This window comes from Pseudonaja textilis, chromosome 1, assembly GCF_049901715.1.
Source record: "Pseudonaja textilis isolate UNSWEBS1 chromosome 1, rPseTex1.2, whole genome shotgun sequence".
Classification (NCBI taxonomy): Eukaryota; Metazoa; Chordata; class Lepidosauria; order Squamata; family Elapidae; genus Pseudonaja; species Pseudonaja textilis.
In genome coordinates, this window is record NC_141990.1 from 156,273,303 (window position 1) to 156,388,110 (window position 114,808).

A 114,808-nucleotide genomic window follows, 5' to 3' on the forward strand; every position below is an offset into this window, starting at 1 on the left:
TGAGAGATCTGTAAATATTTTCACAGTCCTCTTTTTGACTCATGCACTATACAGGTCCTTGACTGAAGGCAGGTTGATAGTAATTGTTTTTTCTGCAGTCTTAATTACTCTCTGAAGTCTGTGTCTTTATTGTTGGGTTGCAGAACCAAACCAGACAGTTACAGAGGTGCAGATGACAGACTCAATAATTCCTTTGTAGAACTGTATCAGCAGCTCCTTGGACAGTTTGAGCCTTCTGAGTTGGCGTAGAAAGAACGTTCTTTGTTGTGCTTTTTTGATGATATTTTTAATATTAGGTGTCCATTTTAGGACTTGTGATATGATAGAACCTAGAAATTCTCTGCTGTTGATACTCTATTGTCTAGTATTGTAAGAGGTGGTAGTATGGGAGGGTTTCTCCTAAAGTCTACCACCATTTCTATGGTTTGATGCACCATGAAAGATATGGAGAGAAAGATAATCAGACACACTGATTGGATATCATCATTATCATAACACAATTCAAACAATTTTTGGACCAGTCATTCTTTCTCAGCCCAACCCACCTCACAGGGTTGTTTTGGGGGGATAATCAAGGGTTGGCTTCAAACTTTTTAGCAAGGGGCTCTCTGCCCCAATGACTGGGTGAGTGGTCATATGGCTGATGGGTGTGGCCAACTTGGTGTCGCTTCTTTGCCCTAATTACCTAAAAAAAGATAATATACCCAAAAGTTGTTTATTATTTTGTGCCTTTAATACTTAAATAAAAGACTGGTTGAAACCAGGCTTAATAGCCGTGACTGTGAGAGGGATCTTGAAATCTTAGTGGAGTTTCTGGCGAATTGTGTGATTCTTAATATTTGGCAATTAATCCCCTCTAATTAATCCTGTGAGTGGCTATATTATCTGGTCTTCTCAATGGCTCTCCCTTCGCAAGCGCTTTATCTAACTTGACACTTTTATGATGTGAAATGCTCTTGGCTGAATGCTCAGAAATGAAAAAAGGCTCAAAATGATGTTGAGGGCTCTCCAAGCCCTGCAGTCTTAGCTAGGCGCTCTCCCTTTGCGAGCCCCAGGAGCCCACCCTTAAAGGTATATTGGGTGTGTTTGTCAGTTTAAGTTGTTTATAACAATAATAAAGACAAGAAATAAAAAAAGAGTGCAATCAGGGCTGGGATGCTAATATTTTTACTACTACCCTGTGGGCATGGCTAGGTGGAAGTGACCTTGTGACTGGGTGGGTGTAGCTTCTTCTTCTTCTTCTTCTTCTTCTTCTTCTTCTTCTTCTTCTTCTTCTTCTTCTTCTTCTTCTTCTTCTTCTTCTTCTTCTTCTTCTTCTTCTTCTTCTTCTTCTTCTTCTTCTTCTTCTTCTTCTTCTTCTTCTCCTCCTCCTCCTCCTCCTCCTCCTCCTCCTCCTCCTCCTTCTTCCCTCCCCCAGCGCTCCATTTTTTTTTGCCTTCTGAGCCTGAGGGAAGCCTCCTGGGAGGCCATTCTCCTGGAGGCTTCCCTGAAACCCAAGAGGCAAAAATGGAGTGTGGGGAGGCCACGCAGTAACCCCTCCCACCCGCATGCCCCCTTTTGCCTCCTGGATCTCAGGGAAGCCTCCTGGGAGAAGCAGTCAGACAGCGAGGAGGATCCCGGCACTGCTGATCGTTGGAACAGCTGATGGTCAGGAGGAAAAAAAAGAAATACTGTAAGGAGTGACTGGGTGGACAGGACAGGTGGGGGAGAATGCAATCAATGACATGCGATAAAGACTGACTGGGCGGGGAGGGAAGGGATGGGCAGAGAGTGGCAAGTCCAGCCAGGAGCATGATTTGCTGGTTCTTTGAACTGTGCAGAATCATAATAAATGGTTCTACCAAATTGGTCCGCGCTGGTAGAATCCCACCCCTGGGTGTAATGGATATGTACTATTCTTCATTTGTCACGAACTTGAGTCATATCTAAACACAAGGAGGAAGGGAAACATAGGTAAGTTTCACCTCTTTCTTACAATCTGCTTTGCTAGAGAGTGACTTCTTCACCTGCCCACAGACTCTTTCTGTGCAGCCAAAAGAATAAACACAAGGATGGGGCAATATTGGTACATTCTTCTCCCTCATATGAAGAAATTAAAGGATGTAATAATAATTAATAAGAACTTATAGGTGTAATACCTGTGGGAATGTGGGAATCAATTAAACAAAGAAAGTTACACCATGTAGCTTTTGATCCACCCACTGCTGTTTTGTAAACTGTTATGTCCCTGGAACTTGCCAAAGTCCCCACCCAGGTCCGTTCATGCTGCGGGGGCGTTTGCTGCCCCTCATTGGCTGGCTTCCCTCGACAGCCGGCTATAAAAGCCAGCTGCAGGGTTCGGTCAGCCGCTGTTCGCTGTGAGCCTGCTCCAGGCAAGGCTAACACATTCAGTCCTTTATTTCTTTAATAAAGTCTTGTTGCATCCATGCCCTGGTCTAGCCTCTCATTGCTCAATCTACAACACTGGCGACGAAGGTGGGATGGCTACCAGAGGCAATCCGCAACAGCTGAAGTCACTCAATTGCTGAGCCGCAGCCGCGCCGCTGGAGAGCTCGGTCAGCAAAAGCGAAAGGAAGAGCGTCTGTAGCCACTCGGTTAGCAAGCTACAGGGAAAGTGAAGCGCTGCGAGCCGCAGCCGCTCAGCTCAAAAGGGCGCGAAATTCAAACGGCTGTCGTTTGAATTCGAGTCGGAGTACAGCGCGGTGCTGTCATTCCGGGAGTCTCTGACGCCGGCACAGGGCGCGAGATTTGAATCACTGTCAGAGGCGGTCAGCCATTACCGCCTACGCTCTCCAGGAGCGCGAAATTCAAATAGCGCTGCCAACGACCGTTGCAGCCTGAGCCATAACGTAACACAGAGAGAGCAGAGAGATTCTGTGGAACCTCTCAAGAGCTGAAGTCACTAGCCTGACAAGAGCACGAAGGGCCATTTTGTCGTCCCAGAGAGATCTCACAGCTGAGTAACCTGCAGAAGTTCACAACATGAACTCCAACCCAGCCTTCCCACCGTTCAAGCCTGATGAAGAAAAGTGGGAGTCATACAAAAATCGTTTTAACCACTACATCGATGCCATTGGTCTGGCTGATGCTGGGGAGCACAGAAAAAAGTCATTCTTCCTCAGTTATTGCGGAGCCATCATTTTTGATACCGCCACAGCACTCGTTGCTCCACGTGAGTTAAAGAATGTTCCCTGGGCAGAACTGCTGGAGATCCTCACAAATCATTATTCCCCCAAGCCTTCACAAATTGCGAGACGTTTCACCTTCCAGATGAGGAAGCAAGCTGAAGGGGAAACTATCAATCAGTACATGGCCGCCTTGAGAACCGCAGCTCTCCACTGCGAGTTCAAGAACTACTTAGATGACATGCTCCTCGACCAGCTCGTCTGCGGGGTCAAGGACCTTCACCTCCAAAGGCGACTGCTTGCCAGGAAGGATCTCAACCTCTCCCAGGCCATCGAGGAAGCCTTGGCAGCAGAGCTGGCAACCCAGTCAGCCACCGAGATTCAAGGGTCAGTTCCCAAACAAAGCTGTGCCACCATCCACTCGGAGGAGGTGATCAACGAAGACGATCCCAACGATCAAACAGACATCCACCGTCTCACACAGGCTAAGCAACCGCAGGTAGGAACCAGGCAAGATAGCAGCAGTGCACCCAAACATATCATCCTGTGCCTATCCTGTGGCGGACCACACTCGAGAGCTTCATGCAGATTCAAGGGTGCCACTTGCAACAATTGTCACAAAAAGGGCCACATTGCCAGAGTCTGCCAAGCTGCTCACAGCTCCACACAAAGGGTTCCTTCCTTTCCCCATTCTGGGCACCAAAGGCAAGTACTAAAGTGTCACACTTGCTACCATGCTAACCACACCTGTCATTCTATTAGTAAAATCACACTCTCCATTTTATTAGAAGGTAAACCTTGTCGTATGGAGGTTGACACGGGGTCAGCGCTCTCAATCATCTCTTGGAGCACACTCAAGAAAATCCAGCCCAGACTATCCAGAAGCCAGCTCCAGAAGTGCCAGCTCACCTTGAGGGACTATCAAGGGAAGGACATTCCAGTACTCGGCAAAGGCAAGTTCCTTGTTAATTTTAAAGCTTTCAAAGGCCACCTGCCTCTAGTGGTAGTTAACGGCAACCTCCCTAGTCTCTTGGGGCTTGATTGGTTCCCCTACCTTGGCCTAGGGTTAACAGGAGTCCATGCTGTCTCAGCTTCTGACACTGACTCCTTATTCACTGACTACTCAGACGTATTCAGCGATGAGTTGGGGTGTTATAACGGTACTCCCATCTCATTTGCAGTTGACCCCCAAGCAGTTCCAGTCCGGCTGAAACCTCGTAGAGTCCCATTCGCCATTCGGCCTAAATTGGACGCGGAACTGGATAAATTATTAAAGCAAGGGGTCATTGAGCCGACAGACTTTGCCAAATGGGAGACGCCAATTGTCACACCCCTTAAAAAAGACGGCAGTCTGAGAATTTGTTCGGATTACAAAACAACAATTAACCGCTTTCTACAAGTTAGCGCTTACCCAGTCCCGGTCATTCAACATTTATTGCACACTTTTGAGCCTGGCAACATTTTTGCCAAATTGGACATGTCACAAGCGTATCAACAGTTCCCTGTTGACAACCAAACAGCCGAATTACAAACTATCGTGACCCACAGGGGTGCTTTCCGGTGCAGGTGTCTCCAATTTGGCGTAAGTGTTACCCCTGGCATTTTCCAATCCCTCATGGAGCGTATACTTCAGGGCCTCCCTGGCGTAGTACCCTACTTCGACGACATATTGGTCTCGGCCAGGGACAGGCCCCAACTCTTCCACAGAGTCAGAGCAGTGTTAGACAGGTTCAGGCAGCATGGCCTCAAATTAAAAAGGGAGAAATGTGCCATTGCCACTAGACAGGTGGACTTTCTGGGCTATAGAATTGATGCCTCAGGCATTCACCCCCTAGAATCCAAAGTCAAGGCAATCCACGAGGCACCCACACCAACCACTAAAGCCGAGCTACAAGCCTTTTTGGGATTATTGAACTTCTATGCGTCATTCCTACCTCACAAGGCATCAGTAGCAGAGCCTTTACACAGGCTCTTAGATAAAAAATCACCTTGGCACTGGGGACACAAGGAAGACACCACTTTTCGTGCAGTCAAATCACTGCTCACATCAGACGCGGTCCTTATACGATTTGACCCACATCTTCCATTAGTACTAGCAGCTGATGCATCCCCTTTTGGGATTGGAGCTGTCTTAAGCCACAGACTACCCAACGGCTCCGAGGCACCAATCGCCTTCTTTTCCAGAACGCTCTCAGCAACAGAGCGTAACTATAGTCAAATTGACAAGGAGGCTTTAGCCGCAGTGGCAGCGGTAAAGAAATTTCATGAATTCCTTTTTGGCCACAACTTTGAATTAATCACGGACCACAAGCCTCTCCTGGGTCTTCTATCCGGAGACAAGCAGACTCCCCAAATGTTGTCTTCCAGAATGATGAGGTGGACCTTGTTCCTGGCGGCATACTCGTACAAGCTCATCCACCGCCCAGGAAAAACATTAAGCCACGCAGACGCCCTCAGCCGCTGCCCCCTGCCAGCTCCAGCTGAGGACCCGGCCCCGGTCCATGCCATCTTCAATGTCACCGAGCTCGACCTTCCTATCACCGCCCTCGACATCGCCACCAAATCCAAGACGGACAAGACAATCGCCCAGGTACTGGACTGGGTGAGGAGGGGGTGGCCGGGCACTAACCTCGCAACCGAATTCACACCTTTTAAGACCCGTCAACAGGAGCTATCTAGCTTGCAGGGCTGCCTGTTGTGGGGCACCAGAGTTGTCATCCCGGCCTCGCTTCGCACACCAGTCTTAGAGGCACTTCACGAGGGCCACCCGGGCATCGTCCGGATGAAGGCGTTGGCTCGGAGTTACGTCTGGTGGCCTGGCTTGGACGACGACATCGTCAAGTGGGTAAGCGCTTGCCAACCCTGTCAGGAATCCACACCATCCCCTCCAGTCACCACCCCCACAAAGTGGGAGAGCGCCAACGCGCCTTGGTCAAGGCTTCACATTGACTTAGTGGGTCCAATACACGGCAAAACCTTCTTGGTGGTCGTAGATTCATACTCTAAATGGATCGATGTGGCCCAACTATCCACGACCACCATGCAAGCGGTTACCAAGGCCTTGACCCATCTATTCGTGACACACTGTCTACCAGATACTATAGTTTCGGACAATGGCCCCCAGTTTGCCTCAACAGAATTCAGCCGCTTTGCCACCAATCTTGGCATCCGACACATCTTCACAGCCCCCTTTCACCCTGCCAGCAACGGATTGGCAGAGAGAGCCGTGAGGTCCACAAAGGAAGCGTTAGCCAGATTCAGCAAAGAAGACTGGCATCACAAACTCTCCCGTTTCTTACTAAGCCAACACTCAACCCCTTGCATGGTCACCAACAAATCCCCAGCTGAACTGCTGATGGGTAGACGCCTAAGAACTGTGTTGGATAGGCTCCACCCTCACTATTGTCCTGACACCCCTCTTGCCTCTACGACGGGGGTCAGAGATTTTGTCTTGCAGGAACATGTCTTTGCAAGGAACTACGCCGGAGACCCACTTTGGATTCCAGGGGAGATTGTAGCCATCACCGGTCCCCAGTCGTACCGAGTCCAGCTGGAAGACGGCCGCATCTGGAGAAGGCACCTGGACCAGCTAAGGAAGCGACAGGGTACCCTCGCCAGTGCCGGGTCGTGGGCACAAGTCAGCCCCCAGGTGCCTCACCAAACTCTCATCGCAGACCATTCCAGAGGCTCTTCGCCACCATCACCCAAACCGAGGGAGCAGGCAGTAGACCGGGACTGCCCGATGGGTCCTTCGCCTGAACCATCTGATGGGACCACGGCACCGCCGGCCAGAAGCACTTCACCGGTACCAGCACAGACCTCTGAACGAGTTCGCACCCCATCACCAACCCTACCTGTTTCTTCGAACTCTGAGACACTTGGAAACTCGCCTGAGTTACGACGCTCGGGGCACCAGCACAGACCACCTGCTTATTTAAATGACTATGCATGTTCGCATCCGGGGGGAAGGGGTGTTATGTCCCTGGAACTTGCCAAAGTCCCCATCCAGGTCCGTTCATGCTGCGGGGGCGTTTGCTGCCCCTCATTGGCTGGCTTCCCTCAACAGCCAGCTATAAAAGCCAGCTGCAGGGTTCGGTCAGCCGCTGTTCGCTGTGAGCCTGCTCCAGGCAAGGCTAACACGTTCAGTCCTTTATTTCTTTAATAAAGTCTTGTTGCATCCATGCCCTGGTCTAGCCTCTCATTGCTCAATCTACAACATAAACCATAGCCTTTTGCCAAGATCTGAGGCAGAATTCCCTGATCTTGGGCATTACAAAATCTCTCTTGTTTTGAGTAGAACTTGCACTGCATCAATCAAAGCCAGAGAACAGAACCAAGGACTGGAAACAAGAGGGGAATCTTTAACACTCAGAGAGCTAAATAGCTATGTTTTTCACGAGTAAGGGACAGATACAAGGATGGAAATGTACAACTTTTTCCAAAAGCTTCTGAACTAAAGACAGCCTGTCTTCTGAAAGTATTCGATTTCACAACTATTTCATTCTGCAAAAATGAAAAGTATTTCCTTAATTTATGTTTGACCAATAGGCAGATGTTTTAGGCTTGCCCTTTGAGTGTAAACTTTGACGTTTATTGGAAGCTTTTGTAATTGCAATTCGTAGTTTTTTCCAGAAAAATAACTCTGCAAGGATGTGATATGCTTGGGGCTGGAAATTGGAAAGGAGCTTTGGAGGTAACAAAGACGTATACAGCACACTTGCTAACACCTTCTAGAAGTTGCAGCTTTTCCAGGGCTCATGTGTTAGCCGTGCATTCTCAAATAGTTTCATGTTTAAGGACCTGCTAACAGTGCATCAGTGCCCACTTCAGTTACACACCTTCTTTGAAGCCAGAGGCCCATAATAGGACTAGCAAACATTTCAAGTTTTTACTTTAGCTATTGAAGCAGAGAACACTGCTTCTCCCACTGTCTTGGGCAAAATTGATGGATATGTTGCATCCAAAAAAATTCATCCAAAGGTGCCAGCAAAGGAAACTGATGTTTTTGAGTTTAGAGATAAAAGCCTGTGTTGGAAAAGTCTCCAATCTTAGAAGAAACTATGCAGACCTTTAAGAATTCAGAACTGGTTAATGGTCAGATTCAGCAACATGGAAACTTTAGGGTGTTGCTAAATGGCATAAATGTACATATTAAAATAAAGGAAAAAAGATATAAGAAAAGTTATTTAAATCAAAACAATGAAGGGTTGGTGCGTGGTTTCTGACTGGGCTCACCGCTGGAGCGCCCCAAGCCAGCTGGCTTCAGGGCTAAGCCACCACATAGAGGTGGTGAAGGAAGGGGAGACTGCCAGCAGGGTTGAGGAGAGCTGCATCTCTCCTCCTCAGCTGGCCAAACTCCCTTTCCTGAAGGTGGTAGGAGCGGCGGTCAGAAATGTCCGCCTCAAAGAAGAACTCAACCAGAAAAGAAAGTGCAGGAGGAAGAAAGAAGTGAAAGTTTTGGCTGACCGGGTTAAGCGGAAGAAACAACAATTAAGGTACCCTGGAATTTAAATTTTAGAAAAGATAACATTGCTCCCAAAGAAGGTTGGAAGCAGCGAAAGAAAGTGAAAAGGGAAAGGTTTTTTTTTTCTTCTCTCTCCTTCCTTATATTGACAATTAAGAGATTTGAATAAGAAATCAGAAAAATCCGCTTTGGCATCTATAGGCAATTAAGCTGAAAATGTAATTAAAAGCCAAAGGGACAATAAAGATTTCTGGAGATTAAAACCTTTTTCTTTTATAAGCAGGAAGGGAGAGGAAAAGAATAAGGGCAGGATCTGGAAGGAGGAGACTGCTTGGACTTCAAAATAATCTAAAGTAAAACTTCAAGAAGACTTCTAAAAGATACATTTTAACTGAGATTTTGCAATTAAATAGTAACCCTAGGAAGAGAAAGTGGAAAAAAAGGAAAGTGTAAAATGAAACAGCTGTGTGTATTTGGACTGTCTGGTGACTTTTGGATTTTTGGTTATTATATTTGAATGACTAAAATCAATTGGGTGGTTGTTTAAAATTTTTTATAATGGCATCTCTTCTGGATGAATTGAAAATGGAACTTAAAAAAATACAAAGATGCACAAGAAGGGAAGGGCTCTTTTGGCTTTGTTTTTCAATTCTTAGAAATGGAGATCTGCAACTACGAGAAACAACAAGAAAAGACTGCAAAACAAGAAGACTGGTACAAAGTAGAAGCCATCTTTAATGAACAAGTAACTATGTGGGGAAGAAAGGGGAAAGGGGGAAAAGAGAATGGAGAATTTAAGACCTAAAAAAACAGCCAAAGAAGGGAAAAATAATTTTAAAAGCGGATATAATGTTGGAAAGCAACAGAAAAGGGGAATACAGAAGAGGGAAATGGAGGTGGAGAGACAGGGGGGTAAAAAGGGGAGAGAGAAGAAGAGAGGGAAGAAGGAAAGGAAGAGAAATTACAAAGATTTGGAGCAAGGTGTAAAGAAACAGGACCTATTTAGAGATAATGGGTGAAAATCTAACTGAAAAAGGGATTCCGTGAAAGTACATAAGATTGTATTGTTATATTTGTAATAGAAATAATTTTAGAAATCTGGAAACAACATATGATTAAAGAGAGGGATAAAATAGTTGGGGTGGTTTGGGGAAATGTTTGTGAATAAAATAAATGAAATAAAATAAATGAGAAAATTGAATTAGGAAGGAACAGTGAAGGGGGGGAATTAACTATGGAAAGTTTATAATTGTTCCCATAGAAGTTTTATATTTATTTGAAAAGTAATGTGCAAAATGTTAAGTTCTAAATGAATATTAATATTGATAGAATTGAATTGGAACGGATTGTTGATTTAATTATATTATACATGTATATATTTTTTCTTTTTTCAAGAATACAATGTGTAGTTTTAGAATGTGCCAAGCAGAATCTGAATGGAAGTTATGTATTAAATTAAATGTTATAATTTTAGGGGGAAGATATAAAGGCATCATACTCCAATCAGTGATTACAGGAGAAATTTTGTTTAATGAGAAAAGATAGTAGACAGTTGAAACAGGACAGACAAAGAATATAAGTATAATGATTTGAATTGAGATGAAATAAATAAAATAAAATTAAGAAAGTTAAAAGAGGGGAGAAGCTATGTAGAAAATGTAGATTAGTAATAAGATATGGAATGGAATATAAAAATGAGCATGAACTTGAATTTGTGTCTGTACAAAGAGATGTAACCCGGGATTATGCTGCTTTCAAAAAAGATGTTTTACTTGTATTTCTTTTCTTTTTGTGAAAACTCAAATAAAACTTACAAAAAAAAAAAAAAACCAATGAAGGGTTGTTCTGGACAAGGAAACATCCAACTTGACAAAGAAATGTCATTCCTTTACAAGCAACATATTTAACTAAATAGATCATTTTGTAGTTGTTTTGCAGTTACTCAGGAGTATGACAAGCAATTAATCATTTCATTGCCTAGGCTTAATTGGAATCCATGTATTGAAGAATTTGGGAACCTGAGTCTTCCATAACAGGGAGAAAACACAATTCCCTTGATTGATTCTATCCAGAATGTTTTCCGGAGCTCACTGGATGAATGGGTGAAGTGGTGGAGCCAATTGGCAAGCCCAAATCAGCAAGTATTTGCCAACATTGTACAAATGCCAAGATAGCTGCCAATTGAGATGAGGGGTTTTATCTGCATGGCAGTTCTTATCTACAATATATTTTCCATTCCTTCTATATAGATGCCCTCCACCAAGTGTCACAAAGAGAAAATCACAGAAACCTATTTAGCTCAGATAAGAGATCATGCAAAAAGCTAAAATACATTCTTTTTCTCACTCAGATGACCACAGAGATATAAAAATTACTCTTTTTAACATCTTGGGAAAATATTGGGTGAATGTTTTTCAAGAAGGCACATCGCTGTTTTTCTCTGTATACAGTAGTGATTAATTTGATTCCACTTATTTATTAGTTTACTAACTGGATACCCATGCTTCACAACAAAACTATGTGATCAGGCTATGCGGGAGAAATTTGGTTCACAATCCATTGGCTCAGTGGTGGTCGGAGAGTGAAACACATAAGCCTTTCCTTTCCTTTCCCCTTTCCATTCCTTTCCATTCCTTTCCTTTCCTTCTTTCATCCTTTCCCTTCCTCCTTTCCTTTCCTCCTCCTTTCCTTTCCTCCTTTCCTCCTTTCCTTTCCTTCTTTCCTCTTTTCCCTTCCCTTCCTCCTTTCCTCCTTTCCCCTCCTTTCCTTCATTCCTCCTTTCCCTTCCCTTCCTCCTTTCCATTCCTTCTTTCCTTTCCTTTCCTTTCCTTTCCTTTCCTTTCCTTTCCTTTCCTTTCCTTTCCTTTCCTTTCCTTTCTACATTCCTGTCCATCTATCCATCTGTCCGTCTATCTATCTATCTATCTATCTATCTATCTATCTATCTATCTATCTATCTATCTATCTATCTATCTATCTATCTATCTATCTATCTATCCAGCAAAAGTGTTGTAAAATATAATCCTCCAACTGTTGTCCAAAAGGTGCTTTTTTTCAGGTGACAACTGGACTTTCTAGTTTTTATTTGAAGATGTTTTGCTTATCATCCAAGGAGCTTCTTCAGCTCTGACTGGATGGTGGATAACAAACATACTACAAGCTTTGATGCCAAAGTAGCTTCCTGTTTGGAAGTGTAATTTGCATCCTTTTAGAGAGTCGTTGAAGCAAGTTGGAGATTTGTCTGTGTCCTCGGATCACCTGAGTGGTACAAATGGCTGTGAAGTTACTAAGGTAACAAAATGTGAACAGAGTTCTTTCCAGGTGGGGAGGGGGAGTAGAATTCCTTAGCATCAGAGCGTGTTAATTACTATATTAAGAAATACTAATGATCTGATGGTCATTTCAAAAAATCCTTTCTTAGCAAGCACCTAGAAGCCAAGAGGAACATATGTGCCAAATTTCAAAATTGTAGGCTTTACCATTCTGGAGATTTCGTGATGCTGCATGACTGGTATTTCTCTTTTATTAATATATATAGATTTGTCATTTTTATGTGGTTGTCCTAAACTAAATAATAAAAGATTTATAGTTGTAGTTGGCTTAGAGGTATGAAGCTTTCACAATTCATCTTGCATTCTGTTAAGTATGGTCTGTGGGTCCCATGAATAGACGAGGCTTGAGTAGTGAACAACAGCTCTTTATTTAATAGATAGATTCTGAGACTGGGGAACCCTAGCGCGCGGCAGCTCTTCTTATAGAGCTGGCCGCGGCTAGGCAGCCAATGACAACTCTTTGAGTTTGCCACGCTTGGTTTCAGCCAATCGCGGCAAACCCTGTATGGGCCAATCAGGAATGTTCAAGCCATCCAATCACGATTCGGTTTTTCTAGACCAATAGGAACGCAGGGTTTCAAGCCTGCTAATATGGAGCACATTCCATAATTATTATATTTATATACATCTATTTTAAAAGCTGGACTATTGTGCAGTTCCAATATGTAAAATCAGTTTGCAAAGTTTTTGTTTGTCCCATGCATATGTATGTCACATGGAGGGATGAATCAAATTCCTGGGGAGGAAACAGAACCAAGGGAAGAGTTCAGAAGTGCTTTATTGAACAGAGCAGTCTGAGGATTCAGTAAAAAGAATAGCTGGGCTCTGCCTAATACCTTGCTCTCAAATACATGCTGAAATCATTTCAATTTTCAAAACTCCTTGTAATTTTTACTGAAGACCACTTATTAAAAGGAAATGGATTGGACTGGAACAATTTTAATTGTATTGCTATTTATTCTTGCAATTATGTTCCTTTTGAAAAAGGACAGTTTTAGAAACAACAGCTCCCCCAATCTCCTCCCCAGGACCCAGGACCATACCCATTTTGGGAAACCTGCACATGATGGATCTGAAGAGGCCTTATATGATAATGATAGAGCCTGGTGATTAACAAGCATGAATATCCTTTGCCAAAACTAGCTAGGATGGGACAAGGTGTTAGTAATTTGGTCGGGTAAGTCTCCCTAATAGTTTTCAATGTCTATGGACATATTTAAAAATGGACATTTACTATATCTGTATATAATTAAATATCTTGGAAGGATTATTTCAAGAAAATCTTTCTTGAGAACATTTTCTAATTGAATACACAATTTTTGGTATGCCATCACAATTTTCAAAAGAAAGAAAAAAGAAATTACAACCTAATCTCAGCCTTTGAATTTTGACACTCAGTTTCTTAAAAGAATCTTCTATATACATGAACCTAATTATTGATCATTGGTCTCTTGTTTTCCTTCTGCTGAATTCCAGTGGTCAAAAGATAGATAGATAGGTAGATAGGTAGGTAGATAGATAAATTTATTGTCATTGTACTCAGAAACCTGAGAACAACGAAATAAGGTGCTCTTCCACAACATACAACTGAACAACACCAAAAAACATATACAAATAACAATGTAAAACAAATTAAAACAATAACAGTTAAAAACTGTACAACCAGGATATATATATGTTATATATATGTTAAGACCACCAGATTCATAACTCTGCATTTAACCTGATCACAGCACTTGGGTAAAAGCTATGTTTAAATCTACTTGTCCTGGCTTTCAGCACTCTATATCGTCTTCCTGATGGTAGGATCTCAAACAACGAGTGGCCTGGATGCGAAGGGTCTCTCAAGATCTTTTGTATCTTCCTTCTACATCCCATGTTATACAAATCCTCCAATGAGGGAAGAGGACATACGCTGATCTTTTGTGCCCTTTTTATCACTCTTTGGAGTGCTCTTTTTTCCGCCTCTGTACAACTCCTAAACCACACACAGAGGCAATAAGATAAAATGCTCTCTATAGAGCTTCGATAAAAGGCAACCAACAGACTCTCTGGCAGTTGTTGTGATCTTAAAAGTCTTAAAAAAATGCAGTCGTTGATGAGCCTTTTTTCTAGGGCTAAAGTATTTGCCCCCCATGTTAGATCTTGTTTCAGGGTGATACGTAAAAACTTACATTCTGCCACCTGTTCTACCAAAACTCCATCGATATACAACGGCTGGATATCCGAACTGCTCTTCCTGTAATCCACTATGAATTCCTTCGTCTTATTTATATTAAAAATAAGATTGTTTACTTTGCACCAGAGGGACAGCTGATGAACTTCATCCCTGTACGCAGACTCATCATTTTCAGAAATGAGTCCCACCAACGTTGTATCATCTGCAAACTTAATGATCTTATTACTCAGATGAATAGAGGTGCAATCAGACGTATAAATAGTGAATAAAAGTGGACTCAATACACAGCCCTGCGGAGTGCCAGTATTGAGGATCTCCACAGAAGAGATATGTTCATTCATCCTAACCCTTTGTGAACGATGTGATAAAAAATTCAGAATCCACCAACATATGGAGTCCGGTAGCTTCAGATCTTTAAGCTTAGACATCAATCTGTGGGGTAATATTATGTTGAAAGCAGAACTAAAATCAACAAATAATATTCTGACGTACGTTCCTTTTTTCTCCAAGTGAGATAAGGCAGTATGAAGAACAGTGTTGACAGCATCCTCAGTAGATCTGTTTGTTCTATAAGCAAACTGATAATTGTCAAAGGTAACAGGAAGGCAAGAAATAATATATTTCTTAACTAACTGCTCAAAGCACTTAATTATCACAGAAGTCAATGCCACCGGCCTGAAGTCATTTAAAGCATTTGCAGGTGACTTCTTGGGTACTGGAACAATAACAGAAGCCTTCAGACAAGTTGGAACAATAGACTGTAGCAAAGAACGATTGAAAATCTCAGTCCACACCCCCACTAACTGATCTGCACATTCTTTTACTACACAACCAGGAATGTTATCAGGTCCTGCAACTTTTCTAGAGTTTACCGCTTTCATCATACACCTAACATCATGCTCCTTCACAACAAGAGGAGCACAATGCTCAGTCAACAATGGTAGAGGTGATGGTAACTCCACTTCCAGTTGATTCATCTCAAACCGGGCATAAAGGGTGTTTAGTTCCTCTACCAACTCATGTTTTCCACCCATACTAGCCTTCTGTGTTTTAAAATTAGTTAACTGCTGAATCCCCTGCCAAGCTTGTCTCAGGTTATTATTAGATAACCAGTCTTCTATCTTTCCCTTGTATACAGCCTTGGCTTGTTTAATACCACGCTTCAAATTTGCTCTAGCGACACTATACAGTGAGGCATCTCCAGACTTAAATGCCTTATTTCTCTTGTACAAAAGGGATCTAACAGTGCCAGTCATCCATGGTTTTTGGTTTGGGTAGGATTGAATACACTTGTTCGTTGTAACAGTATCAATGCAATGGGCCATATATCCCAAAACTGCAGCTGTATGATGCTCTAAATCCTGATGTTCAAAGATGTCCCAGTTGGTTCGCTCAAAACAATCTTGAAGCTACGTAATCGCCCCCTCAGGCCAACATTTCACTGTCTTTACTACCGGCCCCCACTTCTTCCTCTTAGAAATATACTCAGGAGCCAAAACCAGAGATAAATGGTCAGACATACCTAGATGTGGTAGCTGCAGAATCCTATACCCCAGTGCAATATTTGTGTAAACTTTATCTAAAGTATTCAACCCCCTGGTCGCACATCTCACATGTTGATGAAATTTAGAAAGAACAACTCGCAAATCAACATGATTGAAATCTCCTGCTACAATATATACAGCATCTGGATACTTAGTTTGCAAATTACTAACTTCATCACCCAAGTAATTCAAAGCTAGATCTGCTTTTGCATCTGGTGGAATATAAACAACCAATATGATGACAACGTTAAATTCACGTGGCAAATAAAAAGGTCTAACCTTTACAGTCATATATTCTACTTCAGCAGAGCAGTGGCTTGTTATAATCCTCGAGTTTGTACTCCAGTTGTCTCTCACATACATACAAACCCCTCCTCCTTTATTCTTAACAACAGTCTTATCTCTATCCAAGCAGTGTAGCAAGCAGCCATCCAGCTCTATTTCAGTGCATGGAATAGTGGGGTTTAGCCAGGTCTCAGTTATTAACAGCACACAACAATCTTTAACATATTTGCTTGAAGAAGCCATTAACCTTAGATCGTCCATCTTATTTACAACTGACCTGGCGTTTGTCAAAAAGAGGCTTGGGAGCGGTAGCCTCCTCTTTTGTTTTTTCATTCTATATAAAACACCAGCTCGACAGCCTCTCTTCTTCTTCCTTTTTGAACATTTCTTTCATCTGTTCTTTCGCCCACTCACCGGAGCATTAATCCACCAGGGGCCGGGAGGCCTTGCAATCTCAACCGGGATGTTAAAACGCCAGAGAAACTCAGCTGTTGTCTCCTGTTTACTTTGTAAACCAATCTCCACAAGATCCCATTTGTTGTAGAATTTGTTCGCCTCACAAGAGGTACATACAACACCCGATAATACAACCACAAACAACCACAAACAACACATATCCACGGAGCACTGAGCTGCAGCAAGTGATTGCGCCGCCATCTTTGTCAAAAGAATATGGTTCCAGTTTCCGCATCAAACTGGGATTCCAAGAGGTGTGGTGCTAACTGGCTATGAGACAGTCAAAGAAGCTCTAGTGAACCAGGCTGATGTATTTGTAAATAGGCCGATTGTTCCCATTTTTGAAGATGCAACAAAAGGATTTGATGAGTTATTTCATTCTGGATAGTAGTTGACAAACTTTTCAGATATGTGATATGAACTTTTCATTTGAGGATTTCACCAGAAGAATCTCAGATGAGTGAAATAGCTTCCAGAAATCCAACCAGTATGAAACTACAACTAAAACCTTTCTTGTGCCACTTTGACTTAGTTTCTTAATGCCAATGGAGGTACCTGGAGATAAAAAAGCTGTGTCAATATTGTAACAAGCCCATGAATGAGCCTTGCATGCTGCTTACTACAATGTTTGATTCTGTTTATTTGAAATTTGGGCATACAGGGTGGGTGGTGGAAGAATACCAGTAGAAGGGATTTCTGCATATTTCTCCTCATATATATTGCTATACAAACCTCCTTTTTGCGATGTTTTTACCAGATTCTCTCCCTTAATACACATTTTCCCCATCCCTTATGGAGCATTTCATCGTAATATTCATAAATGTGCAACCCAGAAATGCTCAGCCACAGAATCCATTACAAATACATATTATATATTTATTATTCTATGTCCACACACAGATACAGAAATATTAGCCTCAGTATTAGAAGTGGGTGACCGGAGTAAGGAACAATCGGCTGTTACATTTCCATGAAACTTATTTTTCAAAGCTTCAGAAGGCAAGAAAAAAAACAATGGATGGAAACTAATCAATGAGAGAAGCAACTTGGAATTAAGGAGAAACTTCCTAACAGTGAGAACAATTAACCAGTGGAACTTCTTGCCTTCAGAAGTTGTGGGTGCTCCATCACTGGAGGCTTTTAAGAAGAGACAGGATAGCCATCTGTCTGAAATGGTATAGGGTGTCCTGCTTGAGCAGAGATTGGACTAGATCCGTTTCCAGCCATTATTCCATTGATTGATTGATTTTCATATTGCATACTGAAAACAATGGGAAAGACTCCAGAATAATTATTATTGATAATAATAGGAATTATCCTGATTATTATTATTGTTAATTGTTAATGAAATCCCAACACTTATTAATGAAATCCCAATACTTGTTACATCAATGTGATTCCTCCCGTGCCACCCACAGAGAGCCAAAGTAGTGGCCAGGAGCCAATTTCAAGAAAGGACTCACACAGCAGTTGTTTTCATAGGGCAATTTTTAGAACTTTTCAAAGCCCTTGACTTTAGGCATCAGCAAGAGAAGATATGAGGGAGGATTAGCTGAATGCTGGCATAATCTAGTTGTGAATATCCATGTGACTCCAGACAGTCGCTCCTTATAAGTAGACAATAGGAATGGTTGGCTTATCAAGATATTTTCTTTTTCCATGTTCAAGTTTTTTATTTAATATTGCTTATACATATCAATGTGTGAACAGTGTTCATTTCTGTCTTCCATCTTTCATCTGCTTTATTATTCATATTTCCCTTATTTACCTCTTCACATCTGTATATGCTGAAGTTTCATCCTTCCTTCTTTCATTATTCAGTGTTTCAATATACAATTCTAATACCAATCACAATATCATTTGAGTGTACAGGGTAAATCTATTCATATTCCTTCCATTCATCCAATCCATGTAATTCCACTATTAATACACATGCTTTTATTAAAGTATATGCTTTCATTGTCTAATGGCTCTTTTAAAATTTTTATTATTAATATTTACATTATTATTAATTTTATTAATTCACTGCTAATCATTATATTATTTCAACAGGTTAATAATGCCATCATTCATTCTCTGATTTTCTGATTAATGCTTAGTTCTTATTCTTAATTCCCATATTTCAATCTTCATATCTATTTATATTGAAATATTATCCGAATGACTATCACATACATACAAAATAATTATCCATTCTGTCAGATCCATATATCTGCCATTCTTCAATGGAAGAAGAAGGAGGGGTGAAATTGGTATAAGTAATCCTTTTTGATGTAACCTGAATATATTGAATCTTATACTGAATCTGTATAACTTGCACATGATATACAACTGGAGGACTGGAGCCAGATGCCTAGAAACTTGTCACTTCTTGGAGAGATAGCAAGAGGAGAAGGGACCATAAACATTCCAGCTCTCGAAGATACCTCTGGGAAACTTTCAGCCAAGTTTTTGGACAGAATGGATGAACTGCTTGATCAAACTGAGCATGCTTTAATGAAGCCGTGAAACATGAATTAGCTGAAAAGAATTTTTAAAATATATTTCACAATTTTTCCCCTTTTCAGGTCTTATTTTTACTCATGGTGAGAACTGGAAAGTGATGCATCAGTTTACATTATCCACATTACAGGAATATGGAATGGGCAAGAGGTCCATGGAAGATAAAATCACAGAAGAGTATAATGTCTTAACGAAGACAGTTGAGATTTGTGCTGGTGGGTTGGGATTTCCTCCTAAAGCTTTATTGGAGCATCTTCCAAGATAAATGTGATTTGGAAAATAATTCCCTCAGATTTTATCAAATGAATAAGGAGTGTTTTGGAGGATACCTTCTCTCCAACAATTCATAAACCCATAGTTTTATTCCTATAAATATGCTTTTTTGACTAATTTATGCTACATATATTTACAGATGGGACTTATATGTGGTAAAATGGTTCCGGATGACTTGAATTGTTAATTCAATGAAATCCAACAGTCTCTCATAAATCACACTGCTAGACTTACTGTTCTGTCGAGTCGTCTAGATTCTCTATTTAGAGTGGGTTGCAAATTCTTCATCTGAACATGAAAATGTCTTATAAATTGGAATTATTACTCCTCCTTGCTTTGGGCCAAGGTTAATCAAATGGCAGTATCTGAAAGAATAGAAAGATATAATCTAAATTTATTAAGTGATCTAGTGAAAATATATTTTACCCATGTTCTCCAACAGAAGTATTATCTTTGAATTGTCAATATGGAAACTTCCTTTATTCTAAGCATAGCCATAATGATCAAGCTCAGATGGTGCCACCTCACATCTACCAGTCTGCCATGAAACCTGGGGGGAGGGTGAGAGGAAGAGTGAGTGCTTGTGGGGTGTGTGTGAGTGAAAGGTACAAACGTGAAGCTGCCCCTCCAAGATAGCATTTCAAGGTTCTCTCACAATGCGAAGAATGCAGCGGCAAGCCAGCCCATAGCCAGAGTGGCCATATTTTTGGAGATTGATTGGATGATAGAGGGGAAGCAATGTTAACCGCCTAAGGGGGAAAGGGGGAATTGACATGGAAATTTCAGTTCTGAGTTTGTTTTATTGCAGTTCAAAGGTGCTTTTTGAAGAGGCAACTGGACTTTCTGAAAGTCCAGAAAATCCAGTTGCCTCTTGAAAAAGCCTCTTTGGGATCACTGTGACCTAGATTACTGAGAATACTCTGTAGACATTAGTGCAGTTCAGTTGATGTCTACTAAAAATATACCTTTTGCAAAAAAAAAAAAAAAATAGAGCCAAGGATCATTTTTATTTAGAAGTGCAAGCCGAGGCAGGACTGACAACAGGGATGGGATTCTACCTGGTCAGACTGGTTCCATAGAACCAATTGTTATGATTCTGCCCAGTTTGGAGAACTGGCAAATCTCACCACTGGCTGCCCCACCCTGCCCCGCCCCACCCCCTTACTCCTTACCTGGCATGTGCTCCATCAAACTTGCCTGCGTTTGGTAAGTTGCTATTTTAATTTTTTTTTTTTACCATCAGCTGTTCTGAATATCAGCTGTGCCAGGAGATTTAGATTAGCTGAAAGCAGGAAATCCTTGGATTTCTTGCTTTCTACCTAATCTAAAAGCAGAGCTGAACCTTCCTTATGACTGAAGCTTCTATTTTTCAGTGTAGGCTCAGAAGGCAGATTGCAGAATGGTAGATCTCTGAGTGAATCTGTGATTCTGGGAGCAACTCAATCTGCCTGCCAGCTTTGCCTGATTTTGGGTAAAAGTTGCTCTTTTTTTAATAAGAAAAATCCAATATTTACATACAAGCCACGCCCACCCAGTCACAGGATCACCAAGCCATGCCCAGTCAGCAAGCCATGCCTACCCAGTCACATGACAACCAAGCCACACCCACAAATTAGGCCACACCCACAGAACCAGTTGTTAAGAAATTTGAATACCACTCCTGAATGACAATTCTTATATTACATATTTACCTCTATCCATATATGTGATATATCATTGCTTTTCTGCGTACTGCTCTCTCTGTGACCCTTGGACACTGGGAAAACCTGTGAATTCAATTTAAGAAACCAATAAACACAGGGTTGTTGTTTTTTCCATCTATGTTTTTTTCCAGGTCAGAGAGTATGTGCAGGTGAGAATCTTGACAAAATGGAGCTTGTCCTCTTCTTAACCAGCCTCCTGCTGAAATTTACTTTCCAGCCACCCTGGGAACATCAAAAGATGATCTGGATCTGACTCCTGCTGTTGGACTTACCTCCATTCCCATGCTTTTAAATACCTTTGCTGTGTTACACTGATCTCATGGGGTAAGGGGAGTATAATAAGCTTTTTTCTTCACTCCTGAAAAACCTTTATTTTGACAAAAAGACAAACTTTTGCAACAGAATTCAATATTTTCTATGTTTCACACATTGTTTAAAACATGAATGGTAATGTTCTATAAACTCATGGAATGTTGATTCCAATAGGAAAATATTGTAGGGAAGTCATGAAAAGCAAAGTGCTTTTTCTTTTATTTGGGGCCATTTATTTCTTTTGCCTTTTACTGTTTTTTGTCTTCTTCAGTTTTCTGTTTCTGATTTTAGCACCAGTTTTAAAGTTTAGCACCAACCAAAATGTTCAGGCATCTTAGTTGATGACTATGGTGTGCTATACATATTGTGGGAATGAGTGGAAATCAATTAAACAAAGAAAGTAAAACGATGTAGCTTTTGATTCGCCCACTGCTGTTTTGGGAAACACAGCCGTTTGCCAAGAGGCCTGTTCTGGAGCAGTGTTCCCTGAACTTGGTGTTACAAAGCCTCCCTTGTTTTGAGTAGAATTTGTACTGTATCAAAGCCAGAGAACCAAATCAAGGACCAAGAACAAGAGACGCTGAACTAAAGAGAAAATATTCTGGAAGTATTCAATCTCACAACTATTCCATTCTGCAAAAATGAAACTTGACTGACAGACAGAATTATATACGTATAAAAACCTGGGTCATTGTATAGTACAAATATGTGAAAATGGTTTGGTAAGTTTTTGAAGATTTCAGTATTGTGTCACACATGCCAGGAAAAGATCAAATTCCTGTTGGGAGAAAAACAAGAGCAAAGTTCAGAAGTCCTGTATTGAACAGAGCAGTCTGAGGATTCAATAGAAAGAGTAGCTGCACTCTGTCTACTGCATTGTTTTGAAATACATGCTGGAATAATTTTAGTTTTCAAAATTCCTTGTAATTTTTACTAAAGAGTGCTTATTAAAAGGAAATGGATTGGACTGGAGCAATTTTAATCTTATTACTATTTTTTCTTGCAATTATGTTCCTTTTGAAAAAGGGCAGTTCCAGGAATAACAGCTCCCTCGATCTCCTTCCAGGGCCCAGGACTATACCAATTTTGGGAAATCTGCACATGATAGATCTGAAGAGGCCTCACAAAACAATGATAGAGGTAAAGCCTGATCATTAATAAGTCTCTTTACCGTTATTTGCCATAACTTGTTGGGATGGGACAAAATCCTGGTAACTTGGTCGGGTAAGTCTCCCTGATGGTGTTTACTGTGTGTAAAATGTTCAAAAACTGGAGATCCAGCTGAATACATTTATATATTTCAGAAGGATTATTTCAAGAAAATCTTTTTGCTAATGAATGTAAAATGTTCTAATTGAAGAAATAATTTTATAATTTTTTATTTAGATTTGCAAAAATGTTCAGACCCCAAGGAACTTGTGGGAAATATAAATGCTCTTAAATTGAATGATTTGATACTGCTATGTACTTAGAGACATTCCTATGTTTGCACTTTAGGCAGAAGTAATTCAATCTATTTCTGCAGTTTACAACATCACAAACAAAATTTTCTTACAGCTGTTTATAAAGGGGAAGAAGGGTAGCATTCCTGATTTTCAGATTTGTTTGTTAGAACATATTTTAAGTTCTGTCCTTACAGAATTCTTATGATCACTTTCACAAACTACTCCTAAAAATAAAATCCTATGGTATCTCTGGACAACTGCATAACTGGATAGAAGCATTCCTGTCAAACAGACAACAAATGGTCAAAATTGGGAGCGTCCTATCAAATTCTGTACCTGTCAATAGTGGTGTCCCCGAAGGCAGTGTTCTAGGACCAACTCTCTTCATACTCTACATAAATGACCTCTGTGATCATATTAAGAGCAACTGTGTTCTTTTCGCTGATGATGTAAAGCTGTTCAATACCACAGACAATACTGCTACCCTTCAAAAAGTTGACTGTGTATCAGAATGGTCAAACAAATGGCAACTTCAAATCTCAACAAATAAATGCTCTGTCTTACATATTGGCAAAAAAAATCCGAAAATAAAATACAAGCTGAATAGTCAAGATCTTGTTGATGATCCAAGCTCTGTAAAGGACCTTGGAATACCCACCTCTAAAGATCTAAGTGCTAGAGCCCACTGCAACTACATAGCCAAAAAGGCATTAAGAGTTGTTAACCTAATCTTACGTAGCTTTTTCTCTGGTAATATCACACTACTAACTAGAGCATACAAAACATTTGCTAGACCAATACTCGAATACAGCTAATCAGTCGGGAACCCACATTACGTATCTGATATTAGCACAATTGAGAAAGTCCAGAAATATTTCATAAGAAGAGTTCTCCACTCCTCTACTCGTTGTAGAATACCTTATGCCACCAGACTTGAAATTCTAGAACTAGAAATCCTTGAATTACGCCGTCTTCAGTCTGATTTAAGCATGGTATATAAAATCATACATTGCAATGTCCTACCTGTCAATTAATACTTCAGCTTCAACCATAACAACACAAGAGCACACAAGAGATACAAACTCAAGGTTAACCGCACCAAGCTTGATTGCAGGAAATACGACTTCAGCAACAGAGTGGTCAATGTCTGGAATACTCTACCCGACTCTGTAGTTTCTTCCCCAAACCCCAAAAACTTTAACCTTAGACTGTCTACTATTGACCTCACCCCTTTCCTAAGAGGTCTGTAGGGGGCATGCATAAGCGAACCAATGTGCCTACCATCCCTGTCCTATTGTTTCTTTTATTTTTCTTATATGTACCCATTTCATGTATTCATAACTATGTATACACTTATACTTATTATCTTGTAAACAATTGACAAATAAAATAAAATAAATAATAAATAAATAAATAAAAACCACTAGGGGCGCCATTGGAAAGTTTCTATGTGATCTCTTCCACAACATGTTGGAAGCTCAGTTTCTCTTTTCTGAAAATTCTATTCTGTGTTCAGCACAAAAGGCTTAACTGCATTTTCCAAACTGAGGAATATAAGTATATCTCATCATGTGATCAACTTGACCAGGGTAAAGCTATAGACGCAACTTACAAAGTCTTTGATTCAATGGTCCATGACAAATTACTGTTAAAACTAACCTCTTACGGCATTTCCGGATCCCTTCATAAGTGGATTACTGCATTCCTGTCAATCAGGCAACAAATACCGTGTTTCTCGAACAATACGCTTCCCCCCCAATAGAAAGACCCAGCATGTTTTCTAGGCATAAAAGGAAATTAAGCCCCTCCCCCCAAATTTAGGCCTATTTTAAAACATGAGAATTGGGGGGGAAGGGTGGGGGGGAACTTGCCGTTAGGAGTGCCCCACGGGCAGCCATGCCTCACCACCAGCCGCTCCTAACGGTTGATCACGGTGGAGCGTGGAGAGCACCCTACTTCCACCAAGTACCTTTGCTGCCGGGAGCTCTTGCGCAGGAAAGACGGGCTGCACCAAGAGGCAGGTGCTTCTGCTTTCCCATCTGCGCAAAGAGCACTGGCTCCTCCCTCCCCTGCCACAGGCCTGGCAAGGGTGTGGGAGCTGACTGTAAAATGGACTCCATCCAAATTCCCTCAGGCAGCCAGAGCAGGGCTCAGCAGAGATGCCTCCAGCAGGACCGCAGAAGAGCGAGACCCCCAGCCTGCTACTGGCGTGCCGCCCTTTGACCAATGCTTTGCTCTGGAAATGAACAGGCACAGCGGCAACCCAGCCCACATGGCCCACTCCTCTCAGGGACCGCAAACTCATTTGGCCCGCTTGGCCTGGATTCCAGTGCTATCCACCAACTGCTCTTACCTTACATAGCAGTGACACCTCCTCCTGCTGGCCCCACCTTGCAGGCTGAAAGCGCAGCCCAGCAGTGCCCAAGTAGGGGCTGCGTGCTTTCGCCCCAGCACTCAGCAGAGCCGGAATACTCCGCCTGCCACACAAACCCCAATGAGCAGCCTCGCCTGCACTCGGAGGAAGAAAAGCTGCGCTCTACCAGCTCCTTTTCCCCTGAGCACGGGCAAAGCTGCTCATTGGAGTTCGCGGCAGGCAGTGGATTCCAGCTTTGCTGGGCTCTGGGGCGAAAGTGCGCAGCCTCCACTTGGGCTGCGCTTTTGGCCTTTTGGGTACCTGCAGGCACTGATTTGTATACTTTGGCGGCAGCTCTGTAAGCAGAGAGCCTGTATCCTGTGCATCTCTGGGAGCACCTGAAGCTTGACAGGACTGCCTGGGCCCTTGGTGGTCCCATGCCCTATTGTGAGCTTGGAGTCCGTGGGATGGAAAGCAACCCCCAGACTCCCGAAGAGAACTTGTTGAGGGAAGAAGTCGGGGCAGGTTGGTCATGGCCCCACACCTGAATGGCACAACTACATTCTTTTGGAAAAGTCAGGCTGAGAGACTTGGGAAAATCCCAGGAGGCATAGAAAGGAGGGTAGAGAGGGTAGAACAAAATCACGCCAAATTTGGTGCTTAATAGAGTTCTGCAGGTTTGCACTGGACCAACAACTACCTGCACAGGCTGAGCTGGCACGATGCACATGATGGAAAGTAGTTGGCTGCGTGGGTGTCACGGGAACCCGGTCATTCACTGATAAGGGTGTAAATACACACGCACACACACACCACCACCAGGCTGCGCATGTGGGGAAAATTAAGACATCCTCAAAAAGATGGCCTAGCTGTTTTTTCAGGGCTAAAAAAAAAAAAAAAAAGACCCGGCCTTATTTTATGAGAAACACGGTAGTAAAAATAGGAAGCGCTAAATCAAACCCTGCTCCAGTTAACAGCGGTATCCCCCAAGGCAGCGTTTTAGGACCCACCCTCTTTATACTCTATATAAATGACCTTTGCGATCACCTTATAAGCAACTGTGTCCTCCTTGCGGATGATATAAAACTATTCAACACCACTGACAATGCTACTATCCTTCAAAGCGACCTTGATTATGTGTCAGAATGGTCAAACATCTGGTAACTCCAAATCTTGACCAACAAATGCTCTGTCCTATACATTGGTAAAAAAAATCAGTACACCAAATACAAACTAGGTGGATATGACCTCATTGATGATCCTCACTCTGTCAAGGACTCATATCAAATGACCTAAGCACCAGAGCTCACTGTAACAGCATTGCCAAAAAGGCATTAAGAGTTGTAAATCTAAACTTACGAAGCTTCTCCTCCAGAAATATCAAATTGCTAACTAGAGCATACAAAACTTTTGCTAGACCAATACTCAAATACAGCTCATCAGTCTGGAATCCACACTGCATATCGGACATTAATACAATCAAGCGAGTCCAGAAGGATTTCACAAGAAAAGTACTACACTCCTCTGCTCCCAACAGAATACCCTATATCACCAGGCTTGAGATTCTGGGCGTGGACAACCTTGAACTATGCCGCCTACGGTTAGTCTTAAGCGTAGCACACAAAATTATCTGCTACAATGTCATACCAGTCAATGACTACTTCAGCTCCAACCACAACAATACAAGAGCACACAACAGATACAAACTCAAGGTAAACCGCTTCAAACTCGATTGCAGAAAGTACAACTTCAGAAACAGAGTGGTCAACGCCTGGAATGCACTACCTGACTCTGTTGTTACATCCTCTAACCCCCATTCCTTTAACCTCAAACTATCCACTATTGACCTACAGCTAGGCTTCATCATTGCAATCTTTCCCATTTGGTCCTTTTAGGGGTGGGATGGTTCTTGAGTCTTTAAGTTTGGTGTTTACAAAATTGTAGAAGGTGCAGATGGATTTTATACATAGAAGATTTTCCTCTTGCTTGCAGTAGTAATTTGTGCATTCTGCCTTTATCTGTCAGCATAAGGTGTTGTATTGCTTTTTAAAGTTTGCTACATAGCTAGTTTTGTTTTTATGGCTTCCAAGATTTCCAAGACTTTCAGTCCTATGGTTCTATGATTCATAGTATATCCTGTAGAAACAACCTTGTTCCAACATATTAGAAATCTTTTCACAGTTTTTCTAATGTGTGAGGATCTTTTATTACATGATCATATTTAAATTTATGTTAAATATAAATATAATCTCTGCCTTTAAATTTTGACATGTAGTTTCTTCAACTTCTACACATGTGATTCTAATCATTAAATAAAATTGTCTCTTTGTTTCCCTTCTGCTGAATTTTAGTGGTCAAAAGAATATGGTCCCATTTTCCGCATAAAACTAGGATTCCAGGAGATGGTGGTGCTAACTGGTTATGAGACAGTCAAAGAGGCTCTAGTGAACCAGGCTGATGCATTTGCAGATAGGCCTGCAATCCCCATTTTTGAAGATGCATCGAAAGGATTTGGTGAGTTATTTCATTCTCCCAGTGGAAGGCATGTTTTTTTCTGCTCATATATAGGTAATCTTTCACTTACAACTATTTGTTTAGTGACCATTAGAAACTACAATTTCACTGAAAAAGTGACTTATGATCGTTTTTCACACTTACAACCATTGCAGCATCCCAGTGGTCACATGATCAAAGTCAAATGTTTGGCAACTGGCATGTGTTTATGACAGTTGCAATGTCCCAGGGTCATGTGATCACTTTTTGTGACTTTCTGATAAGCAAAGTCAATGGACACAATGGTTAACAACTAACTTAACAACTGCACTGATTCATTTAACCAAGGTGGCAATAAAAGTCATAAAATGGGGCAAAACTCACTTAACAATTGCCTTGCTTAGCAACTGAAATTTTGGGTTCAACTGTGGTCATCCGTTGAGAATTATCTATACATAGTGGTACGTACCTTTTACTTGTGCAGTGTTTTTGCCAGCTTCTCTCCCTTAATACATTTTTCCCATCCCTCATGGAGCATTTCATCATAACATACATATGATGTGCAGCACAGAAATGCACTCTCGCAAAATCTATTCTCAAGACTACGAAATATTGACAAAATACTTCATAGGTGGAGAAAAAGGTGAAATACCTTGGAGTTTCATTGACAACAGAAATTGTAAACTGTTTAAAAACAATTTTTTGCCTTTGTGGAATGATATCAAAAAAGATCTATTAAGATGGGATAAATTGCAACTATCTTTATTGGGTAGAATCTCTGAAATTAAGATGAATGTTTTACCAAAGATGCTATTTCTACTTGAGACTTTATGAATACTTATAACCCATATTCCATTTAAAGAATGGCAAATAGACATTTCACATGGCAAGTGAAAAAAAATAAGAATTAGATATAAATTACTGCAAAACACTAAAAAAGAGTGTTGGGTTTATCAGATTTGAACTGTACATTGATGGTTGTTGTTTGGCCTGGCTTAAAGATTGGGTGACTCTCCAAAACAAGAGGTTACTTGATCTGAAGAGCTATGAATTAATATTTGGATGGCATGCCTATGATAAGGTTAAGATAAATATTGATTTTAACAACTACTTTTTCCTAAGGGTTTGAATAAATATAATAATCCATTTGTGAATGTATTTGCTGCTGAATGCTGGATAAAACCTGAAGTAATCTAGTTGAGATTATCCATATTACTCCAGACAGCCATTCCTCATGAATAGACCATTAATACTGCCATTTTTATTGTCAGTTTATGAGCGGAGTGGCTGAGATTAGGAGCTACATCAAGATCACACCCACTCAAGCAACTTTATTCCTTAAATTTGGCCAAATTTATCTTAATTTCTTTTTTGGAATATTTGTTTATTGTTTTCTTTTATATATTGAAGAGATGAGGTTCCTCTTCACCAACTATGTACTCATTTGATGAATTTCTGCATTCTTAAAAGATACTGTCAATTTGATTTTCAAGTCAAATTTTGAGATTTTTTTGGACTATGCAGCAAAACGGTGCCTGGTATAGAGATTTTTGAAAATTAATAACAGATTATGGGTCAGAAGGATTTGAAATTATAGTTTTGAATAATATCAGAGGTGTCTGTTTGTGCCAGGTGTTTGCTTGGCTTGTGGTGTGGAGATTTTTTTGTTTGTGAGTGCAGGCTTCCAGATAATTAACAGTCTGGTGGAGTCATCTCTTCTATTCATGCTTTTGGGTCTCTTTCAATCTCTATGGCTTCTCTGATAATTCTGTAGCTGGGGTTTTCTATAGTGGCTAGGGTTTTGGTGCCATTGAAATTGATGCTATGACTTGTGGCTTTCATGTGTTGGACTAGTGAAGAAGTGTGCTCCAGCTTTTTTACTGCATTTTTGTGTTCATCTAGGCGGATACTGATTCTTCTATTGGTCTGTCCAATCTATTGGTCTGTCCAATTGGTCTGTCTTCTATTGGTCTGGCAGGGCATGATGCACAGGGACTTCATATATACCCTGGTTTTCCACGTCAATTTTATCTTTGGGGTTTCTTAGGATAGCTGCTATTTTTCTGTCTGTTTTGAAGCCTGCACTCACAAACAAAAAAGTCTCCATACCAAGCAAACAACTGGGCACAAACACACACACACACACCCGATACCTCCAGCTCAAACCAGGCACCCAGATGAAACCTAGCTTCCTAATAAATGATAGCCGTCCATTTACTCGAAGCCAAGCCACACTAAAAGCCTCCAATACAGGAAACACAATGTTGCCAGACAATCAAGACAAAAAAATGCTACAAAACAGACAGAAGATATTAGAAACATCAATCAAGCAGAACACAGCAAACTCCAAGACCAATAAACACAGACCAAGACTGCCAACCAATCAGGATGAAGCAAAAAGCATTCTAACATAGCAGTAAGCTAGCACCAAATTTAAAACAGAAATGGCTGTGAAAGCCTGACTCACAGACAAACACAATACACAAGCCTGATGATGGCAGATGAGATTCTGCCAAAATGTCACTACAACTTTAAAAGCACAACTATAATGATGTGGGAAAACAAAGCTGAATACCATACATATAAATACCCACAAAAACTTAAGAAAATATATATATAAGGGAAACAGATGTCCTAACCAACAGATGTCCTAACCAAAGGATTCAATTATGCTATAGCACCCAAAAAAATCCCCACAGAATTCATCATATGCGGAGTGGAATCCAGCCTAACTAAATTAAGTACAGATGAAGCTGATAGAATAAGACACCAAGTCACTAACGTCCTATGCACAAGCAAACCACCCAAAAGCAAATTACACAAAGAGGAACTAAAAGCCTGCAAACCCTAAGGAATGACAGAAGCATAATCATACTTCCAGCAGATAAAGGTAATGCCACAGTAGTAATGGATAGAAAAGACTACGAAACAAAACTGACAGACCTACTCCAAGACTCCACGTAGAAACCCATAAACACAGGCCCAGCCACATATCAGGAAAAAATAACCAAGAAGAAAATCATAACCAGCAACATGAGCAAAGAGATCCAACAGATGATCATCCCAAGAGAAAAATCTTCCAGAGGCCTCAAACTATACGGCCTCCCCAAAATACACAGAGAAGGCATACCTGTCAGACCCATAGTCAGCTCCAGAGGAGCACTACTACAAAACCTAGCCAAATACCTAGCAAAGCAGCAACAGCCCCATGCTGAAGCAGCAGCTTCACGTGTACAAAACTCATACCACCTCTTGGAAATGATCAAAGATCTACATGTGGAACAAAAAGATCTGCTTGTAAATTTCGACATGGTTTCATTATTGACTCAAGTCCCGATAAAAGAAACCCTAGATATCATCAAAAATAAATACCAACCACCCAAACACTTCATGGAACTAGCAGAACACTGCTTAACCAACACATATTTCATATACAAAGGACAAAGATACAAGCAAATTGAAGGAGCCCCTATGGGATCACCACTGTCACCCATTATTGCAAACCAGTTCATGGAAGAATTTGAATCCAGAGCCTTAGCCAATGCCACCCACAAACCCAAACTAAGGTTAAGATACATCAATGACACATTTGTTATTTGGCCCCATGGAAAAGAAAACCTAAACAATTTCCTAACATACCTATACAGCACACACCCCAAAATCAAATTCACCATGGAAACAGAAACAAACAAACAACTGCCATTCCTGGATGTACTAATCTACAAAAAAACAGATGGCACCAGGACACACCATATTCCAGAAGAAAACACACACCAACCACTACCTCAACATCCAATCCCACACCACCCAGCACAGATAAACTCCATGGCCAAAAAACTAATTGCCAGAACCAAACACCTGGCAAACAAGACACACATAAAGACTGAACTATGCACCCTGACTAAAGTACTGACAGCCAACAGCTTCCACAAAAGCAAAATCACAGGCCTGATCCACAAAATTATTGCCAGCCAATGAAGACAAAAAATGCTAAAAAACTGACAGAAGATATTAGAAATACCAATCAAGCAGAACACAGCCAACTCCAAGACCAATAAACACAGACCAAGACTCCCAACCAATCAGGATGATGAAAAAAACATTCTAACACAGCAGCAGGCTAGCCCCAAATTTAAAACAGAAACGGCTGTGAAAGTCTGACTCACAGACGAATACAATACACAAGCCTGATGATGGCAAATGAGATTCTGCTGAAATGTCGCTGCAACTTTAAAAGCACAACTATAATGACGTGGGAAAATACCCGAACAAAGCTGAATACCATACATATAAATACCCACGAAAACTTAAGAATATATATATATATATATGTGTGTGTGTGTGTGTGTGTGTGTGTGTGCGTGCGTGTGTGTGTGTGTGTGTGTTGTGACTGGCAGTTTTGAGCCTGCTGTGCGCTTTGAGTCTGATGTGTCAGAAGACACAGGTTTGAGTGATGAGGAGGGTTTGGCATTGGGATTTGAGCTGCTTTAATGGGAGATGCAGAGGTGAGCCAGGAGGATGAGGAAGTGTCAGAATCATCCTCCTCTCCAGAACCTTCCTCATCAATTATGCCTCAGGTGTCAGCAGATAATCGACAGAACGTGCCGGAGTCCTTGGGTGATGATCAAGCCAATGAATGTTGGGTTGATGTAAGGACTAGACATAGGCTGAGACGTCAAGCACAAATTGAAAGGAAACGTCAAATCAGGGACTGAGTAGAGAGACTGACATGCCCCTTCAAGAAATATAAGGAGGCGTGTTAGATTGGAATCCCTGTTCGGGTCAAACTTTGTTAGTACTGACAGCCAACGGCTTCCACTAAAGCAAAATCACATGCCTGATCCACAGAATTATTGCCAGCCAATCAAGACAAAAAATGCTACAAACAGACAGAAGATATTAGAAAAACCAATCAAGCAGAACACAGCCAACTCCAAGACCAATAAACACAGACCAATACTCCCAACCAATCAGGATGATGAAAAAAACATTCTAACACAGCAGTAGGTGTTAGGAATAACAAGGTTACCTAACGTAGTTTGGGTAAAATAATATATATAAACTATGATAGTAAGTTTAAGTGTGTGTCACTTTAAACTGCAAAGCATATAATTTTGGGTGCGGTTGCGAAACCGCCATAAGAGGGAGCAAGAGAACCTGCTGGATTGCTGACGATTGCTGGATTGCTGGATTGATGTTTTGCTAACTGCGTGTTCCCTACTGCCGAGTTTTTGAACGTCGAAGGAAGAAAGGAGGTTTGACTTCTTCATATCTCTACTGCGAGGAGATATATTACTGGACTGATATTTGTAAGTTTACTGACCTCTTTTTCGACACTGGACTTTGCAACTGAATAATCCCCGGGCAGACTGAATTAGTGAATGATATATGGACTGTATGACTATGCTAAAACTCTTACTGGAATAAACTATTTAACTAGCACAGTGTATCTATTTTACTGAGTGTAAGCTACAAAAACGTTTATCTCACGTATTTTGCCTGCCTGCCTGACTGCCGTGCTAGGGTTTATCCCTAACAGTAGGCTAGCCCCAAATTTAAAAGAGAAACGGCTGTGAAAGTCTGACTCACAGATGAACACAATACACAAGCCTGATGATGGCAGATGAGATTCTGCCGAAACATCGCTGCAACTTTAAAACACAACTATAATGACGTGGGAAAATACCCGAACAAAGCTGAATACCATACATATAAATACCCATGAAAACTTATATATATTTACATTTTGCATTGTCTTTTATTCCTGTTATCTAACCAAACATATCATTTTCCCAGACCATATAGTATTTTTTTTCTTCCTTCTCCTTCAATTCCATTATAAGTTTATTCATTTCTACACAATCCATAATTTTCTTTATAATCATATCATCTGTAGGACTACTCTCTGATTTCCAATTTTGGGCATACATTATTCTAGCTGATGTCAATATGTGTATTATTAGATATTCAATATCTTTCTTGTAATCACCTCTAATTATCCCTCTTAAGAACATTTCAGGGTTCAGTTCTATTTTTATTATTTCTTGCAACCGGATCCTTATTTTATTCCAAAATTTCTGACTTTAGAACACAACCAGCACATATGAAAGAAGGTTCCTGATGTCTTTTTGCATTTCCAACATATCGGGAACAAATTTGGGTAGGTTTTGGCCAATTTCGCTGGTGCTAGGTGCCAAAGATAGAACGTTTTGTAGATATTTTCTTTATATGTGGCTGCCATTGTTAATTTATAGTTTTTCATTCAAAGTTTTTCCCAATCTTCTAATTGTATGTTGTATCCAAAGTTTTTCATCCAAGCAATCATTGTGTCAACTCATGATTTAATTGGGGTAACTGCCAGAATCCTGACACATTGTTTGTTTCACTGTCTCTTCTTCTCTATCAAATTTCAGTTGGTAGCTATACATTTTAGTTATAATTTTTTCCTCTGGTCTTAATAAGATTTTATCAATTTGTTGTGAGGTTTTATCTATGCCAAATTCTTGTATATCTTTTTTGTACTTTGTTTGAAACTGCAAATAAGGCACCAATCTATCATTCCTTCTTCCTTCAATTTTTGGTTTGTCTTTAAATTTCCTTGGTTATCTAATCGTTGAGTGTATCTAATTATGTACTGTCCCAGCCAGTTTATGGGAATTGGATAGTTACTTAGGAATTATGAGCTGTCCCCTTAAGGGAATGCATCATGGTAAATATAGTTAAAGGTATCCTGGGAAATGTAGTTCATGTCACATGGCCACATCTGTAATCCCGATTGGTCACTAATTTGATCCTCGATGGGTTGGGGAAGTTTCCCTCACTTTTGCCTGAACTCCCTAACTCATGGGAGCTGCTTTCTATCACTACGAGATGGGTTAGGAGATAACCATCTTTTACTACAAGGCAGATATACAAAGGATTGGTCATTAAAGAAGAACTTCGTCACAAACGTGAGTTATGAGGATACCTGATGAACCAATAAATGTACTTTGTTATGGACGTCTTGTTGAGTTATCTGTCTGCATCTGTACAGTTTACAAATCCACCCCTGTACAGGAGGCAGAAAAGTAAAAGATGAAGTCCTAACCCATCAATATAAAGTCTGTTAATTTGGGTTTGTGATAAAGCAAAGTCATATTGAAGCCAGGAGTGAATATGCAATGTTAATCTAAACCTGCATGTATCATTCTCTCTCTCCCTCTCTCTGTGAGCATCAGAATTTTTTACATGCTGGTTGGATGGTGGGAGGGGCTGGAATTCCCCCCATGCTAGTAACAAAGAGAATTTTCTAACGGCAGAATTGAAAACCAGTAACCCACCCACCCTCCTCTTCTTTGCTCAATTTGTCTTCCTGCTATCTCAAAGACTCCATTTGCATAACAAGGAGAGTCAGATATTTCCCAGCTCTCAGAGGAAAATCAAGCCTCTGTCTTTAAACCTTCTACAAATCCAGTGAGAGACTCTGAGAAATCATGCCCGTATGCTTGTCAGTAGAAATTTACAGTGAAGTCAAATAATTCTTACCATTTTTTCCCTTTTTTTCAAGAGTAGGCAGGAAATTCTCCCTCCTCTTTTATCTTCCACAAAGAAGTGAGACGTAAGCAACACTGCCCACAGCTACATCTGGGGCTCAAGGAGAAATTTCCCAAACTTTGATTTTTTTACAGTTTCTCAAATATTGACCAGAGTGTTTCTCCAATGATAACCCCTTTTTGCAACTATTGTGGATCATTTAATCAACTTAATTCAAAGGTCCCAAGAGTAACTGCAACCTAACATGGGCGTAGCAATAGCGTCTTCCAGACCCTCTGCTGCCACCTTGTGAAGCAAGTTACAATTATAGGCATATTTCTGCATTCAGCCCTCTAGCCTTCAGACTTTGCGATTCAACCTCTAGTGCCCCCTTGTGTTGCAAGCTCGCAACGTACCCTAGAAGCAGCCATATTGTGTACTGTGCTAGCATCGCCGAGACTCTGCAGTTCCACCTACATGCTCAAGTATTGAATCAAGCAACAATTCTACTTTCTGCTACCTGGTTGCAGTACCCCCTAGTACAAAAAAAGGGAATTGCACGGAAAATCACTAAAATTTTCCAAAATTCTCCCTTTGCCAATTTGAAGCATGGCAACTTCCTCAGCCATGACAGATGTCTCTGATGTACCAGAAGACCCAATATTCCACCCAACCTTGTTGTAAACATGGAGCCTGGTTCCCAAATACCGCCTTTAGATGTCCAACCCTCTGGAGAAGCTGTAATACCTCAGAAGGCCTATGACCTCAGACAGCATAGGAAGCTTACCTCACCTGTGGTGACATGCTTTAGAGAGGATTGGGAAAGGCAGTATCTCTATCATGCAGATGCATGGACGGAGCTGTTGAAGATCTGTGACTTGTCCCTCAAGAGCCTCCTCCGGATGCAGAAGGAGTTAGAGGAACACCTCGTATGGTGGAGAGACAGTGAAAATAAGCTTAAATACATACAGTTGAACCTGGATGATCCAGAGTGCCAGGAACACATTCATTGCTTTGAGGAGGTGAACAAAGAATGTGAAGACAGTGTATGGGAAGGCAGTCATAAATTCATTGGATGGAAGTACCCAGTTCCCACTACTGCCCATATTTGAATTGCAACACCCGAGGTCATAAGTAGCATGCCTCACCTACAGCATTGGCTCATCACTTTCCCGCTCTAGATCCAGGGGCTGAGATCCTACTCTTGCTGCAAAATAATGCCCCACATGCCTTTCTCTACTCCGACTCAGTCAGCGGCCCTGTAGATGGCCCAGTGACCATCAAATCTCCACTAGGATGGGGGATCATAGGAATTGTCAGTGACAATAGGATGCAGGCTCCAACCCAGGCAAATGCCTTAGCACCATCCATTCCAACAGCTTCCTGATTCCCTTTCGCACCATCGAAAACAAGAATGATGTTCCAGCCTAAAAGGCCACCGGCGATCAGTGCACTTTCGCTAGGACACCCTAAACAGTTGCCAACAACCACCAGACATCCACTAAGATGCTCTACATGTGCATATGCCTAAGCAACACCCTTTCCAGCAGCTTCCTGATGCCCTTTGACACCGTGGAAGCCAAAGTACTGTTCCAACCCTAAAAGGCCGCCAGAAGTGACCACCGGACTTTCACGATTGATACCAAGAGTACCTATCAACCCTAAAAGGCCACCGGAAGTGACCACCAGACTTTCACCTTTGCTGCTAAGAGTACCTGAACACCCTAAAAGGCCACCAGAGGTGACCAGCAGACTTGCACCAAGAGGCCGAACTTGAAGATTGAACCTCAAGCTTTGCATGCTTTGCTTTGTTTGATGCTTTATTAACGTTTACTGTTTTTTCTTAGTTATATAGATAACTGTTTATCTTAGTCATATAGTTATCTGCTATTCATAGTATTACTGTTTACTGGTTTTCTTAGTTTATACTTATTTTTTTTCTCTTCTTTTAATAGTGGAATTTACAATTCCAGGTGGGGAGCGTGCTGTCCCAGGTGAGTTATGAGGATACCTGATGAACCAATAAATGTACTTTGTTATGGACGTCTTGTTATCTATCTGTATCTGTACAGTTTACAAATCCACCCCTGTACAGAAGACAGAAAAAATCATTTTAGAAATATCCAAAGTATTTGGGTAAATTATTGCTTCCATAGTTGAAAGCCAGCCTGGTAGCTTAATATAGTGTTTTTTCCTAATTTTACGCCAAATCTCTAGTAATGCATCTCTAATTAATGTTTTTTTTTAAAAAATGTGAATATGTCTTATTTTTCTTCTCCCACAAAATGGCATGCCATCCAACTTGTAAATTGTGTCTTTCTAGGGTTAATATTCTCTTATTATTTAATGATATCCATTCTTTAATCCATATTAGTGTTGCTGCCTGGTGATATAATTCCCAGTCGGGGAGTCCAAAGCCACCACTATATCTATTATCTTGCAATAGCTTTAATCTTATTCGAGGGGTTTTGCCCTCCCATATAAATTTAGTTACCATCTTATTTAATTCCCCATAGAATTTTTTATTTAGTTTTACAGGAACCGTCTGAAATAGATATAACCATCTTGGTAGTAAATTCATCTTTATTGTAGCAATCCTTCCTACGAGAGATAGCTGCAATTTTCCCCAAATTTCCAAGTCTTTCGTCGTCTGACTCATTAATTTATCGTGATTATCCTCTTTTAACGATGAACATTTTGCTGTCAACCAAATATCTAAATATTTAATTTTATTTGTAATTTGCAGCTCTAACAGAGCATGTTTTAATGAAGTTGTGAAACAAGAATAAATTGTGATAGACGGCAAAATTATATTTCACTAACATACCCCTTTTCTCTTCAGGTATTGTTTCTGCTAGAGGGGAGAACTGGAAAGTGATGCGACGGTTTACATTATCCACATTACGGGATTATGGAATGGGCAAGAGGACCATTGAAGACAAAATCACAGAAGAGTGCAGTTTCTTAACAAAGACAATGGAGACTTATGCAGGTAGGATGGCATTTACCTCTAATGCTCATTTGGAGCATCTTCAAGGATAAATGAAAATTTAAAAATAATGTCCTCAGGATTTTTTCAAATAAACAAGGAGTGTGTTGGGAGTATCTCCTCTCCAACAATTTTTAAAACCATTTCTTTCTTCCCATAAATATGTTTCCTTGTCTAACTTATGCAAAGTATATTTACAGAAATGTGACTTGGCAAAATGGTTGCATAGGAGTTGAATAGTTAATTCAGTGTAATATGGCAGTCTCTAATCAATAACACTTCTAGACTTACTCTTCAATAGATAGACAAAATTCTCATCATTTTGCATTTTTATGTAGGTTCTCTGTATTTTTGCAACCCAGAAATGATATGGATCAAACTGAGTTGAGGAAAAAGAACTAAGAGGTGCCTGTGTTAAAAAAAAATAGTCCAGAACAGGGATCCACTACCCCCCTCCCCCCCCACCAGTTTGGAACTGGGCTGTGTGTGTGTGGTGGGTGAATTCATGAGCGTGCACAGACCTCCCCTCGTTCCATTAGACTGCTAATCTACAAAACTAAAAGTTCTTCATCTAATTGCCAAATGAGTTTGCATTGGTAGAGCATGTCTACATATCTCCAAACTCATCATGCTATTGGCTTTTTGGTATACCAGTTGGAATAAAGAAAGGCATGAGATCATCTAGTTTATTAAGCAGTACATATGAATCAAATTATAGGCATCTACCATCCAGGGTTAGAATTCTAGTCCTTTCCTTCTATGATATTCTGAGTGAATGATATTTTGGTTGCTGTGTTCAGAGATTTGAGAATGGGAAGTGACTGCAGAAATATCTTAATCCTTCTGTTCTACCTTTTGGGAACTATTGATTAGATACAACCCTAAGATTTGTTATTATGAAGCTCATAATCCATTTGATCTTTAAAACTGCAATCATTTAATGAGGAAGCATCACAATAATTTTGCCAAGTATTTTATCTTCAAGGAGTTCCACAGTTGCAAAGAAAACATCACTGATGTATGGTCAGATATTGTAATTCTGCCTCTGAGGAACTGAATTACCCTTTAAATACTTTTTTTCATATTTTTAATCTAAATACTTCAAATACTTCCAAAACTAACTATATGATTTTCCAAGATAAATTGTCAATTTAAACAAGCTGATTTTGAATATGAATGCAGTATTTTTTTTGATCTATTGTTTTTGCCTAGGAAAAGCCTTTGATGTCACAACTATTCTGAGTGCTGCTGTTTCCAACATCATAGTTTTTATTCTCCTTGGGAAACGCTATGAATATGAAGATGCCACATTTCTGCGACTACTGAAGATAGTAAATGAAAATTCTCAGCTTTCGGGAAGCCCTGCTGTGTTGGTAATCTAATTTCCTATTTGGAAAAAAAAATGCCATGAAAAAGAAGCAGCAGAATGGATATCATTCAAGCTTTGTTGAAAAGCAAAGCATGTGGTTCTCATGGGCATCTGTGACAAGATTTCATCAAAAGACAACATGAAGATGATGACATGAGGATTCAAATCCTGCCCTTACCTACCGTGTTTCTCCAACAATACGACCTCCCCCAATAGATAGACCCAGCATGTTTTCAAAGCATAAAATGAAATTAAGCTCCAAATTTAGGTCTATTTTAAAACATGCAAAATGGGGGGAAGGGCGGGGGGACTTGCCGTTAGGAGTGCCCCGCAGGCAGCAATTCCTCGCCACCAGCTGCTCCTAATGGGCGATCATGGCAGAGCGTGGACAGCTCCCTACTCCTGCCAAGCACCTTTGCGGCAGACCCAAGACCTTCAACGCCCACCACTGTTGATTTCCCTTCTGCCCATGCTGCCGCCGCATTTGGAGCTGCCACTTCCATGTTTGGAGCACCAGTGCTGTTTGAAGCACCACTGCTATTTGGAGCTGCCGCTTCTGTATTTAGAGCTGCCACACTGTGTTTGGAGCACTGCCACCACTCCAAACACAGTGGCAGCTCCAAATGCAGAAGTGGCAGCTCCAAACATGACGGCGATGCTCCAAATGGCGGCGGCACTCCAAAAATGGAAGCAGCAGCTCCAAACATGATGGCAGTGCTCCAAATGGTGGCGGCACTCAGAACATGGAAGTGGTAGCTCCAAACGTGGTGGTGGAATGGGCAGAAGGGAAAGCAACAGCAGCGGGTGCCAAAGGTCTTGAGTCTGCAGCAAAAGTGTTTGGTGGGAGTAGGGAGTTTTCTGCGCTTTGCCATGATCACCTGTTAGGAGCGGCTGGTGGCGAAGCTGCCCACGGGGCACTTTAGATGAGGATGCGACAGGGGGGAATTAAGTCACCCCTGAAAAGACAGCCTAGCCATTTTTTCAGGGCTCAAAAAAATATAAGACCTGGCCTTATTTTATGAGAAACAAGGTAGTTGTATATAAAAATCTCATGCAAGTATGAAAATCACTTTCAGCATCAGGACCATGTAACTCCTGCTTCATCATTTCCTCCCAGAGGTGGTATTCAGCAGGTCCTGACCAGTTCTCGAGAACCAGTAGCGGAAATTTTGAGTAGTTCGGAGAACTGGTAAATACCACCTCTGACTGGCCCCGCCCCCATCTATTCTCTGCATCCCGAGTCCCAGCTGATTGGCTGGGTCTTCTTTTGTTGCCCTGCACAGGAGAACGGAGCTGGAAAGCAGGTTAGTGGGGTGGGGAGGGAATGGGATTTTGCAGTAACTTTCCCTGATGAGTGGGGAGGGAATGGAGATTTTACAGTATCCTTCCCCTGGAGTGGGGTGGGAATGGAGATTTTGCATAGGAGATTATCCTTCCCCTGTCACACCCACCAAGCCACGCTCACAGAACAGGTAGTAAAAAAATTTGAATCCCACCACTGTTTCCTCCCCATTCCTTGAAAAAGCTTGTGAACTTGGAGAAGTGGGAGCCTTCATTGCAAATACCTTTCCATCCTTCTTTTACTCTTTACAGCACCACACAACTTTACATGTATAAAATAGCTCTCTTGTTTAGCACTGTTGTTGAGTTTCTTTTATTTATCATTTCTATTCCTTGTTTGGGAATCCATACAATGTGGTAGAAAATAAGCACTTCCTCTCCCAAGGGAGAATCCATGGGATTTGGGGCTTAATGAATTAGCAATATCGGTTATCCAAAGCTCATTCAATCATGTGATTTTGCTTGTATGACTGTAACCTTGTTGCTTGTATCCTAATGATTTTTATTGACTGTTTCCTAGTATGATTTAATTGCTTATTGTACCTTAGGACTATTATTAAGCATTGTACCTTCTGATTCTTGACAAATGTATCTTTCCTTTTATGTACACTGAGAGTATGTGCACCAAGACAAATTCCTTGTGTGTCCAATCACACTTGGCCAATAAAGAATTCTATTCTATTCTATTCTATTCTATTCTATTCTATTCTATTCTATTCTATCCTATCCTATCCTATCCTATCCTATCCTATCCTATCCTATCCTAATATTATTGGGTGGGGGGGTTGTTCATTTTGTAGACTTGGGGAACATAACAATGTTCGAGATGTACATCTCAGAAATTCAAAGCATTCATTTCGCTAATATGTGTTTTCTTTTATCATTCTTTAAGCTATACAATTTATTTCCCAAGTTGGGGTTCCTTTTGGGTCTTGGTAGAAAATTATTGAAAAATGAAAAAGAGTTCCATGATTTCATACAGACCACCTTCATAGAATATCTCCAAGATCTTGATGAAAATGACCAGAGGAATTTTATTGAATCATTTCTTGTTCGGCAAAAACAGGTAATGGATTATTTTATAGGTGGCTATAATTACTGGGTTTTTGTTTTTACGTATTTTAAAAATGTGCCTCCATAAAAACTACCTTTTAAGAGAAGAGAAGTACCTTCTTTTGAAAATATAGAAGTAAACGAATTTACAGAGCAATATTATTCCTTGCCTCTTCATTACTTTTTTTCAGAATCTGCAGCTATTTAAAACTTCACCCAGATTACTTTCTCTTCTCCATTTAAAATGCCATAAATATTGATCTCTTTCCGGGTGAGTGGGTTCAAGTGGGGATAGGAGCGGACAATCCCTTTGTGCCAATCTTTTCTCTTTCTGTGCAACTGTTTGATTTTAAAGTTTTCCTTCTAGAAATCCAGTAGTGTTGGGGCAACTATAATTTCTCAGGCCATTGCCCACGTATGAAATGTCATCTGAGACTTCAGGAATACACGTTATATGGATTTCCTTACTAATATTTTCTTTATATACTACAGGAGAATATGAAGATGACACATGGTGGATTTTTCCATAAGGGAAATCTTATCGGTCTTGTAGATGATTTATTTAGTGCTGGTACAGACACAACGGCAAATACTCTGCGCTGGGCCATACTCCTAATGATGAAATACCCAGATATTCAGAGTAAGCACTTTCATTTCATTGGCTTGCAATAAATAGACGCAAATTACTGAAAAAGAACTGTTGGCATCTGGAAGGTTACTTGAATGAAGGGAAAGAGATGAACCAAGAATTAAGTTGTTTTTCAAATGAACAAGACAACATTGATCTCACTAAAGGTAAATAAACTTACTTCCCAAATGAAATTGGGTTTTAATAAACTCAAATCATTTAAAGCTACATAGAGATTATTAGAATATTTCTTGTATTTTTGTTTCCTTTTTGATTAGTTTTACATTTTTAAAAGAAATATATATTTTTTTCATAATCATGGTTTTTTTAAAGTAATAATCAAACAAGAGAAAATTTGCCCTTCCTACCCTAGTATGAGGCAAGAGTGAAGTGACTTTCTATTAAGAACAATGTATTTCAATTGTGATCTGATTTTGATAGATCGTCAACACCAAAACACAGATCGTTATGAGTTTCAATTTACATTTCATTCTTTATCTGAGCTGAAATAGCAAAGTGAGAGTCAGTCATTAGTTCATCTCTTCTCTAAATGTAAATATTCTTAAAAGAAGAAGGAAGAAGAGGAATAAGTTTTAAAACAGGAGATCACAGATTAATCTCATGAGATACGCAGCACAAATATACATGGCTTCATAGCCTTATCTTTTAATAGTGCAGATGAAATATTTCTGGATGTACCTAAACAAATTATAAAGTCCAAGGATGATATCACTTTTATAATTACCACTAATAAGATTGTACGTATCTTAGGTATAGTCCTGTCATGTATGAATTTATTCTCTGTATCTTTGTGATGTTCTCTTCTATATGAATTTGCTGTGTTCCTCTAATATGTAACAAAGTTCCTTCGTGGTTTAGGACCAGTTCTCCAAAGATTTATTTCCAATTTTGCTTTATTGAGCAATCTGGGGAATATATGACTGCTGGTGGTTTTGAGTGGCTTATAGTTTAAAAAGAAAGAAAGAAAAATCAGAAATGGCCTGAAGACCTAGAAAAACCAAAACCTATCTAATCAGGGCTCCAACCTCAACCTATCACAAAGTCCAGGAGAAAGCCAAGTCTTCAATAGGTTTCTGAATGACATCAGAGTGCCAGCAATCTGGATCTCTGGATGGTACTTTTGCAGAGGCTGGGCATCAGTTCCGTGAAGGCATGCTTCCTGGAGTCCCACTAGATGCCATTAATTGATGGTCCCAAAGTATTTCCACTTGGACAATCTCACCAGCACTTGAATTGCATTCAGAATCCTACTATGAAGACGACTACAAGTCTTCCAAATGTACAGCAGATTACAGTGGTCAATTTGTAAATAATGCATGAATGACTGTCTGAAAGGCCTTCATTCAAGGATTACAGTCAGTGATCGTTGTTTTCGTTCAGAATTAGAGTTTTTATACATTAACTCCCATTTAAAACAAAATTCAAAAAAGGAATCATCTTGATCATTTGTTTTCCCAGGAAAGGTCCAAGAAGAAATTGCAAGAGAGATTGGTGATACCCAGCCAAGGACAGACCACCGAGCCAAAATGTCTTATACTGATGCCGTAATTCATGAAATTCAAAGGTTTGGCGATATTGTTCCCACCAATTTACCACATGCAACTACCATGGATGTAACTTTCAAAGGCTTCTTCATCCCCAAGGTGATCAGTCTAAATTTAATGTATTATATAGAGGCTAGTTTTTTGTGTACAATGTGATGGGAATAAAAGCAGACCTTTCATGAATGGAATTGGCTAAATGAAATTATACGACCGGAGACTGTTATATTATTAGAACAATTTCCATAGATGCCTCTCTAAATGCCAATGGTAGGTGTTTTTCTTTAGCATCTGGCATTCCCAAACTGCCCTACATCTTGATATATGACAGAAGCTTTCTTCCGTTGTTTCATTCTTTCATTTCTCCCTCTCTTAGTTTATTGCTTTATAGCCCCTTCTTCTGTTCAGTCAGTCTTGAATATTGGTTTTGGGTTGTGAATTTTGATTCCACAAGTGTAAGGTAAAGTGTTTCAGTGTAGTAAAACAGAACTTATTTTTTATTTTTTTATTTAGAAAATGTATATAGTTGCCTACTCACTTATGGCAACTCTAGGCAGCTTACAATCAATAAAAATATAATACAGAAAAAAATTATAATAAAAAATGACCCCATCCCAGCAGCAGCATAAAATTAAATAAGGCATTTGATGGGCTCCCCTCTGGGTTCCCCAGGCCCACTGGCAAAACCAAGTCTTCAGGACCTTCCAAAAGATTGCCAAACTGGTGGCCAGTCTAATTTCTGCAGGGATGATGTTCCAGAGGGAGGAGGCCACCACAGAGAAACCCCTTCTTCTGGGTCCTGCCAGATGTAACTCCTTAGGGGAGGAAACTCACAACTCCTTGCCTCCCCATTCTAGTGGACCAGGTGGATGTAATCAGCAAGAGACGATCCCTCAGATAACCTGGTCCCAAGCAAATCAGCAACCAATGCAGCTTCCATAGCAGAGGTGACCCTGCATTTTGCTCCAACAGGAGCTTCCAGATATAATAGTCAAGACAGAAGGTGAATAAGGCATGCGTGACCATGAGAGGAATTACTGGTGTAAATGGTGCACAATCTGCAGATGTGAAAAGTCCTCCTGGCCATGACTGCCACTTGCACTTCAAGCAGGAGTCATGAGTCAATGGAGAATCCCCAGATTATGCACTGGATCTGTATGTAGCAATACCACCTCATCCAAGACCAAAGGTGGCAATTTCCATGGACCAAAGAACCCCAAACCTAGAGTCATTCTGTCTTGCCAAGGTTCAGTTGGTCCCCATTCAGCCCCATCCAGCCTCAAGGCACTGTGAGAAGGAGGTCACGGCATCGCTTAAATCACCACAGGCTGAGACGTACTGCTGAGTATCATCAGGATATTGATGATACTCAGTCCAAGGTGATAGATGATTTCACCCAATGGCTTCATGTAGATGTTAAGCAAAAGCAGGAGTACTGAGTCCCATGGGACCCCACAAGCAGTGTACGAGGCTGGAACTCTCACTTCCTATTAACACCAACTGAGGGCAGCCACAGAGGAACCAGGATAGCACAGAGCTCCCCATTCCCCCCCAAAAAACTTATTCAGAAGGATACCATGGTCAATGGTATCGAAGGCCACTGAGAAGTCAAGCAGAGCAAGAATTGGTGCACTACCCGCCATCCCACTCCAGCCAAAAATCATTTAAAAAAAGCAACCAATACTGTTTCTTTCCTATATCCAGGCCTAAACTCTGACTGCTAAGGATCTAGATAAGCTGTTTCATCCAGAAACTTCTGGAGTTGCTGTTCAACCACCTTCCCCAAAAAGGGAAGTTTGGAGATTGGATTATCCCCTGTTAGAAATTATCCAACAGGGGGTAATCCAGTGATGACTTCTTAAGAAGAGGGTAGACCACAGCCTACTTAAAGTGCTGGGGCATTTCCCCCTTCTGGAGGGAAGCATTAGTCACCATCAGAATTCACCTGCATGTCACCTCCCTGGAAGCTTTCACAAGCTAGGAAAACCATGGGTCTAAAACACAGGTGCTTATGCACATACTCTATAGGATTCTGTCCACTTCCTCAGGAGCAGCAGGGTCAAATCATTAACAAGGTAACAAGGCAAGAACCTGCCATAGGTTCTTCTACTGGACCAGCAACTATGTCAGCATCTAACTGAGAATGAAATTGAGTGATTTTGTCTTTCAGAAAATCAACAAATTTCTCAGTGCACCCCTTCAGGTGGACCTCCGTATCTTCCTTCCCTAGGAGATTCACCTTAAAAAGGGTTGCTGGTCGATTATCTGCAGACTCAATTAGTGTATCCTTTGCCACCTGAATTGCCATGAAGTAGGCCTTAATAGCAGCTCTTACCTGTGCTCAATCAAGTTCATCCCTTGTCTTCTGCTAGTGGTGCTCTAGACGTCTATTCAGTCATATCGTCCCTCTCAGTTCCTCTGTAAGCAAAACTCTGTAAGCAATCACAAATTCTTTTAAAAACTAGTAAAGTACAAAATCCTTGCAGTAGAAATTGATGCAAATATAAATCCAATCCAATCCAATCATTTCACTATTAAAGGGAAAGTTTTGGAGCCATCAGTTTCCATCCAGCAAAAGCAAAACTATTTCATCACTCTAAAGCAAAGCAGTAAAAAGACGTTAAAAATCACATTTATAGTCTAGAAAGGGTGGTGGTGTTAAAATGAATCAGTGTATAGCCAAATGATAAATAAAACATATAAGTCAAAAGCAAAAAAAAGTGATGCTTAAAATTGAGGTGCATTCACTGTGTGGAAAAATGGAGATGGGGATTTTAAAAAATATATAAAATCTTGTTCCAGGCCCAGTTTTTACTTCTCAATAAACAGTTTATAACACTTCAAAAAATCCCTGGATTATTTTTTATACCCATGCGCTAAATGGACATATTCCTTTTCATATCATCTTTGATACTTTCAATTTTTAGGGCACACACATCATTCCCTTGCTGACTTCTGTGCTCCATGATGAATCCCAGTGGGAGAAACCGCATGGATTCTATCCTGAGCATTTTCTTGACTCGGAAGGAAAATTTGTGAAGAGGGATGCATTCATGCCATTTTCTGCAGGTGAGATTCTCTGGTGTCCTAGTTTATGTTCTATAAAAAGGCAACCCTTAACATCTTGTTTGAAAAAAACAAAACTGATAAAAGCTTGATCTCAGAGACCTTATTTTGACAGAGTTTAGGCCTCATGGACAACATATGTGGCCAGACTCACTGACAGACTAGTATGTTGATTCCAGAGTCTGCCAGCGGAATCCTCAGCTCTGGGCATGAGTTACTGTTATTCCTGCTACGCTTAATACCACCATCCTTTTGGCAGTCCAGGGTGAATCTTGTCTTTCAGCCTTTCTGGCTGGTTGGAGCCTTCAGACAAACACAGACTTTGGGTCTTTTTAGCTTGAAGCTTTTATTAGCATTTCTTAAGCTTTTAGTCAGAAGACATAGCAATGTGACAGAGCACAAAATGTCCCATCCCCCTGTTGTATATAGACATTTGCATACTCATAATACTACATTCTGATTGGTCAATCACTACTGCCTAGCGATTGGTGGTTAACAACAGATTATGATTGGCCGCCCAAACGGCAGGAGGTTTAAAATAATGCCATTGGTTGCGAGCCACGAGCAGCCGCTATAAAAGAGGCTGCCGCGGCTCAAGTTTAGTTGAAGTTACTGACAGTTAAATAAAGAGCTGAACTCAATTCCGGTCTCAAGTCTATCTTGTTCTGGCGATAGAACATTGGCAATGAGGATGGGATTGAGAGGACAAAGACCGTAAGCATGTGACAAAGAGAACCAAGAAGTCAAAGAGATGGCCAGAAACAATTTGCCACCTGCACCATTCAACCCAGCCGAAGACGACTGGGAATCATATATCGACACGTTCCTGATGTTCCTAGAGAGTAACGAACTACAAGGAATAATGGACCAAAGGAAGAGAGCCGTATTTTTGACACATTGTGGACCCACCATTTTTAAAATGGCCAAAGCATTGGTAAAACTGCATGATGTCAAACAGGTGGCATGGCCGGACCTGAACTGGATGCTGAGAGCCCATTACATGCCTGTTGTTTCCAATCTTATTCAAAGACACGAATTTTATAAACAGGATCAACAAGAAGGCGAAAGTATCGGGGATTTCATAGCAGCACTAAGGGACATTGGAGAAGCATGCAAATTCCTCAACATGGACGAAGCCATGAGAGACCCTGTGGTCCTTGGGATGAGAGACACTACCCTCCAAAGCAAACTACTAAATCGACCCAACATCACCATAAATGAAGCCATCGCTGAGGCAACTGCGGCTGAAGCAGCAAAAAAATCTGCGACAAAAATGAAGCAAATGAATATGGCCAACAGCCCAAGCCAGAGCAGAGAAAAGAAAGTGGAAGGTACCCAGAAACACACTACCGCAACCACCCATCATGAAGACATCGAGTCATCAACCGACTCTGAGGACGAAGAAGAAGAGGTACATAGGCTCCAGTCAGAATGGAACCAGTGAGAAAAAAGAGGAAGGAAACTTGGTTTTCAGTGTGCCGGATGTGGAGGAAATCACCCCCGTTCTGAGTACCGTTTTTTGGATGCCATCTGCAGACACTGAAAAACGGGGGCACATTACAAGGGTCTGCCGAAACAAAAAGAGCTGTAGTCCAAAAAGATGAGGCAGCCCCCCCAGAACTAAGGAGAAGAAAACCGGAAGTCATTGGAGCCGGGAAAATAGAAGTCAGCAGCTCAACGAGAAGGAAGAAACACACCAGACAATTATCATTGGGAATGCCAGAGCAACTGATGTTAAGAAGGTTCGAATAAATGTCAAAATAGAGGGAGAGCCATGTGAAATGGAAGTGGACTCCAGCTCGTATCTGTCAATGGTATCATGGAACACAATAAAAAGCTTCATACCAGACATACGACGAAAAGAACTCAAAGAGCAAAGCCTGACATTAAAAGACTACCAAGGAAACAAGATTCCGATAGTTGGACTGGGACATTTCAAGGTAAAATTCAAGAAACACACTGAAGTTCTCCCATTGACCATCGTCAACTGAGACCACCCCAGCCTGCTTGGTTTAGAAGGGTTCATGCCTTTGGGGATCAAAGTGACAGGAATCAACAGCGTCACCGAGACAGACTGGGAAGAAAGCCTGATGAAGGAGTTCCAGGATGTATTCGACGGGATGCTAGGAAAGTACCGTGGGACCCCTATCTCATTTAGCCTAAACCCAAACATAGCCCCCATCCGGCTAAAGGCCAGACGCGTCCCCTTTGTGTTAAAGCCAAAAATCGATGAGCAGCTAAACAAACTCATCACACAAGAGTGTTAGAGCCAATCGACCATGCAAGATGGGAAACCCTGATTGTGACTCCCGTGAAACCAGATGGGTCCGTGCACATCTGTGGTGACTATAAGGCTACCCTGAACCATGCGTTACAGCAGAGCACATATCCCGTTCCAGTAGTCCAGCACCTCTTGCACTCATTGGGGGGAGGAAAAGTTTTTGCAAAGCTCGATCTCGCACAGGCATATCAACAATTGCCGGTTGATTCCGAGACGGCAGAGACACAGATTATTGTAACACATAGAGGGGCATTTAAATACAACAGATTGCAATTTGGTGTCAGCATGGCCCCCGGCATGATGGAATGCCTCCTCCAAGCACTAAAAGGGGTGGTTCCCTATTTTGATGATGTATTGATATCAGCTGGGAATAAAAATCAACTAAAGGACTGGCTAAGGGCTGTCTTGCAAAGGTTTAGAGAAGCAGAACTCAAGGTCAAAAAAGAAAATGCCAACTTACCACAAATCAGATCGAGTTCCTAGGATATCTTATTGATGAAGCAGGAATCCACCCCACCGAAAAAAAAATACGAGCAATAAAAAAAGCACCCAGACCCAAAAACAAAACAGACTTGCAGGCATTCTTGGGACTCATTAATTTTTATAATGTCTTTTTGCCACAGAAGGCAACAATAGCAGAACCACTGCATAGACTATTTTATAAAAAAGCCACCTGACAATGGGGCCGACAAGAAGAAGCTGCATTCCAAAGAATTAAAGACTTGATAACATCCAAATCTGTATTAATCCAATACAGAGACACGCTACCACTCACTGTCACCTGCGATGCTTCACCATTCAGCGTAGGTGCAATACTTAGCCACATACTACCTGATGGCAGAGAGGCACCGATCACCTTTTATTCCAAAACGCTGTCAAAAGCCGAAAGAAACTATAGCCAACTTAACAGAGAAGCCTTGGCCGCTATCTCGGGGGTAAAATGTTTTCACAAATACCTTTATGGTAGGACATTTTCCTTAATTACCGACCACAAGCCACTGTTAGGAATCCTGGCAGGAGACAGAGCCACCCCACACATCCTTTCTCCGAGGATGACAAGATGATCAGAATTTCTTGCAGCCTACAACTACAAGCTCATCTATCAACCAGGAAAAGCCATACCCCATGCCGACGCACTGAGCCGCTCACCTCTACCAGACCACGACGACAACCCAGCTCCCACCACACACACCCTGCAAATTGAAACAATATCGAACCTGCCCATCACTGCATCAGGCATCGCAAGGGAAACTCCAAAAGACATACTAATGGCCCGACTCCTGAACTGGGTAGGGAGGGACTGGCCGAAAATGACAAAAATGAGATGTTTAAACTGTTCAGAACCCAGAAAACTGAGCTGTCAATTGAGAAAGGATGTGTATTGTGGGGGGATAGGGTTGTTGTTCCAAGGAAATTACAGGAGGACGTGCTGAACATGCTACATGAGGGACACCCGGGCATGGTAAAAATGAAGTCCCTGGCCAGAAGCTATGTCTGGTGGCCAGGAATAGATAAAGACATTGAAACATGGGTAAAAACATGTAATAAATGCCAGACGTCCAGACCTACCCCCCCTTTAGCACCGGTCCTTGACTGGGAGGCACCCAGAGGCCCCTGGTCAAGGATCCACATAGACTTCACCAGACCCACAAAGGGATATACATTTTTAATCATAATCAATGCCTACTCAAACTGGTTGGAGGTCAGCATCATGAGTTCAACAATGACTGAAGCCATCACTAAACAACTAAAGAAACTTTTCGCCACTCATGAATTACCAGACGTGTTAGTCTCAGACAATGGCCCACAGTTCACAGCTTTAGCTTTTGAACAATTCCTTGCAGAACAGGGCATACGACATGCCCTGGCAGTGCCAGCTCACCTGGCGTCAAACGGACGGGCGGAACGCATGGTTCAATACACAAAAGAAGCATTAGAAAAACTTGAAGGGGGTGACATGCAAGACAAAATAAATACCATGCTCACAATTCAACATATAACACCGTACACGTCAACAAACAAGAGTCCAGCTGAACTTTTAATGGGAAGAAAATTGCGAACATATCTGGACAGACTACACCCCACCTACAACCCCCAAAAGCCACCAGACTCCTCCAGTAAGTACCGCACATTTATACCAGGTGACCTGGTATATGCGAAAAATCTTACTGGAGACCCATTGTGGTTACCGGCCACGATAACACAAATAACAGGCCCCTGGCTGTACCGATTGGAAATGATGGACGGCAGAACCTGGAAAAGGCACATAGACCAACTACCATCTCGAAACCTCGAACGCAACACCGACACACCCCGAAACATAGAGCAAACTCATTCAAAAAAGCCAATAATTAATAATAAAACCAGACAGTGGGGGGGAACCCTTAAATAATAAAGAAAAAGAAGACCCTCCTTTAACACAATTATAAACAGCCCACCAACCAGCTACAGAAAGCCCAAGAACAAATAAAAACTACTTACCAACAGGCGAGTTCGAAAGAAGGGATCTGGAGGAGAACCAGGGAAGAAGCCCCCGAGCCGACTCCACCTGACTGAGTATGCCAGAAGGGAGCGGCAAAGCCCCCTCAACCAACCTAACAAAGCATGGTGGGAGCGGCATGGCTGACTCACCCTTCCAGGAGGTTCCTGAGAGAAGGACAGGAGAAACATCAATCCCGTCTGAACCGATTGAAGACAACACAGAGACTGAACTGCGCAGGTTAAGTAGGACCCACAAAAGCCCCACCTATTTGCGTGACTACATCACATAAAGTTGGACCATACCCAGAGGGGAGGGGTGTTTTATATAGACATTTGCATACTTGTAATACTACGTTCTGATTGGTCAATCACTACCACCTAGCAATTGGTGGTTAACAACAGATTATGATTGGCCGCCCAAACGGCGGGAGGTTTAAAAAAAAATGCCATTGGTTGCGAGTCACAAGCAGCCGCTATAAAAGAGGCTGCCATGGCTCGAGTTTAGTTGAAGTTACTGACAGTTAAATAAAGAGCTGAATTCAACTCTGGTCTCGAGTCTATCTTGTTCCAGCAATAGAATACCCCCCAAGCTGAAACCGATCCTGTGAAAAGAGTAATGCTGAGAAGAGGGTTTTTTTCAGTTTGGATTCCAAACTTCCTGGTCCATACAGCCCCATTTCTGTGATGCTTCAGACCACAGCTAAATGCAGCTGCAAACTTTGCAATCTGCTTGATGGGCCAGGATTTGAATGCAATTCAAAATGAACCTTTTTATCCCACCTGATTGCTTCCCAAAGCTGCCCTTGTTTTCAGAGCAAGACACCCTCCAACATTAAGCAAAGTTGTAGGGTGGTGGTGGCTTCTGTTGACACCCCATCCCCTGCCCTTGTCTCCATTCTGTTGCTTTCAACTCCACTCCCCACCTGTCATTGCCCCCACTTGGACAGCCTGCTCGCTCACCCGTCCAGCTTTCCATCCAGCTTTCCATCCAGCACCTGCAGTGAATTATCCCCACAGCAAATTTCTGGTGTTGAGATATCTAGCAAAGAGATGGCAGCAGTGAGTTGATGGTGGTGAGAAGGCTGCCTCCAGCTGGCTGTGTTGAGGTAGCAGTATCAAGTCATCCTAGACCCTTTTGATCATGTGACTGTGAGGAACCTGCAATGGTAGTAAGTGTGAAAAATGCTCATAATTTCACTTTTTTCAGTGCCATTGTAACTTCAACATTCTACTAAATGAACTTTTGTATATTAAAAATTACTTGTAATGGTACCAGAGTAAAAATATAGGTGACTGTATAGGATATTTAATAGCATCCTTTTTATTATTATTATTCTTAAAGAAAATTTTTATTTTTTAAGACAAAACATATACAGACAAAACATAAAAACATAAAACCATCTTCCAGTTATATACATACACTTCTTTTGTGCTATCCTTTCATAGTCCTTACTCACAGGTTGTATAGCTTCTCAAATTGTCAATCTAACATATATATTTATCAATTATTTATCATTCATTTGACAAAACTATTGTTCCATCATTTTATATGAGATATTCTAGATTTTATTATAAATTTATATTATACATTCATTCAATGGTTATATATTTTTGTATATTATTCTATCTCAATCTATTAGTCTTCTATTATGACATTTCCTAGTCTATTTCATTACCATGTCTTTTTATCTAACCATTGATAAAATAAATCCCATATCATATAAAATTGTTTATCTTCTTGTTCTCTAATTTCAAATGTCAATTTACTCATTTCAGCACAGTCCATAGTTTTCTTAATAACTTCCTCCTGCATAGGTATTTTTTTCATTTTTCCAATTCTTAGCAAATACAATTCAAGCCACTGTTAAAACATTTATACAATCAAATGTTTCAATTTTTTATTGTATATTTTCGGTATAATTTCCAATAAAAATATCTCTAGTTTAAAGTCTATGTGTTGTTTTATCATTTTTTCCAGCCATGTGTAGATTTTAGTCCAATATCTTTTTGCATCCAGACATGTCCACCACATATGGTAATATGAACCAGGTATCTCATAATTATCTGCAGTGTCACTTCCTTCTCCTTCTCCTGTTCCAACATCATCTGTATTGTTCATTGTCCTCCAGATGATAAAGAGGAGGAAATTGGTATTAAGGAAGCTGAGGCTGCTGTCTTTCTACTCATCTTGTAATGCTTGATAAAAAGAGGAGGGGGCGGAAAAACAAGCAGATAACTACCGCCCCAATAAAAAGAAAAAGAAAAAAATAAAAGGGGGAAGGGGAAAAAATCATCAGGCACTTGTATACCTTAATCCAATTGGTGCCAATTATATAAAAAAAGGAAAAAAATGTAAAAAGAAGAAAGAGTGGGGGGAAAAAGGAAATTTTAAAAAATAGAAATCTGTATATTTCCCTTAATTAAAAAGGTAAGGAAAAACAAGAGGAGAGAGAAAAAATATACTCTAATTCCTGAATCAAAACGCTAATGTCCAAGCATAAAAATCCAGCTGGAGGGGAAGTAAAAAAAAAAAAAGGATAACAAGCAGTTCTGTCAGAAAGCAAACCACTGCCACTAAATGTCCAAGGCTCTTTGATAAATCAAAACGGAATTTCCAGTCTTCTTTGCAAGGTCACTTCAATCTTCTTTCTTTCAATTTCAACTCCAGACTCTGGCTATCAGTAGTTTCACAGAGGAGCACCTGTATAAACAATCTACCATGCTCATCCCATTATCTTTTCAGTAAAAAGCTCAGAGTCCTTGAATGTAACGCCAATGTATAAACAAGTAAAAAAAAAACCAATGTATCTAAGCCTCTAGATGGCAATGTTACTTATCTCCCTTCACTTCCCCTCATATATCCAAAGACAGGAATAGATTAAAAAAAATAAAGTCGTTAGAAAAAAAATAAACCTCAAATGAAAAATCTAAAAAAAAAAATTCTAATCAAAAGAGACTTTCAGAGAAGTTATTTAACAAATGAAAATTAGAGAAAAAGACCAGTCCAGTTTAAAATTGAGAAGCTTTTGCCAGATTCCAGGTTCCAATAAAAATGGGAAAAAAAAACCCTACAGTTTAATTTAAGCTTAACCTCACTGCTTGACCTCTTTTATCTTCAGTTTTAATTTCACTTTAAGTCTTTTAGGGTGTTCTCTCCAATTTCTACAGTAAGTAGAAATTTATCTCACCAAACTGACACACTTTCTTTCCAGCTTTCATCTGTTCCGGAGCTGTCTCAGCTTCAGCAGCTCAAATGGCTGCCTCTCCACCGCCAGAAAATAAGGGCTTCTCCTGGATCTACCAGGGACTTTGCAATGTCCCTGGGATTGACAGGATGTGCCCTTCTCTGTCACCATCTCTATGGAATGGTTTAAGTCCGATGGGACCATCCAGCAGCGGAGATATCGGCAGTGATCTTGGAACCTCAAGATCATGCATCATACCACCACGACGCCAGCTCCACCCTCCCAGTATAGGTGACTGTACCATAATAGGATTTTTAATAGCATCCTTTTTAAGAAGACTTTCTCTGAAGTTTTCTCTATTCCAAGAACTAAATTCCCCTCCACCCCAAAGAGCAGACAATTAGATAAACAGAAGGGATGCCTAGGAAGGCCTAAAATCTTCCCCATGAAGTTATTTTTTTCACTGTGTCCAATTGAGTAATAACCTACTCATCCCAACACATATCTTGGCTCCTTAAATATCTGAGATATCACTTTGCTCTACAATATGTTAATTGCCCTCCTCTGGAATCTGCTTGCCCTCAGAAGTTTTGGGAGCATCATCACTTAAGACTTTCAAGAAGAGATTGGACTGCCATTTGTCAGAAATGGTGCAGGGTCACCCGCTTGGGCAGGGGGTTGGACTAGAAGACCTACAAGATCCCTTCCAACTCTGATTATCTGTTATCTAGATCACAAACTTAAGTCTACACCTGTTTTCCATCTGCAGGACCAATGAAATGTGATATCTAGATAGTTAAAAGAGGGGCATTACTCCATTTGTTGGCATTGATCTCCCATTTTTTTGACATTATCTTCAAATTCAGAAATCTGCTGCCATTTAATAGTTTTCAAAATGCAGGAAGTCCTCAACTTACAACCACAACTGAGCCGAAAATTTCTGTTGCTTAGCAAGACAGTTTTTAAGAGACTTTTGTTCCATTTTACAATCTTTTTTGTCACAGTTGTTAAGTGAATCATTGCAGCAGTTAAGATAACAACATGGTTATTAAATGAATCTGGCTTCCTCATTGACGTTGCTTGTCAGAAGGCCACAAAAAGTGATCACATTAAACTATCATTAATATGAATCAGTTCAGTGGTGGGATTCAAAAATTTTTACTACCAGTTCTGTGGGCATGGCTTGTTGGGCATGGCTTGGTGGGCGTGGCAGGGAAAGGATACTATAAAATCTCCATTCCCACCCCACTCCTGCAGGAGGGCTACTGCAAAATCCCAATTGCCTCCCCAACCCACTAAGCTGCTTTCCAGCTCCATTCTCCTGTGCAGGGCAACAAAAGAAGACCCAACCGATCAGCTGGGGCTCCGGAGGCAGAGAATAGATGGAGCAGGGCCAGTCAGAGGTGGTATTCGGAACTACTCAAAATTTCCGCTACTGGTTCTTCGAACTGCTCAAAATTCCCACTACCAGTTCTCCAGAACTGGTCAGAATCTGCTGAATACCACCTCTGAATCAGTTGCCAAGCATCTGAATTTTGATCTCATAATCATGAGGATGGTCATAAGCCACTTTTTTTCAGTGCTGTAACTTTGAATGGTTATTGAGCAAACCATTGTAAGTCAAAGACTGTCTCCATTTCTTTAATACATTTTTACTTCTATCAATATCTTTGATCTGCCATTATTTACCTGTGTGCTGATCTCTCCATGGCCACATTGAGAAAACCTGTGAAATAGGTTTTTTTTTACAAAAAAATAAAAATAAACCCTCATTGTTTTTGCCATCTATGCTTTCTTCCAGGTCGAAGAATATGTGCAGGTGAGACCCTTGCCAAAATGGAGCTCTTCCTCTTCTTTACCAGCCTCCTGCAGAAATTTACCTTCCATCCACCCCCAGGAATATCCAAAGATGACCTGGACCTCACCCCTAGTGTTGGACTTAGCACCCCTCCCATGCCTTACAAGACCTGTGCTGTGTTACGCTGATCCAACAATATATACCAAGGGTATCAGAAACAATTTCATTGTGGGCTGCCTCAGAGTTTTGTTTGACCTCGGGGGCTAAGGTGGGCATGGTCAGGGTGGGTATGGCCATCTTTTTTTTTTTTTGAAAATTTTATTGATTTTTAAAAACAAACATAAACAAACAAAACATAAAACATAGAAACATAAAACATCTTTTTTGAAAGCAGCCTGATCCCGGGTTACATCTCTTCGTACAGACACAAATTCAAGTTCATGCTCATTTTTATATTCCATTCCATATTTTATTACCGTCCTGTGTTTTCTATATAACTTTACCCCTCTTTCAATTTTCTTGATTTTATTTATTTCATCTCAATTTGAATCATGATACTTATATTCTTTGTCTGTCCTGTTTCAGCTGTCTATTATCTTTTCTCATTAAGCAAAATTTCTCCTGTGATCGCTGATTGGAGTATGACGCCTTTATATCTTTCCCCTAAAATTATAACACTTAATATAATAAACAATTTCCGTTCGGATTCTGCTTGGTACATTCTAAAACTACAAAATGTATTTTAAAAAAAGAAAAAAATTATAAATATATAACATAATTAAAACAACAATCCATACCAATTCAAATCTATCATTAATATCAATATTCATTGAAATCTTAAACATTTTACACATTACTTTTCAAATAAGTATCATACTTCTATGGGAGCACTTATAAACTTTCCATAATTACTTCCCCCCCACTTCACTTATATTTTATAAAACCTTGAGTAGTTAAAATGTTCCCATTCCTTCCTAGTTCAATTCTCTCATTTATTTCATTTCATTTATTTTGTTCAAAAAAGTTTCACTAAATTACACTGACTATATTATTCCACTTTTCAATCATATGTTGTTCCCAATTTTGTAACATTATTTCTATTACAAATATAACAATACAATCTTATATACCTTTACAGAATCCCTTTTTCAGTTAAATTTTCACGCATTATCTCTAAATAAGTCCTGTTTCTTTACATCTTGCTCCAGACCTTTGCAACTTCTCTTCCCTTCCTTCTTCTTCTCTCTCCCCTTTTTACCCCCCTGTCTCTCCACCTCCATTTCCCTCTTATATATTCCCCTTTTCTGTTGCTTTCGAACATTATATCCACTTTTCACATTATTTTTCCCTTTTTCAGCTGTTTTTTTTAAATCTTAAATTCTCCATTCTCTTTCCCCACTTTCCTTACCCAGATAGAGTTACTTGTTCATTAAAAATGGCTTCTTCTTTGTCCCAATCTTCTTGTTGCGCAGTCTTTTCTTGTTGTTTCTTGTAAACACCAATTGCCATTTCTAAGAATTGAAAAATGGAGCCAAAGGAACCCTTCCCTTCTTGTTCCTCTTCTTTATATTTTTTAAATTCGATTTTCAGTTGATCCAGAAGTGATGCCATTGTAAAGTGTTTTTTATAAACAACCACCCAATTGTTTTTAGTCATTCAAATATAATTTCCAAAAATCCCCAAGTCACCAAACAATCCAAATACACACAAGCTGTTTCTTTTAACACTTTCTTCTTTTTTCACTTTCTCTTCTTGGGGTTACTATTTAGTGGCAAAGTTCCAGTTAAAATGTATCTTTCAGAAGTCTTGTTAAGATTTAACCTTAAATTCTTTTAAATTCCAAGCAGTCTCCTCCTTCCAAGTCCTGCTCTTATTCTTTTCCTCTCCCTTCCCACTTATAGCAAAAAAAGGATTTTTTAATATTCAGAAATCTTTATTGTCCCTTTGGCATTTAATTATATTTCCAGTTTAATTACCTCTTGGTGCCAAAGCGGATTTTTCTTCTTTATTCAGCTCTTCTCATTGTCAACGTGGGGAAGGAGAGTGAAGAAAAAAAACTTTCCCTTTTCACTTTTGTTCGCTGCTTCTGACTCTTCTTTGGGAGCGGTGTTATCTTTTGTAAAATTTAAATTCCAGGATACCTTAGTTGTTGCTTTTTGTCATGGTCAGCCAAAAACTTTCACTTCTTAACTTCCTCCTGCACTTTCTTTTCCGGTTGAGTGCTTCTTTGAGGTGGCCATTTCTGACCGCCGCTCTTACCGCCTTCAGGAAAGGGAGTTTAGCCAGCTGAGGAGGAGGGATGCAGCTCCCCTCGACCCTGCTGGGTCTCCCCGTCTTCACCACCTCTACGGGGTGGCTTAGCCCTGAAGCCAGCTGGCTCGGGGCGCTCCAGCAGCGAGCCCAGGCAGAAACTGTGCATGATCGTGGATTCCTACCTGCTGCCGAAGAGGGTGGGTATGGCCATCTTGACATCACTTGTGTTGGGGGCTCTTGTGGTGGCCCAAGCACCCTGCCAACAAAAATGGAGTCCGAGTAAGCCACGCATGTCTCCCAGGGCCCATTTTTGGCCATGACAGCCTCCTGCAGGCCTCTGTCACAGAGGGCTGATCTGGCAGAGGACTGCAGGAGGCAGTTGCAGTCAAAAATGGGACCTGAGAGTGCACAGCCCTCCCGAGTCCATTTTTGCTGGCAGGGGCACTGCAGGCCGATCCTCTGCTGTTTCCAGATGGCCCCACAGGCCAGTCCTAAGCACCCTGTGGGCCAGATCTGGCCCCCAGGCCTTGAGTTTGACACCCTTGATATATACATTACTTATACTTGATATATACATACATTATATTACAATATATGGATTAGTAATCAATATATCTATATCTAGGCAAAATTTAACAACAGAATTCAATATTGTCTATATTTCATGTACTGTTTAGAGGATAAATGGAAATGGAAATAATCTATAATTTCATGAAATGTAGATTCTGATAAGGGAAGAATAGTAGGGAAATCATGAAAAGCAAAGTGTTTTTCCAGTGGTCATTTATTTCCTTTCCTTTTTACTATTTTACTATTTTTGTCTTTAATTTTTGTCTCTTGGTTTCATTAAGAAATGTAATTTTAATTACATTTTAAAAAACAGTATTATTTTTCTGTAATTGTCCTTATTGCAATTTATGTATTTGCTTGTACATCACCCAGAGTCCCTCTAAAATGGTCATGGAAAGCTTTAAAAATTTAGTCAATAAATAATATTCAACTGAATATTTATATTAAATTATATTCTTTTTTTACAAAATATAAGAATTTAGTTATGATAGAAGTAGTAATGATAATTATGATTAAAACGTTTGCTTTAAACCTGTTAGCATAATCAGGAAATTCTGACCAAAATATTAATTTGGATAACATATGAGCAACTTTCAAGAAGTAGAACTGAGTGCTAATGACCAGATGACTTCAAGCAATACAAATTCTTTCATCCTCCATCATTCAATCAGAATTGAAGAAACTTCTTGGACAAGAAGCAAAACACCTTCAAGGAAATATAAAGTCCAATTGCCTTTTGAAAAAGTACCTTTGGGACAACCATGACCTAGATGTCTTAGAATCTCCATGGACAAATGAGATTCAGCAACATTCAAGAATTTCCTTTTTCTTAGAAATAAGCTTTACTTTCTTTGCTATTTAATAGGAGGAATTGCCCAACTTGTCAAAAAACCATATTAGCCCATCTCATTATATAATGTAGATAGTAAAGTTACTTCCATGGCCCCAGGTTTCTTGCTGATTCCAAATCAGCCAGTTTGGTGTGTAGTATGGATGATCTGGCATACATTATTGGGAATTGACTGGGGGTCTATGTTGTGGGAGGAGAGGAAGTCATAGTAAAGTGTCCACCTGGGTTGATATTCCAGTGCAAGGTATGTGTGTAACTGTTGCTATGCTACAGATGGCTCAAGATTTCATGGCCACTGTGGCAACCTTGGACCTTTGATTGTTTCATGTACAATGATAAGATGAGAACAGATGAGATAAGATTATTGTCATTTTTTTACTGTGAGCACACCAGCCCACATTAAGAATGAAATTCTGTTGCTTGCTCTCAAGAAATTCTGTTGCCAGCTCTCGATACACTCGAGAGAGAGTGTATATCTACCCAAACACACACATAACACAAATATACACCAAAAATACACATATAGACTGGGTGAAACCAGGCTCAATAGCAATAACTGTAAGAGGGATCTTGGAGTCCTAGAGAACAACCAGCTAAATATGAGTCGGCATTGTGTAGCAGCAGCCAAAAAAGCTAATGCAATCCTAAATTGTATTAACAGAGGGATACAGTCAAGATCAAGGGAAGTACTAATATCACTCTATCGAGCCTTGGTAAGACCTACCCCTAGATTACTGCATCCAGTTTTGGTCACCACATTATAAAAAGGATGTTGAAACTGTAGAAAAAGTACAGAGAAGAGCAACCAGGATGATTAGGGGACTGGAGGCTAAAGCATACAACGAACGTTTGCAGTAACTGGGCTTGGCTCATCTAGTGAAGAGAAGGACCAGGGGAGACATGATAGCAGTCTTCCAATATTTGAGGGGCTGCCACAGGGAGGAAGGGGTCAAGCGATTTTCTAAAGCACCCAAAGGCCAGACAAGGAATAATGGATGGAAACTGAACAAGGAGAGATTTAACCTGGAAACAAGGAGAAACTTTCTGACAGTGAGGACAATCAACCAATGGAACAGTTGTGGGAGCACCATCAGTTGAGACTTTCAAGAAGAGATTGGACTGCCATTTGTCAGAAATGGTGTAGGGTCTCCCGCTTGGGTGGGGGTTGGACTAGATGACCTACAAGGTCCCTTCCAACTCTGATTATCTGTTATCTGTTATCTGCCTGTGTCTTCTGATCTCTGCTCTTCACCCCAGCGAGAGCTGTTTCTGATCTTTTTCTTTTGGGGGGGGGGCAGCAGAGACATCATGGCTTCTCTCCCCCCTCAGCAAGCCAGGCCTGGACGAATGTGAAAAATTGTGGGCGAGCGCCGGAGAAAAGTGTGTTGGAAATGCCAACACACATTTCCAGCATGCTCTCCTCTGTCCCAAAGTAGGACTGAGTGGTGGGAAGGGAGCAGGAAGAAGGGTAGGAGGGAAGGAGAAGCCCAGCTGGCTTTCTTTTGGCATGGGGAGCGTGGAGACCAAATGCACAGACCAAAAGAGTGCTGAGGAAGATGGCTCCTAATAACCAGCCTGTTTCTGCAGGTGAGAGCTCCAGCTTTTCTGGGCTCAACACCCCCCCTCCTTCAGCCTCCACACAAGGAGGGATCCTTCTCTGTTTGGAACCAGCAGGAGAAACCTGGAGCTTAGCCTTGGAGAGTCCTCTTCTTATGTGGAGGCTGAAGGAGGGGTGTTGCCTGGGAGCCCGTCTTCGTTGGCACTTCTAGACCAGCCCTCCTTCCCTCCCCCAACTCCAGGAAGCCACACCTGGCAAAGGAGGGAGAGGTTTCATCTGACTTGGGGGAGATATGAGATGACTCTGCTTTTCTTCCATTTGAGGGGGAGCCGGTTCCTCCCCTTTCAGATCTTCCCAGCCTCTAGGCACCATGTGGCTTCTTAAATCCTCCCTCTTTCCTCCCACCAAAGGATAAGAGAGGCCCCTTCTTTCTCTTCACTCTGCCCCACAGTTATGATTAAGCATTTATGATTTGGTTTTAATTAAATAAATAGATAGATAGATAGATAGATAGATAGATAGATAGATAGATAGATAGATAGATAGATAAACAGACAGACAGAGAGAGATAGAGATTGAGATTGAGATATGCAACGTTCCGGGCTTTGGTTTGGCTCCGAGTTTGAGGTCTGGCTATGAGTTATCAACAAACGAATTCCAGCCACAAAAACCAATACCAGACCCAAAACAACACACGACACCACCACTAATCTTCTTCACCAGATTCAAACCCAAATCCATCCTACAGGCAAAAGGCAACCATCTTCCAGAAACCAGACCACGGCTGCATCACCAGCTGCCACACACCCCAACCCCCAAACCAAGCAAACTGACACACACCATGAACAGATAGCCAGACCTCAAACTCAGAGCAAAACCCAGAACATTGCATCACAGTCACCCGCTCAGGATATCACATCACAGAACTCAGGAGGTTACACCATAAAACCTCAGGATGTTACAACACAGCCAACGACCTAGTAGATTACAGCACAAGACCCAGGATGTTACAACAATAGAACTCAGAAGGTCATCAGACAGCCCATTACCCAGGTCGTTACAACACAGGAGGCTGATAGACACACAGCCAATACCTCAGCCACACATGTTCTTACCAAAAAGCCAACAAATCTGCAAACATCAACTCCATCAACCAATCAAGAAATAACAACACAGACAACCAGCCCACTTACAACAGAGCCAGCACACCACACCTCCCCACCAGTATTTACAGAGAGATGGCAGCTCCGATCACCCTTTGCTCGCACAAGCATAAAGCCAAAAGCACCAGCCTGAAGATGGTGAGTGGGACCTCATAGAAACATCACCAAGATACTCTCAATCTTACATGGGAAAAGACCCGAACATGCCAAGACCTGCATACCTGTACCCATGAAAATCTACAAAAACAAATATTGTACCACTATGGGGAGGAAACCTTCCGACTGACCAGGACCTATGAGAAACTTGAAGTCCAAAGAGCCACCATCTTACGTGACCTCACATTCATACGCAATTGCCGCGACAAAAAAGTGATCCCCACATGCTTCCAATTCAAATTCCATTCCAAAACCTCAGCCACTGAAAGGATCCTGAAAAGAACGGAATTAGAATTAGAACGGAATCAGAAACAAACTCCACAGGAAAAGATTCCTACTAGACCAAACCAACAGGGACCTACTCACTCTCCATCTCAAACTCAGTAACAAAATCCACCTAGCACTCTGGGACAAATCCAAACAATTAGCCCTCTGGAGAGCTGAAACAGAAACCTCCCACAAGACAGACACACACACCAGCAAACTCCACAGACTAGAGAAATACCCAATCCCCTCACAACAACACATGAAACAAACAGTACACAACATATCAGACACAACCCTCACCATAGCAAAAACCAATGTCCTTTCCAAGGGATTCAACTTTGCAGTCGCCCCCAAACGCATCCCCACCGAAAACATTATATGTGGAATTGAAGCTAGTCAAATCAAAATTCACCCAGATGTAGCCGATAAAATCAGACTTGAAGTCATCAATGTCCTCTGATCCAGCAGTCCACCCAGAAGCAACTTACACAGAGAAGAACAAAAAGCACTCACCAACTTGAGGAAAGACAACAACATAATCATTCTCCCAGCAGACAAAGGCAACGCCACGGTCATGCTGAAAACATCGGACTACCAATCCAAACTATCCAACCTACTCCAAGACCCCACTTACAAACCTATAAATACAAACCCTACCACCTACTTGGAAAAAAACCACCAAATCCAAAATAAAAGCCTCTCCCATCAGTGAAGAGATCCAGCAAGGAATCATCCCCAGAGAAAAATCATCCAGATGTCCTAAGCTCTGTGGCCTCCCCAAGATACACAAAGAAGGAACACCACTAAGACTCATAGTCAGCTCCATAGGCTCACCTCTACAAAATCTTGCCAAATTTCTTGCCAAACAATGCCAGCCCTACACAGAATCCATCACCTCACCCTTTCCACTTCATAGAAACAATAAAGAAACAAAACCTACAACCCAGTGTCCTACTTGTGAGCTTCAATGTAATATCCCTCTTCACCCATGTACCTATTAAAGAATCCTTGACAGCCATCCAAAACAAATACAACCCCCCTAAGCACATCCTAGATCTGACCAACCACTGCCTAACCAACACATACTTCATCCACAATGGACAAAGATACAAACAGATAGAAGGAGGACCTATGGGATCAACCCTCTCACCCGTCATCGCTAACCATTCCATCACTAACCATTTGGAATGGAACACTTTGAAACCAACGCTCTAGACAAATCTGAACACAAACCCAAACTCTGGCTTAGATATGTAGATGACCCTTTCATAATTTGGCCACATGCGAAAGAAAAACTGGACAACTTCCTCACACACCTCAACAGCCTACACCCCAAAATACCATTCACCATTGAAACCGAAGCCAATAACCAACTTCCCTTCATGGACGTCCTAATTTACAAAAAACTCAATGGCTCCCCAGGACACACCATCCACTGGAAGAAAACACACACCAACCACTACTTAAAGGCACAATCCCATCACCACCCTGCACAAATCAACTCCATAGCCAAGACCCTCATCTCCAGAACCAAATGCCTAGCTGACAAAGATCACCTGAGAACAGAATTACACACCCTCACTAACATATTAATTTCCAACGGATTCCAAAGAAACACAATTACCAACCTAATCCTAAGGGAGACACACCCCAAAAAACGAGACACAGAACAAGACATGGTATCACCCTCCTCCCCTACATCAAAGGCACCACAGATAAAATCAGCAAAATTCTCCACAAACACAATATCAGGACAGTCTTTGGCACTGACCAAAAAACAGCCAATAATAAATTTTTATATTAAATATATTCTTTTTTAAAAAAAAATCATATTATGGTCCTCGGGATTTAAAAGTATGAGTTTGGTGGTCTCTGAGAATGAAAAGGTTGGCAACCCCTGATCTAATACATATCAATTTTACAGAAGATAATGTTGAAAAAGTACTTTGCAATCTAAAACCATCTATATCTATTTGACCGGACAGAATATGTGCCTACTTCTTAAAAAAGCTATCCATTGCGATAGCAGAACCTTTAAGTAAAATCTTTGAAAAATCTTTCAGGACCAGCTCCTTGCCAAACCTATGGTCACTAGCCACCGTCATCCCCATCTTCAAAAAGGGAGACCCCAGCCTAGTTGAAAATTACAGACCAATATTTTTTTGTTGTGTCACCTGTAAAGTCATGGAATAAATTATTAACTAATCCATTATCCTCTGCTTACAGACAAACAACCTACTCTCTAACAAACAATTTGGTTTCAGAAAAAACTATCCTGTAATCTGCAACTCTTACACTGCAAAAACGTATTGACTACACAACTTGATCAGGGCAAAGCAATTGACGCTATTTACTTAGACTTCTGTAAAGCCTTTGATTCAGTGATACATGACAAACTACTCCTAAAACTAAAATCTTATGGCATCTCCAGACACCTGCATAACTGGATAGATGCATTCCTATCAAATAGGCAACAAATGGTCAAAATAAGGAACATCCTATCAAATCCTGTACCTGTCAACAGTAGTGTCTCCCAAGGCAGTGTTCTAGGACCAACTCTCTTTGTACTTTACATAAATGACCTCTTTTAACTGATAATATAAAGCTATTCAACACTACCGACAATACTGTTACCCTTCAAAATGACCTCAACTATGTGTCAGAATGGTCAAACAAATGGCAACTTCAAATCTCAACAAACAAATGCTCTGTCTTACATATCAGCAAAAAAATATCAGAAAATGAAATACAAGCTGAATAATCAAGACCTTGTTGATGACCCCAACTATGTCAAGGACCTTGGAGTACTCATCTCTAATGATCAAAGTGCTAGAGCCCTCTGTAACTTAATGGCATTAAGGTTTTTTAACCTTAATCTTACGTAGCTTTTTCTCCAGTAATATCACACTACTAACTAGAGCATACAAAACATTTGCTGGACCAATACTTGAATACAGCTCATCAGTCTGGAATCTGCATTACATAACGGATATTAATACAGTTGAGAAAGTCCAGAAATATTTCATGAGACGAGTTCTCCACTCCTCTACTCATAGCAGAATATCTTATGCCACCAGACTTGAAATTTTAGACCTCGACAACCTTGAACTATGCCTCTCTTCAGTCCGACCTAAGTATAGTACATAAAATTATCTACTGCAATGTTCTACCTGTCAATGAATACTTCAGCTTCAACCACAACAATACAAGAGCACACAATAGATACAAACTCAAGGTAAATCGCACCAAACTTGATTGCAGGAAAACAACTTTAGCAACAGAGTGGTCAATGTCTGGAATACTCTACCTGACTGTGGTTTCTTCCCCAAACCCCAAAAACTTTAACTTTAAACTGTCTACTGTTGACCTCACCCCTTTCCTAAGAGGTCTGTTGGGGGCGTGCATAAGCGCACCAATCATGCCTACCATCCCTGTCCTATTGTTTTTTTAATTTTTCTTATAAGTATTTATCTCATGTATTCAGAACTATATTTATTCTTATAACTGTATCTTGTAAGCGATTGACAAATCAAATAAATACTAAATAAATACTAAAAGCCCATGAGCAGATACACCTTTAAAATCTGTAATCCACCTTTTAGAGCTGTTGAGCAACTCCAAAATCTGTTTTACCATACAAAAGAATTACCCCCTTGGCTTTAAAAGTCTTTGAAAGATTATATTCAACACATCATGCTTTACTACTCACAAATCTCTAAAAAATCTGAGCTGGGAGAAAATGGAAGTAAAGATTAATTCTAATTGTCTATGGAGATTCTCAGTCATCCAGATCATTGTTGTCCCAAAGGTGCTTTTTCAGGAGGCAATTGGACTTTCGTTATTTTTTCTGTTGAACTTTTGCTTCTCATCTAAAAACGCTTCTTCAGCTCTGATTGGATGGTGGCGAATGTAAGAATTTATATTCCTTGCCGGCAGCTTGTCATTTGCATGTGCCTACCATCCCTGCCCTATTGTTTCTTTTTCATTCGTATCCATTTCATGTATTCATAACCATGCTTATACTCATACCTATTATCTGATACTTGCTTGACAAATAAGATAAATAAATAAAATGAAATATAAGAATAGTTTTGGACATTTTAGAATATTATGAAGCACACCCTCAGAAACAGGTAGCACTAATCTTTCTGGATGCACAGAAGACATTTGATAATCTTAATTGGCAGTTCTTGATCCAACAAATTAAAACATGAGATTTGGAACTAAATTTGAAACTATGATTAGGACAATATATGCCAGGCAAAAAGCTATAGTGATGGAAAACGGAGATTGTACTGAAACATTTGAAATCCAAAAAGGAGTACAACAAGGATGTCCTATGTCGCCTCTATTTTTTAGATTAACAATAGAAGTGCTTCTAACCAAAATATAGACAAAATGAGGAAATAACAGGATTAAATATTAAAAATAAAGAATACAAAACCCAAGCATTCATGGACGATTTAGTGTTTTTTATTGAAGAACCGATGGAAACAGGGACAAATTTGTTAAGGAAAATTGAACAATATGGATTAGTGGCACGACTAAAAATTAATAAAGAAAAAACAAAAATGTTAGTTAAGAATTCAACAGAAAAACAAAAGGGGGGATTAGACAGAGAATTGGGACTACAAGTGGAGAAAAATATTACATATTTAGGGATATGGCTTACAGGTCGATGTTTGACTATAAAGGAAGATACCAGAAATTGATGTCACAATGCAAGAAAGATTTAGAGAGCTGGAAAAAGTTGTAAATATCATTGATGGGCAGAATTGCCACAATAAAAATGAACATATTACCAAAATTCTTATACTTTTTTCAAAACATTCCCATAAAACTGGACTGAAAATTCTTTGAAAACTTGAATAGAATGGTGCTTAAATTTACTTGGTTAGCAAAGGAAGCATGTATTAATATAAAGATGCTACAAGACAATAGAAGTAGAAGTGGCCTAGGACTCTCAAAATGGGAACTATACCATCAGGTGGTGGCACTGCTCTAGATTAAAGATTGCATAAATAAGGACATTACTATTAGAGGAGCATGATCTCCATAGATTTTTGTGGAACAAACGGGAAAGGACCCATTCGTATTTTTATCATCATCAAATTAGAGATTCATTAATAACAACATGGGAAAAATTAAGTAAGAAGCATTATATTACATTACCGGATTGGGTGTCACCAATGGAAGCAGTAATTTACCCCAATACAACAGAGAACAAAAAGATTAGATGTGAGGAATTATTGGATAATCAGGGGAATTTAAAAACAACAGAAAAATTAAAGGAACAAGATATAATCGTAGATGGGTGGCTATATATGCAGATAAAAACTAGACATAAAAAAGATATGGATGATTTTGGAATAGCATGGGGACCCCCAAAATTAGACCAAATTTTAATTGGTAAAGAAGAAAAATTTATCACTAGAACTTATCATTATTTACTCCAAGTAGAAATGGAGGAAGAAGTAGTTAAGGGCCCAATGATTACCTGGGCACTAAATGTAGGTCATAGCATACAGCTAGAAGATTGGGAGAGAATTTGGACCAAGAACTGCAAATTAACGTTATCAACAGTATATAAAGAATATTTAATCAAGATGTTTTATAGATGGCATTTGACATTGGCGAGATTGGTCAAAATATATCCAAATATGAAACTGCAATGCTGGAAATGTAAGCTCACAGATGGAATATATTATCACATGTGATGGCAATACCCAAGTTAAAAAATACTAGGAAAAATTGAAAAACTGGATAAGAGAAATTACACTGTGCGATATTGAATTTAAGCCAGAAGATTTTTTGCTGGGAATGATTAAAACCAAAAGAAACATATCCAATTCTGGATAAGAATTGCTTATGCCCAAAGCTGGAAAATAGATGATGTACCTTCAGAAAATATGATAATAAATAAAATATTTGATTGTGCCGAGATGGAGAGAATGATGAAAAAACTAAAAGGTAAAGAGGAGTCTGAGTTCTGTGAGGTTTGGGAAATGTTATATATATTTGGTTAGATAAAAGAAATAAGATTTGATATGGAAAAGAATTGTAAATATATATTGTATTTCAGTATATAAGTAATTCTTGACACAGAATTGTTAAAATGTAAATTTTGTATGTATTTTGAAAATAAAATAAAAAATTAGAGCTATTTTGGATCATGAATGTCTGGGATATCGAGAAAAAGGGCAGATGGAAAGACAGTTAGCAAAGAGTTGGCATGCACCTATAAGTGGGTGTTGATTGACAATCAGTATGTGGAGACAAGGAGATACATCCAGTAAGATTACATACTACTGGATGGGCTTCAGAAAAGGGGTATAAAAGAAGGGGGTAAATCACAAATCAGGGCCACCAATGGTAGCTGTTCCTCGCTGGACTTAGCTATTATCCCTGGACTTCATTGCAATGGGTTGTTGTTAGTAAGTACTATCTTACGGAAATGTTGTTATATTATGATGGCTTTTCATGTTCCAAATTGCTCATGAAATAAACCTCTGATTTCAAAGTAAAAGCCTGTGGTTTTGTCTGTGTATTTCCTTTACTGAAATATTTTTATAACAGATGGTGTGTTTGGCCAGGAATAAGACAGCTGCCGGAAGAGACCTGCCATCCTGCCAGGACCCCTCACAGCCTGCTCTTATTCAGAAGCCTGTGGTCTACTTTGAATCAGAGGTAAGTCACATGGTCCTATTGGGACCATGCGTAGTTAGATAGGATGTATGAGTTAGATAGAGAGGGTGGGACCTATCCCAAAATTCGGCTGCAAGGGAAGGTTCACACCTGGACTTGCGCAAGGGGCTTGCCCATGTCCTTCCCAGCATATTTCATTGGCAAAACAGTCCAGGGTGGTGACCCTGTGGCTGGGACCTGGTGGAATATCATCTCCCCTGAGAACTGATCATTCTCTTGTATTGTATTGAAGGAGGGTCGCGCACTCAGTCTGGGTCGTGCCCAAGGAATTGTGATTCTTAAAATAAGATTTATTTTGCTGTATTATTATGTGATCTCATTTTGGCAGTAGTACTTCCTTCCACCATTAACAACACCCTACAGGAAAATAAGTTTTGTAAAAGTAAATAGGAAAAAAAAGAGTTTTCAACCAACTAGTTAGGCTGGTGTTTCATAAAGATATTGTTTTTATGCTGTTATTTTTTGTGATTACAGTTGTATTACAATTAGCAATCTCATTGTTCTAATTGTCATCCTGTGATGAGATTTCTGAACATTTGCCTCTTGATTATTTTGCTCCTGTTTCAACTTTTCTCCAGATGAAGGTAATGCCCCAATGTAACTGGAGCATGCCTCTGTCAAGATCTTTTTTGCCTTCTTCCCATTATATATCTCCTCTCTATTGACTCCTTTATTTCAAATTGTTTATGCTCAATTTATTTTTCTCTTCTTCATTTCATATTCTTTACGATACTGCCTAAGTTAATTGGAGGAAGCTTAACCTTGTTGCTAGGATTGAGTTTTCCATTCCTTCTTTTGTCTGAATTGCTATTTTTCATCCTGGGTGCTTTTTCCTTCAGCTTGTTTGCTGGACGGGTGTGTTATTTTACTTCCTGTGCCTGCTACCTTTCCCATAGATAAGGGTTGGCTCTCTTGCCGAGGTAGCATGTTTTTCTCCTTAATTTTCTTTAGGGAGGAACTGATCTTTTCCATATATAAGGACTGCCTGTGTTGGCAGGGTTCAATTCCCTTCCATTTCCCTAGCCAGCTGTGTCTCTGGACTGTGTCAGTGGATAAAATAAAAAGACGGAGAGGGAGAGGGAAAGGGAGGGAGAGAGGGAGAGGAAAGGGACGGACGGAGGGAAAGAGAGAGAGGGGGAGGGAGAGGGAGAGGGAGATGGAGAGAGAAAGGGAGGGAGAGGGAGAGAGAGAGAGAGAGAGTTAAAATGGAGACCCAAGCACTTACCTGGGAAAAAAAAGGAAAAATACATAACCAAAATTAAGGGTTTCAGTATTATGTAACACATGCCAGGAAAAGATCAAATTCCCAATGAGAAAAAAAACAAGAGCAAAGTTTAGAAGTCCTTTATTGAACAGAGCAGTCTGAGGATTCAGTAGAAAGAGTAGCTGGTCTCTGTCTAATACGTTGCTCTCAAATACATGCTGGAATCATTTCAGTTTTCAAAATTCCTTGTAATTTTTACTGAAAACTGCTTACTAAAAGGAAATGGATTGGATTGGGGTAATTTTAATCTTATTACTATTTTTTCCTGCAATTATGTTCCTTTTGGAAAGGGGCAGATCTTGGAATAACAGCTCCCCCAATCTCCCTCCGGGGCCCAGGACCATACCCCTTTTGGGAAATCTGCACATGATGGATCTGAAGAGGCCTTACGAAACAATGATGGAGGTAAAGCCTGATTATTAACAAGTCTCTCTACCGTTCTTTGCCAAAACTTGTTGGGATGGGACAAAATCCTGGTAACTTGGTCGGGTAAATCTGATGTGTTCCCTGATTGTGTTTACTGTATATGAAATATTCAAAAAGTGGAGATTCAGCTGGTGTCTGAATACATTTAAATATTCTGGAAGGATTATTTCAAGAAAATCTTTTTCTTAATCAGTATAAAATGTTGTAATTGAATAAACAATTTTCTGATTCTTTAGATTTGCAGAAATGTTCAAATCCCAAGGAGCCTTTGGGGAAATAGAAATGCTCTAAAGCTGAATGACTGGATATGTACTTAGAGACACTCCCATCTTTGCACATTTTAAGCAGAATTATAAGACATTAAATCAATTTCTGCAGTGACCAATACACAACCAAAATTAAGGGCAGAACAAAAAGTAATGGGTGGAAATCTAGATGTTAGGACACATTTCCTGACAGTGAGAGCAATTAATCAATGGAATAGCTTGTCTCCTGGGATTGTGGGTACTCCATAACCAGATGCTTTCAAAAAATACTGGACAACAATTTGACTGGGATGATATAACACTCCTACCTTGAGTAAGGGGTTGGAATAGAAGACCTCCAAGGTCCCTTCCAGCCGTACGATTCTATGATTCACAGTATGTCCTTCACAGATGACCTTGTTCCAAAATATTAGAAACTTTCTCTCAGTTTGACAAGCATTTCTATTGTGAGGATCTTTTATTATATAAGCATTTTTAAGTTGATGTTAAATATGTTAAATATAGATCATATGAAAATTAAAAATTGTAAAGAATAATATACCATCACAATTTTCAACAGAACAGAAAAAGGAAATAACGTTATATGTGCCTCTGAATTTTGACACACAATTTCTTTAAAACCATAATTTATATATGTGAGCCTAATTATTGATCTATGGTCTCTTTGTTTTTCTTCTGCTGAATTCCAGTGGTCAAAAGAATATGGTCCCATTTTCCGCATCAAACTGGGATTGCAGGAGATGGTGGTGCTAACTGGCTATGAGACAGTCAAAGAGGCTCTTGTGAACCAGGCTGATGTATTTTCAGATAGGCCCTCTGTTCCCATTTTTGAAGATACAGCAAAAGGGTTTGGTGAGTTATTTCACTCTGGATTGTAGTTGACAAACCTTTCAGATGGGTGATCAGTATAGATTTTTTTTCATCTGAGGTTTTCACCGGAAGAATCTCAGATGAGTGGAATAGCTTCTGCAAATCCAACCAGGATGAAAATCCAACTGAAACCTCTCTTGTGTCACCGTGACTTTGTCCCTCAGTGCCAATGGAGATAACTGGAGAATAAAAAGCTGTGTCAAAATTGTATCAAGCCCATGAACCTCACATGCTGCCCACCACCATGTTTCATTTTGCATATTGGCAAATTTGGGGGTGCAGGATGGGTATTTGAGGAATTCCATAGGAATGATTTCTGTATATATTTCTCCTCATATACATAGTTATACAAACCTTATCTTTATGCAATGTTTTTGCCAGTGTCTTTCAGAGATTAAGACCCTTTCGACCAGCTAGTACTCACTGGTGAATTTCTGCATCCTTAAAAGAAGGGGTGGGATTCTACCACTTTGCACCTATTCGCTAGAACTGGTTGTTAACATTCTAAGCAGTTCAGAGAACCTGTTGTTAGAAGAAACTACTGGCCTAATCCTGTAAGGAAGGCAGGAAGGAAATATTCTGGTGTTGCTTACAGAAACTGCCTCTTCGTTAACCCTTATTACATTCTTGGCAGGACTAGACATCCTGTCTCAGGAATGTCTCTGGAGTTTTTTTACTCTTCCTTTGCTGGTACCTTGCTTGCGTGGAATGACCATTCAAAGTTACAATGGCACTGAAAAAAGTGACTTATGACAATTTTTCACATTTACGACTGTTGCATCATCCCCACAGTCATGAGAGGCCAGGTGAGGAAATGCATGCCTCAATGTGATATTGAGTTGGCCACACCCAGCCAATAACCTGACCACCAAGCCATGTTCACTCAGTCACATGACCACCAAGCCACAACCAGCACCTAAGCCACACCCACAGAACTGGTTGTTAAAAATTTGAATCCCACCCCTCCTTAAAAGATACTGTAGATTTGATTGTAAAAGTTTGTTTAAATCTATGGTTTTTGGACTATGCAGCAAAAAGGTGTTTGGTGTATGATATTTTTTGAAATAATGATGTATTAAGGTGCAATATGATTTGGAATTATAGTTTTGATTCATTTAGAAGATATTTGCAGATGGAAAAATGATGATTGCTTTCATTTTTGGTTTGTTTTGTTTTGTTTTGATAAGGAGATGGATACCAAAAACTGAGGATAAAGAAAATGGAGCAAAAATCTTTAACACAAACTTTGCAATACTTTTCAGCCAAGTTCTTGGACAGACTGGATAAAATGCTTGATCAAATTGATGGAGCATGTTTTAATGAAGTTGTAAAAGAAAAATGAGTGGCAAAGGATGGTAAAATTATATTTCACTATCTTACCCTTTTTCTCTTCAGGTCTTGTTTTTGCTCGTGGGGAACACTGGAAAGCGATGCGGCGGTTTACATTATCCACATTACGGGAGTATGGAATGGGCAAGAGGACCATTGAAGACAAAATCACAGAAGAGTGTAGTGTCTTAACAAAGACAATAGAGACTTATGCAGGTGGGTCGGTATGCTGTAATAGAGCATCTTCAGGGATAAATGTAGAATGGGAAATATTTTCTGCACATTATATCAAATGACTAAAGAGTGAGTTGGGAGGTACCTTCTCACAAACAATTCTTAACCCCATTGTTTTTTCTCTAGAAATATGCTGCCTTGTCCAATTTATGCTAAGTGTATTTACAGAAATGTGACTTATAGATGGCAAAATGGTTCCAGAGGACTTGAATTGTTAATTCAGTGTAATACGACAGTCTCTCATCAATCCCTTCTAGACTTATTCTTCTTTAGAGACTCCTCTAAATCCTCTATTTGGAGTCGGTTGCAAGTCCTTCATATAAGCATGAAAATGTGTTGTAAACTGGAGTTCTTGCTCCTCCCTGCTTTTGGTCAAATTATTTGATCTTTAAAACTGCAATCATTTAATGAGGAGGCATTGCAATAACTTTGCCAATTATTTTATCCTCAAGGAGTTCCACAGTTCTAAATAAAACATCACTGATGTATGATCAGTTATTGCAATTCTGACTCTGGGAAAATGAATTACCATTCAAATACTTGTTCATATTTTTAATATAAATATTTCAAATGTCATCAGCACTAGTTACAGGTTTTTGTGAGAACTGCTCCCTTTTATGTAAGCTGATTTTGAGTATAAAACAGATTTAATTCTGGTTGCATTCACAATTCTTTTTCATCTATTGTTTTCATCCAGGAAAACCCTTTGATATCACAAGAATTCTCACTGCTGCTGTTTCCAACATCATAGTTTCTATTCTACTTGGGAAACGTTATGAATATGAAGATGCCACATTTCTACGACTACTGAAGATACTTCGGGAAAATGTTCATCTTCTAGGAAGCCCTGCTGTGTTGGTAATTTAATTTCCAATTTGGGGGGGAAATGCCGTGAAAAAGAGGCAGCAGAATGTGTGTCATTCAAGTTTTGTTGAAAAGCAAAGGATGTTGCTTATCATGGGCATCTGAGGCAAGATTTCATCGAAAGACAACATGAAGATGATGACATCAGGATTCAAATCCTATCCTGGCAGCAGTCAATATATGAATAACTAAATATGCATCTTCCTTCAGGTAGGATCCCCAGTAGAAATATTTATATATCGACTGCTGTATTTGCACAAAATTGGAAGAGTGAAGAGACACTTACAGATGAGAATGTGATTAGGAAAATACTAAAATGTGCGGAAATGAATAGATTAACATTGGCAATTAAGGAGAATATTATATGGTATGGGATTTATTCTATCAATGGTTAAATAATAAAAATGGAAGCTAGAAATAGGGAAACAAAATAAAGATGATGTGTTAAAAGTGATAAGTTAATATGATGACTAACATGTTGAACACTACTATGTTAAAAATGTATAATCAATCAGTCTAATTAATAGGTGGACATTACTATGTTAAATATTGCAGAATTAATATGTAATGAGGGATGTTATTATTTTGAGTATTGTTTAACAAAGACGTTTGTACCCAAACAACACCCTGTTCAAGTGAAGATGGAATGATTGTATTAAAAATAAAAAATTTAAAAAAAGGATTCAAATCCTATCCTGATATAATTGTATGCAAAACTCTCAGTCAAATATGCAATGTTTGTATGCTTCAGCCTTCCTTTCCCTTGACTGTAAAGGCTTGTGAATGTACTTATATTGGAAAAATGGGAGCCTTCACTGCCAATATATTCCCATTTTTCTTTTTCCTTTTATAGTACTACACAACTTTCCATGTACTAAATAGCTGTCTTGATTAGGACTTGTATTCAGTTTCTTATATTGAATCAACACAATACCCAAAGCTCATTCCATTTATGAGATTTTCCTCATTATTTTGGTGGGGGGTTTTTAGACTTAGGGAACTTTGTTTTGATAAAAAAAATGTTTGAGATTTCCACTTGAAAAATTCAAACTATTCAACTTCCATAATATATGTTTTCCTTTAACATTCTTTTAGCTGTATAATTTGTTTCCCAAGTTGGGGTTCCTTTTGAGGGCTCATAAAACAATAGTGAAGAATCAAAAGGAGATCCGTGATTTCATACATACCACCTTCATAGACTATCTCCAAGACCTTGATGAAAATGACCAGAGGAATTTTATTGAATCATTTCTTGTTCAGCAGAAACAGGTAATGGACTGTTTTACCCGTGTTTGTTATTACTGATTTTTTAAAAAAATATTTTAAAAATCTGCCTCCATATATACTACCTGCAGGTTGATTAAGATCTTTCTTTTAAAATATAGAAGGAAATATATTTCCAAACCAATTTTTATCATTCCCTCTTCATTTATATCAGAATCTGCAGCTACTAAAAACTACACCTTGATTGATTTCTCTCCCCATTAAAAATGCCTTAAATATTGATATCTTTCTGGAGGAGTGGGTTCAAATGTGGATAGGAGAGGGCAATCCCTTTGTGCCAATATTTTCTCTTCCTGTTTAACTGTTTGAGTTTAGAGTTTTCCTTCTATAAATCCAGGAGTGTTGGGACAAGAAAGGCTATTGCCCACATATGAAGTGCCCTCTTAGATTTCAGGAATATTGGTTATGTGGTTGGTTGAGTTTCCTTACTAGTATTTTCTTTTTACACTTCAGGAAAATATGAAGATGGCACCTGGTGGATATTTCCATAATGAAAATCTTATAGGCGTTGTAGATGATTTATTTGGTGCTGGTACAGACACAGTGGGAAACACTCTGCGCTGGGCCATACTTCTAATGATGAAGTACCCAGAAATCCAGAGTAAGTACTTTCATTTCATTGGCTTGCAATAAAAATATAAAAATTACTGAAAAATAATTGTTGGCATCTGGAATGCTACTTGAATGAAGGGAAAGAGATAGTCAAGAATTAAGCTGAGTAGAGTAGGGTAGAGATAGAATAGGAAAGAAGAGTAGAGTAGAGAAGAGATTACTTTATTGGCCAAGTGCAATTGGACACATAGTGAACTTGTCTGAGGTGCATAAGGTCTCAGTATACATATATACAAACTACAAGGTAAAAATATATCAATAGAGTAGGTATTAGAAAAAATGAGAAAAGATAATGATGATGATGATGATGATGATGATGATGATTTGTGACTAGGTATTAGAAAAAATGGTATTAGAAAAAATGAGAAAAGATAATGATGATGATGATGATGATGATGATGATTTGTGACTAGTGATTTGTGATATAAACCCAGCATAGTTATCCCATTTGCTGTGTACACTGTCATTTTTTGTGCATAATAATAATACAGTCATACTACATGGGTAAATATACATAATATCATTTTGTTTTCCCAGGCAAGGTCCAAGCAGAAATTGCAAGAGAGATTGGTGATATCCAACCAAGGACTGGCCACCGGGCCAAAATGCCTTACACTGATGCCGTACTTCATGAATGTCAAAGATTTGCTAACATTGTTCCCTCCAATTTGCCACATGCAACCACTATGGACATAACTTTCAAAAACTTCTTTATCCCCAAGGTGATTAATCTGAAATCACTATGTTATATAAGATCTAGTCTCTCATGTTCAGTGTGTAGAAAAAAATGGTCCTTAAATGAATAGAAAGTCCACAGACTGTTATTAGAACACTTTTTATAGATGTATCTATCAAGGTGCCAATGGGAGATGTTTTTATTTGTCATTCTGAAACCACCCCACCTCTTGATTCATGAGAAATGGTTTCTTCTCTTGTTTTATTCTTTTATTTCTTCCTGGTCTTGGTTTATTGCTTTATTTCCCCTCCTTGTTTTCAGTAAGACTTTATTATTTGTTTTATGACCTGATTTTCTTGATATTTTTTATTTCCAAGATTAAAATGCAAACCTTAACAGAAAAAAGGAAAACAACAGCAAACAAAGCAAAAACTAAGCAAGATTTAAAATTGTTCATTAAAATAAGCCCCAAACCAGTGGTGGGATTTATCTGGTTTGCACCAGTTCTCTAGAACCTGTAGCTAATTTTTTTGCTGAATTTGGCGAGCTGGTTAGATGTGTTCCAAAAAATCTGCGTTTTCCAGAACATGTCTTGTTTTTGTTCAACCTCCTTCCAGGTAAGGGAAAAATCCTCTCCCCCAAAGTCCAAGAAAGCTTTCTTACTTTAGAGCAGGCAGCAGGGCTGGGTGGAGTGGGACCTGTACATAAGGCAGCAGCCCAGGGCTAAAACGTCAGTGGAGCACCAGAGCTGACAGCCTCACCATTCTTTGCAGGGTCCACTCAGATGAGGAACTTCATTGCAAAATGCTTTCCATGGTGGGAATCCCCTGAAACATCCTGGCCAAAGAAAAAGAGGAGTTTGGACAGCCAGTCAGGAGGCCAAAGGGCACCTAAGGTCCCACAGAAAGCAGTATAGCCACAGCAAATGTCGAGGGAGCACATGGGGAGGGCTCACTATTCCCACCACCACCTAAGCTGAAAGGCCAAAGAGAAGCACCCTGTACTCATGTACTGCCCTGACACTTCCCCTGAACCTGCCCACCGCCACACAACACCTTGCCTGCTTCCCCACCCACTCTTCTCTAGCAAGTGCTCAGCAGCCAGGAAAACTAGCAGCCACCAGTTTTTCCCTCCCCTGCAGATCTACCCAACTGAAGTTCATGGAAATCACGTGGTGGCCCTTGAAACTTCTGGAGGGAACTGGCTGTAAGACTGGGAGGTAGCCTTTGGCAGAGCCAACCTGATGGGGAAATGAAAAGAGGGGTTTCCCCCCGCTTCTTTCAGGCTTTGGGGTTTGGGGTGGTTCTAGAGCTGGAATCGACTCAGTTGATGATTGAGGAAGTCCAGAGTTGTTTGTTCTCTCACCAATCCTCTTTCCCCATTTAAAAGCACTGCACTTGGGGGGTGGGGGGTGTCTGACTAAAGAGCTGTGCTTGCAGAGAACAGAAGGTGAAAACCAGGAGCAAATTCTGAAATAGTTTTTATAGGAAATTGCCTCTAGCATTTCCACTGTAAAATAAAGGGAGGAGGTGTTGTTATACTTGAGCATGAAAGTGGCAGGATGGCTGTGCCATGCTGTCTGAATCTCACCTTTATCATGAAAAGTACCACTCAAGGCAGCATAGTCTGCATTTAAAAGAATAATCCACACAAAATAAACTGGATTAGCTGTATTATTAGCCATTTGGCAGCTAATAATTTAGCTTAAAACCAGTGGTGGGATTCGGTTTGATACAACCAGTTGCTAATTCCTGACCAGGCATTGGCAATATCTCCCAAGCACAAAAAAAAGTAGATGTTCCACAATAAAATGACCACAGAAAAAAACATATTTGCCACAATAGAGAGTAAATAGAAATGGAAAATCCCAATTTCTTTAGAAAGAAAAAGAAAAAAAGATCAAAAATACAGTATATACAAAAGGAAAATGAAACAGTTCTTTTAAAAACTAGTAAAATTTTAAAAAATGCCTGCAGTAGAAATCTGATAAATCAGATCAAATCAGTTGTGAAATTATCAAGAAGAATGTCTTTGCACTTTAGGTTGCTATGCAACAAAAGTAAAATTATTTCACAGCAAAGCAGAGATAAAAAAAATTCACATTTATAGCCCCACAAGGGTATATAAAATAAATCAGTGTTCAACCAGGTGTTTATCTAAAGATGTAAATCAAATGCAAAACAAAAGTGATGTTTAAAACCAAGGCCTACCTAAAACACTGGCAGGAAAAGAGGGAGGTGGAAATATATTTAATATTTTTGTTAATTGAATATTGCTACAGTCCCAATATTTACTTCTCAATAAACAATTTACAAAATCCCTGGATTAATTTCCATAGACCTGCATTAAATGGACATACTCCTTTCCATATCATCCTTTTAGTTTTTCATATTTTAGGGCACACACATCATTCCTTTGCTGACTTCTGTGCTCCGTGATGAATCCCAGTGGGAGAAACCTCATGAATTCTACCCTGAACATTTTCTTGACTCAGAAGGAAAATTTGTGAAAAGGGACGCATTCATGCCATTTTCTGCAGGTGAGTAATTTGGCCCCGATTTCATTGTAGGCTGGGCAGTGGAAGACAGAGTGAATAATGTTTTCCCTTTGACAGACTACACAGAGATAGAGAAGTTATTCAACAGGGCACTTACTCAATCTCCCTTCAAGCTATGCCAAGGTCATGCTCTGCTGCCAGTGGGACATAAGCAAACTTCACAGTGTGGCACTGATAATATTAAAAACATTCCAGGAGAGGCTTCAGAGTTTATATTGTACAGGAGCCCTTGACTTAAAACTTCAGTTGAGGCTGAAACTTCTGTTTCTAAGTGATACATTTGTTAAGTGAATTTTGCCCCATTTTATGACCTTTTGTGCCAAGTTGTTAAGTGAATCACTGCAGTTGTTAAGTTAGAACCACTTGTTAAGTGAAGGTGGCTTCCCTATTGCCTTTTTTCATCACAAGGTCTCAAAAGGTGATCCAGGGACACTGCAACTGTTATAGATGTGAGTCAGTTGCCAAGCATTTGAATTTTGACCATGGGGATAAGGCAACAATTGCTAAATGTGAAAAGTGGTCATGATTCATTTTTTTCAGTACATTGTAACTTTGAGCTTCACTAAATCAACTTTTGTAAATTAGAGATTATGTACAATGATATCAGGATGAAAATACAGATGACTGTACCACAATAAGGGTATTTTTTTTTAGCAATTATAATAAAATAGAGCTGGAAGGGACCTTGGAGGTTTTCTAGTCCAGCCCCCTGATCAAGTAGGAGAATCTATACTATTTCAGATAAGTGGCTATCTAGTCTCTTCTTAAAAACCTCCAGTGATGGAGTGTCTGCAATTTCTGAAGGCAAGCTGTTCCACTGGTTAATTGTCCTCACGGTTAGGAAATTTCTCCTTTGTTCCTCTCTTTGGTTAGTTTCTAACCGTTATTTCTTGTCTTGCCCTCTGGTGCTTTGAAGAATAATTTGACCCCCCTCTTCTTTGTGGCAGTCCCTCAAATACCGGAATACTACTATCATGTCACCTCTAATTTTTCTTTTCTTTAGACTAGCCAAACACAAATCCTGCAGCCGTTCTTCATAAGTTTAGTCTCCAGGCCTTTGATCATCTTAGTTACTCTTCTCTGAACCTTTTCTCAACATCTTTTTTGTAGTACGGTGACCAAAATTGGTTGCAGTGTTCCAGGTGTGGTCTTTCTATGGTTTTGTAAAGCTGTACTAATACTTGATCTTGATTCTATGCCTCTATTTATACAATCCATTATGGTATTAGCTTTTTTGGCGGTTGCTGCACACTGCTGGCTAGTATTCAAGTGATCATCCACTATGAGTTCAAGTTCCCTCTCAATACTGACAGTTTTTGAGCCAGGTCTCACCTAGTCTGTACTTATCCCTTTGATTTTTCCTGCCTAAATGTAAAGCTTTGCTTTTCTCCACACTAAAATGCATTCTGTTGAAAAGGGCTCATTGTTCAAGTTTGTCAAAATCTTTTTGGATCCTGAATGTGTCTTCTGGGCTGTTGGCTCCTTCTGCCACTGCAGTCAGCTGCCTACAATTTGGCAGTTCAAATCCCACCAGGCTCAAGGTGACTCAGCCTTCCATCCTTCCAAGGTGGGTAAAATGAGGACCTAAATTGTTGGGGGCAATATGCTGATTCTGTAAACTGCTTAGAGAGGTCTGTAAAGCACTATAAAGTGGTATATAAGGCTAAGTGCTATTGCTATTGTGGTACCTCACTACTTACTTTTCTCCATGTAGTTGCAGTACCATTAAGGACTACTCATTGAGTACAATTTTTCAGTTAGCTATAAATCCATCTAATGGTGATGTTGTCTATTCCACATTTTTCTAGCTTACCTAAAAGTAGGTTGTGGTCTACTTTGTTGAATGCCTTACTGAAGTCTAAGTACAACATGTCCATAGCATTTTGCTGGTCTACTAATGTAGCCAGTTTCTCAAACAATGAAATAAGATTGATTTGGCATGATCTGTTTTTAACAAACCCATGTTGGCTACTAGTTATAACTTTATTTGCTTCTAGTTGTTCGCATATCTGTTTCTTGATTATCTTTTCCAGAATCTTCTCAGTTATTGATGTTATACTGATTAGTCTGTATTTTTCTAGGTCTGTTTTTTCCCTTTCTTTAAGATGGCAGTCACATCAGCCTTCTTCAGGTATTTCACTGGTGCTCCAGGATTTTTTATTATTATTATTTTTATTGTATTTTTTTTAGCTCCATTTCAAGAAGTCTTTCTCTAAAGTTTTCTCTATTCCAAGAACTGTTTTTCCCAAAGAACATAGAATTAGATGTGATGCCCTGGAGAGGCCTAAGATTTTCCTCATGAAGATATTTTGAATTATGTCCAATTCAGTCATAACCCTCTCATCCCAAAACCTATTTTGGCTCCATAAATATCTGAGCAAGAAACTCACCCTAAGTATTTGAATTGCTCTTTTTTGCAATCATCCTTCTCCACTCCTTTACTGCATTTTTATATTTTTCCATACCTTTGATCTGTTATTGTTTTCCTGTGTGCTGATCTCTTCATGGACATTGGACATTGGAAAACCATGTGAAATAGTTTAAGAAACCAATAAACAACCATCTCCTTTTTTTGACATCTATGCTTTATTTCAGGTCGGAGAGTATGTGCAGGTGAAAACCTTGCCAAAATGGAGCTCTTCCTCTTCTTTACTAACCTCCTCCAGAGATTTACCTTCCAGCCACCTTCAGGAACATCGAAAGATGACCTGGACCTGACCCCTGTTGCTGGGATTACCTCCATTCCTATGCCATTCAAGACCTGTGCTATGCTACACTGATTCAAAAAAAAAATTATAACGAGCTGTTTTCTCAGTCTTGAAATGCCTTCATTTGACGGAGGCAAAATTTAACAATAACATTCAGTATTGTCTAGGTTTTAGAACACAGGTATCAAACTTGATCATGTCACGTGACATATCATGACTTTTTTGTGAAGCTGGGGTGGGCTTATTCTGCACATGAGACATCTGGTGGGCCACCAGACCTGTTTTAGAAGATGACTTTTAATAATCTATAATATCATGGAATGTGGATTATGATATGAAATAGAAAGGAAATCATGAAAAGCACTTTTCTTTTTGAACCATTTGTTTCCTTAGCTTTTTACTAATCTTTTGTCGTCTTCAGGTTTTTGTATCATTTGATTTAATTAAGAATTAATAAAGTCAGTAATCATTCTGCTTTTGATGAATGTTACCTTGAAGGGTACAATATTCCACAATGTTACAGAGACTGGGAGCCATGGCAGAAAAGGCTCTTCTCCTGGATGTCACCAGCTGGAAGTCTTTGATCAACAGGATCTGCAGGGTGTACTTTTTCCAGTGCAGATTGGGTGGGCCAATCCAATTGTGTGAGACAGTTCCTTAAGTTAACCTGGACCAATGACATAAAGGACTTAATAGCTAATAACAACACCCTGAAATGATTTTGGCAACCACTTTTGGCAACTTACACAACAACATTTAAAATGGGCCACCCTAGTGGCCCCAAGAATTGTCCATTTGTCTGCATTCTGTGCCAGCTGTAGCTTCCAAATAGTCTTTAAGGATTGCTCCATGTAAAGCACATTTGTAATAGTCCCTATGTAAGATGACCAAGCCTGAGTGACCAAGCACTGAGACTGCCAATCCAAAAAATGGTACAACTGGTGCACAATGGTACAAAGTTGCACAAAGGCTCTCCTAGACATAACTGTGACTTGGTCTTTGAGCATGAGTCAAGAATCCAGGAGAATCTTTGGGTTGCACCAGGTCTGTCTGGAGCAGTGCAACCTTAACTAGAATTAAAGATTTTAAAGTCCTGGATCCCAAAGCCCACCCCCACCCCAGCTCTGGTGATTACAGAAAATGATGTACCAGCTCTATTTCACAGAAGAAAGAAAAGAAAAGCACCAGGCCCAGACAAGATAACTCCTTGCTTAAAAGCTTGTGCTGACCAACTGGCCTCCATCTTTACCCGCATCTTTAATAAATCACTAGAAATGTGTTATGTTTCTTCTTGCTTCAAATGCTCAACTATCTTCCCAGTGCCAAAGAACCCTCCATCAAGGAATTGAATGACTTCAGACCAGCTGCTCGAATATATGTAGTTACGAAAACCTTTTGAGTTTCATGTTTAACGAATAAAAGTTTATACAACAACAACAACAACAATTAGTAGTCTATGGAGATTTTCAACCATCCAGGTCATGGTTGTCCAAAGGTGCTTTTCAGAAAGCAACTGAAATTTCTTGAGGTTTTTTTCTTGAAAACTTTTCACTTCTCATCCAAGCAGGTTCTTTTTCTTCAGTTCTGACTGAAGAAAAACTGCAGATCTTCTGAAGAACTAAAGAAGTTTCTTGGATGAGAAGCAAAACATTTTTAAGAAAAAAGAAGAAAGTCTAGTTGCCTTTTGAAAAGCACTTTTGGGACATGCCAGACAAGTCCTATTTCATTCTTTGACAAAGTGACTAAATTAGTGGATCAGCAAAGTGCTGTGGATACAATTATTTGGAATTTAGTAAGGTGTTTAATAAAGTAGACCACAATCTACTACTTGATAAAATAGAAAAATGTGGGTTAGATAGCATCACAACCAGATGGATTCATAACTGGCTGACCAACCACAATGAACATGTAGCTTTTAATGGGACTGCATCTACAGCTAGGGAAGTATCCAGTGGGGTACCCTAAGATTCTGTATTAGGTCAGTACTCTTCAACAAGGATCTTGACAAACAGCCATATTTAACAAAATGAAATTCAGTGGTGAGAAAAGAAGGGCTTTATGTGTAGGCAAAAAAAACCCAAATGCATAGGTATAGAATAGGTGTTACCTGGTTCAGTAGATGTAATTTTGAGAGAGATATAGGAGTCTTAGTGGACAACTACTTAAATATGAACAAGCAGTTTGCTGCAGCCTCAAAAAAAACAAAACCCAATGCAGTCCTAGGCTGCATTAACAGAGGAATAGAATCAAGATTATGTGAAATGTTAATACTGCTTTATAATGCCTTGGTAAAACTATTGGAATACTGTGTCCAGTTTTGGTTACCACAAGGCAAAAAAAATTGTTGAATTTCGAGAAAGAGTTCAGAGAAGTACTACTAAGATGATTATGGGACTAGAGAATAAAACATATGAAGAACAGTTGCAGGAATTGGGTATGTCTAGTCTAATGAAGAGAAGGACAAGGGATGACACGATAGCAATCCTCATAAGTATACTCAGTTGGTTTGCCAACTTGGTAATTATTATGTAATAATGATATTTATATAATGGCATATTAGTGCTTTTCAAAATTTCAAATTGTAGGCTTATATTAGCATCCTTTTTTAATTTTTAACTCACTTGACAATAGAATAGAATGGAGTGGAATGGAATGGAGTAGAGTAGAATAGAGTAGAATAGAGTAGAATAGAATCCGGATGTTTGTATATTTGTAAACCTCCTTTTAAACAGTTTTTGTTCATTATATTCTTTTCTAGATTTTCTTTGCACTTGCAGAAGAAATAAATTTAAAAAGGTAAATTAAGGTAAAAAGTAATTAAAATGATATTTTAATTCAAATAATTAGATTCATAAGTTCTGTGTAAAACTGAATGCATACATGTAAATGAAAATCTTTGTATAAAAAGCCAGTTTGGTCTAGTGGTTAAGGCACCAGGCTAGAAACCAGGAGACTGTGGGACAAGTTCTGTGTTAGGCATGAAAACTCACTGGGTGACTTTGGGCCAATCACTCTCTCTCACCCCAACTCACCAAACATGTTTGATATTGTGGGGAAAATAGGAGGAAGAAAGAGTATTAAGTATGTTCACTACTTTATGTTATTTATAAAAATAATAAAGAAGGAAACAAATATCAATCAATCAATGAGTTTAATTGATTAATATATAATAACCTTCATTTGTCATTACCTTGAGTTATGTTGAAAAACAAGGAGGAAGGGAAACATAGATAAATTTCTCCTCCTTCTCACAATCTGCTATGCTGGAGAGTAACTGCTTCACTTGCCCACAGAACAAGGATGGGGCAAAGTTTAGTGCACTCTTATTCATTCTACTTCCACATATGTACAAATCCAAGGGTGTAATAATCATTAATAAGAATGCATAAGTGTGTGATACATATTATGGGAATATGTGGGAATCAATTAAACAACAAAAGTAACATGATCTAGCATTTGATTCACCCATGCTGCTTTGTGAAATGCAATTTCCTGATCTCTGTGTTACAAAACCTCTCTTTTGAATAGAACTTGCACTATATCAGTCAAAGCCAAAGAGCAAAATCAAGGACTAAGAACAAAAGAGGAGAGAGAGTTACCAACCATGTTTTCATGAGTAAAGGACAGACACAAAGATGAGAATGCATAGATTTTTTCAAGACACAATGAACTAAAGAGAGCCTGTCTTCTGAAAGTATTCGATATCACTGTTTCTTTCTGCAAAAATGAAAAGTAGAGTGTGTCTCAGTGAATCTCTGTTTCCTTCTGTTGGAAAGAGTTGCCGTTCCTCCATTTTTCCTAATTGACTGCTATTTATGGGTTTGATGTAAGTCTGATACTGAACTGTTTTTGACACTGGACTTTGTTATTGGATTATCCCTGGATTGAAAAACTGACTGACTTACCTGTGAAGGACTTTGGACTGCTTATTTTGACTTTGCTTAAACTTTCTGGGAGTAAAAACCTACATTTACTGCACAGTGTATCTGTGTATGGTGTGTGTATTAGTCAAACACTACTCTCAGATATGCCTCCCTGTATGCACTCATTCTCCTAATGGGGAATTACCTCAACACTGGTTATGGGCCCAGGCCATACCAGGCTCAGATAACTGAGAGTTAGTGTGAATACACAGTACTGTATACAGACAGCTGTTTACTGTTTAATTGTGGGTTACTATCCTGGTAAAGATGGCACAAGACCTGTCAACAAGTCTATCACTGATAACCCAGTTGGATGGAACAAACTATGTTTCCTGGTCTATGAAATGCAGTCTACTTCTGCGTAGAGAATGGTTATGGAATGTAGCTCAAGACCCACCGGATGTAAATACTTGGGATCCAAAAAATGAGGATGATGCCAAGAAGCTTGCTGACTTTAAACAGAACAACAAACAAGCTCTTTGTATAATTGGACTAAAACTGAGTGACCAGCAGCTAGTCCATATTCGTGGAGAAGAGTCTGTTGCTAGGTTTTGGGAGAATTTGAAGAGGATTTATGTTCATGACAGTGTAGGTGCACACATACATCTTACACGTAAACTGTTTAGAGCACGTCTTCTAAAAGGAGGAGATATGTTAGCTCATTTAAACTTCATGAAAAGAACTTTTCAAGAGCTACATGAAAAGGAACTGATATTTTCAGAGCTGCATCAAGTTTACATCATTCTTTCCTCATTGGATGAAAGTTATGATGATTACGTATCTTCACTGGAAGTCTTGCCCAGAGATAACCTGACATTGACTGACATAACTGGAAGATTGCTAGAAGAAGCAAGAAGACAGCTGGATAGAAACCAACTGAGGAAGGAACAACCACAAGAACAGGATTTGTCTTCAACTGCCTATACTGTTAGGAAATGTTTTTCTTGTGGGGCTAAGGGACATACAGCTAGATTCTGTAAGAAGGAAAAATAACAGAATACTAGTAAACACCAGAAGGCCAAGAAGAATGTTAGTTTAGCTATGTCTAGCAATTCAACTGTAAACCATGATTTGTGGGTTGTTCAAAGTGGAGCATCACAATGCATTACTAAAGATAGAAAAAGGTTTATAAAGATGTCCATGAGTAAACAACATGTATCATTGGCAAATGGATGGAAGATTAAAGCATCAGGTGAAGGTTCTGCATATTGTTCTTGTATAAATGAACATTTAACTATGTTATATGTACCTAAACTAAAATCTAATTTGCTATCAGTAAGGGCTTTAGTTAATGTTGGTTATGTAGTAACCTTTAGGGGAGATAACTGTATAATAGAGAAAGAGGGTAAAAGAGTTACTGCTACATTAGAGAATGATTTATATGTTATATATGATGACCAGTTGAAGATGGCTAGTTCAGTTTATTACAATGTTAAGCCACATGATGAATGTATGCATTTACTGCATAGACGTCTAGGGCACATTAATTTCAAAATGCTCAAACAAACTGTTGAATTGTCAGAAGGAGTAAAATTGAAACCCTGTAGGAAGTATTTAAACTGTAATGCTTGTAGTCAAGAAAAGAGTAAGGTTACTCCAGCAAACAGACTAAATGGGTTTAAGACCAAAGCACCTTTAGAGGTTGTTTTTGCTGATATAATTGGTACTAAGAAACCAAGTTTAGGAGGTGCCTGCTATATTTTGAGTATTATGAACCATTACTCATGATACGATTTCTGCTATCTTAAGAAAAACAAAACAGAAACATTCCAACATTTCTTTAACTGGCTAAGGTTTGCAGAGAGAAAAATGAAAAGTAAAGTAATTACTTTAGTTACTGATAATGGTACTGAGTTTGCTAATAAAAGATACCAAACTATGTTGAAATTGGCTGGTGTTGAGCATAAACGATCTGCACCTTACAGACCACAACATAACTCGTTTGTAGAATGAAGAGGGCAAACATCACGAGCCATGGCTCGTACTATGTTATCTGATTCAGGTTTACCCGAAACACTGTGGGGTGAGGCCATAATGTGTAGTAATCATGTTTTAAACAATGTAGTTAACGCAACAACTGGAGAATTGCCATTCACTCATTGGCATGGCAGAAAACCAAATTTAAGTTACCTACATACATTTGAAACTCCAGCATGGGTGCATATTCCCTCACAAGTAAGACTGAAAGGACAACATAAGTCTGATACTGAATTGTTTTTGACACTGGACTTTGTTATTAGATTATCCCTGGATTGAAAAACTGACTGACTTACCTGTGAATGACTTATTTTGGACTGCTTATTTTGACTTTGCTTAAACTTTCCGGAAGTAAAAACCTACATTTACTGTACAGTCTATCTGTGTACTGTGTGTGTATTAGTCAAACACTACTTTCAAATACGTCTCCCTGTATGCGCTCATTCTCCTAATGGGGAATTACCTCAAAACTTCCTTAATTCCCACTTGACTGATAGGCAGGTGTTTCAGGATTGACCACTTGGTGAAAACTTTTAAGGAAGTTGGGACTGGAAGTTAGATATGCTTGGACCAGAAGTTGAAAAGATGCTTTGGAGGGGGGAAAGACACTCATTGATATCTTCTAAAAGCTGCAGCTTTTCTGGGGAACCATTTGCTAGCCATACATTCCCAGACTTAGATTCATGTTTAAGGACCTGCTTAAAGTGAATCAGTACCCAGTCCAGTTACACACCCTCTTTGAAGCCAGAGGCCCATAATAGGCATAGCAAAGATTTCAAGCTTTCACCTTAGCTGTTGCAGCAGAAAAGAACGTCTCTCCCTCTATCTTGGGAAAAATTGATGGACATGTTGCATCCAACAGAATTGGTTCAAACGTTCCATTATACGGAACAAATGGTTTTGAGTTTAGAGATAAAAGCTGTGATGGAAAAGTCTCTAATCTTAGAAGAAACTATGCAGATGTTTAAAATCTCAGAACAAGTTAATTGTCAGATTCAGCATCAGGGAAACTTAAAGGGGTGGCTAAAAGACATTTATGGAAATATTAAAAGCAAAGGAAAAAAGACACGAGCAAAGTGATTTGAATCAATACAATGAAGGGTTGCTCTGGGTCATGAAATATTCAGGTTATCAATAGGAAATTTATTTTTATTTATTTTTATTTGTCAATTGCTTACAAGATAATAGGTATAAGTAAAAACATAGTTATGAATACATTGGATACATATAAGAAAAATAAAAAAATATATAAAAGAAATAATAGGACAGGGACAGTAGGCACATTGGTGTGCTTATGCACGCCCCCCACAGACCTCTTAGGAAAGGGGTGAGGTCAATAGAAGACAGTCTAAGGTTAAAGTTTTGGGGGTTTCGGCAAAAAAACACAGAGTCAGGTAGAATATTCCAGACATTGACCACTTTGTTGCTGAAGTCGTATTTCCTGCAATCAAGTTTGGTGTGATTAACCTTCAGTTTATATCTATTGTGTGCTCTTGGGTTGTTATGGTTGAAGCTGAAGTATTCATTGACAGGTAGAACATTGCAATATATGATTTTATATACTATACTTAGATTGGACCGAAGGTGGCATAGTTCTAGATTTTCTAGGTCCAGAATTTCAAGTCTGGTGGCAAAAGGTATTCTGCAACAAGTAGAAGAGTGGACAATTCTTCTTGTGAAATATTTCTGGACTTTCCCAACTGTGTTAATATCAGATATGTAATGTGGGTTCCAGACTGATGAGCTGTATTTGAGTATTGGTCTAGCAAATGTTTTGTATGCTCTAGTTAGTAGTGTGATATTACCAGAGAAAAAGCTACGTGAGATTAGGTTACAACTCTTAATGCCTTTTTGGCTATGTAGTTACAGTGGGCTCTAGCACTTAGATCATTAGAGATGAGTACTCCAAGGTCCTTGACAGAGTTTAGATCATCAACAAGGTCTTGACTATTCAGCCTGTATTTTATTTTCTGATTTTTTTGCCAATATGTAAGACAGAGCATTTATTTGTTGAGATTTGAAGTTGCCATTTGTTTGACCATTCTGATACATAGTCAAGGTCTTTTTGAAGGGTAGCAGTATTGTCTGTAGTGTTGAATAGCTTTACATCATCAGCGAAGAGAAGGCAGTTGCTCTTGATATGATCACAGAGGTCATTTATGTAGAGTATGAAAAGAGTTGGTCCTAGAACACTGCCTTGGGGGACACCACTGTTGACAATTATAGGATTTGATAGGACGCTCCTGTTTTGACCATTTGTTGTCTGTTTGACAGGAATGATTCTATCCAGTTATGCAGGTGTCCAGAGATACTGTAAGATTGTAGTTTTAGAGTAGTTTGTCGTGTATCACTGAATCAAAGGCTTTAGAGAAGTGTATGTGGATTGTGTCTATTGCTTTGCCCTGATCGAGTTGTGCAGTCCATATGTTTTTTGCAGTGTAAGAGTTGCAGATTACATGATAGTTTTTTTATGAAACCAAATTGTTCATTAGAGAGTAGGTTGTTTGTTTCTAAGTGGAGGATGATGGATTGGTTAATAATTGATTCCATGACTTTACAGATGATGCAGCATAAAGAGATTGGTCTGTAATTTTCAACTAGGCTGGGGTCTCCCTTTTTGAAGATGAGGATGACCGTGGCTTGTGACCATAGTTTTGGCAAGGAACTGGTCCTGAAAGATTTTTGAAAAATTATGCTTAGAGATTCAGCTATGGCAGTGGGTAGCTTTTTTAAGAAGTAGGCACATATTCCATCCAGTCCAATAGATAGAGATGGTTTTAGATTTTGTAGTGCTTTTTCAACATTGTCTTCTGTAAAATTGATATGTGATAGATCATTGTAGTTGTCTGTGGTTCGACTAGGAAGTACTGGGCATGATCCATTGCTGTTTAAAAATACTGAGCCAAAGAATGTGTTAGCGAAGTTGGCTTTAGTCATCGTTGCAGTCTTTACCATTAGGTCCTTTCAGGGGTGGGATGGACCTTGAGTCTTTTAGTTTGTTGTTTACAAAATTGTAGAAAATGCATTTGGAATTGGTGCATAGAAGGTTTTCCTCTTGTTTACTGTGATAATTGGTGGATTCAGTTTTTATTTTTTTTTCATTTTTTTTTATGTTTTGTGTTTTGTTTGTGTATGTTTGTTTATTGAAAATTAATAAAATTTTGAAAAAAAAGAAGGTTTTCCTCTTTTTTAATGTGTGGAAAGAATACAAAATTTAACTGTGAGAAAAGAATACAAAATAGACCTATTTGATCAGGGGTAAACAAAAGTATTTTAATAAATGATTGAAAAATCCTTTATGGACTTTTGCTGAGATCAATTAAATAAAATTTGTAATGTTTTATTCATTAATTAAAAAGTGTTAATACGGGAAGTATATATCATATGTTAAAGAAGGGAAAGACAATAAGCTTGTTTGGAACTGCTGTATAGACAATTAGAATTCACTTGTTTTTCTAATATTTTTTTCCCCCTGAACTTTTTATTTTATATTTTTAATTTTGTTTAACTTTCTGTTTTGTATTTTCTCAATAGGTGGTCTCTCAAATACCTAGGACCTATGCCATATAATGTTTAATCAGCCCGTTTAATCACATGTATAAGCAAACTGGTAACCAGTTCTACTGGTGGAGGAAGGGTATCACATAGGCATACGAAGGCATGTCTGACACTGCCTACATTGCCACATTCTAAACTACTTAATGATTCCAAGTTGCTTCCAAGAGCAACTGCTTGCAAAGCAAGTGTATTGCATGGCATGAGTAGGGCAAGCATAACATCAATTTTCTTTCATGGATACAAAGTACCTACAAAAAAACCAAACAGCTAAGATAGGCTCAAGATCCAGATGGATCTTGACAGACTAGAACACTGAGCTGCATCTAACAAAATGAAATTCAGTGTAGAGAAAAGTAATGTCCTACACTTAGGCAGGAAAAAACAAAAGTACACATATAGACTGGGTGAAACCAGGCTCAACTGTGAGAGGGATCTTGGAGTCTTAGTGGACAACCAGCTAAATATGAGCCAGCAGTGTGCGGCAGCAGCCAAAAAAGCTAATGCAATCCTAAGTTGCATTAACAGAGGGATACAATCGAGATCAAGTGAGGTACTAATACCACTCTATAAAGCCTTAGTAAGACCACACCTAGAGTACTGCATCCAGTTTTGTTTACCACATTATAAAAAAGATGTTGAAACTCTAGAAAAAGTACAGAGAAGAGCAACCAGGATGATTAGGGGAATGGAGGTTAAAACATACAATGAACGGTTGCAGGAACTGGGCTTGGCTAGCCTAGTAAAGAGAAGGACCAGGGGAGACATGTAACGGTCTTCCAATATTTGAGGGGCTGCCACAGGGAGGAAGGGGTCAAGCTATTTTCTAAAGCACCTGTAGGCTAGACAAGGAATAATGGATGGAAACTGAACAAGGAGAGATTTAACCTGGAAATAAGCAGAAACTTTCTGACAGTGAGAACAATCAACCAGTGGAACAGCTTGCCTTCAGAAGTTGTGGGAGCGCCATCACTTGAGACTTTCAAGAAGAGATTGGACTGCCATTTGTCTGAAATGGTGTAGGGTCTCCTGCTTGGGCAGGGGGTTGGACTAGATGACCTACAAGATCCCTTCCAACTCTGATTATCTGTTATCTGTTATCTTTCTAAATTGACTTTTATGACCAAAATGTACTAAGGAAAAGAAAATAACATGGTCCCTTCTATATCCTTTCTTAGAATACTCTTCTTCTAGCATTTTTCCTGAAGGGAAAGAAGGGAGGAAGGAGAGGAAGGGAGAGAGGGAGGGAGCGAAGGGAGGGAGGAAGGAAAGAAGGAAGGAAGGACACATTTTCCCTTAGCATGTATGATAAGAAGGAACAAAAAGAACCCAATTGCAGCCATGTATAGAAATGTGCACATAGTACATAACCTCAACTTTTGTGCCAACCCTATGCAAATGCCAAGGGAGATGCCCATTTAGATGAGGTGTTTCAATTGTGTGGCAGTTCTTATCCACAGTACATATTTCAGCCCAGTGGTGGGATTCAATTCTTTTTACTACTGCTTCTTTGGGCATGGCTTTGTAGGTGTGCTGTGGCTTGGTGGGCGTGGCAGGGAAAGGGTACTATAAATTTTCCATTCCCTCCCCACCACTGGGGGAAGGTTACTGCAAAATCCCATGCCCTCCCCACCCCACTAACCTGCTTTCCAGCTCCGTTGTCCTGTCCAGGGCAACAAAAGAAGAGCCAGCCAATCAGCTGGGACTCGGGATGCAGAGAATAGACTGGCGGGGCCAGTCAGAGGTGGTATTTGCCGGTTATCCAAACTACTCAAAATTTCTGCTTCTGGTTCTACAGAACTGATCTGAACCTGCTGAATGCCACCTCTGTTCCAGCCCTCCCATACAGATAGGCCTTCAGCGATACAAGAAGAGATAAAGTTTGTCACAGAAATCTTTGTTGTCCAAATAAAAGATCATGCAGAAAACAGAAAACGTTCATCTTTTCCTACTCAGAGAGACATGAAAAATCTTTATCATTAAGTGAAAACATTGGCTAAATAATTGTCTAAATAATGGCTCAAGAAGTTAGATCTTCTTTGGGTTTGATATTGATTAGTTCAATTCTATTTGCAGAATTCCTTAACTGAATGGTGAAATGTTTACCATGAAGGTTCAATAAGATATTATTACCATCTGTTCTAAAAGTCAGACAATTGCAAAATTCAAACAAGTTTAAACTTGTTTGCAAAGGTTTTGCAGATCCTGCTCATACACAGATAAATTCAGGTCATGTTAAGGGGGAGGAAAGAGAAAACAAGGGAAAGAAGAGAGGTTCTCTCTTATACAGGACATGTTGATGATTCAGTAGAACGAGTAGATTAAGCTATGCCTAATTCAGTGCTTTGAAATACATGCTTGTATCACTTCAGTTTGCAGAATTCATTGTAATTATTACGGAAAACTAATTACTAAAAGGAAATGGATTGGACTGGAACAATTTTAATTGTATTACTATTTATTCTTGCAATTATGTTCCTTTTGAAAAAGGAAAGATCCTGGAAAACCAGCTGTCCCAATCTGCCCCCAGGACCCAGGACTATACCCATTTTGGGAAATCTGCACATGATGGATCTGAAGAGGCCTTACAAAACAATGATTGAGGTAAAACATGATGATTAACAAGTATCTTTACCATTCTTTGTCAAAATTTGTTGAGATAACACAAAAATATGATAACTTGCTCAGATAAACCTTGTGTGTTCACTGAAGTTTTTCAATGTCTATGGACATATTTTAAAAATGAGATTTACCTAATATTTGAATATATACTGCTTGAACAAGGGGTTGGATCAGAAGACCTCTAAGGTCCCTTCCAACTCTGTTATTCTGTTATATTTATGAGTCCTGGGAGAATTATTCAAATAATTTTTTTTTATAAATGAATGTCTGGAAAATGGGTGATGGGAACTGGACTTCTCTTCTTTTTTGGTTTGAAACATTTGGCTGCTTCTCCAAATAGCTTCAAGTTGGGACCCCATATACCATATGTCCTCCAGGCTGGTTCCAAGTAGTATGTAAGTCTAAGTGCTATTGCTATTTCTCACCTAATCTAGATAGGCTATTAGGACCCATCTAGGAGAAGGATTTTTGACCAATGACCCTTACCAACTCTCTGCATACTCACTTAACTACCCTGGAGTGTCCTTAACTATACGGGGTCTCCTGTCCCAACTTGTTCAGACTGAAGAAGCTACTTGGATAAGCAGCCAAAAGTTTCAAACCAAAAAAGAAAAAAAAGTCCACTTGCCAGGACTCAACTTCTAGGCAACTCTACCTGAAAGTCTTCACTGACATTTATTATGAGATGTAAAACTTTGTAACTGTTTATTCAGATTTGCAGAGCTGCTTCAAAATCCATGGAAATATACATGCTGTTAAGCTGAATGATTTCATCTGTATGTATGTTCTTGGAGGCACTGTTATGTTTTAAGCAAAATTCTAATTAAAATAATTTCTGCAGGGAGCAACATTAGGTGCCAGATTTTCTTACAGCTTTTTAAGAAGAGGAGGGGGCTATTTTCCTGATTTTCAGAGTCATTTATGAGAAAATATTTTAATTTCTTTCCTTAAGGAATTCCCATGATCATCTTAAGAAACTACAAGGGCACAATAGGAAAGTTTCTGTATGGTTCTTTCAACAACCGGCAGAGTCTCTTTTAAGTAAAATTCAACTCTATGTCCAGCAATAGAGGCTTCAAGGCAGCTTTGCAAAATGCTGGAATATAACTAAACTTCTTGTGCAGTCTTTATCTTCAGTGTCCTATGTAGTTGAGCCCTTTATGGGAATGTTTTATGAGAAACATTTATCAATTTGACATGATCATCTGGAGTCAGGAGTGGGATTTAAACTTTTTAACAACCGGTTCTGTGGGCATGGCTTAGTTGGTGGATGTAGCTTGGTGGTCATGTGACTGGGTGGACGTGGCCAACTCAATATCACTCACATCGAGGCACACATCTCTCGCCTGGCCTCTCATGACTGTGGGATGCTGCAACAGTCGTAAATGTGAAAAGTGGTCATAAGTCACTTTTTTCAGTGTCACTGTAACTTTGAATGGTCACTCCACACAAGCAAAGTACCAGCAAAGGAGGGGGGAAAAACTCCAGAGACATTCCTGAGACAGGAAGTCCAGTCCTGCCAAGAATGTAATACGGGTTAATAGAAAGGCAGTTTCTGTAAGCAACACCAGAATGTTCCTTCCTGCCTTCCTTACAGGATTAGGCCAGTAATTTCTTCTAACAATCGGTTCTCTGAGCTGCTTAGAATGTTAACAACTGGTTCTAGTGAATAGGTGCGAACCTGTAGAATCCCACCCCTGTCTGGAGTGCAAGAACTCTCTTATTATATGAGGTTCATTTTGATTTGGTACACATACACTATAATAAATGAGATAAAATGAAAATTAAAAATCATAAAAATACAGCATCATAACATGGCATAAAGCAAAAACAGAAAATAACATGATCTCAGTCTTGGAATAGTGAGACATTAAAGTTTAAACAAAATTCTGTACATGACTTATTATTAATTCAACTCTATGTCCAGTTGATCAAATAGTCTTTTGTTTTTCATCTGTTGAATTTCAGTTGTCCAAAAAATATGGTCCCATTTTCCGCCTCAGACTGGGATTCCAGGAGATGGTGGTGCTGACTGGCTACGAGATGGTCAAAGAGGCTCTAGTGAACCAAGCAGATGCATTTGCAGAGAGAGCCTCTGTCCCTGTTTTTAAGGATGTTGCAAAGGGCTTTGGTGAGTTGTTTCATTTTGGATCATAGATGACAATAATTTCAGATGTCTGATTGGTATTCTGTAGGACTTTTCACCTGAATTTTTCCTGGGCAATAACCTCAGAGAACCAGGAGAGCTTCTGTCAATCCAAACAAGACAGAGAAGCAATATTTGCTATTGTTATTTTGGCCTGATCCCAACTGTTAATAGAGGGAACTAGAGAATAAAAAGTAATGGCAAAATTGTAGTAAAAACATTTTGCACCCTACACACACACATACACACACACACACACACACACATCAGGTTTGATTCCACTTCTTTGAAAATTTGGTGTGAAGTGTCACAATGTTATGCATGTATTTCTCTTTATTTTTCTCCTTATATACATAGTTATCCATTCCTTTCCTTTGAGCAACGTTTCTGCCAGTTTCTCTTCCCTGATGCACAGTATGGTCTAAGCTTGATGGATACCGATAATTTGTAGAGCCAGTTCTTAGTGTCCAGTTAGTGATGGAAATGGCAGTGTACAATAACATTGTTAAAATATAAAAAACAACATTGGAAATTAAAAATTTAGAAAATTTAGAAGTTAAAGGATGACTTAAAATTTGTTGAAAATTACTTTAAAAACCAAAGGGAGAGCTCTCAGGGGGCCAACCAATTTTACACATTTGACTGCAATACCTCATCAAAAGCAAAAATATTTTTTAAAAAGAGACAAAAGCTTTCTTTTCCAATAAAAAATAAGACAAGAGCTTCCACTTTTGACTAAAAGCCAAATTACAGCTACTCAGTAATGAATAACCTATGTAAATTTTAAAAAGAACTACAGAAAGCATCAAATTACACTTGTTTATCCTCCTTAGCCACTCTGCATATTGAAAAATAAAAGAATAACTTTCCCAGATAATAAGTAAAGCAAAGGAAGCTAACCTTAGAATTTCAAATGTAGATTCTCCAAATAGCCCTAATACTTTTCTTCGAATTTATCAGTCCACACAACTTCAGTTCCCAACTAAATAGTCCCTGAACATTCACATTTCTTTTCTAATTATTATCACAATTCCATCTTCCTTACTAAAGTCATAACAAAAATAGTTTCAAAAATGCTGATTTATTCCAAGAAGAAAAATTAATTATGTGCTAAAAGAAAGCCTCTGTCAGACATAAAACTAAACAAAAAAGAAAAAGAAAACTTCTTAGAAATTAGAATGTTGGCACTAGAGTCCTTTATGGGGCTATGCCCCAGCTGAATGACAAGATAGGAAATAGGAAATTCTCTAGAATTGTATGGAAATATCAGCTGAATAATTACTCAAAGAAGTACGTAACTGTTGCTCTTTGGATCCAGTACATTAATAGACTAAATGATTCCATTTGCAGGATTCCTTAAATGTTATTAACAAACAAGAGGATTTCATAATCCAATCCTTAAAAGGTATTGTTCCAGGTATTGGATTACTGTGCATTTCAAATACATTTAAATATGTTTTGCAATGCTTTATTTTAAGGATAAGCACCACCCACATTGTAAGATAGTGAATGGTAAACAAACAAATATATATATATCTCAAATTCCTAGGGAGGAGATAGAAAACCATGGCAAGCTTGGAAGTCATTCAGCATAAGGGCAGTCTGATTATTGAATAGAAATAGTAGCTGGGCTCTGCTTAGTGCAATAGTTTGGAATACATGTTTGCATCATTGCAGTTTTCAGATTTCATTCTAATTGTTCTGAAAACTGCTTCGGAAAGAAAATGGCTTGGATTGGACTTGTTTTATTATTATTGATATTTATTCTTACAGTTTTATTCCTTTTCAAAATGGGTAGTTCTCAGAGTAACAGCTCCCAAAACCTTCCACCTGGACCCAGGACCATACCCATTTTGGGAAATCTGCACATAATGGATTTCAAGAGGCCTTATAAGACAATGATAAAGGTAAACCTGACGATTAACAGCTATGAATGTTCTTTGCCAAAGTGTACTGATGCTGATATAAAAGTTTAGCAATTTATCAGGTTATCCAGTTAACTGGAATAAGGCTGATATGCTCCCTGTTGGTTCTAAGGGGTCTATGGAAAGCTATAACAATGACATTAACTTGGTGTTTGCATTTGTTTATATATGCTGCAAAGATTATACAAATAAAAATCTTTGTTAATCGGATGTACATTTTTCTAATTGTTTATCTGAAACTTGAACTGGTGGTTAAAATTGCCTATGACTATGTAAAGGAAGGGAAATGTAAAAATTTTACATGTATTAATATAATAATCTGTTGGTTAACATATTATAATAATATATATTCTTAATGAAATGCCCATTGTTCAAAACCTTTGGCTCTATTTCCAGCTCCAGCGAATTTTTCCAAACAGCTGGGTGAAAAACATAATTTTGAACCTTACTCACAGGATTTAATTCCAGTTTAAATATGACAAGGTTCAAAGAATTAAAGGATTGGAAATGTCTCCCCTTCCCCCCAAGATTTTTCAGCTTACTTTAAATTTTTGAAGTTGTTTTACAAAGGTGGATGAAATAATTGTTAAAAAAACCCAACTGTCAGGTGTTGTTATAAAATATTTTTAAAATAACTGCATGGGTTTTTGCACTAGATTCCTTTAAATTCTGTTATATTATATTGTTTAGAAAATAAATTCAAAGCTCTTGCATTTTTATAGAAGCAGATGAGGTTGTTGCTATTATGCACAATAATCTTTCACATTTCAGACTGGTAAAATGAGAGAATATGTGATAAACAGTGTCATTATAGACTGCATTGAAAAAAATCCTTCATCCATAGTTCATTGCTGAACATGTGAGGTAGTCTAAAGTTCCCATTTCTACAGCAGAAATGGGGACATTTGTAAACAGGATGACTGGAAAGGAATGAGTAGAAAAACATAATGTTTCAAGGCAGAAGCAAATATATTGATAATTTTAAGTACATTCCTGTTTTTGTTGTAAGTAGCTAATTCTTCCAAGCCATTTTGATTGGAAGATCCTTATCAGCCCTGTCCTGTCCTTTAGAATTAAAAGGATATACTTGCAACCTTCAGTGGCAATGAAAGATAGGAGTGGGTTCTGCAGCAGCAGAGGAAAATAACATACCACACCAAGTCCAACATAAATGATTAATAATGTAATGAAAATGTATTACTTGAAGGACAACTTGGGAGTTTGGAAGTCAGACTTTCCCTGCTTTAGCAGGTGATGGTGTCAGCCCCTTCCTGTCACTTTAGGAAAGATTACAAAGCACAGAGAAGTTTCCTGATTTAGACACAGGACAGATCTGAGAATAACTGCTGCCATTTTATTTTCTAGGCACGTCTTAAAACTGTTTCATTTTCTTGAGGTGTTAGAGCTTAAGCAAAGCTGAGCAGTCATTGTGCCATGTTGTGTGCAGTGGATCAAGAATGGTGCTGTGTGGAGGGATAGAAATTAATACATCAGAAATTGTTATTATTGAAAATGTTCTCCCTGCATAGCTAACTTCTTTAAAATTTCCAAAACTTGACCAAATTCTGTCATGAGTAACCAGTGGACAATAGTACTTGTATACTTGTTGAAAAAATAAAAACAGTATAATGACTTATACCACAAAAGAAAGAAAGAAATACTTCAATGTTGGATTTGTGAGACATGATTTGTAACAGTATTTTCCTTATGTGAAACTAATTGTTGATCAGAACTATCTCTCATTTTTCATCTGCTGAATTCCAGTTGGCAAAAGAATATGGTCCTATTTTCCGTCTTCAAATGGGAGGCCAGGAAATGGTGGTGCTGACTGGCTATGAGATGGTCAAAGAGGCATTGGTGAACCACGCAGAGGCATTTTCAGGGAGACCTATTGTCCCCATTTTTGAGGATTATACAAAGGGGTTTGGTAAGTTGTTTATACTGGATTGCAGTTGACACTCCTTGCAAAACTCTAATCAATATTATGTACAACTCACTCAGAAATACAACAAAAATATGTTGGTAATAAATGGTAATAAACAGTATTTAAAAAGAACATTTTTTTTCAACCAATGCATGCACTTACACCCGAATTTATTGCACCAAACCAAGATGGAAGCAACCAGTAGTGTTTGATCTTTGCATCTCTCTCACTCTTCCCCCCTCTCTTTCTCCCTGTGTGCCTCATGATTTGTTTAGCAACCATATCACATAAAAACCTTTTAATCAGAACTATTTACAGATGATAAACAAGGTGTTAAGTTTGGGTAATGAGAGGCTGAACCAGAGCATGAGTGCAACAAATACTTTATTATAACAATAAAGGACTGACCGTGCTTGCCAAGCCTGGAACTGGCTCGCAGCGATCAGCAACTGGTTGGACCCCGCAGCCTGCTTTTATAGCTGGCTGCTGGGAGAACTCAACCAATGAGCGAGGGGGAAAACCGCCCCGCAATGTGAACGGACCTGAGTGGGAACTCCTAGAGTTCCAGGGACATAACACCCTTCCCCCAGATGCGAACACGCATAGTCTTTGAGGTAGGCAGGAGGTTTATGCTGGCGCCCAGAACGCGCAGCTCTGGTGGGTTGTCTGTCAGTTCAGAGTCTGTAGGGGAGGCAGAATCGGTGGAGTGTCACTAACGCGCCCTTCGGTTCGGGTTGGCTCGGGACTCGTAGGGCTGGTCACTGGGGGCGTGCTCCCGTTGACTGGTTCGGACTGGTCAGCCATCTGGACGTCGCTGTCCGTGTCCGGATTCCCTGGAACGGCTGCTGGTGTAAGCAGGTCACTGGGATTGATGCTGATGTGGGGTTGATGCTGAGGCCTCGCTCCGGTTTGTAATTCAGGGTCACTGCTGACGAGGGTGCTGTGACGCCTTCGCAGCTGGTCCAGGTGCCTTCTCCATATTCGGCCGTCCTCCAGTCTGACCCGATATGACCTGGGTCCGGTGATGGCTACGATCTCGCCCGGGATCCACAGAGGGTCTCCAGCGAAGTTCCTCGCGAATACGGGTTCCTGTAAGATAAAATGTCTAACCCCCGATGTGGAAGTGAGGGGAGAGTCAGGGCAGTAATGTGGGTGAAGTCTGTCCAATACAGTCCTCAGGCGCCTGCCCATCAGGAGCTCAGCTGGGGACTTATTGGTGACTGAGCACGGAGTTGAGTGCTGGCTCATCAGGAAACGCGAGAGTTTGTGGTGCCAGTCATCCTTGCTGAACCTAGCTAGGGCTTCTTTAGTGGTCCTAACGGCTCTTTCAGCCAATCCGTTACTGGCAGGATGAAATGGGGCCGTGAAGATGTGGCGGATGCCCAGGTTGGCAGCGAAACGGCTGAACTCGGCTGATGCGAACTGTGGGCCATTGTCGGAAACAATGGAGTCAGGCAGCCCGTGTGTTACAAACAGGCGAGTTAATACCTTGGTAATCACTAGTGTGGTGGTCGTGGATAGTTGTGCCACGTCAATCCATTTAGAGTAGGAGTCCACGACCACTAGGAACATTTTCCCATGCAATGGGCCAGCTAGGTCGATGTGAATTCTGGACCACGGAGCGCTGGCGCTTTCCCACTTAGTAGGGGTGGCAATAGGAGGAGCTGGACGGGATTCCTGGCAGGGATTGCAGGAGCTTACTCATCTGATGATGTCCTCGTCGAGGCCCGGCCACCATACGTAGCTGCGTGCTAATGCCTTCATTCTGACGATGCCAGGGTGCCCCTCGTGCAACGCCTCCAGAACTCGGGTACGCAGTGAGGTCGGGATAACCACTCGAGTGCCCCACAGCAGACAGCCCTGCAAACTGGATAATTCCTGCAGGTGGGTCTTGAAAGGTGTAAATTTGTTTTCAACATCACCGCCCGGCCACCCCTCCTCACCCAGTCCAGTACCTGGGCGATTGTTTTGTCTGCCTTGGTTTTGGCAGCAATGTCAAGGGCAGTGATGGGGAGGTCCAATTGGGTGACCTCAAAGATAGCGTGGACAGGAGCAGGGTCTTCAGCTGGAGCCGGCAAGGGGCAGCGGCTGAGAGCGTCTGCGTGGGACAATGTTTTACCTGGGCGGTGTATGAGTCTATACGAGTATGCCGCTAGGAAAAGGGTCCATCTCGTCATTCTAGGAGAGAGGACTTGAGGGGTCTGTTTGTCCCCAGCTAGTAGACCCAGGAGAGGCTTATGATCCGTGACCAGCTCGAAAAAGTGGCCAAAGAGAAATTCGTGAAATTTCTTCACTGCTGCAACAGCTGCTAGAGCTTCCTTATCGATCTGGCTATAATTGCGCTCTGTTGCAGAGAGCGTCCTGGAGAAAAAGCAATGGGAGCCTCGGAGCCATTGGGGAGCCTGTGGCTTAATACTGCCCCAATTCCAAAGGGGATGCGTCTGCTGCTAGCACTAATGGAAGGTTGGGGTCGAACTGAATAAGGACCGCCTCTGACGTGAGTAGTGATTTGACGGCGCGAAGCGGAGTCTTCTTTGTGACCCCAGTGCCAAGGCGATTTTTTATCCAACAGTCTGTGCAGGGGTTCTGCCACTGATGCTTTATGGGGCAGGAAGGACGTAAAAGTTCAATAGCCCCAAGAAGGCCTGCAGTTCAGTTTTGGAGGTTGGAGTGGGTGCCTCGTGAATTGCCTTAACCTTGGACTCCAGGGGTGAATGCCTGAGGCGTCAATTTTATAACCCAGAAAGTCCACCTGTCTAGTGGCAATGGCACATTTTTCTTTTTTTAATTTGAGGCCATGCTGTCTGAACCTCTCTAATACTGCTCGAACTCTCTGGAAGAGTTGGGGTCTGTCCCTGGCCGAGACTAAGATGTCGTCGAAGTAGGGTACTACACCAGGAGGCCCTGCAAAATCCGCTCCATGAGGATTGAAAAATGCCTGGGGCAACACTTACGCCAAATTGGAGACGCTTGCACCGGAAAGCACCGCTGTGGGTGACAATGGTCTGGAGTTCCGCTGTTTGGCTGTCAACAGGGAACTGTTGATACGCTTGAGACATGTCCAATTTGGCAAAAATGCTGCCAGGTTCAAAAGTGTGTAATAAATGCTGAATGACGGGCACTGGGTAAGCGCTAACTTGTAAAAACTTATTAATTGTGGTCTTGTAGTCCGAGCAAATTCTCAGGCTACCGTCTTTTTTGAGGGGTGTGACAATGGGCGTCTCCCATTTGGCGAAATCTGTTGGCTCAATGACCCCTTGTTTTAATAGTTTATCCAATTCTGCATCTAGTTTTGGCCGAATAGCGAATGGGACTCTACGCGGTTTTAGCCTGATTGGGACTGCCTGGGGTCGACTGAGAATGAGATAGGGGTACCGTTATAACACCCCAGCTCATCGCTGAATACATCTGAGTAATCAGCGAATAAGGAGTCAGTGTCAGAGGTTGAGACAGCATGGACTCCTGTAAGCCCTAGGCCGAGATGGGGAAACCAATCGAGCCCCAAGAGTGTGGGAAGATTGCCGTTAACTACCACTAGAGGTAGGTGACCTTTGAAAGCTTTAAAATTGACAAGGAACTTGCCTCTGCCGATTACAGGAATGACCTTCCCCTGGTAGTCCTTCTGGAGCCGGCTTGTTGATAGACTGGGCTGTAGCCTCTTGAGGGTGCTCCACGAGATAATTGAGAGCGCTGACCCTGTGTCAACCTCCATGCGACACGGTTTACCTTCTAACAAAATGGAGAGAGAGATTTTACTAATGGTATGGCAAGTGTGCTTGGCATGGTGGTGAGTGCGACAGTTCAATACTTGCCTCTGAGGTCCAGAATGTGAGAAGGGAGGGTGCCTTTGTGCCGAGTTTTGAGAGGCTTGACAGACTCTCGCGATGTGCCCCCTTTTGTGGCAGATGTTGCAGGTGGCTCCTTTGAATTTGCAGGCGGCCCTCGGATGAGATCCACCACAGGATAGGCACAGGGTGATGTGCTTGGGTGGACTGATGTTTTCTTGCTTGGCTCCTACCTGCGGATGCCTGGCGTTGGTGAGGCAGTGGATATCGGTTTCATCACTAGGGGCTTCCTCTACTACCACCTCCTCGGAGTGGACTGGAACTGTCGTTAGCTTGGAAGTTGGACCATGGATTTCGGTGGCTGAGTGTGCTGCCAGTTCTGCTGCCAGGGCCTCCTCGACGGCTTGTGCGAGGTTGAGGTCCTTCTTAGCGAGTAAGGCGCCTTTGGAGGTGGAGGTCCTTGACCCCGCAGACTAGTTGATCGAGGAGCATGTCCTCCAGGTAGGTTCCAAACCCACAATGGAGTGCTGCGGTCCTGAGGGCTGCCATGTACTGGTTGATGGTCTCTTTGTCTGATTGCTTCCTCATACGGAAGGTGAATCGCCTGGCAATCTGTGAAGGTCTGGGAGAATAGTGGTTAGTAAGGATTTCTAACAGTTCAGACCATGGACCGTTTTTAACTCACGTGGAGCCACGAGTGCTGTGGCAGTGTCAAAGACGATGGCTCCACAGTAGATCAGGAAATATGATTTTTTCGGTGCTCCCTGCATCAGCCAGTCCAATTGCGTCGATGTAATGGTTAAAGCGGTTCTTGTATGACTCCCACTTCTCCTCATCCGGTTTGAACGCTGGGAAGACTGGATTGGAATTCATAGTGAGGCAATCGGCTGTACAATCTGTGGAAAAAATCTCTCTGGGGCAGCAGCAGAAGGTTTCTAGTGCCTGTGGCAGGCAAGTGATTTCAGCTCTGGAGAGGCTTTTTCACAATCCTCTCTCTCTCTCTGGGCTAAACACGAGGTTAGGCTGCCAGCCGTTGGCTGCGTTTTGAAATTCGCGCCTGCGTGGCGTCAGTGACTTGACTTACAGCACCGCGCTGTACTTTTTAGGTTTGAAATTCAAATGACAGCCGTTTGAATTTCGCGCCTAAAGAAACGGCGGCTGCGGCTCGCAGCGCTTCACTTTCCTGTAGCTAGGCTAACAAGCGGCTACAGACGCTTCTCACTTTCGTTGCTGGCTGACCGCTTTCTCTGGCTGCGGATCAGCGTTCGCTTCTCGTTGCTTGCTGACCGCTTTCTCTGGCGGCGGATCAGCGTTCGCTCTCGTTGCTTGCTGGCTGCGGATCAGCGTTGCTCTTATCGCCGGCCGATCGTTCTCTCTGGCTGCGGATCGGCGGCTAGTGACTCAGCGGTTGCATTGTGCTTCTGGTAGCCATCCCACCTTCGTCGCCAGTGTTAAGTTTGGGTAATGAGAGGCTGAACCAGAGCATGAGTGCAACAAATACTTTATTATAACAATAAAGGACTGACCGTGCTTGCCAAGCCTGGAACTGGCTCGCAGCGATTAGCAACTGGTTGGACCCCGCAGCCTGCTTTTATAGCTGGCTGCTGGGGAGAACCAACCAATGAGCGAGGGGAAAACCGCCCCCTAATGTGAACGGACCTGAGTGGGAACTCCTAGAGTTCCAGGGACATAACACAAGGATTACATGTAGAATGTTTAATCTGAAGTTTTCATAGAGGGAACATCAGAGAATTTGGACGGCTTCTGGAAATCACAACAGATTGACTTGACTTAATCCAGGGGTGGGATTCAAAAATCCCAACAACCAGTTTGTTGCCCGGTTGCTGGGTGGGCATGGCCATGGTAGGCGTGGCCTTCTGGGACTTCTTGGAGGGCTGTTTTTTGCCTTCCCCAGGGCCCAGAGGCATCCCTCGGGCCTCTGGGAGAGCGAAAACTGCCTCCTCTGGGTTCCAGAGACCCTCTGGAAGCTGGAAACAGGCCCATTTCCAGACTTCTGGAAGGCCCGTTTTTCACCTTCCCAGAGCCACCATGCAGACCCTGCACTTACTTGCATCCAAAATGCACCATGTGGAGACTCCTGGAATGGGCGGGGCAGGATGGGCAGAGCTAGCTGGTCAGTTCAACTACCAGTTCGGCAAACCAGGTGTAAATTTAACATCCAGTTTGCCTGAACTGGTCTGAACTGGCTGAATCCAACCCCTGACTTAATCCCTCAGTGCTAATAGAGGCATCTAGAGAACAAAAGATATGCCAATTTTTTATTTATTAAATATAATGGTCACCTATCTAACTACAGGATAACTCTGTAAGGAATAATTGTACCAACAGTAAGAATCCAATCCTTGAACATGTTTGTTTATTTGTTTGCAAATTTAGGGTGCAGGAAACCCCAGAATCATGCATGCATTGTTCTTCTTTTTCCCCAAATAATGGTACCTGAGAATTTGCACAGCCAAGTCAGTAGTAAATGTTGGAATTAGCTGGTCCACTGTCTAAGGAAGGAAGTGTGGGTATGGGAGAGGGTGGTCTCCCAAAGTTCCATTTGGATTATCTCCTGCTATTTTTCCTTGCAAGAGACCCCAGGGATATTTTTGGAAGCTGAACTGCAATCCTTAGTCATCATAGGCAGCTTAAATTTTAAACTTCACACTTAAGCACACTGATTTTCAACTTGAACTCTTATTTACCTCTCCAGGTATTGTTATGGCTCGTGGTGAGAACTGGAGGCAGATGCGGCAGTTTTCATTATCTGCATTACGGGATTATGGAATGGGCAAGAGGATTGTCGAAGACAAAATCAGTGAAGAGTGCAGTGTCTTGATAAGAACATATGAGACTTATGAAGGTGAGTTGGTATTCCATCCTACAGACTTACCAGTTATCTTTCAAGACAATCTGTGCATAGAAAATCTAGAGGAACCTTTTCAGGAAAAATGTGCTAATAACTGTTATTTATGAGGAATTGTTATACGAAATTATCTGTTGAAGTTTACAGGATAACTTGTTTCCAATATGAACACTACTTTTGCATATGAAAAGGTGTTAGGAATTGGACTTACTTGTTGCTTCGGGCTTTCAGTCAGTGATATTCATGTTATCCAATTAAGTAGAATAAGTTAAAAACCTAGGCACCAAACCAGCAACATCCACCACAATTCTTGGCTCTTCAGGTGATCCACTTTCCTATACCCTCTCATTCATTTCCACCCCTCCTTTAACACTCTACCTATCACCACAAGATCACATTGAGATTATTGCACAATTCCCTCTTAAATCCTTGGCTCGGAATGCTATTATCTTCATTCCATGGAACATAATATGCAACTTTCACCAATGTATAAATTCATATTTTCATCCCACATGTCAGGCATACCAAATTTTGAAAGAATGAAGAATGAATGTCGCTAATAAAAATATCAACATCTTTGTATTTAATGAAATTATTATGGTAGCTCCCATCTTAATACTACATTTTTTTCTCATTAACAATTCATTGCTTGCAATGTATTAAATAATCAGGATGCATTAAACTTGCTAAAACCTTCCTGGAGTCAGCAATATTTCCATATGTTATCTGGAAATACATTGGTCATGATCATCATCTGCTTTAGGAATTAGGTAGTGGAAACTGCATTAAGAAAGAGTGACAAAATAGTGGATGCAAAATCTTCTGAGAAATGTATCAAAGTTAACCTGACTCTAGTGACTATTAGTTCTGTTGACAATTTCAGCTTATCTTTATGGTCCAGCACTCTGTTCCAGATTATATGACTCTCTGTTAACTTAATTCTGCAATGATGGGTGAGGAGTTAGGTCTTTAACTCATCTTATTATAACAGTTTCAGATTTTGAAAGGAATACAATCGTTTTGAATAACAGCAAAAACAAATTGTAGATAAAAGTGAGTTAGCTTAATCTCTGATGAGAAGAGCTGGGACTCTGCCCTTCATGATAGAGAGGGGATCTGTGCTCTGAAGCCTTAGATCTATTTGTTAAAAGCTTTTGTGTTACTCATTTTATTTTTCCTGCTGCTGGCAACATGGCCTATCTTCAGCTGTTCTTCCACTTCCACACTGAACAGAGGGACTAGAATGCTCCATTTTATCTGTCATCAGAAACGTAACTGCTTCTCACTCCAAAGGAAACATATCTCTAGTACTGCATTAATGTGTAACTATTTTTGTTTTTAAAAGGATGAGTTACAGAATTATTCTTTTTGTTACTGTCAGTAAATTTTAGTTCATAAACCTGCATCTCTTGCTATCTTCTATATCTATGTAGAGTACAAGCTAGTTTCTATGTAAATGCTATGTATAATCAATCTTATCCTCAATCTTAATGTACCGAAGAACAGGTTTCATTCTGGGATTCTTTCACAATTCTGTTTTAATTTATTGTTCATGACCAGGAAAGCCATTTGACCCAGCAACAATTCTGAAAGCTGCAGCTGCCAATCTCATAGTTTCTTTTTTACTTGGCAAGAGGTTTGAATATGAAGATGCTACACTTGTAAGACTACTGGAGTTAATTGAAGAAAGTATACACCTTGTAGCAACCCCTGCTGTGTTGGTAATGTAATCTTTCATATGAAGAAATACATCATCCCTACAGTTTATTAAGATTTAATTTGTGAAATTTGGATCTTAATTAATTAGAAAACTTGATTTATCATATCTTTAGCACTCACATATTTCATAGTTGATGATAATGGTGGTGATTTTGGAGAATGTGGAACAAACCTATTTGGATAAAAATGCTTTGAGATGTCTACCAGAAAATATATTCATAGTATTCAGCTCTCTTAATATGTTTCTTCTCTTATTCTATACTGTTTCAGGTATATAATATGTTTCCCATGTTGGGATTCCTTTTGGGTGCTCATAAAAAAATATTGAATAACGGAAAAGAATTCCATGAATTCATACAGGCCACATTCCTTGAAAATATCAAAGAGTTTGATGAAAATATTCAGAGGACTTTTATTGATGCATTTCTTGTTCAGCAGGAAAAGGTAATAAAGCATTTTATTACACGTAGTATAATACTAAGCCACGCCCAAAGAACCAGTAGTAAAAAGTTTTGAATCCCACCACACATGTAACCTCATTCTCAGGTTCTGTGGGGATATAAACTTGAAACAAAAATAGTAAAAATTAATAACCTCCACCAGCAAGGACATTATGAAACAGCCAAGGCTGATTAAAACATTGATCATGTTTAAAACTTCATGAAACAATATTCAACAGGAGCCGTAAGCAGGGGTGAGATTCAAAATTTTTAACAACCGGTTCTGTGGGAGTGGCTTAGGTGGTGGGCATGGCTTGTGGTCATGGCTGGGCATGGCCAACTCAATATCACTCACATCGAGGCACACATCTCCTCGCCTGGCCTCTCATGACTGTGGGGTTGCTACAACAGTCGTAAGTGTGAAAAATGGTCATAAGTCACTTTTTTCAGTGCTATTGTAACTTTGAATGGTCACAAATACACAAGCAAAGTACCAGCAAAGAAGGGGAAAAAAGGTCCAGAGAGGTTCCTGAGACAGGAAGTCCAGTCCTGCCAAGAATGTAATAAGGGTTAATGGAGAGGCAGTTTCTGTAAGCAACACCATAATGTTTCCTTCCTGCCTTTCTTACAGGATTAGGCCAGTAATTTCTTCCAACAACCAGTTCTCCGAACTGTTTAGAATGTTAACAACTGGTTCTAGCGATTAGGTACGAACTGGTAGAATCCCACCCCTGGCCATAAGCACCTCCAGGGTATAAGATTTCCCATTATTTGGCAACTCCACATCTTCCTGAATTCTTGAGAGATGACTCTCAGAAAGTCTTCTTGCAGCATCCTTGCTGGCCAACAGATTCACTGTCCGTGTGATGTCTTTATTCCTTGCATATCTATTAAAGCTACTGCAATGCTGGTAGACCTCTAACTGGATTTTTTCCCTGTAAAAAGTAACACTGTTTTTGTAGCAGTTGAGTGAAGAAGTCACATGGGGGTCTCACTTAACAACCCCTTTTCTCAATGTCCAATTATAGTTATAAGTCAAATATTCCAGTAAGGAAATAGTCAGGTGGACCCTTGGGAAGCAACCTTTTTATCTTTATTTACTGTATAAACATTGGGATATTAATTATTGTAATATGGGTTGGGATATGTAGTGAATGCTCTTCTGATTGGTCCAGAAACTGATCTGTGCAGGAGAAGAGGAAAGCTATTCTTTCTTTTTGAAGAAATTGTAGCCTAGGGAAATCCATGGGAAAGGGAAGGTTTGCTCTAAAACCTGAAGTCGTTCTTCTTTGTGATAGTTAAAATAAAATCCCTCTTCGTGAAAGAAAGCATTGACCTGGCATGTATTGAGAAGAACTGGCAGAGAAATGTGGGGGAAGTTGATCAAAATTTATCTCCAAACTCATTCCTGGTTCTTCCATTGTCATCATTCACTGGGACATAATGTGCAACAGCCATTTGACCTATGCACTTTTCTTCATAGCCACAGCAAAAGGATGTCCTGAGTTCATGTATCCCGACATTACATTTTTGTCATTTCTGTGGTAATTGATCCTAATTTTAATTCCACTGCATACATTGATAAATGCCAATCTACAAGATTAAGTTGTCTTCATTTAGATCAAATTCCTTTTCCTTTTTCTCTTAAATTCCAAAACAGGAAACGTTTTACTTTTTCTTTATTTCAATTCATTCAGTAATTCATGGTCTCTGCTATATCTTTTTCATTATTAAAAGTCACCGTCTTATTTAACCCTGTCGATAAACAGATGTGCCCATAAACCCTAGTATCTGTCAGCTTTTTGGTCAATCAAGACCTTGACATAATTCTTTGTGGAAGGATATGAGTGTTAGGCTCCCTGCTAATCATAGAACACCAAAGATGGAGACCACATCAACTCTTTTCCAGTCCTCTTAAAAATCCAAGATTTTTAAAACATATGGTACAATGCTTCTGAGATAACATCTGCCAGCTCCTTCAAAACTCTGGGATGTAATCCATCTGGTGATTTATATTAAGATCAGACAGGTGTACTCTTACATTCCCTTGCTTATTTTAATTTTTATTTCTAGTCTGTCTTTTACAATTATGTTTTTGGTTGGTTGGGCTATAGGTTCTTTTTGCATGAAGACTTATTCAAAAAATGAATTGAGCAGCTTTGCTTTCTCTCTACTGCCTTTTACTTCTTTGCCATCTTCACCCTTTAGTGGATCACCTGTTTCCCTGACTATTTTCTTTTTATTTATATGATGAAAAAAAACTTTTTAAAAACTATCTTTGACTATCTTTGTTGCAAGTCCTTATTCATTCTGAGCTTTTGCTTTCCTGACTTCATATTTGCAGGTTTGGGCTATGTTGAAATTCTGCCTTATTTATGTGTCCCTCTTTCCATTTTTTGTACTTCTCCTTTTTGTCTTTCAGTTTATCAGAAGGATAACCGTGTAACCATGTTAGTTTCTTTTTGGGTTTCTTTTTATTTTTCAGTGGTATTGTGTTGGACTGGACTTTTATGATCATATTTTTTTCAGATTTTCCCACACTCCTTGAGTTGTTTTCCCCTTTAGAATTTTTATCCATAGAATTTTTTTAGGCTCTCTTTGAGTTTGTTAAAATCAGCTCTTTTAAAGATTAAGACACTGGTTAGATTATATTCTATTCCTTGTGTTTGCATTATATTGAGTTCAAATATATTCTAGCAACTTCAACTCCCTCTATAATTTCTTTCTCTATTAGTAAGAATTAGGTCCAATATAACTTTTCCTCTAGTTCCCTCCTCTACCTTTTCTTCCTCTACCTTTTGGATAGCAAAGTTATCAGATAAGTTGGTTAGGAATCTGTTTGATCTCCCACTTGCTGCAGAGTTTGTCTCCCAGTTGATATCACAGTAGTTAAAGTCTCCCATTACTACTATGATATTTTTCCTACATATATTTGTTCATTGATTAGCAAAGAGTTCCCTTATTTCTTCTGCTTGGCTGGGGGGTGGGGCTGTAGTATACATGTATAGCAATGTCTTTGTTTCTCTTTTATATTGACCCATATGGATTCTAGGAGATTTTCATCCTTGGTTTTGTGTATTTCTGTAGAGGTGTAGTAATCTTTTATATATAATAAACTCTCACAATATCCCGACACTGGAAATTTGGAGACCACTACTTTATATAAGCAGAAATCTACATGATCATAATTGGTCTATCATGGTCATAATTAATCATGCTCATTATTAATATATAACCCGAATTTTAACCCTAATATTTATTACAGATAAGCAACAAAGTGTGCTCCAGTTCTTGTGAACTACATCTCTCACAATCTCCTGACACTAAAAATTTGGAGGCCACTGTAACATCTGTTCATGTATGTAAATTATAGAATACATTGAATGTCCTTGATATGTTTTCTTTATACTCTTCAGGAGAATAAGAAGTCAATAGATAGCTATTTCCATAATGATAACCTTATAGGTCTTGTGGATAACCTATTTATTGCTGGCATGGATACAACTTCAAACACTTTGTGCTGGGCCATACTCCTAATGATGAAGTATCCAGAAGTTCAGAGTAAGCTGTTTTTATTTGACTGATTTTCAATAAAAAGATAAAAAATAACAAGGGGTGGGAGTATAAGAAGCAAGAATGAGTTGCCCTATTTATTTATATTTGAAGGAATTAATGTGAGGTGAGAGTGAATATATAAGATGTCACCATATGAAGGCTTCACACATGTACTTCAGAGATTTCTGAAAGATATATCAGTCACAGAATGTGTTATGCACTTATCACCTCTTATTACTGCTGAACATGAGATAAGGCTGAAGAGAGTTTTCAGCTATGAATTATACATTCCAAGCACAATCATCCCTTAATATTCTTATATCTCACTAATCATTTCATAATTTATAGACCTTAAAATATAAATAAACAGTGATTAATCAATCTTTTTCTGCATGGGCATAATCATAGAATAAAACATATGGTGAATACAGAAAAAAAGTACAGAAAGAAAAATTACAAGCATTGATCACAAATGATTATCTTCAGATTTGTGTGATGACCCAGGGTGTGGCACAAAGGCAACACAGTTAGATAATCAGTAGGAGTCTCTTTATTAGCTCAAACTTTGCCCCCAATGTCCAGATTACCTTCTGGCTGGAGAAAACTCTCCCAGGAACAGACTTTGGCTGCAGAGAATCAAGTCCAAAATGTGGTCAACAAAAACTGTAACTATAAGTCCAATCAAGGCAAAATAAGTCCAGCAGGGCAAGAGAAAGAATTCCAGACATGAAGGAACGGCAGTAATTCAACACAGTTGGGAGGATGCAAGGAACGCATATAACCAAAGTCAACACAAGATAAACTCAGAAGACACCGCACTCAGCTTGCATCTCTTTTAAACTCTCATTCCCAGGTGTGGCTAATGAAGAGAATCAGGGTCCTTTCCTCCCCCGTAAGCCATGCAACCCATGTTGTTCTCTTCTCCATTCCTCCCTGTGTGCCCTAGGATGAAGATGGGATGGGCCTGGGTCTTCTTCTGAACTCCCTCTTCCTTGTTCTTAACTCTTCCCTGCTCTGCCCAGCCG

At 39.9% G+C, this 114,808-nt stretch overlaps 3 protein-coding genes and 1 long non-coding RNA gene across 11 annotated transcripts in view; 3 read left to right on the forward strand and 1 right to left on the reverse strand.

The window, feature by feature from the left end:
- Positions 1-19,086: 19,086 nt before the first annotated feature.
- Positions 19,087-54,858, reverse strand: LOC148127887 (uncharacterized). The gene is made up of 4 exons (XR_015740678.1): positions 52,709-54,858; positions 46,256-46,338; positions 20,852-20,926; positions 19,087-19,525 (listed from the first exon to the last, which is right to left on the reverse strand). It is a non-coding gene; the product is annotated as an uncharacterized LOC148127887 (long non-coding RNA).
- On the forward strand, positions 22,001-59,989 carry LOC113453624 (cytochrome P450 2K1-like). 4 transcript variants are annotated; one of them, XM_087919362.1, is made up of 10 exons: positions 22,001-22,315; positions 27,325-27,487; positions 36,934-36,972; positions 37,821-37,970; positions 39,180-39,340; positions 41,570-41,743; positions 42,223-42,370; positions 43,838-44,022; positions 46,848-46,989; positions 56,735-59,989. In XM_087919362.1, the coding sequence occupies exons 1-10, from the start codon at positions 22,133-22,135 to the stop codon at positions 56,917-56,919; spliced, it is 1,530 nt and encodes a 509-aa protein (XP_087775488.1). In that variant the 5' UTR covers positions 22,001-22,132; the 3' UTR covers positions 56,920-59,989. The 4 variants fall into 4 exon arrangements, with proteins under 4 accessions (XP_087775488.1, XP_087775490.1, XP_087775489.1 ...); XM_087919364.1 differs by lacking the exon at positions 46,848-46,989; XM_087919363.1 differs by lacking the exon at positions 36,934-36,972.
- An 11,534-nt stretch (positions 59,990-71,523) lies between these two features.
- LOC113452712 (cytochrome P450 2K1-like) lies at positions 71,524-86,485 on the forward strand. Of its 5 annotated transcripts, none has more exons than XR_015740675.1 (10): positions 71,524-71,922; positions 72,899-73,061; positions 74,475-74,624; positions 75,340-75,500; positions 76,602-76,775; positions 77,244-77,391; positions 77,940-78,124; positions 80,476-80,617; positions 82,053-82,202; positions 86,102-86,485. XR_015740675.1 is itself a non-coding variant. In XM_087919366.1 (9 exons), the coding sequence occupies exons 1-9, from the start codon at positions 71,740-71,742 to the stop codon at positions 83,413-83,415; spliced, it is 1,491 nt and encodes a 496-aa protein (XP_087775492.1). In that variant the 5' UTR covers positions 71,524-71,739; the 3' UTR covers positions 83,416-83,814. The 5 variants fall into 5 exon arrangements, 3 of the variants coding, with proteins under 3 accessions (XP_087775492.1, XP_087775494.1, XP_087775493.1); XR_015740674.1 differs by lacking the exon at positions 86,102-86,485 and adding an exon at positions 83,231-83,814; XM_087919366.1 differs by lacking the exons at positions 82,053-82,202; positions 86,102-86,485 and adding an exon at positions 83,231-83,814.
- Positions 86,486-95,023: 8,538 nt separating this feature from the next.
- Positions 95,024-114,808, forward strand: part of LOC113454079 (cytochrome P450 2K1-like) — a 27,523-nt gene continuing 7,738 nt past the window's right edge. Inside the window, exons 1-8 of the mRNA XM_087919379.1 lie at positions 95,024-95,402; positions 97,389-97,551; positions 99,340-99,473; positions 101,256-101,418; positions 107,917-108,066; positions 109,630-109,790; positions 110,059-110,232; positions 113,645-113,789. Of these exons, the coding sequence (XP_087775505.1) occupies positions 95,220-95,402; positions 97,389-97,551; positions 99,340-99,473; positions 101,256-101,418; positions 107,917-108,066; positions 109,630-109,790; positions 110,059-110,232; positions 113,645-113,789 (1,273 nt within the window). The 5' untranslated portion in view covers positions 95,024-95,219. The remainder of the gene's footprint in view (positions 95,403-97,388; positions 97,552-99,339; positions 99,474-101,255; positions 101,419-107,916; positions 108,067-109,629; positions 109,791-110,058; positions 110,233-113,644; positions 113,790-114,808) is intronic.

Excerpts from the sequence above, each read along its gene's own strand:
- LOC113453624 (XM_087919362.1), top strand. The coding sequence starts at position 22,133 with ATGGATTGGACTGGAGCAATTTTAATCTTATTACTATTTTTTCTTGCA. Across the intron at positions 27,488-36,933 it reads AGATGCATCGAAAGGATTTG|TGGAATTTACAATTCCAGGT; the intron begins GTGAGTTATTTC and ends TTCTTTTAATAG. Across the intron at positions 41,744-42,222 it reads TTCTTGTTCGGCAAAAACAG|GAGAATATGAAGATGACACA; the intron begins GTAATGGATTAT and ends TATATACTACAG.
- LOC113452712 (XM_087919366.1), top strand. The coding sequence starts at position 71,740 with ATGGATTGGATTGGGGTAATTTTAATCTTATTACTATTTTTTCCTGCA. Across the intron at positions 74,625-75,339 it reads GACAATAGAGACTTATGCAG|GAAAACCCTTTGATATCACA; the intron begins GTGGGTCGGTAT and ends GTTTTCATCCAG. Across the intron at positions 77,392-77,939 it reads GAAGTACCCAGAAATCCAGA|GCAAGGTCCAAGCAGAAATT; the intron begins GTAAGTACTTTC and ends TTGTTTTCCCAG.